Raw genomic sequence first — 137,084 nt, 5'->3', positions numbered from 1 at the left:
TCATCTGCACTCACGGGTTTTGAATGCTCATAAAGGTTATTCGGATTCACATAATTACTTGGGCGACAATTCAACGAAAAATTATCGATACATTCATCATCCCCCGCAAGTGTGTCACGAGCTTGGCTTCCAAGAATAAACTGGTTTTGTTCAAATTCATTCAAAGCGTCATCATATCTTTTCACGCTCATTGAAGAAGGTGACTATTTTATACAAAAAAAAAGTCTGATAGGCAGAAAGAAAAGGGAAAAAGAAAGAGATAAACATAAAAGGAACTGACATTTTGGCTATAAAATGCAAAGAGGAAAACAAACATAGAAGTAATGCAACAACATAATTTCATAACTCAAAATTATGCGTTCGGATTCGGCAAACGGACCACTTCAGCCATAGCTCTAATTTTACGGATCTCTCCTGGTGAGTCTTTTCCAAAAATTGTCCCGTTGTTCGACCAAACATTTCTGTTTCCGAGCTTACTTCTAGCCAAGTCAAGAATCTGTTTCTTTTTTGATGTTAGGTACTCGGTAACAAATATTTCTGACCGAGCAAGTTTTGACTTACATGAAAACACTTTTCTTGCAGTTTCAGCAGACTTGAACGCAACCAACACAGGCGCAGGACGCTTTTTTGCATTTACAATGGTGTCCAAATCAGTAAAATTTGCTCGAAATTTAAATACAGAAACTATTGCGGTCGAAGAAAAATCAGAAAGTTGCATTTTATCCGTAATCACACTCAATATACACTCAGAGATGGGAAGACCCCCACTTTGTTCAACACCATGAAATACAAGTTGATTCTGTCGTTTTCCTGCTCCATATCATCAAGACGGGTTTCAAGCTGTTCAATCCTGTTTTCTAGGGCCAGATTCGCGTTTTGTAGAGCCCGTAGTTTGTTTTCAATCTCATCAAACTTGGTCGAATACTGGACAAGTATAGAGTCGTGAACCTGAGAAACAATGGAGTCAATCATATCCGCACTATTTGATAATCCAACTTTTTCACGTACTTTTTTTTCAATATCATTTCGGATATTGGATTTTAGCGTGTCCAAGTGCTAAATGACATACCAGCCTAGTTTCTGATGATTACAAAATAGTTCACAAAGAAGTGAACTATTTCAAAGGTGATGAAAGATAAACTTTCATCACCGTGTATTTCACTTGAAATATATTAATATCAAAGTATATGTCATCTTTTTTGGTAGAAAAATTCCTTCGTGAGATATACCAATTTGAAAGTTTAAAGGGGTTGACAACTTCAGTAGTAAGGTACACACTGAAACCAAAATAGGCCGATACCAACTGTGAGACATATAGGGGAGTTTTAAGCAACAGTCGGCTTTTAACTCATAATCATCTTCGACAATGAGGGGTTCGCAACTTTTGCTAGTTGGTGTACCTATTATTTGTTTCCGGTGTATTTGATGGTAAGACTCGTTCGGTAGACCAGTGATGGTCAGACTGTTATGCTACAATTATCTTCAGTGATAAGAGGTTTGCAACTTTTGCTAGTTGCAATGAGGGGTTTGCAACTTTTGGTAGTTAGTGTACCTAGTATTTATTTTAAGATCCTTACAGATTAACAACTTCAACGTTTAATCGAAGCGAGGGAACAAAACCAAAGTGTTGCTCTCGCAACACTTTACTCGGTGAAGCCGAACAAAGTTTGCCGCAACACCTCACTTTGCCTATACAACTTAGATCTAGTTACAGTTTGTTACAGCGAACTGTTTGATTTGGTGTCGTTGTTGCTTTTATTCTTTGTACCCTCTTGTGAAGCAGAGATTTGGCCCTACCAGAACAACACCAATATTTGTTTCTTTTCTACAAGGAAAAAAAAAATTCAAGAACAGCCTACCTGAACACAAAGGTTAGACGGAAGTTGGGTATTTAAGTAACTAATGTATTATATTGGCTTTAGTGGAGCCGTTCCTTAGAGAATAGGCCTTACAAGAAACACACCAGTGTTTGTTTCTTTTCTACAAGGAAAAAAAATACAAGAAAATTCAAGAACCGCCTATCTAAACAGAAAGGTTAGACGGAAGTTGGATATTTAAGTAATTAATATATTATTTTGGTTTATTGGAGCCGTTCCTTAGAGATTAGGCCTTACCAGAAACACCAGTATTTGTTTCTTTTCTACAAGGAAAAAAAATACAAGAAAATTCAAGATTCAAGAACAGCCTACCTGAACACAAAGGTTAGACGGAAGTTAGAAATTCTAGTAATGAATATACTCTATTGGCTTTAGTAGAGCTGTTTCTAGGGGTGTTAGCGTCTAGGGTAAAATTGATACATCCCCCCCCCAAGCTAAAAAAAAGGCAGAAAAACCGAATCAGCAGTTATCTGTTATAGCAACTCCTCTCAAGTTCTTAATCCATTGACATACTATAGACCCGGGTTCTTTCGCTAGTTTCTTTCAGCTTAGCGTGAGACAAGACAAAGAATAGTGACAGAATAGATGGGATATGTATAATTTGGGATATATATTTCCACATTATTGGTAAAGTATTTATATAGTATGAAGTTAGAAAACAATTCTTACTTTATAATACTCAGAATAATTGTACCTAACACATTTTACAAGCAGATCTCCTATACTTTACCCACACTCCCCCTAATGTGCAAATAGCCTTAAAAAAAATTCTAAAGAATTATATTTTCGTCAAATTATGGTATATTGTATTAGGATTAACCTAATTTCACTTCTTGGCAGGGAATGATATAATAGATAAGTGCCACCGAATCAATATCAAAAATTGGATCAAAGTGGGTAATTCTCTAGCCGCCTCCTCAAGCCACGGCGTTCAAGGCAGCTGACCAATTTACCCTATGGGCTTTAGCATAATCAGTTTGTAATATAATTACATGTTTCTAATCTTGTGTATTTTCTCTTCATTTTTAGCATTGTAATTTTTTCTGTGCTGCTGCTACTACCAATTATAATTTAATTAATTCTAAAATGCTGCAAGCAATAGATAACAAGTGCTTGCTCATTAATATAGCCATGACAGTTTTCATTAGTCATAAGATTACGCCCCCCCCCCCTGTATTACTTGCCTGTCCATAAAATAAAAAATAAAACTATAGATAGCATACATTTTTTAAAATTATTTATTAACAAATTTACCGCCATGACCTAAGACAACCCATGACTTGATTGGATTTGGAAGATCATAATATCCAGAAACTATAAAGTTTTAATGTAAAATTTATTTTCACTTGCAAAATAATGTCGTTTTTTTAAATTGAAATTCTGCTTGTTAATAAGATTACCCCAAATGTAAGGAGCGCTAGTAGCCAGTTAAAACCAACTCTTTCAATAAAAATCTAAGATTTTTGTCTATTTTGTTACCAAAAATTGAACCAAAAAACCAAAAAATTTTTTACCAAAAAACCAAAAATTGATTTTAATCAAAGTCTAACGCAGAAAGCATAGGAATGCTTTGAGATAGATAGTTCACTTATGTATTTGCCTAAATTATTGACACTGTGACGACTATAAACACATCAACGTCTAGGTCAATCTTTGATTTCCAACTTGGTGACGTTCATATGAAAAAATGCGTAGAAGTCTGGAAAACAAAACTGCAAGTGACAACAGAAAAATGTGCCACGCAGAAAGGTGCTGATGCAGAATTATGTCGATCTTAGTGTCTGCTAGAACAAAAATTTAACATGAGCGTACTAGAAGAAAAAGATGAAATCAGTACTTAATTTAAGGAAGTCCATATGCATCCGTTTTCTTTTCGGGTTAGGATTCAATTTTCTATGTTAGAAACAAAACTTTTTCCAATTATTGTTCAGGATTATTTTCCCTTCTCGCAAGGGCTCCTAACTAATAGTCGACGCTTCAAGCGATCAATTTTTCTTTTCTTAATTAAATTCATGGAGTTATGGTAAATGGTAAATAATACGGCAATAGACTTTACAGTCTTTACCGGCGGTGATGATATCCGTTTCTCGGCCGTTCAGCCAGGAAGTGCAATAGGGAGCTGGGGCCCAACCATCCTGTGCTTTCGCACACCCTTCCTGTTTACTTTCCCAGATTTCTCCAGGTACCCATTTAGAGCTGGGTCGGCTCTGGCTGAGCTTACAGAGTCACGCAACTGACCCCCGTACCAAACTAGATAATTCGGTAAACTAGGATTCGAACCCTCGTCTCGGACAAGGATCCTGAATCCAGCGCACCAATCCACTCGGCCAGGACGACTCGGCCGTCGAGTTAGTCGACGCTTCCAATCCACTCGGCCATGGGGTTATGAAATAGTCAATAATCGAAAAATTACTATATTCGAATGCACTAGAAGTAAAATCATTGCCACCTAACTTTCTGATGGGAATCAAGGTGAAACGGGGATAAAAAGGATTCATAACCAAAACAATCATTAAAGCAGTCATCCGAAACCGTTTTTAACTTTATCTCAAAATTGGAATGAAAGCTAAATCAAAAGAACATCTGTGACCAAATTCATCTTTACTTCTATTTCAGTCCATTTGGTGACAAAATGCCTTTTGACAATGACGTCAAAAGTCTCAGCCTAGAATACGTTGTCAAACAGCCAAAGAAATAATTATGAAAATTCTGCCATAATTGAAGAAATCAATAAAAACTGTCAAATTGAAGCGTCATACTGTAAGCCCCCACCCCTTCCCTAGGTAAGAAAATTACGGGCATAGTCAAAAACATTCCCGGGAGTAAAGGGGATAGAGATTAACTTATATCTTCCCCCTCCTACATCTTATACTATATTTTTCTGAAGACTTATGGATACTTTAAAAACTTGAGCATAAAACCAGACTTTTCTTGTTTTAAGCATGCTCCCGCCCTCTACACAAAGATCCATTGATCTGTCTCCACATTGACTAATTTACAATTACGCAACCATTTGCATAACATTATTGAGCCTTAAACGAACAAACTTACTAACGGAAGTCTTAAATTGGATATTTCGATTAAACGTTTATTTTGTATGGACTACACGCACCATTAGGAATGAATATGTCGCTGCATACTGTGGTGTCACTTTGCTGTGGCACAATTTTTTGTTATTTAAAAGGGTCACAATAACCTTCAATTTCTCCTGTATTAAGCGTTCTCCCGATATTCTAGGACTGCTGGCCCGATACAATCACACCACAGGAAAACAAACAAAAATTAATAAACACGTATCGGTAACCATTCTTTCAGAAATAAATCTAAGCTACATGTTTTTGGGACTAAGGCTAGCACCCTGATCTGCTGAATTTGGTGGTAAAAATTCCACCCAAGCCACTCGCTTTTTTTTATAGACTAGTCTAATTCTTGAGGGTTTTCGAAAACAGTCGAAATTTTCAGAAGTTTCGAAAATAGGGTAAATTGTCCAAGCCACGTAGTATTTGTTGATTAGCTTTAAGCTTAAATTTTTTTATTTTTGGAATCAACACAAAAAGCCAATTCTTTTATTGTATGTATTGTTATTGAAACTCCTTTTTTTTAGTTTTGATGGCTATTACCACGTGTCACTGCTTCCTTACAGTTCGTTACCATGAGCTATTTAGTACATAAAAAGGAACCAGAACATCGAATATTTTATGTTAAAATCCCGATAAAAAAACAAATTGCTTTGTAGCACTTCCCACTTCCCTCCTAGGTAATTTCTCTGACTGCGTCATGATGCGTCCCCAAACCTCTCCAATATGCCGGTAAACAACCGGGAGAGCGGCTATCACCCCACAGCACCCATAATCAAGCCTAGTCCAAATGAAGGGAGATAGGAGACTAGTTTCTAATATGGAATTTCACAAAAAAAATTTCGAAAAAGAAGATTATGAATAAGTTTTTTTTTTTCTTTCCCTGGGGCAATCGTGGCGAACCAAAGCTCTAGATGTATTGGATCGAAACTCATCTTCCTAGTTTGTTATGTTCTTAACCCTTTCATGCCATATGGTAACTGTTCCTTCCATGTACCTAGGGTCTCTTGTAGTTCAGGTACTGCTATAGAACTTAGGGCCGTCATATAGCACAAGTTCAGACCTTCCTATTGCGATACCTTTTACTTTCCTGGATGCCTCCGTAAATCGTTAGTTAATAAGTAAAAAGAGTAGTTTTCTGCCATGCCTAAGAAGTAAAAATTAGTTGATTTTGACAGCGATGATGAAAACGGTGCAGGTGAGTTTTCCTACTTTTTATTGTCTTGTTTTGTTCCTTAAAGTCTCCACTTTTAGCTTGTATTAATAAGAAGCTTATTTAGTTTTATCTTCATCCCCCGTTTCTGTGTAAATTTTAATGGTTATCAAATGGTAGCTTTAGGTTTTCAGACAGCTAGTTTTTGAAGATGCTTCTCTTATATTGTTTTATTTTCGCTGGTTTATTGTGCTCTCTATATTCTTTCTTTTACCATATGGTAACCTTAGGTTTAGAGACGAGTAGTTTTTGAAGATGCTTCTCTTATATATTTTTTTGCTGGTTTATTGTGCTCTAGATCCTTTCTTTTGCTTCAATTTTTTTTTATTCATGAAGCACGTCTCTCTGATTTTCCTAATTTGACGAACCATAAGCACCAATGTAATTGTGGTCTGATCACAATTGTCTCTTCCAAAGACAGCGAGCCATATTTGTTCCGCCGAAAAATCAAAACCAAGAAAAGAGGAAGAAAATGTTTTCAAGGAGAGAAGCAGACGTGTAAGAGAGAAGCTCACCCAACTAGAAGCTAGAACATCTCTGCAGCTAGAACTAGCTGCAGAGATGGTTCTACAACTAGACAGCGAATCTGAGGTGGTTATCATTTCTAATGATGACGACGAGTTTGATTCATTATGGAATCCAGCCCCTGGTGACAGCTTCATTTACGCCATCCTGCAGCCTGTTCAGCCGGCTTACGATCCTACAGAGGACTTACCTCTCAGCATGTTGGACCGTTTTGAAATTTTCACGGGTGCAGATGGTACTAATTTGATGGTGCACAGGTACGAATTTGATGGTGGAGAGGCCACTATATTCCCCGCTACTGAAGCTCCACCGTCTCCTTTCCAATAGACAAGTTCATCACCTATTTCTTCTTCAACCGTCCCCATCGCAAGGAAAAATCAAGATGCCACAAAAGAATACAAGGGCTAAGAAAACAGATTGAGCCCCGTGATATCACCTCGAAAGCTTCCCTCCTAAAGTAACAGAAATTCACTTACCCATTGACTCATTCAGAGCTTTCATGACGGATAGCCTGGTTGCTGCATTAGTTGACCAAACCAATCTGCATGCAACGAAGAGAACAAACGCTAGGATTGCCCTAAAGCCGACGCAGCTTGAGATGAACCGATTCCTGGAGTACAGATACTCATGAGTGTTTTAAAGCTACCGGAAATGAGGATGTACTGGGAACGCACAAACCGATACACTCCAATCGCAAAGGCTATGAGCCTTCACAGATTTTTGACGATTCGGTGGGTTTTTCATAACGATAGCTTAGTCTTGCCATCTGGTCAAACTGGTCATGATAATCCGCACAAATCAGACCAATGTATGACGAGCTTGGGAAAAATTGAAAAATCATGCTGCCAGAGGAGAGACAAAGTGTAGACAAACAGATGTTTCCTTTAAGGATCGCCTAAGTTTTAAACAGTACTTGAAACGCAAGCCTAATTCATGGGGTGTAAAAGTGTTTATGAGAGCCGTTGTGAGTGGGATTGTTTATGACCTAGAAATCTACACAGGAAAAGGCTCAGTTCCAGCTAGTTTTTTGGGGCTGGGTGCTGACGTTGTCCTAAAACTGATCGACAATGTGTCACGGGAATGAATTTCAAGCTGTACTCCGACGATTTTTACACATCTGTTAACCTTATTCATGCCTTACGCACCAATCACGGGACTGAATCAGGTGGGACAGTAAGGAGTAATCGTATGTTAGGTACAATTTTGGAAAGTGATGCATCATTGGAAAAGAAAGGGCATGGAAGCTATGATTCTAGGTTGTAGATGCACACGAAAGTTTCCATTGTGAAGTGCTTCGACAATAAACCAGTGCATGTGGCCTCGTCGTAGTGTGCCGTAGCTCCAGTCAACGGTGGGATAGAAGTACTCGTAACCACGTAGAGGTGGAACGCCCATGTGTTGTCCGTGAGTAAAACAAGTCAATGAGTGACGCAGACTCGTCTGATATGCTTCTTGAGCTCTACTGTACTGACATACGGTCCAAATAATAACACATGTAGATAGTCTATTATTTCCTTGAGTTAGCTGTGAACAGCGCTTGGTTTCTAAATAGGCAAGAGTGCGAAAACCTGGGTAGACAGCATATGTCCTTGCTGTACTTCAAGATGGATATTTGCAAATCCTTGATAGTATCAGGAGTTGTCAATAGTTCCTGTGCTGGTTGGCCCTCTGTCAGTGCTCCTACAAAGCGAAAAATAAAAACTAAAGACGCAGCCATGCCGTCAGAACCGGTGCGCTATGACACTACTGGCTATCTACCCGACACAGTCGAAAAGGGACACTGCCGGTACGAAAAATGTGCAATTCTCTGCGTTAAATGTAAGGATCGGTTGTGTCTGAAAGGAGAAAGAAACTGTTTTATTAACTTCCATATTATGTGAAATGAATCTTTTTTATCCCGAGAAGACTATATCGTAACCATTTCCACTTCGGTTTGTGAATGAAATAAATAATTGAAATTAAACTTCCGTTGAAACTAAGCTTACGTTGATTATTATTGCTAGGTTTCACAATTTTTTCAAGCACTTCTTCGGTGTTTAGCTATGAAAGGGTTAAAAGTACTTTGAAAAGCCGAGGTCAATCCTTAATTACAGTTTGTTCCCACAAACTGTTTAATTTGGTGCCGGGTACCCTCTTGTAAAGCAGAGATTAGGTCTTACCAAGGACACTCTAGTAAATGTTTATTTTCTAAAAAGAAAAGAAAATACGAGAGAATTCAAGAACAGCCTACATGAACACAAAGGTTAGATGGAAGTTGGAAATTCAAGTAATTAATATATTGTATTGGCCTTAGTGGAGACGTACCTAAGGTTGGTGGCGCCCAGAGCACAATTATTTACAGCACCTCCTCCAGAATCAAATAAAGCCGAATCAAAGTGAAAATCAGCCGCCCCCTCAAGCCCCAGCTCCTGGGGTAACTGCCCTGGTTACCCTCCTTAGGAATGGCTTTCGGCTTTAACAAAATCAATTTGTAATGTAATTACTTGTTTCTCATCTTGCATTTTTTTTCTGTATTTTTAGCATTATAAAGTATTCTTTGCTGCTACTACTACCAATGATTTTCAGTTCTAAAGTGCTGCAGCGAATAGACAGAAGAGTAGTTGTTTTTTAATACTGCCATGACAATTGCCCCTAATCATGGGATCCTCCTCCATGATACTTGCCTATCCATAAAATTAAAAATAACAAGTCTAAACAACATATTTTTTTAAATCGAATTTATGTACTAATAAATTTACCACCATCAGCTAAGATGACTGACTTGGATAGACTTTGAAGCATGCCTGATGGAGATACTAAAAAAAAAATATGCAATAGCCAGAAACTGTAAGACAACATTACAACCAGCCAAGAGCAGTTGTTAAGTCATACTAGCTTATTTTTATTTAAAGTTTAATATCATATCAACAAGTTTGCTCTTATTTTAGATCTTACACTTGTTGAATACTTTCTAAAACTAAGTTCCAGTGTTTTGAGCTTTCGAAGCTTCTAACTTATTCAAACTCCATTGAGCTTTTACAATTTCTTCTCTAATGGCCTTGTATTCGCTTACAAGAACTTGAAATTCTGCGCCTACGTAGTTGCGCGGAATACAGTTGCGCTACGTAGTCAACTACTACGTAGTTGATTTAGAGCAGGTCGCCTGACCTCACGCTCCTGTTTTATCCGTCCATTCGAATCTCCCAGATCAGAGTTGATAGTGCGTAGAACTTCGTTTGTTTTACGTGGATATGTATCACGGAGTACCATGTAATGAAAGGCCTTGAAATGGAAGAGTTAAGGTTATTTCAGCTGTTAGAACCTTTAAATTGACAGGGAAAATGAATTAAAATTTTAATTTCCAATTTTTTTGACAACTTTTACACATAGTTTCCAGCTTTTAAAAAAAGTAAGAACACACAATCGTTTTTTTTTAAGGCCAGTTCTTCTAATAGAGCTTTAGATTTTTCTTATTGAAAATCTTCCACTTTATTTTTCAAATTGTATTACAAATTTCATGAGAAAGCAAGTGACATTAATGAAATTAATCAAAACAAAAATTCATTGAGATTAAATAATATTAGCCATATATTTAACCTATTGCAAGGTGGCATAAAAGATTGTTTCTCAAGTTAGAAAAACCCTTTTAACCAAAAGGAGCTAAAGTAGAATTTTATCTCATTCTATTTTTTGATTGAACAAGCATGGTGTCTATTGAGGTAAACCATAAACGGGTCTGTTTTCTAAAGTTAGAATCTTTGGGCTAATATCCAATTTTTATTAAAAGTTATATTTGATACTGAAAATAGATCAACTTTAGCATCAACTGCTAGAGTGGGGTCGAGATTTACCCCATGTAGATTTATAAAATACATATTCTTATGGTCTTCACAGAAAAATATTCATTTTTGGGACTTTCTTTGAGATAATGATAAAAAAAAATTTATCCCCTAAATTTAGAAAATTAACCCCTATATTTTTGTGAGTTGACGTGATGCCATTATATCCAAGCTATAAAAACAAGTATTCTCAGTATCTGTTGGCCTTAAAGTCAGAAGTTGCATCTTTTTTTCTGTTTTTTTTTTTCTTTTTTAATCCTAAATAAAAAGGGTGACGTTTGACAGACTGACAGACTGAAACTGACAGACGTGTGCACTGGAGTTTATTAGGGAAATTTTAGAAGGGGACGGATTCATCAAATCTTTGGAAAAAACGTCTTATATAAAAAAATAAAATAAAAATGAATTGTGGAACCAGTAAAACATAGTGAAATCTTAGGGCATATTCTAGACCCCCTCCCTGTGTTCCTGTAAAACCCAGTGTAAAACTTAATAGTAATGTTAGTTTTAAGAGTAATAAATTTTTTGAAAATGTAGAATATTTACATAATATGGTTAACTCTGCAAATATATTTTGCCTGATATTTTGTTCTCAGTTGGGTGTATTAATGAGTAGAATGTGCTGTCTAGATAAGGGATTGGATATGGGACAAAGTCAAATCCCAAGGCACTCTTAGAGCCATAAACAATTAATAGACTTGTATGCCAGGTGGTGAGTATCATTCTGAGACTTTGAACAAAAATCTATTCTCTGTAATCGATTCTGTTCTTGAACCTTTAGTGAAGGTCATAATATTTCACAAAGGTGCTTTGTCGGTTTACTTTGAATTGTCAATCTTCAGATTCACTTAATTCAGTACCACGGAAACCTTCCAAGTCCAAAAAGAGATCCACTGGCCTTCCATGATCTGCAATCCCCCTCTCTCTTAAAATTTTTAAATATCTTCATACCTGAAATACATAAAGTCCTCCAAGAATTGCTAAAGATTGTCCTTTTTGGCCTACCGTCTTCTTCCTCCAACGTCTTCTGACAAGGATGTGGTTGATCTGGGCTTTGGTGACCTTGTCGTTAGATCTCCAGGTCACAACATGTTGCTTCATGTGCTCCAACTGGGTGTTAACTAGACATAGGTCATTACATTTTTCACGCTGTAGCAGCCTCTAGCCAATCGGGCATCTATTTCCGACGGTATGGCATTCGATCACTCCTTCGGTGTTTGCATCTGGTTTACCAACCCCTGTACAAAAGTAACCAGCGACAAATAATATGTCAAATCCAGGGTAAGAGTCCACTATTCTCTACAGCTCATAGTTGAACACATCTTTGGCGTCATCAGGGCTACCTCTGATAGGCACATAGAGACCAAATATATGTTACTCATCCAGCCTTCCAGTCTCAGGGTAGAGATTCTTGCTGATACTGGTTGCCAAGAGATGATAGATGATGCCACAATTGGGTCCAGGAGGGATCTTATTCCATGGAGACTGCTCCCATCAGTTGGTATAGAGCTGTAAAATTTAAATGTATCTGAATCCGCTAGTTCAATTAATTTCGTCAGTATGTCGGTCAATCTTGTCTTGGAAAGGCAACGTATATTTAGACCATACTTTTTCATTTTATTAACAAGGAACATCTGAGTTGACTCGGCCTTGCAACTTCTTATTTTCGAAGAACCAACTTTCAGCTTCTTGGTGGGGATGATTAAGCTCACTTCTCAAATCAGGCATCATCCGAACCTGATCTACGTCGGCTACAGTGGACAACGTTGTATTGATTGTTATGCCTGAATATTCTGTATCCATTGGTGTGTCATGGAAATTGTGTTGTTCAGCAGCTTCCCAAACTTCTGGAGCCCCGTTGGGTTAGTCGTTCTGCCAGTCGGGCTAGGCAGCCAGCAGAACTTTTCACCACTCCACCACAATGAGGTGTGACTTAGGGTTATCCTTTAGACTCCCTAGGGACGGGAGCACGAATCATAACTACGATGTTCCAACCTTAGTCTGAAGTATTCTAGCTTATTTGGCCCTATTTCTCCCTAAGAGAACTAGTAGTTGGAGTGGCAGAACTAGTGATACATTGTTCAGTTGCTTGTTTATGTCAATTGCTCGACTAAGAGGACAATTCTTTTCGTTTTTTCCTCTTTCGTGTTCTTTTTGATAAAAAAAAAGTTAATAAAAATAAATAAAAACTTGTACCTTTTACAAATTATAATTCTTACAAACCACCAAATAGTTCTAAAAAACACAAAAGACCCCCCAAAAAATCCAAAACAGTACTTACAAAACGCTAAATAGCTCCTAAAAAATACAAAATAGTTCCTACAAAATACGATACAGCTTTCACGAATAACAATGAATTTAAGCAGAAAATATAATATTTTATATAAAATTTAAAAAAGTTACTACAAAATACAAATATTTCTTTCAAAACAAAATTAAATTTCATTAAATACAAAATCGCTCTTACAAAGTTTATATAGTTCTTACAAAATATGAAAATTATAACAACAGCAGACATAGCTCTTAACAAATGCAGAACACTTAGTGCAAAATATTTCTTTAGCAGGAAATTTCAAGAGTCAGAGACACGTGAATAGGACCTTTCCGGAATAAGGGAACGTTCGAAAAGGATTTGTTTCAAAAATATCAGAACAGCATATAAACAATATCTGTTTCAAAATTCAGAAAGAAATGAATGTTATTTTCCAAAAGTCAGAAACATGCGTTTCTGATTCTCTTCAAAAAGCTAGATAAATATGCAAACAGATTTTTTTCAAAAGTCAGAGACCTTGAGTAGAATTTCTTTCAAAAGTAAAAAAAAAACGACAGTTGGTATTCGAGAGTCAGAGGCAAATCAATCCAATTTTTATGGCACTTGGTATTTACCAAGGGACATATGGCGATCGTAATTTCCGTTAGTCTGTCGGTCCTGGGTTTGCTAGGTTGGGCACTTCCGGATAAGCTAGGACGATGAAGTTTGTCAGGCGCATCAGGAACCAGACCAGATTAATTTAGAAATTGTCGTTTTCCCGATTTGACTATCTGGGGGAGTGGAGGGACGGTTAATTTGGAAAAATTAGAAAAAAAAGTATTTTTAACTTACGGACAGGTCATCTGATCTTAATGAAATTTAAATTTTAGATGGATATTGCATCTCAGAGGTCTTATTTTAAATCCCGTCCAGATCTGGTGACATTGGGTGGAGATAGAGGGGAATCTGAAATTTTGAAGAACGCTTAGAGTGGAGGGATCGAGATGTAACTTGGTGATAAAATAAGCATAAGTCCTATATACGTGATGGACATAACTGGAAAGGATTTGTTCTCTTTGAGGGAGTTTATTGACATAACCTGACCAGATCCACTCTTTTTGGGGCAGTTGGGGGGAGGAGGGGTTGGGTTACCTAATTCGGTAGTTCGGAAAAATTAGAAAAATGAGTATTTTTAACTTACCAACGGGTGATCGGATCTTAATGAAGTTTAATATTTAGGAGCACCTCGTGTCTCAGAGCTCTTATTTTAAATTCTAACCTGATCCTGTGACATTGGGGTGAGTTGGAGAAGGAAACAGGAAATTTTGGAAAACGCTTAGAATGGATCGTGATGATACTTGGTGGGAAGAATAAATACAAGTCCTAGATACGTGATTGACATAACCAGTCTGGATTGGCTCTCTTTGTGGGAGTTGGAGGGGGGTTAATTTGGAAAAATAGAAAAAAGATGTATTTTTAACTTAGGAACGAGTGACTTGATACTTAGAAGGACCTCATGTCTCAGAACTCTGATTTTAAATTCCGATCAGATCCGGTGACATTGGGGGAGTTGGAGGGGGAAACCGGAAATCTTGGAAAACGTTTTACTTAATTTGTAAGAGTACAAGCAGTAATAGTATTAGACCAAAAAGTTTTTAATTTAATGCTTCTAGTTGTTCTCGATATATTGCTGAGTTGTCTTCCTGGCAACCATAAACACAATGTCTTTGGATTTAGTTTAAACCATAATTTGGTTATAAGGAAAAATTGGCCAATTGCATGATTGTGGGGGGTTGTCATACCCAATATCCCAAAGGACATAGTGGCTGGACCGTTTTACTTTGCTGAACAAAATTGCGGTCTCAAAAATTTGACTGGTTATGTTAAGAAAATGAATGGGCGTGTGAGAAGGGCTGCACGCTCTTTAATCTTTTTTTATTTTTAAAAAGGGCACCAGAATTTTAATTCTGAATCGAATTTGCTCCTTTAAAATTTTCAATGATTCTAGCTTTCATAAAGTGATATTGATATTGTTTTTATGTCCCTTTGAAAACCTTCCTGCATAGGCCTACAGTTTTTTGTCTAATTGAAACTCCTTCTAAACTTTCCCTCAAAGTTGCACCTTAATACCATTAGCGTCAATAGTCTCTGGAATTGTTGTGATAGTATTAAATATATACATATAGTTCCTTTTGGCTTGTTCAAAATCCCCTACAGCTTACCCTTAAAGGTCTAACTTAATAATACAATTTGTTCTTTATATATTGCTTTCTCACTTACTTGAAACTCCACATGCTCATAGCTTATTTTGGTTTGGTCAATCTCCACCTTAATATTCCTTAAGAGCTTCACCTTAATACTCTTAAATTGCATATTTAAGCAGCAGTATGCATATAGCATCTTTGGTTTCTTCAATATCCCTTCAACACATGCTAAAGTATCAGCTTAATACCATTAACCGTTCCTAAAACAGTTCAGATGTGTCCGCTTGACAACCTGTGTGGGCTAAATGTGTTCCGAATCGGTTCTATTTAGTTTCTATGTATTTCAAATTTTTCACCTTAATATCCTTAGCTTTATTAGCAGTAGAAGCAGTGATAGAAGTAGCCTAAGCTTTAGTAGCAGTGCTAGTAATAGAAGTAGTAATAATAGTAGCAATAGTAGTAGTAATTTTTAAAGCAGTAGCATTAGGGCGAAAATATTGTCTTGGTTAGTTCAATATCCCTCACAACAACCATGTTAGTTTCCACTTCACGCATACACTGTTCCTAAGATATTGCTGTTACACAGACTGCGTGTTGTGATGCACTTCGTCTCCCCCTTAAAATTCCTTGAAAATTTCACCTACATTACCTTAGGCATAGCTGTAATAGAAGTCACAGTAGTAGTTATGATAATATTAGGAATAGTGTTAACATATTGCCTTTTGATCAGTTAAACATCCCTCTCATCAAGTCCTGGAAGTTTCAACTTAATACAATTAGCAATTGCTATGACATTGCTGATGTGTCTTTTTGATAACCTGTATCTTAAAATTTTTTTCTTAGTTTGCTTAGCCTTGTAAGTAGTATGAACAGAAGTAGAAGTAGTATTAGTAGTTGTAAATGCAGCAGTAACAGTAGTAGTATTAGAAGTAGTGTGCATATATTGCCTTTGTCTTACACCCTTTTGACAATCCTTATATCACATAACATGTTTTGATTTTGTTCAACACTTCCCCCCACATTTCTTGAAAGGCTAAGCTGAATGTCACTCGTCTTCTTGGAAATAAAAGTTCAAACATTCATACCTCAATAAAATACACTGTGTGTAAACACAGTAAACATAGTAAACACTATGTGTAAACTGACTCAGTAAACTGTGCCTATCTTACACCCCTTGTCCTGAGGACTGTGATAAGGTTGACTTCCCCAAAGACATGATTACTGGACTTTTCAACAAGTTTGAAAAAAATAAATCTCTTAAAATATCGATCGGGTATGTCTTCGGGAATGATTGGCTTGAGGAGGGGTTGATTGCCCTCCATTCATTTGTTACTCTTAAAAAGGGCACTAAGACTTTGGGTTTCCTATCAAATGTGTTCCTTGCGATTCAAAACTTATTGCGACCAATCGTTCCATTAGAATCTTATATGCCCCGAGGCATAACTTACAATCCTTGCCTACAGGCTCAGGGTTATTGTGTTCACCCTAAAGACGTTGTTATATGATTTTACGACTGTTGGTGACAATATGGCTATCTCGCATTTGTAATTGAATATGTTTTGGGAAAAGATTATGTCAGGGCGTGGGGCTAGGTCTCCGTCATTTTTACTCCTAAAAGGGAACTAGAATTATACATTTCAAATTAAATTGGCCTCTTCTAAAGTCAACACGGCCATCCTTCCATTGAAATATTATATGCTCCCCGGGAATAACTTTCAACTCTTATCCCCAGACTCTAGGGGAGAGGGGGGTTCAAATTATATAGCCTCTTCTAAAGTCAACACGACTACCCCTTCCATTAGAACATTATATGCTACCAGGGCAGAACTTAAAACCCTTACCCCCAGACTCCGGGGAGGGGTATTTAGTCCACCCCAAATGCCTTATTGTATGATCTTTGGACCTTTATTGAACAATTGATTTTTACCATTTACATTTTTGAAAAATATGATTAGGGGGGGGGGCTGCTCCTGATCACTTTGACTCGTAAAAAAGGAAGTAGAAAATTTGATTTTCAATTCAATGAGCCCGTGTCAGAGTTTATATGACTACACTTTCCATAAAACCTTATTTACCCTAAGAAAATAACTTACATACTTTGCGCTGGGGGTTGGGTGGGTTGTCATTCTCAGAGAGATAATTTTCAGAACATTCAACTATACTCAGCAAAATGGTACTAGTACAACACATCCCCCAAATAGTACCAATATATGTTACCTTACTTTACCCCCGTGAAAAGACATAAGAAGAAGACAATCCACCTCAAGCTAAATAGAATCTCAGTAAAATTCGCGTGTATTTTTCTTTCTCTCTCCTTTTCATATTTTACTAAAAGAAAAAGTAAAAAAAAAATTCTATTCAATTTTTCCGCCGTAAAATATTTTTCTAATCAATTTTCGTTTTTACTCATCCTTCAGCTAACGAATTTACTGCTCATTGAAGCTGTTCAATTATTTGGCCTCTGCTTCTGCCCTGGAACCCCTTCCTGACTCAACATTCAAGATCATTTTTTTCCAATATTTTAATATAAATCGAATCAATAAAATATTGTTTCTTTGTATTCTTGCAAACTACTGGTTGTTCGTAGAGCTAGGGATAGTTCATAAGGACGGAGTACAGGATAGAGAAAATTAAAAAAAATACATAACGACGTTTGTCAAAACAATCAATGTAGATCACTTATTATACACGAACAACTGCTGTATAGTTACAACTTCAAACAACCCCTTTTAAGAAGGGGATGCCATAAAGGAAAACATGTTTCGTGGTTATGTTTTAAAAACGGTTTCGACAGACCTATTTCTGGGCCAATCATTTTATAATTGCGGATTAATGCTAAACTTAAGAAAAATTAACTAGGCCTTTTTTATATATAGAGTGAACCTGATAAAAGTTGGAAAGGCGATCTTGCTTGTCGAAAAACCCCAATGCCAGGGTTTACCGTATCTATATGCTTACTAATGGCGAAGGAATACTAATTATAAAATGACTAGAGTAATTCATTCTTTTAAATATGTTGAAATTCCGTCAGAGAACTGTGAAAAACCGTTGGGGGAGTTAAATGAAAGTTTTGCAATTCATATTTATGGGCTTATCTGTTTCTTTTTGTGCTGGATTTCTTCATTCAATGTAGTCTGTTTTTTTAAGATTGTAAGCTTAGATGATTCGATTTACGCCTGTTCTGATCTTTAAAATTGTGTCTTTTCTTTCGCGAAAATACATCGTTTTCGGGCATTAAATTTCTACATGAAATAATTGTGTATACAGTACTTTTGCATTGACGACAGCTTCTAGTGTAAGGAAGAGCATCCTAACCCAAAAAACCCTTGGGGCGTTTTTTTTAGTATTTAGGCCTATGCCTAAGCGTAGAGGAAATTTTTAAGAACCTAATAAAATTATTGAAGAAGAACTTTGATCATCCTTCAAAAGATATTTTATGATATTTTCCAAAATGTTAAAGATTAGCAAAAAAATATAAAATACCTTTTAAACCGTCAATTGTTCAAAAGACGTTATACTTTTGACTCTGGGAGAGACCTGTACTTAACGCTTTTGGTCTGCAAAACTTGTAAAAATTTGGTCATAAAAGATTTTGAGTTGATTGTAAATCGAAAGTAACTCAAGAACAAAAGAGTTTATATGCATTTTGATTAAACCAATCGATTGGACGTGCCTGATTTTAGTTGGATCGATATATAACTCCGTTTCGACCGATTTTTCATTTAACGCTTTTCGTATTTCCATGGCCGAATATCTTTGCGCTAAACTTGGTATATACTGCAATGTCCTTGAATATGGTGAATTTTGAGATGATTTTTCGTCCCTCTTGAGTATTATTCAGGGATGATTGTCATTTTATAGGAGTGTTATACGGATGTTAAATTTATGGAAAAAAGAAATCAGCAGAAAGATTTAAAATTTGGCGGAACAAAACTTTTAAAATTTTGATAACTTCAGAAAAGCTCTTATTCACTCCGATGAAACCCATAGAATTTGAAATATAAATTTTAAAAAAAGGACTGAAATTTGACCTCATTTTGGGATACCAAGAAACAAGAAAAAAAATTGTGTGTTAGTCGAAGTTCAAAATTGTGTATAATAGAGGCTATAGTCCAAAGGGGTCTGATCTGGTTAATATTCGTTTTCCAGGAGGGTTTTTTCAGTTCTAGTACCTTCAATCCTTTGGCTTGGGATGGGTTGAGTTATTTGACTGCAACCTCAGGCGTGTTGAGTCTAGGCCGCTTACCGTTAAACAAATTCCCATTTAACATCTGAATTTGCGGTGCCAGGTGAGGGGGAAATGGCTGGTCCTGCTGCAAGTAGCAGTAGTGTTTATTTTCATAAGCTTGCTATATGAGTTAGATTGAATATTAAACCTATTCCAACTTATGGAATAGACCCTAAAATTCTTATTCAAAGATGCAAGCTAGCGTTGCCAGCTAAGTCTTACCACATGTGAAAACTTCCAAAATTACTGAAAAAACTTAACTCAGGTGTAGAATATGAAAAATCCTTTTAGACAGCACTCTAAAAAATAGCTTACTAATACAACTTCCTAGACTTTTTCCTGTGGTTCTTGTAAAGGTTTCTTTCTCATTTCTTGAATATTGGAATCATAACCAATATCTCCATGTTTTGCATCCAAAGAGGTTTACTTAGAATTGCAGAAAATACCGATGCAAGTGGTGGCAATATCCACGCCCTTGATCATTTCAACAGCCTAGTTGGTACTATATCGATATCTGGTGCTGTATTCCTCTATATTTCTCCCTGTCCACCCGGCTCTAGTAGTTAAGTGTCGTCTGAATCCGACTCCATATCGGTTGTCTCCAAAACTATCAGTCTCTTTTTCAAATATCTCTTCCTCCCTTTGGTGCAAATCCTTTACTAAGTATTCTGGCCAGGTATCGGCGTGAGTAACTGAATCAGTCAACATTCTTTCCATAAATTTTCTAACTAAACTCCAGAACTCCTTTGCATCATTCACACTAAATTTTTTCGTATTTTTGGTTCTCTTCCTCTTCCAAACATCTCTTTTTCCACTTAAGTAGCCTTTTATATCCCCTTCGCTTGTCCCTAAGAACTTGCAACTTTTTTTCAAGATCAACTTACTACTAGCCTTAAGAAATCTAATAATTTCTGAAACCTCCTTCTTCTTTTCCTCACATTCCTTGTAAAAAAAAAATCATAAAGCCAGTACTCCCACCTTTTTTTATCCTACATACAACCTTACTTCCTCTTTATACAAAATCCCCGTCAAAAATTGAATAGAACCTGCTTTATACCCTTCCCTTGACATTTTCTCGCTCTTCTGAATAATGAGACCAGCCCTCTATCTTCAACTAGTACCTATTTCAACTTCTCCTAATTATCATTATCAAACCTTAAGTCTTCCTTACGTCCAAACTCATTACCCATAATTCCTTTAACCCCAATTTTTTATTCCAGCTCCCATCCCATCCTTCCCCTCTTAATTCAATCCTAATAGGCATGTTATCCGACCCAGCCAGCGCCATCAACTCAAAATCCGCACAGCAAGAAAAAAGCCTCGGGCTAACAACCCCATAATATATAACACTTGGATGTCCACTCAAAACATATGTAAAAGACCCCACTCATTTATCCTCCCCTGTACTTTCATGCAAAGTAACCAGACTCTGTTTACCACAAAAATCAAATAATTTTTTACCCAAATTATTCTTTCTTCGGTTACGATCTTTACTCATCCTCCTCATTGTCAACGGCTCAATCATGTAAACTCCATTCACTTGTTCCAGTGTGAGATCCACCTCCTCTTAACGAGCTCTTTCGTCCTCCCCTCTACATCTGTCAAAACCCCCTAGAAAAATAAAATATTCGGGCGGAAACTGTTCTGAAAAACGTTCCATATCATTTTCTAATATCTCCCAGGTTATTTTCATCATCAAAAGTGTTAATTTTTGGCGGTAGATTCACTGAACAAAAAACAAACGAGTTACTACCCAAGGATACACGCACCCATAATAGATTACATGAAAACCTTTTCAACCGAGATACATTTCGCCATCTTTTTGCTATCGATAATGCAACTCCTTCATAAATTATACCATTAGATGGTCATCTGGGCTGTTAATTTGTTGGCTATTACGCTTGAGAGCCTCCACAGGAACAACAAAAGATGATGTGGAGCCCAATTTAATAACTGGAGTTTCACTGTTTGCCCAATTTATTTCATTATTACTACTAAGTTCCTCCACTACACTAAAGAAAGTATAAACTGAGGGATGAAGATCCTGAACTGGATTTTGCATTGCAAGGTTCTTCCGGGTTAAACTGATTACTTTCAGAAATCAAACTCGTTATAAAATTTTTTGCAGCACTGCTACATATTTGGGTTCACGGTTGTACTTTTGTCCCCCATTTTTCTTAAACGTGTTAAGGTACTCGATAATGCCTTCATATTAGTAACCTCCACTACACGTCCCTTATCAAAGCTCTACATAAAATACTGTTCTAACACGCCTCTAACACGTTTAAGAAACGGCCTTAGGCAGTTACGTATAGACAGATCACGCTCTGTACAATCAGGCATAACACCAAGACCTTTCATGTAAGCACTTGACCAGAATGTAATATCGCAACTTTAACCCCTTTTGAATTAAACCAGCACTGGTCACGTGTGTTGTTTGGCGTTTATTCATATTTTTTTATAAAAAAGAAAATATACGTATAGTGAAAACTATTTATGTAGCACCAAATCTACTTAACTGCTTACTTTCTGCTAATTTGTTTTACAGTTTTTACTGTGTTTTTTTAATCACTTGCTCTTTCCCGTGGACATCTATTCACAAATATTCATGAAATTATTTGAAAACTTGTATTTTTCATCTATAAAAGAATTTAGTGCTCATTGTTTTTACACTACAGTCAACATAATGGGCAAGCAGGCACTTGTTTCGTTAACACTCGCTTCCAGCATCTGGTGTTCAGGCAAAAACGAAGAATTTGGATTCTTGATGCTGTGGAATCAAAACAGAAGCCAAGCACACAGAATGAATTTTGTCAGGTGAAAATGTTTAAGGAAAGAGGATGGAAGAGGGATATGACCACAATGCGTTAGTACTATTATTATTTTTTGACCAACATTTTCCGTATATAGGAAATTGTCGTACAAGACTTGAAAGGAGCTCGATCGAGGGGAAATTAAAAGTTCCAATACCCATTTTAGGAATAAAAATTGATTAGAAATGAATCAAACTCATTTATTGGAAATAAACCTTGAAAGGAGCTCGTTCCAATGGAAATTAAAAAGTTCTAGTACCCATTTTAGGAATAAAAATTGATTGGAAATCAATCAAACACATTTATTGGAAATAAACCTTGAAAAGAGCTCGTTCGAATGGAAATTAAAAAGTTCTAGTACCCATTTTAGGAATAAAAATTGATTGGAAATCAATCAAACAAATTTATTGGAAATCAATCCCCCCTCTGCCATTTCCTCAAAAACATCTAATCAAAATTTGAGATTGTCCTTTATCATAATTGAAAGGTCCAGCAATCATATTTCTTAGGTTGACACCCACCCCCGCAAAGCCTTCAGGGCATGTTCGCACTAGTTGCCCATTGTTAACATATAAGGTTTTTATTGAAGGGCTGGTCGTATACACTTTAGAGAGGGCTCACTGAATTGAAAATCAGAAGTTTTAGTGTATTTTTTAAGAGTAATAAATGATCGGAGGGTGATTCCGAAAGAAAATTCGAGATAGTCATTTTGTTTAAAAAAAAGTCCAAAAGTCATGTAACAAGGCCTTTTGGGTTGATACAACCTCCTAGATGCTGGGGATAAGGATTATAAGTTATGCCCAAAGGGGTTATAAAGTTTAATGAAAGGGTGGCCATTTAGAATTTTTTTTTATTAGAAACTACAAGTTCTAGTTCTCTTTTAAGAATCAAAAGTAATACTACTAACTACTACTAAAAACTCACTGCAGCACCAAGCCGCCTGAGGCCAACACAGCTACTCACGCTCCTCCTCCAACCTAATCTATCCAAGGCCTCCCTCTTTACACCCTCCCAGAAAGTTCCCATTTCCTTCAAATCTTTATTTTTGACATCCTCCCAACTCAGACAAGGACGACCTGCTTTGTCCTTTTTGGCCAACCAAAGACGGTTGGCCAAAAAGGACAATCTTTGGCAATCTGTCATCCTTCATCCACAGAACGTGGCCTAGCCATCTCAACCTTTCCTTCATTATAGCCCTAGGAAATGGGATTGAACCAGATTTTTCGTACAACCTACTGTTTGAAATACGGTGAGTCAGCCGGGTACCCAGAACAACCCATAGTCAATTTCTCTGGAAAACATCCAGTATATTTTCACCTGATTTTCGGAGCGTCCATGCTTCAGAGCCATATATGACCACTGTCATCACTATAGCTTCCAATATTCTAATTTGGTTTGTAGACTTATCTTTCTAGTCTTTCAAACTTTTTTTAACTGTGAAAAAACACCCTGGGCCTTAGCTGTTCTACTTTTAACATCTTCACTGTTCCCGCCGTCTTTACTAATAATATTAACAAAGTAAGTGAGGCTGCCAACCTGATCAATCTTTTCGTTACCAAACGTCAGCTTTTCATCTTCATTTATTCCTAGCCTTAGTGAATTAGTCTTCTTCACATTAATTTTCAAGCCTATTCTAGCACCCTGAACTCGCAAAACCTCTAAAAATTCATTCATTTTGCTCACACTTTCAACTAATATGTTTAAATCATCAGCATAATCTAAGTCCAGGAACATTTTTCCTCCCCATTTGATTCCGTGGTCTCCAATTGCTTTTCTTGTGCTCCTTACGACGAAGTCCATCAAAATGATCCATATAAAGGGCAATAGAACACAACCTGCTTAACTCTTGATTTAATACAAAACCTATCTTAACCGCAGCAGTATTATTCTCATACATAGCACAAATCACTTTAATGTATTTTTTGGTATACCATATAAGGATAAGACCTTTGCTAACGCTCTTCTATCAACATAATTGGAAGCTTGCTCATAACCGATAAAACTAAGGACCAAAGGTGTTTGACAACGAAGGGACTTTTCAATTATTAATCTAAGAGTGAAAACTTGGTCGACACATCCTCTACCTTTTCTAAAACCGCACTGTTCTTCCCTTAAAACTCTGTCTACAGCATGTCTCAGTCTAAAAAGTGTCATATTACTCAGTAATTTGCTACCTACAGAGACCAGACTAATGCTTCGATAATTACGACACTCACTCTTGTCACCTTTCTTATACAGTAGTTTAATTAAGGTTTTCCTAAAATCGTTAGGTACTTCCCTTTTTGCAAAAATCATGCTCGTAATCTTCAGTAGCTTATTCCTAACCTCAGAGCCACCATATTTAAGAAACTCATTTATTACACTATCAGCACCTGGAGCCTTATTATTTTTCAATCCTTTTAGTATTAAATAAAAAAAAACAAGTTTTTTTTAAATGAAAGTAAGGAGCAACATTAAAACTTAAAACGAACAGAAATTACTTCGTATATGAAAGGGACTGCTTCCTCCTCAACACCACGCTCTTTACGCTAAAGTTTGACCCTTTCTCTCAACTCTTCTTTTTAAAACAGTAAAAAACTTTATTTTAAAAAAACCTTTTTTTTTTATTTCTGATCGTTTTTGAATTAATGCATGTTTGATTTTGGCTCTCCGTACATAAATTATTAAAATGAAATTTGCGTATTAATTCTTTTTTTGGCTAAATGGCTTTCTCTTAGTTTTGATCAGACGATTTTGAGAAATAAGGGGTGGGGAAGGAGGCCTTGTTGCCCTCCAATTTTTCGGTTACTTAAAAAGGCAACTAGAACTTTTAATTTTTAACGAACGTTTTTATTAGTAAAAAATATACATAACTTAAGAATTAACTTACGTAATAAACTTTTATATTCTTATACTTTTGATTATATATATGAGGGGATTTGTCCCCTCGTTTATACCTCGCTCTTCGCATTAAATCTTAAGTTTTGTCCCAATTCTTTAAGAATGACCCCTGAATCAGAAAGGCCATAGAATAAATAGTTGAAATTACTAAAAATACTTTAGCATAAAGAGTGAAGTATTTATCTCCTCCTAAATATCTCGTTCTTTATGCTAAAGTATTTTTAGAACCCCTCATATGCGTAATAATCTCTGTTCATTTTAAATTTTAATGCTTTTAATGCTTAAGTTTTAATGCAAAACTTTTTCATGTTTATATTTTCATTTTTTTAATAGTAATGCTAGAAAATCCTGCGCCCTTTTCATTGAATTTCTCTTCCCCCATGAAAAATATTCCTCCAAGCAAACAAAAATCCTCCCACATTGAATCCCACGTTGAATTTATGAAAAAAATGAGCGTGGGAGGGGGTCTAGGTGCCCTCCAATTTTTATGGTCACTTAAAAAGGGCACTAGAACTTTTCATTTCCATTAGAATGAGACCTCTTACGACATTCTAGGACCACTTGGTCGATACGATGACCCCTGGGAAAAAGAAAAAAAAAAAAAAAAAACAAATAAACACGCACCCGTGATCTGTCTTCTGGCAAAAAATACGAAATTCCACATTTTTGTAGATAGGAGCTTGAAATTCTTGTTATTAGGTTCTCTGATATGCTGAATACGATGGTGTGATTTTCGTTAAGATTATATGACTCTTAGGGGGTGTTTCCCCCTATTTTCAAAATAAGGTAAATTTTCTCAGGATCGTAACTTTTGATGACAAAGACTAAATTTGATGAAACTTATATATTTAAAATCAGCATAAAAATACGATTCTTTTGATACATCTTTTAGCATCGAATTTCCGTTTTTTTAGAGTTTCGTTTACTATTGAGCCGGGTTGCTACTTACTACAGGTCGTTACCACGAACTGTTTGACTGTCGCTAATTCTTCCTCACTAAACAAATCTTCCTTCACATCCAAGGTATCACAAACTTTTTAATTCTCATCTATATCTTTTCCTGCAACTGTATCTCGGTCTATCACATTTTCAAAATGTTCCACTCATCTTTCTTTAACTTTTTCCTTATAACTAATTGTAGCCCCATTTCTATCTTTAACTGGGACTAGTCCGGATTGCCTTCTCCCTTTCAATTTATTAAATAAAAAAAAACAAGTTTTTGTAACGGAAAGTAATGAGCGACATTAAAACTTAAAACGAACAGAAATTACTCCGTATATGAAAGGGGCTTTTCCTCCTCAATGCCCCTCTCTTTACGCTAAAGTTTGACCCTTTCTCTTAACTCTACTTTTTAAAACAGTAAGAAACTTTAGCGTAAAGAGTGGGGCATTGAGGAGGAAAAGCCCCTTTCATATACGGAGTAATTTCTGTTCGTTTTAAGTTTTAATGTCGCTCCTTACTTTCCGTTACAAAAACTTGTTTTTTTTATTTAATTTGTGGACGTTTTTGAATTAATGCATGTTTTGATCTTGGCTCTCCGCACATAAATAATTAAAACAAAATTTATATATTAATTAATTGCAATTAATCGGAAGATTTTGCGAAAAAAGAAGCGAAGGAGAAGGCCTAGTTGCCCTCCAAGTTTTTGATTACTTAAAAAAGCAACTATAACTTTTAATTTTTACAAACGTTTTCATTGGTAAAAAATATACGTAACTTACGAATTAACTTACGTAACAAACTTCTATATTCGTAGGTTTGTATTGCGTACATGAGGGGGTTCAACCCTCGTCGATACCTCGCTCTTTACATTAAAGCTTAGATTGTGTCCCAATTCCTTAAGAATGACCTCTGAATCACAAAGGCCATTGAATAAATAGTTGAAATTACTAAAAATACTTTAGCGTAAAGAGCGAGGTATAACGAGGAGGTAAACCCCTCATATGCGTAATAATTTTGTTCGTTTTAATGCTGCTCCTTACTTTCAGTAGAAAAACTTTTCATATTTATTTTTTCTTTTCTTTTTTCAAATAAAGCTAGAAAACCCTGCGCTTCCTTCATTGAAATTCTCTTCCCCCATGAGAAGTTTCTCCATGAAAATATCTTTCCACGTAACCCCTCCCTCAACTCTCCCCTAAACCAAAAAATTACCCTGAAAACGTCTGTACACTTCCCAGTAACCATTACTATATGTAAACACAGGTCAAAGTTTTCAACTTGCAGCCCCTCCCACGGGGACTGCAGGGGAGTAAGTCGCCTCTAAAGACATAGTTATTGGGTTTTTTGACTATGGTAAATAAAATGGCTATCTCAGAATTTTATCTGGTGACTTTGGGAAAAAAATGAGCGTGGGAGGGGGCCTAGGTGCCCTCCAATTTTTTTGGTCACTTAAAGAGGGCACTAGAACTTTTAATTTCCGTTAGAATGAGCACTCTTGCAAGATTCTAGGACTACTCAGTCGATACGATCACCCCTGGGAAAAAAAATAAAAAACAAATAAACACGCATCCGTGATCTGTCTTCTGGCAAAAAATGCGAAATTCCACATTTTTGTAGATAGGAGCTTGAAACTTCTACAATAAGGTTCTCTGATACGCTGAATCTGATGGTGTGATTTTCGTTAAGATTGTATGACTTTTAGGGGGTGATTCCCCCTATTTTCTAAAATGAGGCAAATTTTCTCACGCTCGTAACTTTTGATAGGTATAACTCATTTTGATGAAACTTGTATATTCAAAATCAGCATTAAAATGCGATTCTTTTGATGTAGCTATTGGTATCAAAATTCCATTTTTTAGAGTTTCGGTTACGATTGAGCCGGATTGCTCCTTACTACAGTTCGTTACCACGAACTGTTTGATTAACATGCCTGCATAATATTTTACTATTATGCCGTCTAGCTGCATTTTCCAGATCCTCAGCAGTTTTATCCATGGCCTTCACTACACATCTCCTTAGTTCATATTTTAATTACTTTCTCCAATTTCTTTACATTCCTTTTGTTTTCATACGACCTATCACTCAGATAATTCTTGTACAAACCCCTTCTACTTTCTATTAAACCTAAAGCTTTTTCACTAATATTCCTAGTTGCAGTCTTAACATTCTTCCTTAAGACACAGTCAGCAACTTCACAAATTGTTTTTCCAAATTTATTCCATCCATCTTCCACATTGTCAAACTTTAAACTCTCAAGTTTAGTATTTAACTGTTCCTGGAAGTTCTTTTCAAATTTTCATCCTGGAGTCTACCAACATCATAACTTTCCGGTAGGTAGTTACCCTTCCGAAATTTCAGCTTTGAATTAACTTTAGACACTACTAGATGGTGATCTTTACTTTTAACATCAATAACAGCACTCCTATACTCCCTAGTATCTCGTATCGATCCTGCTAGTCTTCGGTTTACAATAACATAATCAATAAGGTTTGCTGTCTTACCATCACGTAAATACCATGTCAACTTATGGGCCATTTTGTGACCAAACACCGTATTGGTTATAACTAGGTTGTTATACCTACAAAATTGCAAAAGCTGTACCTGTCAAGAAAGAATTATCGTTTGAAGATTAGTCTTGAGCTCCAAAAAGTAATGGTTTTTACTGTTCTCGTATCTTTATGAATTTAGTGTTTTCACTCTAATTCATTCTGTTTGGATGAATAATTATTGTTTTTTTTTTCTATTTGATTATATTTGATGTTAACTGGCCGCTTGGAAAGAGCTTGACAAACCGTCTTTTGGTCAATAACACAAGTTCCAGTTCCAAAAAAAGTCTTAAAAAATAAAAAGATTCTGAGATTTCAAAATTTATGTATTGTAGACATATGATAGACAAAACATGTCATATTATGGATAATATATTATATAGACAAATTATGGACAAAATTTGGCGGAAAATGACAAATAATTGGGTGCTTAGGGGACATATTCACGTAACTGAAAGTTTGAAATCCTGATTTTTTGTATTATTTTCATCATCAACCTTCTCAAATTCCGCCGGCCATCTTAAAAAGCAGTCGGAAGGGGTTGGTGAAAGAAATTTTCAGGTTCTTCAACCGGAACCTGAAAATTTCCAGTAAGGTAAACTGGCTTGAATACTTTATATAGGCCCATATTTTAACAAGGTGGGTTTCTTTAAATTAGTCTGCAACTCTAAGTAACGATGGAAATCAAAAGGAAAGATAATTTCTAGGCTATGCATAATGGATAGCACTATTAACTAGCCTAATAAGATTCCTATTTCAATGTGAAGTCTGTAGCACATGACGCCTTGATATGAGATATTTTCTGTTTTGACTTCATTTGATATCTAGCCTACATTTGAAGGCCATTTAAAATAATAATCATAGGCTATATATGCAATTTATTGTTCTTGCTTAAATGGTTGGGTTAAACCATTTACATTTTTGCCAGCTGGTAAGAGAGTGTTTGCAACAATTGAAAATGTCTGGCTAATGTTTATATTAACAGGCTACTCGGGTAGCTAGGGAACAAAATTAGGCTACCTCTAGAGTCAGGACTGCATCTTGAATCCAAATTTAACATGCATTTGCATCAGAAATGAACTTTATTCCCACCCATAAATATATAACAAGGTAAATTTATGACAGTTCAAATAAATGATCTACCAATAAAGCAAACATACCACTTGATGTCTTTTTTTATGTTGTTTTCAAATATAATAATTTCTTTGGTAAAATTCTAGTTAATTGACTTCTTGCTATCTTGGAAAGGGTCTTTGTTAGGAAAATGAAACTTTCAGGGATGGGTCTACAGGATAAAGTATGGCCTGGGAAGGTATTTTAAAGTACCCACCTCTGCTCCTTCTCCCTCTAGAGGGCCCTAAAATTTGCCTACATGACAGGTCTTATACCTATTGAAATTTTGACAAAACAACAACATTTTACCTAAATTTGCAGTTACTAGTCACTTTTTCTCTGCCTTTAGTTCTGAAAATGCAATTCCTGTTATCTGAGTAGAATTCTGAGCCATATCAATGTTTTTTTTTCTTCAAAATTTAGGAAATGTATTTGCATATCTTTAAAACCTTATAAAATGGAATTGAGCAAAGTTATGAAGCTGAAAACAATTTTGTTGTACTTCAATTAAGAAGAAGATCTATTTTGCGAGGTTTCACTTTTATAACACACATTTTAAAGGTCATCAAAGGTTAGGGCCATCTAGAGGGAGAAGGAGTAGAGGTAGTTGCTCAAAATACCTTCCCAGGACATACTTTAGCTTGTAGACCCATCCCTGAAAGTTTCATTTTCCTAACCTAAACCTTTCTGAGATAGCAAAAAGTCAATTAACTAGAATATTGCCTTTTCTTTTACCCCTAGTTCAAATTTAAGCACTAAATAACATAACCTTACATTGTTATAAAGAATTTTATCACTGAGAAAATATAGCATTATTTTAACAAACATGACCAAGAAAAGATGTTGAGAAAACATAGTATTGTTTTGTGGAAAACAAGCAATAACTTATACTTTAATTGAAAATTTGTCATTTTTGAGTGTTCAAAAAGTACTTAAATTTGAATTTGTGGTAGAAGCAATTATTATATTTATAAAGAATATAAAAAAGGCATCAAATGGTATGTTTGCTTAATTGGTAAGTCAGTTAAAAAAACTGTCTTAATTTTTTGAAAATTAGTCATTTCTAAGAGCTCAAAAAGTGCTTAAATTTAAATTTGCAGTAGAAGTAATTATTGTATTTGTAAAGAACATGAAAAAGGCATAGAGTGGTATATTCAGTTTATTGGTAAGTGTGTTATTTGAACTGTCATAATTTTACCTATAACAATTCAGGGTATTTATTTGTATATTAAGAGTGGGGTTAAAGTTCAAACTTACCTTTATAGCTGAAACTGCTGCCTGAATCCAAATCTAGCATGTACTTTCATCATAAATAAACTTTATTCCCACCCTATCCCCCTAATGTGCAAATATATACCCTGGATTGGTATGCAGTAAAGTTCATTTTTGATGCAAATGAATATTAAGTTTAGATTCATGATGCAATTCTGACAAGAGGCAAGTTTGTCTCTTATCTACCTGAATAGTCTGTTAATATAAACATTTCCAAGAATAGGCAGTAGGTTTTTTGTTTTTCATATTATTGACTTAAGAATAAAGTGAAAATACCACTAAATGTTATTTGTACATTTTCTTTACAAATATAATAATTGCTTTGATTGCAAATTCAAATTTCATTACTTTTTGAGGTTTTGAAAATGATCAAAATATTTCTACATTCTGGGTATAAAAAAGGCTTAAAACATTGGTCTCAAACTTAATGTTTCTATATCCATTTTTTTAATGTTATATAATCCACAAGCACTGATTTTCTATGATTAAGTTGGTTAATTAAATTTTACAAAATTATGTTGTTTTCTTCTTCCTTGATGCTTGATGTTCAATTAAAATATGGGTTTTCTATAAAATATCAAAAATATGAAAGCCAGCAGAAGAAGGTATAGATAAATATCCCATGAGGTTCCAATCCAAAGCAGTATTTAAATTTACAGATATTCAAAATGTCAGCAAATTCAGGTTAGGTTAGGTTTAAAGGGCTTACATTTGAATCTGCAATAGAAGTAATTTTTGTATTTGTAAAAAGTTTAAAAAAGACATCATGCACCTTTTAAATGTTAACTCTTCATAAGTCAAAAATATGAACAAAGAAAAATTTTCCAAATGGGTAATTATTAAGTACTGGAGGCATTATCTTAGACTGTCATAAAACTTCAATCTCAACTTTCCTTTTATCAATTGCTAGGCCTAGCCTACAAGATAATGAGAGGGTTCATTTAAATTTGAAGGATATTAACCAAACTCAGTTATTATTAGTATCTTATGTATAAAAATTGATTATGAAGCAATTTCATTGAACAATGAAAGTAAGGACAGTTTTTGGATTAGTAAGCTTTTTTTACATTTGACTATTGTGACTAGTGCTTTTATTGCCTCTATAAGCTATATTTTATCATGAACCCCAGCACTAGTGCACATTTGGGGCTGTTGAGAAAGAAACATGTTAAGAAATCAATATACAATATGGTGCCACTTCCAATCAGGCTTCTTTTAATAAATATACTTTCTCTTTTGTTAACATAGGGTGGCTTTGGATTTGAAAAACAATGCAAGAAAATAGCATTGACATTTGATCGTTTCTAACCAATTTTCTGAAACAAAGCAGCATCTATAATTTTCTTTAAAAGTATATGTTGAAAGATTGCCTATAACTTGTGTTGTATATTTTTACTTATTTTACACAAAAAAAAATTTTAAACCATAGGCATGTCTTGTTATCTTTGAATATAGATATCTATCTTCTCTATCTGTTATCTTAATCTAAGCTTGTTTAATACCTTTGAAAGATATGCAATTTTTGAAACAAGTATTTATTTTCATTGTGTATTTTAAAATTTAAATGGTATCCAATATGAAATGTTGAACATTTTGATTCTCAGCTAAAAGTAGAACTTTTTTTTTTCTCAAGCTGCAAAGATTTGGGATCCTTAGTGTGTTCCTTTACCTGTAGGTGCTCCTTGACTGGCAGTATTGTTAAAATGGTATATTAGCAGATCTGCATTCTTTGAAAATCACTTCTGAATTTTTGTTAAGATTATTGGTATTAACTTTTTCAAAAGAAAAGCAACAAACTTTTGCAACAAGTTCCACCAATGATTTATGTACTATCTTATTTGACCCTTTGGGCATGAATGAGGAGACACTATTGGAAGCTTTATTTTAAAAAAAAATTCATTTTACTTTTTGTAAAAACTACTTTTATTTTCTAATGTATTGAAATATATATTCCATGCAAGATAATCTTTATTTTCAAATATTTTAAAAAATTACAAATCCAGATAAAAAAGATAAAAATACACTTCAAAGATATAAGATAATATAAACAGCAGCTGATTATGGATCACTTTATAGATGATTAGACAAAATTGACCAAGAGGTTTCTTTTGTTAGAGATGATAATTGATTGTCACTGTGATATCTTAGTCAGAAAATAACAGCTGTCATTTAGTCAAATATTTGGTCAAATCTCAGTGGATGACCAAACAAATAACCAATAAGGGCCTTGAATTTAAAGCTAACTTTGATGCCTAAATTGAAAGTAAAACATTTTACATATTTGAAATCTTCTTCTTTGGCAGATGCAGGCTTTTCAGTCAAGACTACTCAGCCATTTTTCTTTTGATTCACTCTGTGATGGACAGGGTTACTGATTTGGCTGCTTCTTATTTATCTAAAATTTGCTCAGATTTTTTTCAGTAGATCTTTTGATTAAAGTAGATGAAATATAAGATGATAAATACTGACTTTTGAGCTCTGGGGGCATGTATAGTGTGAGATAGACTCTTGGCTGATAGTGAAAATTTGTGGTGTTTGAAGCACTTTAAGAGTTGACATTGCAGAATATTCTGTGCAGACATCAACCTATTACATTCAAATAGGCAATGGTCAATTGTTTCATTTTTATAATTACAAAACCTGCAAAGAGGGAACTATGCCACTTGAATTAGGGAACTGATATGATAACACCTCAAAATTTAGCCCATTTGAGCCAGACAAAATTCTATGATAAATTTTGGAAAGGTGCTTGTTGGGGAAAGGCAATAGGATTGGATTATTCCTATGTAACAACATCTCTGATAATCTCCGTTGGTGAATATCCCTAATGGGGTTTGGCACTGGGTATTGACATAATCATTTGCAATGCCTCTATACATGGATAGATTTCTTAACCAGTTATACAGAGTATGAGAGCTATTAGTTCAATTTTTGTAAGATAATTAATTAAAATAAATCTTTATCTTTCATTTATAGTTGATAATCCACTCTCAGTAAGGAGAAACTTGGTGTTTGTTGGTTTCTTAAGACCAAATGTGAGATGGATTGTATCATTTGTGTTGTTTCAATTTTTGCATATGGGTATTAGCACAAGCACCATAAACAATGAAGCCATAATTAATATGGGGTCTTATAAGTGATTTATAAAATTTGAATAATGTTTTCTCATGACAGCCCCAAGGTGTTGATAGTAGTCTTTTTATTATTCTTATTTTTTCTAAGGTAATTTTTAATTGTTTGTGATGTGAAGGTGGAAGTTGAGTTTTGGGTCAAGCTTGAGGCCTAGGTAACTTATTTGATTGTCCTCTTGAATAATTATTCCATTTAGAATTAGCCTTGCATTAGGATTATTTTGCTTGTGGTGGAATTGGATGATTTTCAAATTGGTCGATGCAATGGATAAATCAGAATTTTGAGAAAACTTTTCAAATTGGAAAGGTGATTTTTGCAACTTTGAATGTGCAATCCCAAAGGTTTTGTCAGTTGCCCATAATACCAGATCATCAGCATATTGTAAATTGGTGTGTGGGAAGTTCATGTCCTAGAGGAATATGGAATAGAGGAGGCAGCTCAGGACTGTACCCTGTGGAAGACCTTTGGTTATTGCAGTTTTTGGTTAGAAGGGTGAACCTACAAAAACAATGGAACTTCGATTTTCTAGGAAAGATTTTATAAAGGATACAAGCGGGGGGGGGGGGATAATCAAAGACTTGCAAGTTTAACCAAAAGAATCTGGTGATTAACATTGTCATATGCCTCTTCAAAGTCTAGTAATGCAGCAATTAGGAAATTATTTTGGATAGGAATTCATTTATTGATTCTTTTTTTTTGTGTGTCCTAGTTTTAAATATTTTTGGCACTGGATTGGTTTTGGCTTGTAGGGCTTATGGAGTTTCCTTTGTCCAAAAAGGAATATCTGGGCCAAGATATTGCATTCTTCTCTGAGTGTGAATAAGAAAGACTTGCTTGACTTTTCGCCATTGACATCTGGTTTACTCAGTTGGGTGACATCAGCAACTGGGAACAGGTTACCTGTTCTGTCAGAGAGCCCTTCATTTAGCTCCAGAATAGGTATTTCTGGAGGGATACACAACTATTTTTGCTGGATTGTGGTTTGGAGTCCATAGAACAGATTTTATTGGGATGTTAAGAAGAGATTTTAAATTCAGCAATATTTCTGCTGATTTAGCATTTTGGAGGGATATTAGCAGAGATCCATCATGGTTAATGTTTAAAGAGAAAATTGATTTTAATAATTTGAAGAATGCAACCCTTAATTAGGCTATCTTATTTATCTCAAAGGGGGTATCTGGAGAAATTTTAAGGTAAATTCCAAGTTTTTGTCAAGGAGGAATTGAATCATGACAAGGGTTATTTTTGATCAGGCAGATTTTTTTTTCCTTTTTTTGGAGCTCCTTGATAGGACCTCTTGAAATTCAATTTCATTTTCATCATGGATAGTGACAAACGCCCCCACTTTCACCAATATCTTATTCATTGATTCATCATGTGAGCTTTGAGATAGTGAGCCTGACCAGCCAAGATGTTGAACGTTTTTGATAATCCTTGGGTATGGTCCAGGGGGGACTTTTTGGGGGTTGTTCTATGCATTGCCTATTGGGATAAGGTTTAATACTAACAAAAATAATATTATAATACCAGACTGTCTGCACTCTTACAAAGGGAGGACTTCACTATCCACAAAAAACCACAGTGTGGTCCAGAAGTTGGTTTGGTCCACCATTGGTTGGGCTGACTGCTGATAAATTGAGATAAATATCATAAGAAATTTATTATAAATTTCTTAAAGCGTTGCTTTTGCGGTTTAAAATCAAAGAGTTATTGTCATCAAGTAATGGCTTATTGTAGGAAAAGCCAAGACAGATAGTCCAATTGAGTGAGAGGCAATTCTGGCATGAACCACCCTTATTAGGATTTAATAAAAATGATGTTAGTTCACTTGTTGATAGATAGATAGATAGGTTTATCTATTATTTGTCCCTGCGTCATTCCTAAGGCAATAGAACTAAAGTAGATTTTCATAGAGCTAAGGTAGTCACAGAACTTGTAGTTTTCCAAGTGTTTGGTTAAATAGTACAGGTTAACGGTGGGACTAATTGTGCCTCTCTTATTGGACCAATCCTTGTTTGTTATTTTTTTTAGCAAGTCATGCCTGCTTAGAGTCTCGGGCAGGGTGACTAAGAATTTAAAATTGATATGGGACCACCTACCTATACAAAACTTGCCTACCTATGGTCTTAGATTATTGATACTTTTGCCGAGACTAAAGAAAGAAAAGTTTGATTTAAAAGAAAGAAACTTCGCTAATAAATGATATTTGGCCTTTAATTTTTTTTGGGGGAAATAGGGGGTTTAAATTTTGTCCTGATTCTTTAATAATGACCCCTGAATCACAAAGGCCGTAAAATAAATATTTGAAATTACTAAAAATACGTTAGAATAAAGAGCGAGGTATTACGAGGAGTTGAACCCCTCATATGCGTAATAATCTCTGTTTGCTTTAAGTTTTAATACTGCCCCTTACTTTCAGTTGAAAAAACTTTCATATTTATTTTTTATTTTTTTAATAATGCTAGAAAATCCTACGCCCGTTTCATTGAAATTCTCTTTCCCCATGACAAATTCCTCCATGGAAAGATCCTCCCACGTAAAACCCCTTCAAATTCTCCCCCCCCCCCCTCCCAAACCAAAAAAATCCCTTTGAAAACGTCTGTGCACGTCCTAATAACCATTACTATATGTAAACACTAGTTGAAGTTTGTAACTTGCAGCCCCTCCCACGAGGACTTTGGGGGAGTATGTCGGCCCCAAAGAAATAGTTAATAGGTTTTTTAACTATGGTGCATAAAATGGCTATCTCAGAATTTTGATCCGGTGACCTTGGGGGAAAAATGAGCGTGAGATGGGGCCTAGGTGTCCTCCAATTTTTTTTTGTCACTTGAAAAGAGCACTAGAACTTTTAATTTCCGTTATAATGAGCCATCTCTTGACATTCTAGGACCACCAAGTCAATACGATCACCCCTGTGAAAAAAAATAAATAAACACGGATCCGTGATGTCTTCTGGCAAAAAAATGCAAAATTCCACATTTTTTTAGATAGGAGCTTGAAACTTCTACAAGTAGGGTTTTCTGATACGCTGAAACTGATGGTCTGGTTTTATAAAATAAGGCAAACTTTCTAAGGCTCGTAACTTTTGACGGATCAGACTAAACCTAATAAAACATATATTTAAAATCAGCATTAAAATACGATACTTTTGATGTAACTATTGGTATCAACATTCTATTTTTTAGGGTTTCGGTTACTACTGAGCTGGGTCGCTCCTTACTACAGTTCGTTACCACGAACTGTTTGACCAGGTCGCTCCTTACTACAGTTCGTTACCACGAACTGTTTTATATTAACGATCTGTTATTGTTACCTGGCATTAAACAATAAAGTGTATCAAAAATATAGCTTGATCCTACCTTCTAGGGCTACTATAAAGAGTGATTGAGAAGGATGGGTTTTGTTTTACAGATATGGGATGATGGGTTTGCTGAAAATTGCGCTTTTTGGCTGTCTAATTAGGACTAGTGGAAAAACAGGACGTTCTCGAATGGGGTAGCAAGAAGTCACAAGGAAAGTTTTAATGAAATTTTCTAGGAAAGTTGGAAAGTCACAAGGAACTTCGGATGGGAAAGGCAACTTTTGGGTCAAATGTTCAAATTTTCCAAATTGTTCTGCAAGTGAAAATAGGGAATATAGTGTATTTTGAAGAAAAAACCGAAACTCTTAAATATCTTCCCTGCCAGTATATATATTTGTAGTATATTTATGTAATTTGTAGTAATTATATTGATTTTAAAAATAGATTTAAAATCTTAAGCCAAAAATTGATATCAAGGTTTTTCTGCTTATAAATTAACTTGGCAATTTAAAAAATTTAGTTTTCATTATAACGAACTTTTAAATAAATATCAAAAGAATTATCTGGAAATACTTAAAAAAAAATTTAACTAATTTTGGAGGTTCGAGAAATGATGAAGCAGTGCCATTTATTTTGAATTGTTTTTCTAATAGAGCGGATTTCTTAAAAAAATAGCTACATGGTAAAGATGAATTCTGTAATTGTTTAGTTAATTCAGGTTTTTTGCAATGTGTTATTATTTGTGATTTGGTAAAATTTATCATATTTAGTTTACCTATTGTTGCTAAAAAGAGGGATATATTAACAGGATAAGCTTGTTTTGGTGTTACTTGGTTGTTTTACATTTCGTTTTTTTTCATAGGCATGTATTTTGGGGGTGATACCTGACACGGGGATGCCATGGATATTCTGTGGTAGCCATAACACTTGGCTGGGTAGAGAATTTAATGTGGCGAAATTCTATAGGCAAGTGTATTCTCCTGATGAGCCCTTGTGTTGGGTTATTGCCTCTGAATTATTTGTCTTTATTGTTTCTATTGTTTGGTAAATGACGACTTATACTTATTGACGACATGACTGCCTGTCCATGGATTATTCTTTATGGTTGATTGTGTATGGCTATGCTGTTTGACCTATGTGATTGTATGGATGAGTAGGGTTAAGGCCTCATTCAAGTGCTGGTCTATATTAGTCACTAACTTAGGAAAACAGTTTTCCTTTTCTCTTTTTTTTTTTTTTATGTGTTTGTGCTGTTGCATTGGTGATTTCTCTTTTCATGATATATATATATATATATATATATATATATATATATATATATATATATATATATATATATATATATATATATATATTTATATATATTTAAATAAATATATATATATATATATATATATATATATATATATATATATATATATATATATATATATATATATATATTTAAATTTGTTTTCCCTGATTTAATTTACGACTTTTTATCGTTTGACTTTTTTACGGATTGCAATTTTATGAGTTTAAACTCGTTTGTTATTTGTTACTGATTGACATTCACCATTAAAAAATTTTTTTTATTGACACTAAAGTTTGAAGTTGGTCCTTTTGGGCTTGTGATAGCCTTTTGCTAGAAATAAATATTGTCTAAACCGTAGTTTGATAATAATTTGATAAATAACCCGTGAAAAATGATAAAAGAAGAGCCAGAACTTGAAGGACGAAAGATGAGATCTGAGTATGAAGATGAGATTGCTAAAGAAATAGCGAAACAACTGCCGATTATTCTATATAAGCTTTAAATTGTTGGTAAAACCAACAATAGTGAAATTAAACCAACCCAAGCAGATACCGTTGGAGTGGTCTTATGTTTTGGGATGAAAATATCTTTTTTAAGCTATCGAACATTCTTTCTCTATAGCAGAAAAGACAATTGTCAAGCATTACTAAGGTACAAGTTGTATTTGTTGTAACCCAGAATAATTCCCCATCCTAATAATTTTTGATAGCAGTAAATCAATGACCTAAAGTGAAATACAAAGAAAAAACTTACATGTGGCGAATCACGAGGTTTTCATAATTCTCAAAAAGGTAAGGTAGATCCACAATCCAGCCTGCGCCTTTGAGTAGGGCTGATCCCAAATTTCTTCCTGAAGTGATTACTTTCATCGCAAAAGGGGAATTTGTTCCACTTTTTTCGGAACTTGATTCTTCGTGAACCGAAGTAACTGTTAAGCCTTCTAATAAATATTTTGGTAACTGCGATCTGGCTCTAGTAGGATAATCTAATTTCAACTTTTCACGATGGGCTCGCACATTTGGCAAATTGAGCCCTCGCTTATTTCTTTTTTTCTAAATTTGTTTTCAAACAGTTCGTGGTAACGAACTGTAGTAAGGAGCGACCCGGCTCAATAGTAACCAAAACTCTAAAAAATGGAATTTTGATACCAATACCTACATCAAAAGAATCGCATTTTAATGCTGATTTTATATATATAGGTTTCATCAAGTTTAGTCTTACCCATCCAAAGTTACGAGCCTGAGAAAATGTGCGTTATTTTAGAAAATAGGGGGAAACGCCCCCTAGAAGTCATAGAATCTTAACGAAAATCACACCATCAGATTCAGCGTATCAGAGAACCCTTTTGTAGAAGTTTCAAGCTCCTATCTACAAAAATGTGGAATTTTGTATTTTTTGCCAGAAGGCAGATCACGGATGCGTGTTTTTTTTTTTTTTTTTTTTTTTTTTTTTTTTTTTTTTTCTTCTTTTTTTTTTTTTTCCCAGGGGTGATCGTATCGACCCAGTTGTCCTAGAATGTTGCAAGAGGGCTCATTCTAACGGAAATTAAAAGTTCTAGTGCCCTTTTTAAGTGACCAAAAAAATTGGAGGGCACCTAGGCCCCCTCCCACGCTAATTATTTTACCAAAGTCAACGGATCAAAATTCTGAGATAGCCATTTTATTCAGCGTAGTCGAAAAACCTTATAACTATGTCTTTAGGGACGACTTACTCCCCCACAGTCCCCATGGAAGGGGCAATAAGTTACAAACTTTGACCAATGCTTACATATAGTAATGGTTATTGGGAAGTGTACAGGCGTTTTCAGGAGGATTTTTTTGGTTGGGGGAGGGGTTGAGAAGAGGGGGATATGCTGGGGGAACTTTCCATTGATAATTTGTCATGGGGGATGAAAATCTCCATGAAGGGAGCGTAGGATTTACTAGCATTATTTAAAAACACAATGAAAAAATAAATATGAAAAAGTACTTTCAGCTGGAAGTAAGGAACAGCATTAAAACTTAAAACAAAGAGAAATTATTACCCATTTGAGGGGCTCACCTCCTCCTAATACCTCGCTCTTTACGTTAAAGTATTTTTAGTAATTTCAACTATTTATTCTACGGCTTTTGTGATTCTGAGGTCATTCTTAATGAATTGGGACAAAATTTAAGCTTTAGTGTAAAGAGCGAGGATCTGACAAGGGGGTGAACCCCCTCATATATGTAATAAAAATATGAGAATACAAAAGTTCTTTACGTAAGCTAATTTATAAGTTACGTAAATCTCTTACTAATAAAAATATTCGTAAAAAATTAAAAGTTCTAGTTGCCTTTTTAATTAACCAATGAGAGTTTTTAATTAACCAATGAGACCAATGAGAGTACCTTGGGGTACTCCATTGTGGACAAGGAGGGGCTGGAATAATGATTCTGATAGTTGACTACCTGTGATCTAATTGATAAATTTCACCAGGAAAGAATCAATATTGATGTTAGACACAAGTTTCCTAGATTGGAGCAGTTAAATGTATGCCTAACTTGGAGAATAGACATGAAGTTCCAAGTAACCTATTCATTAGCTTTGGGTCAAAAATTTGTTATTTTGACCTGACCCTGCAAATTTTTTGTTTTTAAATACTATCCCACTCTACTAAATTTTACAATGGCGGTTTAAATGACTTCCCTCTTATAAACGCTTAGAGTAACTATTGTGTTTCAGATCGGTTCTTTCAAAAATTTTACAAATTCAAATGTTATTGACCTACTACCTCTGAGGACTAAAGAACTAAGTGTTTAACTGGTCAGGTGTTTTTTTTTTTTTTATGTTCCATGACTGGTCAGGTGGGGTAGACATTTACACCATAAGTTATACAATTGTAAATAAAAACTATCTCCGATATTACTGATCCTACTGCTAAGAACTCATTTCAGCACCAAGCAGCCTGAAGTCATCACAGCTAGACGTGGTCCTCTTCCATCCCAATCTATTTAATACCTTGCACCCTACAAAATCCCTGGATGTTCCAGATCTTTCCTTATGGAATCCTCCCACCCTAAACAGGGATGATGTTTGGCCCTGAGTAGTTAGCTATAAAGGACAATCTTTAGCAATCTGTCATCCCTCATCTGCACAAAGTGCACTAACCATCTAGACTTTTCTCTTATTGTTGCCCTGGAAAGCAGGAAACACCCAACCCATTGAGTATCTCATATTCTGAGTTGTTGAAATGCTCTTTGAGGCTGATGATAACAATCATAACGACTATTTTGAGTCGATCATAAAACACCCAACACATTGAGCATCTCATATTCTGAGTTGTTGAATTGCTCTTTGAGGCTGCATGAGTCAATGATAGAGTTACTGTTTTCCTTTAACGGATTCATGAACTAATAATAATAATTTTGGTTAAATTATAGATCTGGGAAGTAAAATAAAATTTTAAGCAACACTTTTTTAGTTAAAAATTTTGTAACAAGGCTAAAGAAAATATTGACAGATCAGATACTGTCTGAGGGAGTTCATAAGTGTATTTGCGCGTTTGTGTTTGCATGACAACTGATATAGCTAAATACTATGCTTACAACAATATAATTTCCAGGAACATATCAAACAGAAAAAGAGTAGCCTAGCCACTTTTAAGACATTTTTTGCGTAATTAGACGTTAACATCTAATTTGGGATGTCCTAGCCATCCCAATATTTTTCTCATTATAGCCTTAGAAAGCAGTATTGAACCATATTTTTATATCTTCCACATATAGGAGGATAATTCTGCCACTCAGGCCGAAATTATCAAACAGTTCTTGGTAACGAACCGTAGTAAGGAGCGACCCGGCTCAATAGTAAACAGAGCTCTAAAAAAACGGAATTTTGATACTAAAAGATACATCAAAAGAATTGGATTTTATGCTTATTTTAAAGATATAAGTTTCATCAAATATCGTCTTTGTCACCAGAAGTTACGAGCCTGAGAAAATTTGCCTTATTTTGTAAAATAGGGGGAAACGCCCCCTAAAAGTCATAGAATCTTAACGAAAATAACACCATCGCGTTCAGCGTATTAGAAAACCCTGTTGTGAAAGTTTCAAGCTCGTATCTACAAAAATGTGGAACTTCGTATTTTTTGCCAGAAGACCGATCACGGGTGTGCGTTTATTTGTTTTCTTTGTTTGTTTTTTTCCCAGGGGTCATCGTATCGATCGAGTGGTCCTAGAATTTCACAACAGGGCTCATTCTAATAAAAGGAAAAGTTCTAGTGCCCTTTTTAAGTGACCAAAAAATTGGAGGGCACCTAGGCCTCCTCCCACGCTCATTTTCCAACGGATCAAAATTTTAAGATAGCCATTTGGTTCAGCATAGTCGAAAACCATAATAACTATGTCTTTGGGATGACTTACTCCCCCAAAGTCCCCGGGGGAGGGGCTGCAAGTTACAAACTTTGACCAGTGTTTAAATACAGTAATGGTTATTGGGAAGTGTACAGACCTTTTTCAGGGGGATAATTTTGGTTTGGGGAGGGGGCTATATGTGAGGATTTTTCTTTGGAGGAATATGTCATGGGGGAAGAGAAATTCAATGAAGGGGGCGCAGGATTTTCTAGCATTATTATAAAAAAACAATGCAAAAATAAATATGAAAAAGTATTTTCAACTAAAAGTAAGGAGCAGCATTAAAACTTAAAACTAACAGAGACTATTACGCATATGAGGGGTTCAACTCCTACTAAATACCTCGCTCTTCACGCTAAAGTATTTTTAGTAATTTCAACAATTTATTCTACGGCCTTTCTGATTCAGGGGTCATTCTTAAAGAGTTGGGACAAAATTTAAGCTTTAATGTAAAGAGTGAGGTATTAACGAGGGGACAAACCCCCTTATATACATAATAAAAATATAGGAATACTAGCTGTTGGGGTGGCGCTTTGCGCCACCCCAACACCTAGTTGGTGGGGCGCTTCGCGCCCCCCCCCAAGCCCCCCCGCGCGCGTAAGTCGTTACGTGCCATATTAGTTACGCGCCATTGTAGTTGTGTCCCTGTGTATATTCCCTGTGTCCCGGTCGTCATTTGTGTCCCGGTGTCCCAGTTTGTAATTTCTCTTTGAGTGTCCCGGTCGTCATTTATATTCCCTGTGTCCCGGTGTCCTGGTCGTCATTTGTGTCCCGGTCTGTAATTTCTATTCGAACAATCCCTGTGTCCCGGTCGTCATTGAATTGCTCATTGAGGCTGATGATAACAATCATAACGACTATTTTGAGTTGATCATAAAACACCCAACACATTGAGCATCTCATATTCTGAGTTGTTGAATTGCTCTTTGAGGCTGATGATAACAATCATAACGACTATTTTGAGTTGATCATAAAACACCCAACCCATTGAGTATCTCATACTCTGAGTTGTTGAATCGCTCTTTGAGGCTAATGATAACAATCATAACGACTATTTTGAGTTGATCATAAAACACCCAACCCATTGAGTATCTCATATTCTGAGTTGTTGATTTGCTCTTTGAGATTGATGATAACAATCATAACGACTATTTTGAGTTGATCATTAACACCCAACCCATTGTGTATCTCATATTCTGAGTTGTTGAATTGCTCTTTGAGGCTGATGATAACAATCATAACGACTATTTTGAGTCGATCATGAAACACCCAACACATTGAGCATCTCATATTCTGAGTTGTTGATTTGCTCTTTGAGATTGATGATAACAATCATAACGACTATTTTGAGTTGATCATAAAACACCCAACCCATTGAGTATCTCATATTCTGAGTTGTTGAATTGCTCTTTGAGGCTGATGATAACAATCATAACGACTATTTTGAGTCGATCATAAAATACCCAACACATTGAGCATCTCATATTCTGAGTTGTTGAATTGCTCTTTGAGGCTGATGATAACAATCATAACGACTATTTTGAGTCGATCATGAAACACCCAACACATTGAGCATCTCATATTCTGAGTTGTTGAATTGCTCTTTGAGGCTGCATGAGTCAATGATAGAGTTACTGTTTTCCTTTAACGAATTCATGATCTAATAATAATAATTTTCGTTAAATTATAGATCTTTGAAGTAAAATAAAGTTTTAAGCAACACTTTTTTAGTTAAAAGTTTCGTAACAAGGCAAAAGAAAATATTCACAGATCAGATACTGTCTGAGGGAGTTCATAAGTGTATTTGTGCGTTTGTGTTTGCATGACAACTGATATAGCTAAATACTATGCTTACAACAATATAATTTCCAGGAACATATCAAACAGAAAAGAGTGGTCTAGCCACTTTTAATACATTTTTTTTACGTAATTTAATGTTTTTGGGAGGTCCTAGCCATCTTTCTCATTATAGCCCTAGAAAGCAGGATTGAACCATATTTTTATATCTTCCACATATAGGAGGATAATTCTGCTACTCGACTGAAACCATCCGCCCGAGATCAAAACAGCTCCACACGCTCTCTTTCCGTCCTAATCTATTCAAGGGCTCTTTACACCCTCCCATGTAGTTCATATTTTTTCCAAATTTTTTTCTTTTCATCCCATTGAGAACAGCCTTATTTTCTTTTGATCCAAGATTGTTGGCCGAAAAAGACGATCTATCATCCTTCGTCCGTATATGGTGTCTAGCCATCCCAATATTTTTCTCACTATAGCCCTAGAAAGCAGGATTGAACTATATTTTCATATTTCTATATTAATTCTTTTCATAAATCTAATTAATTAGTTCTTTCCGTATTTCTATGTCAGCATAAATAAAACCGAACGTAAATCCGTCTAAACACTGAAAAATGAGCAAAATCATGGAAGGGAGTCTAGAATTTGGTCTTGACGTTGCCTTCACGAAATTTGTTTGTCGATAAGCAGTTTTGATTAGGATCGCAAGCTTGAATTGACTCTAAAACACGGAGACATATAATAAAAACATGAAGATGAAAATTTTGAGGAAAAAAAATTGGCTAACAAGTATTTGCACTTACATCACTCTTAACCTAGGGGACATCCAAGATTTTTGTTTGGGGGATGAGTATTATTTGGGGGGAGTGTTTTTTCAAAAACTATTCAGGATTTCGTTTGGAGTGGGCTTTTACACAAACACTAAAGTACCTGTGCAAAATTTGTTAATAAGCATTTTTTATTTTCTCACGATTCGGACAATTTTTTTTTTTTGGAAAGGGGATGGGCTCAAGCCCGACATCTGGATACGGTCTTGGTTTTGAGGACAGTTTTGAAATGGATATAAATGTTTTATATTGAATATCTAAAACTTTTTTTTTATTTATTTACTTATTTTTTATTGAATATCTGAAACGTTGCTTCTTCGTAAGTTAAGGAAATGGCGCTTGATATGTATTTTCAGAGGACTCCTTTGTGTAAGCTTTCATGGATTTCAGAATTTTCATGATCAATTCTATTCATATTGTGTATAGTGCCAAAAGCTAATGTTTATTCCTTTTTGTTTTATTTATAACTATGTTTCCATTTATTGATTTTCAGGATAGCTTAGAAATGTAAATTCTAAACTGTCCAACGATTCATTATTTTAAGTATACAACAAAAAATTAGTTTTAGTAGCTTTACTGAAATGACGCTAGGCTTGTAGTCCAGGATTAGACTTTTGGGTGACTTAACAAGTTTTGAAAAAAGGCACGGGCTCTAATTTTACTGATTACAGGTTTTCTGTAATAAATTTCCATTCATCTTCTGTATATAGTATTAAAGGTCTATCATATGATATTTTTATGTAATTTAGTGGCCAATATTCCCATTTATTAGTTTTATATCCTTTTGGGACAATATTCACTCTTATGGCAATAAATAGTTCGGTAATTTTAGAGTCAGCAGAGAATTTCAATTTACATCTGCCCTATCTTAATTACTTATTTGAGCTTTTTAATAAATCTATTTAACTTGTTTCTAAATAAATAAATAAATTCGCAAATTTGATGGCAGGCCGTTAAGCCTCTACAAAAATGTTTCTAAATCATAAACTTCTCGGGGCAGTATATTATTTTCGTCAGTGTTGCAAAATTGACCTTGAATTTGAATAAGCATGACTAATTCTTTAAATTTGACAACTCTTTTTGTCTACAACAATTCGAACGTTAACAGTCGGTTTATTTCGAGAGACAACTAAAGATTCAAGGGAAGTTTTTTTTCTTAGACATTTTGGTCCTATATGTTTTAGCTTTTATTTTGTGTGATTTTTCAGTCACTTTCCTGTTTTAGAAATCTGTGTTTTTGGAAATGTACCACTTTCTGTGCCCACTATTTTTCATACCTGAAAACCGCAATTTTGTAAGGTTTTTCTTTACCTTGTTTCGATATTATGAAATTTCTAGTGCAGTGTCGCATTTCCGTCAATGTCGTTATTTTGAACCTTGAAAATAAATAAACAAAACTAATTCTTCAAATTTTACAACGCTTTTCGTCTATAAAATTTCGAACGTTGACAATCTTTCTATTCCGAAAGACAACTACACCTTCAAGGAAATCTTTTCCTTCTTATGCTTTTTTGTCGTATATGTTTTAGCTTTTATTTTGGCTGATTTTTAGCCACGTTTCTGTTTTAGAAATTTGTTACCCATTTTTTCTATTACCTACCTTTTGCCACTTTTGTTGCCACTTTTTGCGCCCACTATTTTTCAAACTTTGGTCTATTCATATCTGAAAACCGCAATTTTCTAAGGTTTTTCTTTTATTTGTTTCAATATTATGAGCATTTTAAGGCAGTGCCGTGTTTAAGTCAGGGTTCCCATATTGCACCTTGAAAATGAATAGGCAAAACTAATTCTATAATTTGACAACGCTTTCTGTCTCTAAAAATTCAAACTTCGGCAATGTGTTTATTCTCGGAACATATGCTCCTAAAGGAAAGCTATGCCCCCTTAAGTTTTTGTGCCATCTGGTTTCTGTTTTTTTTTATCTGATGTTTGTCAACGTTTCTGTTTTTTTAATTTGGTGCCGCCTGCTACAAAAAAACTGCACAAAGGCATTTTGACATCTTTTCCACTAAAAATTGAATTCTCGATCTTTCCTCATTTTTAAACATACATGAGGCTTTGTAAGCGTATATTATTGATGCTGACACAGATCTCTCACATCAGTCTTTTTTCAAACCTCAAAAGCCATCCAATCAGATGATTTGACTTCCTTAAGGTTGACAACATCACAACATCAAGGTTGATGACATTGAGGGAAGGGAGCGTTATCCAAGCGCGGGTCCAGCGTTATCCAATCAAATCCAATGCCAGTGCGCGGGCAGGCTAGTCTTGTTTGATAGCCCATGTAATTGAGGATCACGTCGGTCCATATGTTTTGCCAGGAGTGAGATATCTGGTGAAATCTAATAGATAATCTGTGGTGAAAGTCCCCTCGTAACCAAGTCAAGCAATCAAGTTCCAATTTCACTGTCCTTGGCTCTTTAAAAGTGGTATTGCATTGAGCTATTTATTTGCTATATTGTTCTGTCATTTTTAATGTTCAATAATTATTTATTGGATATTATATTTGATTTTTTTTTTGTACTTGTCTGTTAAACGACACACGCCTAAAAGGTGAAGTTATGTCAGTATTAATGAAATATACCACAAAACATAATGATAATATAATATTTTAGAAACAATAATATGGAAACTACGACAAATAATTATGCAAAGCAAGCCACTCAGAGTGCGTTATATTAAATGTCTACACTAACCACCTCTATATATTGAATATGTAATTAAAACATGCATGCACCGTAGTTTATCTCATTCAAAATAAGCACTCAGTGAGTTTTTTCTCAATGAGTTTTGTTTACTGAGACTCACTCAATGAGTTTCTTATCTCTCTGGGATCATAACCAATCCCAGAGAGGAAACCGGTTTATGTCAGATCTTACACGGCCTAATTCTTGAGTGTGTTCCGTTTAACAGACAAGGGCAAATTTTTAAGTCCTTGCTTTTATTTAATATTAGGGGATTTTTTTATACCAGTGCTTTTATTTTATTTAATACTTGATTTTATTTAGTTGGAGGGGAAACAGGAAATCTTGGAAAACGCCTGGAGTGGAGAGATTGGGATTAAACTTGGTGGGAAAAATAAGCACAAGTCTTAAATACGTGATTGACACAATTGGACTGAATCTGCTCTCTTTATGGGGAGTTGGGGGGGGATGTTGATTCGAAAAAATTAGAAAAATTGAGGTACTTTAACCTAAGGTCGGGTGACTGGATCTTAATGAAATTTGATATTTAGAAGGAATTCATGTCTCAGAGGTCTTATTTTAAATTCCAAACAGATCTGGTTACACTGGGGGGAGTTGGAGGGGACAAAAGGAAATCTTGGAAAACTCATAGAGACGAGAGATGAAACCAGGGGGCATGAAACTTGGTACAAATGGGTGATCAAATCTTAATGAATTTAGAAGTAGCGCGTGTCTTAGAGCTCTTATTTTAAATCCTGACCTTTATTAAGCCTCTGATTTCCTTTAAATCAATCTATTGATTCTTAGAATTTTGCTAGAGCTCATGCCATATGTTCTCTTGGCTCTTCCGACTTCGTCACAAGCGCCATATGAACTCTTAGCGCTCTTTTTATACTGACACTAAAGAGCGAATTCGGCCCTTTTGGGCATGTGATAGCCGTTTTGTTGGAATAAAATCTTGTCTTACAAAAACAAACTTATTTTATTTTCTGAAGTCTTGACTTTTCAAATTACACCTTATTTACCCATGAAAGTTTTTCCCCAGAAAATTCTTCTCCAAAAAATCATCTATGCTTATACCGACTCACGGCCTCATCTTTTAATAGATGGTGCTTAATGATCCATAATTACACAGAAATTCTTAAAATATGGTGTGGATCAACTTTATCAAATGGGGCTTTTATATACATTTTCATTTTTAAACATATTTCTTGTATTTGCTAATTGAATTTGAAGGAACGCATTTGTCTCTGTGCTTTTCTACATAACAAAATGAACCAGGAAAGTCTAAAGGGATTTGTTAATAGTAAGGGAAAAAAGGTCTTGACCTAGCATCCCAACCACCTTGAGGTTTTCGCTCTTGTAATATATTTAGCCAGTCTTCAAAATTTATCCCTTTATAAATTTTTTAGGTCGGAAAAACATAGTATTTATTGTCTGTAAATGATTGACGTTCCTCTTCTTTTCTAGGTAATGAAGTAGCTGCTGGGCAGTAGATTTCGAACTCTGTATAAGCCTGTTTTCTGTTGCATTCGTCTTTTTGTGTATAGACGCTTATTTTTACATAAAAAGACAGTGCAGCAGAACTGGTTTCTTATAATTTTAAAGTTTAAATAAATAAAAAATCAAGGGTTCTAAACCTTAAGTTAAATAGAATCTCAGTAAAATTCGCGTGTATTTTTCTTTCTCTCACCTTTTCATATTTTACAAAAAAAAATAGAACCCTAAAAAATTTTCTAATCAATATTCTTTTTTGCTCATCCTTCACCTAACGAATTTACTGCTCATTGAAGCTGTGCAATTATGTGGCCTCTGCTCCTGCCAAGGAACCCCTTCCTGACTCAACATTCAAGACCATTTTTTTCCTTATTTTAATAGAAATTAAATCAATAAAATATTGCTTCTTTGCATTCTTGCAAACTACTTGTTGATCCTAGAGTTAGGGATAGTTCATAGGAACGGAGTACAAGACAGATAAAATACAAAACGGCGTTCATCAAAACAATTAATGAAAATCACTTATTATACACAAACATGTGTTGGATACTTATAAGTTTGAACATCCCCTTTTAGGATGGGGATGTCATAAAGGAAAACTGGTTTTGTGGTTATGTCTCAAAAACAGTTTCGACAGATCTGTTTCTAGACCCTCCATTTTACATTTACGGATTAATGCTAAACTTAAAAAGATGTAGCTAGGCTTTTTTATATATAGAGTGAACCTTGATAAAAGTTGGGAAGGTGATCTTGCTTGTCGAAATGCCAGAATTTACCGTATCTATATGCTTACTAATGGCGAAATAATAATTATGAAATGACTAAAATAATTCATTCTCTCAAATATGTTGAAAAGCCATCGGAGAAAGAATAATTTCTGTTGAAAATATGTTCCGTATTCATTAAAGAGCCAACACCGCTAGTTGTTTGGGGGAGTTAAATGAGAGTTGCGCAATTCAGCGTAGTCTGTTTGGTTTAAGATTGTTAACTTAGAGAATTCGATTTATGCATTTAATGGCAAAAAGTTGGCAATGCGGAACCAATGAATTTAATATGTTTTTATTATGGACGTTTATGCTGTATTGATAATCTCAGATGTGTTATTGTCAAACTGAAAAACCATTATATGAATATAATTCTGCCTTTTCTTGGGAGAAAACACAGAGTTTTCATGTATTGGATTTTCAGTGAAATGATAGTGTATATATTACTTTTGTATAGCTTTTGGTGTATAGAAGATCATCCTAACCCCCAAAAACCTTGGGGTATTTTCTTGGGTATCTAGGCTTGTATGAGAAGGCTAGAGGAATTTTTTAAGAACCTAATAAAATTATTGATGAAGAATTTTGATCATCCTTCAAAAGATCAATACAGTACGGCCGTGCGAAATACAAAAGGGATTGTAAGACATTTTCGAAAATGTTAAAGATTAAAGCGTTCCCAGTTGAGTCATAGCACATGTGAAAGCTTTTGAAATTGTTGTGAAAACTTTGCTCGGGTATATAGATAGAACATGACAAATAGATTCATTAGAATGTCAATAACCAGGAGAGTATTTTCAGTATCGTTATTTGATCTCTAACGCCAAAAAGAAGAAGAACAGTAAAGAATTTCTTAAGACAGCGGGAAACAAATTAGAATGAATATTTCGGCCCTATGTCCAAGAGCCGTTCTTAGCAATACAAATAAGAAAAAACAACTTACAAAAGGATAAAATTAATAAAACTAAAATGTAACAGTTTTTCAAAACAGTCCCAGCATCCTTACCTCAGCGAAGTTCAACCAGGACTCTGGTTGAGGCGTTTCCTTTTTGCAATCAATGGAATTTTTTTAGCGGCTCCTCACGGTAGGGTTTATGCCTTCCAATCGTAGTAAAATTAATTTTTCATTGTCAGCAATTGTCATATTGTTGATAAATTTACTTAGATTGCCCTCAAAGTGCTGTTTTGGCGAAAGGACCAATTCTATTGGTGTCAGCTTGTAAGGATTAGCCATTTTTTAGGAAATAGTTTTTAAAGGTCCAGCAATTAACGGCTGTAAAAGTGCAAAGAAGCTCTTTTACAGCCGTTAGAATTTATTGGAAGTAAAATTTTCCCCAGCCTCTTTTTCTTAAATGCGCCTCTTTTCTTAATTTAGACTCAAATATTGATTATATTAGATGTCAGCTGTGCTTACAGGCCATTGTCTAAATCTTAAATCGTGAGTAATGTAAAACATTCTTGACTTATATTGCTGAAAGTGAAGGTGGAAAACTATTGCTGAAAGTGAAGTCTGTAGGGGTAAAATATTTGGACAGTGTGTTGGTGGAAAACTATTCTTACTATATAATATGCAGAATAATTGTAACTAACACCTTAGGCATGCAAACCCGCTATACTTACCCCCCCCCCCTAATGTTCAAGTATATGGCCCGATTTTTTAAAGAACACTTTCAAGTGTTCAGGACAGCCTACATGAAGAACCCTTTTCCTTTTAAATTTTTTCCCCTTGTTTTTGCCAGCTATGGCACGCACTAGTGAACAATTTAGCTTTGTCTGTTCCTAAAATACTTGTAGCAGCAGAACATCATAAAAAAAAGAACCCCGTCCCGCCTACTATTGAATTTATTCCAGACCGAGATGTTGCCTGTATTGCACACATTCATCTCGGTTCGAAGTAGTGTCCATGTAGAACTTTTCCACCATCCGCACACACACTCACTTTGTCCGATATGGACTTGGGATTTTTCTCTAGTCTAACCATGTAGTTTTTAAATTTTAAAGAGCAAATTGCTCTGTCTTTCACTCTTGGAACTAGATTACTTTCTACACAGTTTCTATAAACAGTCATACCAAATTTATCCTTCACACAGGGCAGGGCTTCTTAAACTTTTGTAATTCCCGACCCCATTTACGATTGCGAGTTTCTTAGCGACCCCAACAAATATAAAAGAAAAATAAATTAGTATTTTTTGATGATATATTTATTAGGCAACAATATACATATGCATATAAAAATATATAAATTTAGAATTCGTTTTGAAACATATAAAAATTTAAAATTGAAATTTGCACAAAATGTTATAGAAATGTTTTTATTATAGTTTCAAAAACAAAAGTGGATTCTGACCGTCTTAATCAAACAGTTCGTGGTAACGAACTGTAGTAAGGAGCGACCAGGCTCAATAGTAATCGAAACACTAAAAAACGGAATTTTGATACCAATAGTTCCATCAAAAGAATGGTATTTTAATGCTGATTTTAAATATATAAGTTTCATCAAGATTAGTCTTACCCATCAAAAGTTACGAGCCTGAGAAAATTTGCCTCATTTTAGAAAATAGGGAGAAACACCCCCTAAAAATCATAAAATTTTAACGAAAATCACACCATCGCATTCAACGTATCAGAGAACCCTACTGTAGAAGTTACGGAACGGAAGTAACGGAAATTAAAAATTCTAGTGCCCTTTTTAAGTGACCTAAAAAATTGGAGGGCACCTAGGCCCCCTCCCACGCTCATTTTTTCCCAAAGTCACCGGATCAAAATTCTGAGACAGCCATTTTATTCACCATAGTCGAAAAACCTAATAACTATGTCTTTGGGGACGACTTACTCCCTCGCAGTCCCCGTAGGAGGGGCTGCAAGTTACAAAGTTTGACCTGTGTTTACATATAGTAATGGTTACTGGGAAGTGTACAAACGTTTTCAGGGGGATTTTTTTGGTTTGGGGGGATGGTTACCGGGGAGGATCTTTCCATGCAGGAACTTATCATGGGGGAAGAGACTTTCAATGGAGAGGCGCAGAATTTTTTAGCATTATTTAAAAAAAAATAATGAAAAAATAAATATGAAAAGTTTTTTTCTACTGAAAGTGAGAAGCAGCATTAAAACTTAAAACGAACAGAAATTATTACGCATATCAGGCGTTTACCTCCTCGTAATACCTCGCTCTTTACGCTAAAGTATTTTTAGTAATTTCAACTATTTATTCTATTGCCTTTGTGACTCAGGGGTCATTCTTAAGGAATTGGGACAAAATTAAGCTTTAATGTAAAGAGCGAGGTATCGATGAGGGGTGAGCCCCCTCATATACGCAATAAAAACATACGAATATAGAAGTTTGCTACGTAATTTAATTCGTAAGTTACGTATATTTTTTACTTATGAAAACGTTCGTAAAAAATTCTAAGTTATAGCTGCCTTTTTAAGTAATTAATAAATTGGAGGGCAACCAGGCCTCCTCCCTCGCTCCCTTTTTTCTCAAAATCTTCCGATTAAAACTATGAAAAAGCCATTTAGCCCCAAAAAATTAATATGCAAATTTCGTTTTAATTATTTATGTGCGGAGAGCCAAGATCAAACCATGCATTAATTCAAAAACGTCCAGAAATTAAACAAAAAAAAACAAATTTTTTTTAAAGGAAAGTAAGGAGCGACATTAAAACTTGAAACGAACAGAAATTACTCCGTATTTGAAAGGGGCTTTTCCTTCTCAACGCCCCGCTAAAGTTTTTTACTGTTTTAAAATGTAGAGTTAAGAAAAAGAGTCAAACTTTAGCGTAAAGAGCGGGCGTTGAGGAGGGAAAGCCCCTTTCAAATACGGAGTAAATTCTGTTCGTTTTAAGTTTTAATGTCGCTCCTTACTTTCATTTTAAAAAACTTGTTTTGTTTTTTTTGTTTAATTCTCTCGAATATATCCAATTCGTTGCGTGGTAAATATTAAATTTATTTTATGTTAAAATTTAATGAGATGGATGTGCCTATTTTTTATTGGATAAGAAATCAAATCTTGGTGTAATGTTTGAAACTGCTGGACGTAAGACCTCTTCAACATTTTTTATCGCTGAACAATATTGGGATTTAATGTGTGTTAAAGCTGAGAAAGTAACTTCACATAAATATGTGGTGTTGAATGGCAGAAGTACATTTAACGCCATATCAGCGATTGTGGGAAATTCAGTTCTAGTTCAGATCCAGAATTCAGTCAAGAGCTTTTTTTGGAATTGTAGTTTTAAGTTTGAGTCACACGAAAGCTCAGCAAATTCCTCTTGAGCTTTAAGTGGCAGATGATCAATCTCACTTAAGCCAATCCAAAACGGCTTTTGACTCCAAACTATTTTTTGTGAATCAATATTTAATATAAAATATGTCCGGAGCTGTATTTCTAGCGCTTTTAAGTGATCTACAATAGTTTTTCCAATAAAAGTTTTACGATGAATTTTCTCAAATACAAAATTGTCGACACCGGAAAACGTTTCGAACGAATTTTTTTCGACCCTACTTTTCCAAATGCTGATCTTTTTAATAAAACTTTCAATTTTGTCGTTTGAAGTAAATATATCGCAATTTTTTCTTGAAGAGACAAGTTAAGATCGTTTAACTTCGCAGAAATATCTGACAAATAAGACTGACAATTAAGAATATAAGACTAAATATCTGACAATTTGAGGGAAAAAACAGGAATCTAAAGAACAGATTATATTCGAGAACGTATTATAATAATGTTTTGTTTACCATTTTAAATCTAAATCTAGCAGCTTCTAAAAAGATTTGGGTAAGATATTATGAGAAATAAAACCATCCAGCAACTGCCATATTCAACCTCAGCTTTCTGCAAACGTGGCAATGCTGACAGTATGAATTTCAAATCATAGTTGAAATTGTGTATGTTAACCGGTAGATTAGCTATTGTTTAATACTTAAATTGCAAGATTTATGGGCGAGTCCGTGAAAGTTATTACAACGATAAATTGATATTGTGTAAATGATCATGATCGTGAACTGGCATCCCCCCAGTACTCTCAATAAATTTCAATTTAGACACTCAATACATTTTCTAATTTTTAATGGCCAACTTGTCCTCTGATTAAAGGGTCATTGGATAGACTGCATTGCCCACCTGTGAAATTGACTAATTATGAGTTTTAATAAGTGCAATCATGGCTGCAACCACAAAATCTTTCCCGCCCAATGCTTCAAAAATTTCTACCAATTGTATCGTATTTCTTGAGTCTCTTTTTCCATATGCAAAAGAGGCAGCAATGGCTTCATATTCTTTGACACTATTTAAATCTGATGTATCATGTCCATATGTGAGTTTGTCCTCGTAAACTAACACCATCTTGTCACTCTGTAAGAGTGAATTCTAAAAGTTCTTGAATCACAAGATGGCATTGTCGCCCGAAACTGTCTCCACAGATTAATACTCATGACGCTTATAGTGCTTGAAAGGGTGCTTTGATATTAATTTGGTGTGGAATCTAGACTGACACATTAGATATTAGTAGCTTGTCCCACTCCTCTCTCCCCGAAAAATATGTACTATAGAAAAAATGGGGAACTGGATTAGCCTCTTTAGCAAGCTCGTAAAGAAGTCATACCCAGGGTTTCACTGATTCAATGGACGGAGCCCTCACTGAATATGCTACCTTCTTTTTATCCTTACATCCTCCTCAAACTCTGTATCATACTGTAAAAGAGTAACACCAATCCTTAAATGCTCATTGGCCCGCTTAAAAATATTTACTCCTTTGAGTGTTACTGATATTGACTATTTAAACAGTTAAAGTTTACCTTAGGAAACTCTGCCCTTCTCTGGGCCCATTTACTGCCAAATCACCCAAATCTTCCCTACTGGTACCCTTTTGCAATTTTTTGTGGGCTGCTATGACAAATGCGAATTGAAGCGAAAAAATTGAAAATTGGTTTGAAGTTGCTAAGAAGCAATGCAACCTTGTTTCAAAACAAATTTCTTGAATACTACTACACCTCCTCAAATCTGAATTGTATTTTGTACCTGCCTTCCCCTCCCACCTCTTAAACAAAATCTTTTTTGAAATTACACCCATTAATATATAAATTCTCAATAAATAACACCTCTGACCCACTCCCCTTTCCATTACAGTCATCCAGTTTATTCATAATACTATCTACTCAACCCGGAAGTACCCCTTCAGAATTATGCAAGTCTGGGTCAAGTGATTTTCAATTTGCATACAATACTAATAAAATCACCCGATTTTTCGTTTAATTCAAAAAAAAATGTGAGATGGATGGGTTGATCCTATCCCTACCTCCCCAATCCTGTATTTGTTTTTCAAGAAGGCCTCGAATCCTGCCCCCATAGGAGAAGACTATGTCTGTAGAATACGTGATTCAACAGCTCACTATAATTAAGTTAAAAGGATCCCAAAGTCTGCGCTATAGACATATTTTTTGCAGAAGGTAGAGTTCAACAAGTAAAAGTATGGTAATTCAGGGGATGAGCCACTTTCACTTTGTCCCACACCCCCAGCTTCTCCTTTCCACGGTCACTGTGAGTGTTTAGGAGGGGTAGCCATTCTATCGTCTGCCAAGAGTCTCTGGACTGTGTTGGGTGTTAACTCCTCTTGCAACCAATCCAAAATTTCTGCATTAAGACCAAGATTGGCTGGAAAACTATCTAAATCAAAGTTGGGGGATTTATGCTATCTAGGATCATCTCACAAAATATGTTTAATCCCTCTCCTACACTCTCCTTTGGGGCCTTCTCTGTCTCAATTTGGGCACATATACTGTCATAAAATGCTGATGGTGCAACAAGACAGATGTCTTCATACCGTCAAAGAGATTATTGACCCTTTAAGTTGATGGCACTGATAATGTCGCTCGCTGGAACGAAAAATAATACTACCAGCTTATTTTCTTTTTCAAACGGTTAGGATTTTAACCTGAAAAATAATCTATAATTTTCATCGTTTTAATAATCTATTCTATTTTTGGAGGCCCCGGGCCCTCAAAGTTCCACCTGTCTCTCCAAAACCATCGAACAGGGGTGGGCCCAGCAGTCCAAATTATTTGGATATGATTTTCGTTTTATTAGTCTGAACGAGAATATATTATTCTTCAGTATTGAAAAGCCTATAAAATTATTTTTTTAGGGGACTTGGTGGAAGGGGCAGTAGCTATCCAACAGGGGGTTACTCAACATCTTTTTGAAATGGGATGGTTTTATTAAATTGAAAAAAGAATGAATTCACCAAGTTGAAAGGCCTGTAACTATTTTTAGGAGTGGCAGAATCCTCGATAAAAAGCCCCAACATCATTGTTTAAAGGTTTATAGCTTTATTTTTTATAAGGGGCAGAACTCTTGAACAGGAGGTTCCGACATCATGTTTAATAGTCTGTCATTATATTTTTAGTGGAGCAGAACTCTCCAACAAGGGCCCCAACATAATATTTAACAACCTGTAACTCTATTTTTTAGGAGGGTCAGAACTCTCGAACAAGAGGCCCCTCGATACCCAATACCCAGGACCGGACATACGCAGGACCGGGTTGTAATTTCTAGGCAATTCAGGATTTTATTTTCCTCTGGACTTTCCTTTGAAAAAGCCTATATTCTTCAGATCTAAATTATATTCATTCTCAATCATATCCAGGACTAGCAAAGCGAATTTAAAAACCATTTTATTTGATAGTAGTCTTATGATTCGGCATTACCACTAAGCTGACCCAAATAATAATTAATGCTTCCATTTGCCCCTCGAGGAGCCCTTTGAGGAGGGTATTCCCGCCATATTCGCTGTAAGCTTGGTTGATTTACATAGATACTGTTTCATTTGTTCTTGAAATAGAATTGACCCATGTATGTCACCTTTCATGCTTATTGCCCCTATCTGAAATATAGCTATTGATCAAACAGTTTGTGGTAAAGAACTGTAAGTGAGAAACGACCCGGCTCAATAGTAACCGAAACTCTAAAAAAACATAATTTTGATACCAATAGATATATCAATGGAATCGCCTTATTATGCGATTTTAAATATATAAGTTTCACTAAGTAGTCTTAACAAATTTTTGAAAAACGAGGAAAAGACCCTTTAAAAGTATTAGAATCTTAATGAAATTCACACCATCAGATTTAGCTTATCAGAAAACCCTACTTTGATGGTTTCAGGCCCCTGTCTGCAAAAATGGGGAATTTTGTATTTTTTGCCAGAAGAAAGATCAGGGATACGTTTTTTTTTCAGGGGTGATCGTATCGACCCAATGGTCCTTAAATATTTTGAAAAGGCTCTTTGAATCGAAAGTGAAAGCTCTAGCGACCACAAAGTTTGGAGGATATCCTGTCCCCCTCCCCCGCCTTTTTTCTAAAGTTGTCTGATCAAAATTAAGTTATAAAAAGATCGGAGGGTATCCTTTCCCCCACCCCCAACTTTTTTTCTCAAGTTCTCTTATCACAATTTTTAGATAGTCATTTTGCCCAAAATAGTTGAAAGGCCAATAACCATGCCTTTGGATATAACATGACCCCCTCACAGCCTCAGGGGAAAGGCTTTTAAGTCATAAAATGTGCCCATTGTTTACACATAGTATTTGTTATTGTGAAGTGTGTATGCATTTCCGGGTGGGGGGAGCAAATTTTTGCTGTTTTTTTCCACAGGGGAATTTTTTTATTGGAGGGGAAGTGAATCTGTTAGGGGAAATTATGCACTGGGGGAATTTGGCAGAAATGCAATACAAAACGCTTTTTATATATCTTGCATACTCGTTTCCGTCTCAATGTTACGCGTGGAGTTGTTAAAGGTAATTGTCCGGGGTAAATTCTCACCAATATTCAATTTTCTAGAAGATATTTTCGTTGGGAGGGGGGGGTGAATTAAGGTGAAAAAACTTGTTTTTTTCTAAATTTCTCCGGTTACCAAGCTCCAGTCGAAAGAACAATTTCTCAACAAGGAGAAATCTTCTCAGAAATGGGAACTGCTAAGAAATCCAGGTCGTGGCATGGCAACCTCAAAGATACCGATCCTGAAGTGGAAAATGAAAATGGTAAGTTTTCAATAATCCCAAGAAAAAGAAGGGCATTGATAATGAGTATTAATATTAGTAAATCTATGCTCTTTTTCTCGACATAAATTGTTGGGTCCACAGATATGACAACTTAGACCTTAGTACTATGCAAATAATAAATTAGAGACCTTTTGCTCTCCACTATGTCAGTGCTGCTATATCGGGTATGGCGCTAAGTATACATCTAAGAACACTAAATCTCACAATTTAGCTTTCAGACCACGGTGTAGAAGCACTTTATATAAGCTATGGACCAAGTTAAATTGGGATCCAGTGTAATATTCATCCTCCAAACATGAATTTATTCTTGTTTTTATTGCATGTCTTAAAAGTTTTATCCATTTGACGCAGTGTAGCCCTATTTGAAAATAATTTCATAGATGACAATATTTCTATTTATAGTTATATTTTTAATTCTATTTATATTATTATTTATTATGCACAGTATACCGCTTATTTTACACAGTGGAGGAATTCAGTCATCCTCCATAAAGTCTATAAAAATACATTGGTCCAAAAGTAGTTCGTCCGGGCCGGGGTAAATATAGCTGCTAACGCTCTTCCTCCACCCAGTTCCAATTAGAGCTTCAATGTTTTCTCCCATCCAAGAATATCCTATTTTCTTTAAGTTTGTCTTCAGAATTTCTTCCCACTCTATTTGAGAAGGACCTAGCCTTTATAAAGACGACATCCATAAAAGAGGAATTAATCCTCACGTTTCATAAAGTTTAATCTTTGATATACTGTCGTTCAAAGGATCATCTTCCATGTCCATATTTAACAGCTCCCACTATTGTCATAATCAAATACATCATAACCATGGTTATAAGACCATTGACTCCCACTATTGTCATAATAAAATAAAATCATAACCGTGGTCATAAGACTATTGACTCCCGTTATTGTCACAATCGAATGACATCATAACTGTGGTCATAAGACGATTGACTCCTACTTTTGTCAAAATCAATTAACATCATAACCATCGTAATACGACTTTTCTTTCAATTCTTCTATACTTTTTTAACGTCGAAAAAAGTCCCCACGTCTTTCCATTTATTACTAAAAATAAAATATAAAATATAATAAAGGATTATATTTAATAGGTCTGATTTTTTGGCCCCAAAGAATGGCCAAAAACACAATCTTTAACAATCTGTCATCTATATTCTGTAAAACATGGTCTGCCCATGTTAGTGTTTCTTCCATTATTGTCCCAGCTAGTGGAGTTATACCTCGTTTTTCATACAGCTTAATGTTAGGTATTCCTTGCCAAATAGACTACCAACCTAACCTCCAACCTTAAAAGCAGCAAAATAATTTCTGTATATAGCTATGATCATTTAAATTTAATAATCGATAACGTTTAAAAAGATAGGGCATTCGCTAAAGCCTCTCTATCAGTTGAATCAAATAAAATATAAAGTTGAAGACTACACTCACCTGATGAATGAGAATTTTCTGAATTATTAACCTAAGAGTTAAAATATTGTTGAGATATCCTCCGAAAACGACACTGTCTCTCTCAAAAGAACTTAATTCACAATATTTTTTAGTCTAATAAGTGCCATTATGCCAAGTAATTTACTTTGTACAGAAACGGAAGAATAAACCATTTTAAAACTTTACAAAAAAAAAAACTATAAGCAATTATCTTATTATTCAAAAACCTTCATTAAGATATTGGTCCCTTGATTATTTTTTATGAAGAAAAAATTGTTTTGGCGAAGGTACAGGAAAATTTTCTTTACAATGAAATGACTTTGTCAATTAAAATATAATAAAAATAAAACAAATTCAGCTAAAAATAATCTTTTTTATTCTATTTTTTTCCTTTTTGTAGCTTCAGTTCATATCAGTGATACGATATCCGACAGCAACTGTACATCTCCTAAGATATTATTGTCATATCAGAATCCGCAACTCCTCTTTCTGGGGCAGACGACGAAATGTCTGATGAGGAATCAGTTAAAGCCAAGAATTGGCGGAAAAGCAGCGTCTTATTAGTTCCTGAGAAAAGGAGTCGCCACTTACGTCGTCATGAAAGAGGCAATTGCAGCAACAGTTTTTTGTTTTGTAAGTTATTTTTGTAAAATATACCTGTTATAATTATATGTTTCGTTTGGAATTAATATCGATTAAATCATCTGTCATAATGATTTGGTATCCTAACTTCAAATAAAACGACCGATGTGCCTTGCATATTGATATATGAGGTTTGAAGTAACGGAACTTTAAGAAATTTCACATATTTTATTGATTTTTATGAAGCTTTCTGCTCTTCACATAACTCATGTTTTTTGTGTTTTATACAAATATTTCCTTCCTCTACCTTGAAACAGTCTCCATTCTACGTGAACTAATTGAATAGCCTGAACGATACTAGAGATTAGATTTTATTATATCAAAAGCATTCTCGTTCTAAAACATCAACCACTGTTACTCGATAAACCAAGTTAAAAAAAAAAAAAAAATTCGAATGGAAGTAAGGCGTAACTAAAAAATTGAAAGAAAAAGAAGCCATAATGTATATGATAGCGTGTACCACCCTTTTCCCTTCCCAAAACACTTCATTCTTTACTCTACGGCGTGATCTAGAAGCAGCTAAAAAATTAGTCAGACAACAATGAGGAACGAAGCCGTCGCTTCCACCTAAGGCTAAATTTTAAAGAAACCTCTTACTGTTGTACTTCAGCGGTCTTTTATCATTGTTTACAAAATTGAATTTCACTTAAGTACAAGTATTTGGAGATATTCAGCTAAATGACGATCTTAAGTGGAGAGGCGACAATCCAAACATTCTGAATGGTTGGCTGGAAAATGCTTATAAGATGAGGTTTTTATTTCTAAAAAACGTCTATCACAAACCCAAGAGACCGGAATTCGCACTTTAGTATCGAAAAATAAAAAATAAACAAGCAAATATAATAGGTCTGGAAATGTTTTTTTTTTTCCAAAAAGTTAAAAAAGTTGTAAAAAATAACAGTTGTCAAACACATATACTCCATGAAGGGTACATATGAAGGGTAGATTCTCAAGCAATGGGATTTAGGACATTTAAGATTTTAAGGAGGAACAATGTGGTATTTGCGCTTGGACATGACGATCCCGTTTTAAGTCACTTGTGATGACAACACCCAGTAGTTTTGTAGTGCTAACTGACATTTCAAGTGAGATTGGTCATGTTAAAAAAAATGGGTGTCTTTATAAAATGAATTAAAAAAAAACAAGTTTTTTCAACTGAAAGTAATGAGTGAGATTAAAATTTAAAACGAGCAGAAAGTATTCCGCACGTGAAAGGGGTTTTCCCCTCCTCAACGCCCCCCTCTTTACGCTAAAGTTTGACTTTCTCACAACTCTGCTTTTTGAAACAATAAAAATTTTAGCGTAAAGAGCAAGGCGTTGAGGAGGGGACAACTCTATCATGTACGGAGTAATTTCTGTTCGTTTTAAGTTTTAATGTCGCTCCATACTTCCAGTTGAAAAACTTGTTTTTTTTTTATTTAATTTCTGAATGGCTCTGAATTAATGCACGTTTTGATGTTAGTGAATGACTTGTGCTCTTTTTAAGAGTCAATTCAATTTAGTTAAATTCATTTATTTACTAAATGATATGACAATTATTTACTAAATCAACTTTAGCAGCATAGAAAGTAGAATGGTCTCTCTGAAAACCAAACTGCGTCTCACTTAATAGGCCATGATTCGTTTTAATCATTTTATTTAATCATTTACAGACGCGACATACTTTTCACTAAAATACCTTTTTCTTAGCATGGTGTTACAGAAAGTTTATTCTGTTTCTTGCCTTTCTGAACTCCTCGAAATCAGTCGGATCCTGAGTATTTAGAGTTTGTTCGTATAGCAGATCTCTTTTGTTTCTCTCACTTATGATTTGGCTAGTAATCCATGGCTTTCGTGGTTCATCCTCCTTCTGTCTGACAGCTCGTTAGGGATACGTTTTATCATAAATTGGCAGTAAAATAGACATGAATTTATTGTAAGTTCAAAGGATGATCTTTTTGACGCAAAAGATGTTTAATGTTAACTGGCCGCTTTGAAAGAGTTTGACAAACCGTCTTTTTGGTCAATAGCACAAGTTCCAGTTCCAAAAATAAGTCTTAAAAAACAAAAGATTTTGAGATTTCAAAATTGACGTATTGTAGACAAACTATAGACAAAATATGTCATATTATGGATAATATATTATTCAGACAAAGTATGGACAAAATCTGGCTGAAAATGACAAATAATTGGGTGCTTAGGGGACATATTCATGCAACTGAAAGTTTGAAACCCTGATCTTGTGTATTATTTTCATCATCAAATTCCGCCGGCCATATTAAAAGGAGTCAGAAGTTTAAAAGAGTTTAAAGTATGAAAGTATGAGTTTAAAAGAAAAGATTAAATTGATAAAGCATTTTGCTAATTTTCTTATTTTCTTTGTTTTACTGTTTAAACAGTTAATATTAAGGTATTTAAGATATTTTTCCTTCTCTTCTTTTCACCCTGTGACTGGTTTTGTGGAATTTCTTTCTACTTTTTTTTCTGTTGTGATTGGAAAGGCTTTCATCATGCCTAACCCCCATGATTCAGGGGGATCTGGTGTTCTCACGGGTGAGGACAGTATCATTAGAGTATGGTTGACTAAAACAGGGCAGCCTGGTCTTCATAATCCACCACTGGGTGTAATCATGAAAGGAATTATGTTGTTGAGAAATCAATTTAATGAATGCCAAAAAGATACAATTTTGGTAGAATCCTCAAATGGTTCTAACTGCCTTAAGATCAGAAATCAAGCAGTACTGAACAAGATACTAGCGATAGGGGAGCTAGTTTTGGATAATAACCAATCATTAACATTCTCATGTGAGAAGGATTCCTCAGCTCAAGGCTCTCAGGGATTGCACTCAAACTCCCCCAACGGTTTCATGCCTGAGGGGCTGGTTTTCTTTGACAAGGGTATTTTTACAAGTGAAACCTTATTAGATGAACTGATGGATCAAGGTTTCACAAGAGTACGTCCACTTTTTGGTCAACAGACATCTGACAAGATGAATGTTGATGGGTTTATCCTTACTCCTTCACTTGACCTTCCTGAATTTATTTGTATTCTGGGTATGGAAAAAAAAGTCAAGACATATATTCCCCGTGTCATGATCTGCAATCACTGCCAAAGGCATGGCCACACTGCCAAAGTATGTCGCAGTAAACCTAGATGTTCAAGATGTGCCAACAACCATCTAACATCTTCTTGTATTATTAAGAGAGATAATATTACACTATTCAAGTGCCCTAATTGTCTTGGCAACCATCACGCTAAAGACAAAGCATGTCCTGTAACAAAAAATGTTGAAAAGGTTATTGTTAAGGCAGTACAAGAAAAAATCACTATTGGTGCTGCAAAAAAAAAGTATGCAGATATCCTTAAATCCAACATGCAACTAAATGACACAACTCCAGCTCTTTCTAATGAAGAATTCCCTCCCATTCCATCCCCTGAAAACCCCACTCCTAGCCCATTCATGTCAACTCAACAAACAGTCTTAGAACCCCTAATCAAGAAAATAATTGATGATATCTTGACAGTTAGAATTCCTGAAATGATCAGCTCATTCCTGTCCTCAAAATTTAAACAAATTGAAGATTCTATCTCAGGCCGTTTGGAAAAAATGTTTCAAGACTTTAGTTCCTCACATGCACCATCTGATAGAACATTTAAAGATCTCACCTCAAATCATTCTATTTCTGAAGATGATTTGGAATCTCTTGACTCTGTCCCAATCTCTACTTCACCTGTAAAACCAACATCAGAAATCTCCAAAAAACCTTCTCCAGCAAAAAATCAATTCCTTAAAAGAAATGCAAATGCTCTCTCACCTATCTCGAAACAGAAAGCAACTAAAAACAAACGGAAACAACCCTTAATATCAAAGACAGCTAACAGTTTAGAATGAAAATAGTTCAATTTAACACTACAGGTCTACCCATTGATCGTTTGGTTGAGTTAAAAAGATTTTTGGACATTGAATCCCCAGAAATTGTCTGCATCCAAGAATCCCATTTGTCCCCTGGAAGAAATTTTAGCGTTAAAAATTATACATCACATAGAAAAGATAGGGTCCTAAATTCCTCTTCTCAAAAAGGTGGAGGCCTATTGACTCTTGTGAGAAAGGACTTGATTAGCTCTGTTGTCAATATTGATGTCCAGTCATCAATGGAAATACTAGTTATAAAGGTTGAGATGGATGACCTTCCCCCCTTGTCAGTAGTCAATATCTATATAAATAAACCCTCTTCTTTCAATAACCCAACCTTCAAGAAATTATTAGATCTTTCCCCAAACCAACTAATACTTGGAGATTTCAATCTTCACCATCCCCTGTGGGACTCAACCCACCCTAGAGACCCTCAATCATTGTTGCTCTTGGATTCAATCTCTATCAGTCAGATTTCCCACACACTAATCACACCTAAGAATTTAGGAACTTATGTGCACTCCTCCAATGGTAAAAACTCAACCATTGATCTTTGTTTTGTTGGTAGCAGACTATCTGCTTATAGTAAGGTGTCCAGGTTCCATGACAATCTTGGCAGCCAGCATTACCCACTTATTACAGAACTGTCAAAAAGACCAGTTCTCTCTAAATTTAACATTGCTCCTAGATGGATTTTCAATGATGATAATTGGAAACCATGGGCACTTAAATTGGGGAGTATGGTACCAGCCCTAATTAAAGATATAGATGGTTTAAATGAAAACATCACTAAAAGCATCATTGATGCTTCAAATTTATTTTTTAAACTCCAAACACAACTAGTAAAAAATAGGAAAAAAAATGTTCACTTTTGGAATAATAATTTAGAATCACTAAAACAAAATAAGTGTAATGCTAGAAAAATCTGGCTTTCAGATAAAAGCAACCTTTTCAAAAAAATTGAAATGAGAAAGGCCGAAGCTACTTTTAAGAAACATGTCCTAGCTGAAAGAAAAGCAGCTTGGGAAGATATTTGTGAAAATCAGTTTAATCAGTCAACTCCTTCTAAAACACTCTGGAAAAATTTCAGAAAATTTGCAGGTTATCTGCATAGTGATCAGTCTACTCCAAAGATTAAGTCCAATGATGGTTCAATTATGTACAAGCCATATGAAGTGGCAGAGTCTTTGAATAGTTATTTTGCAGGTCAATCTTCAAATAGTAACACATATAATAACTCTATGTTTATGGAAGCTCAGTTTCCCCCAGGGTCTGTCACTAATCTTGACAAAGATTTTGATATGGATGTGCTAACTTCTACAATACAGTCTCTAAATGACTCAGCAATGGGTGAAGATTTGGTCCACAATAAGATGCTTAGAGCTCTTCCACCGACTTTCTTGGTCCCTCTTCTTTACTTGTTTAACAGATGTTGGGAAAGTGGCACTGTCCCATCTGCTTGGAAGTCTTCTATTCTAGTCCCAATATATAAAGGTAAAGGGGATCGTTCAGACCCAGCTTCATACCGCCCAATTGCCTTAACCTCATGCATTGCTAAACTCTATGAGAAAATGATTAAGCTGAGATTTGAACCCCTTATTGATAATTCTCTTATTGCTGAACAAGCAGGTTTTCGGAAAGGTAGATCAACCCTTGATAACCTAATTCAACTTGATCATGACATTAAGAAAGCTTTTACAAGAAAGAGAGTTGTTTCTGCAGTCTTCTTTGATATTAAGAAAGCTTATGATACATTGGACCCCTTTGCAATCCTAAGACAGGCTCATAAATTTAATGTTGGAAATAATTTCTGGAAGTGGTGCAGGGCAATGCTTTTTAATAGGACTATTAAAACCAGAGTTGGATCCATATGCTCCTCTGCTAGTACAGTCTCATTAGGTGTTCCTCAAGGAGGAGTTTTGAGTCCTCTTCTTTTTAACATACTGATTAATGATATTATTTTGGCTGATATGCCCTCAATAAAGTTTGTCTTATATGCAGATGACTTAGCTCTTTGGACTGAAGGCTCCTCTCCTGAAGCTTGTCAACCCAAGCTCCAGGGAGCAATTGATAAACTGTCAATATGGCTTAATACAAAAAATCTGGTTTTTTCTATCCCAAAGACCACTGGCATGATTTTTTCTAGGAAAATTGACCTTAGGCAAGATTGTCTCTCAATTAATCTGACTCTATATAAACAACAAATTCATTTTGCCAGGAATGTGAAATTCCTTGGTATGTGGCTGGATAGTAAGTTAAATTGGAATGTTCATATCTCTCATCTTTGTGATGCACTTGAAAAACGACTGAATTTTATGCGTGCTGTTGCTGGGCAAAAGTGGGGAGCTAGCCGAGATAGTCTTCGAAAACTATTCACATCTATAATATATGGAAAGATTGAATATTGTCTCCCTGTCTATTACTCAGCTTCAAAAACGTTAATTTCTAAAATTGAATCAATAGTTCACCATGGCCTGAGATTAATCACAGGTGCACTAAAAAGTACTCCTATTGCAGCTCTGTTCAATGAGGTTAATATACCTTCTTTAGAAGAAAGATTCTTGAAACTTTCTTCTAATTACTTTATGAAAGTAAATACTAACCAAAACCTCCATGTTCTCAAGGAGTGTCTCATAAATCATACATTTCTCTATGAAAATCGGAAGACATATAGTAGTCCAGCCATTATCAAGTTGGTCTCCTTGCTCAATGGCATAGGTGTTCCTGAAAACCTAATCTTTTCTTGTCAGACCCAGATATCTCCCAACACTCCTAATAGCATTGATAATGTTATAGATATAAAAATCCCTGGCATGGATTGTCCTAAGAATAAAATGAATAGTCTAATCCTTCATCAACTTACTCTAGCTAAAATGGTTGAATTTTATAATTGGAAAAAGATATTTACTGATGGATCTGTCTCAAATGATGGGAAGGCATCCATAGGCATTTTTTCTGAGTGGAATGGCTCATCAGTTGGGATTAGAGTTTCAGATGGAATCTCCATTTTCCATGCAGAATGTCTTGCTCTCCAAAAAGCTTTGGATACAGTGCTGGAAGTAGGATCAGGCTCATTTGTTATCTTTTCTGACTCTAAAAGTGTTCTTTCTGATCTAAAAAAGAGGCAAGGAAAAGTTATTCCAATTATTGTTCATCTACAGGGAAAAATTCAGAAAATAATGTCTTCTGATGGTCTTCAACTGAAAATGGTCTGGGTTCCTTCTCACATAAGGATTAAGGGAAATGAAATTGCTGACAGTATTGCAAAACAGGCTATCCACCACCCAATTACTTGGAAGGTTGCTCTCACTGTAAATGAAACTTCAAAGTTAATAACCTCTGCTGCAAGTTCTATTAGAATTAATAATAGATGTATTGCAACAACAAATATTTATGTTTTGTCTTTTGAGGGGCATTATATCCCACATCACCTTATCCACCCAAATAGGAAAATTGCAAACTCTATTTTCCGTCTGAGAACTGGTCATGCAATGACCAGATCTCGTCAAGCACTATATCATCTTACAGATAGCAAGTCATGCCCTTTTTTTAGGTGTGTAAATATTGATGAAACTATAGATCACATTCTCTCAGAATGCCCTCGTTTCACAACTGAGAGAAATATTCTGATCAGAAAAATTGAATCATTGGGCCTGAAGACGTCCACTCCTCTCGTTTTAGGTTTCACTCGTGTTAGTAAAGATAAGGAGTTAAAAATATTGGAGGCATTGGGAGTTTTTGTGTCTTCAACAAAGATTTTCAACTGGTTGTAATTTCATTTTTTTTTTTTTTTTTTTTTTTTTTTTTTTTTTTTTTTTTTTTTTTTTTTTTCAGTCACAAGAGTGTGGTGAGAAGAGAAGATGATTTGATTTATTTGATTTGTATGTTCTTTTCGTTTCTGTGATTTTAAGTTTAATTATTGTTTGGTGACGCAGAGGGCGAAAGCCGAGCGTATTTTCTCTACAACTACAACAGGAGTCAGAAGGGGTTGGTGAAAAAATTTCAGGTTCCTCAACTGGAACCTGAAAATTTCCATTAAGGTAATAGGTAAACTTGCTTGAATACTTTATGTAGACCCATATTTTAACAAGGTGAATCTCTTTAAATTAGTCTGTAACGATAGAAATCAAAAGAAAAGATAATTACTAGGCTATGCATAATGGATAGTAGGCTAATAAAATCGCCTTTTCAATGTGAAGCCTGTAGCATATGATGTCTATTAATGTGATTATTCTGTATTGACTTCATTTGATATCTAGCCTAACTTTGAAGGTAATTTAAAATAACAATCATAGGCTGGTTATTTATTAGACTCGTTACCGTTTACATTTTTGCCCGCTGGTAGGAGAGTATTTGCAACAATAGAAAATGTATGGTTAATGTTTATATTAACAGACTACACAGGTAGCTAAGGAACAAACATAGGCTACCTCTATATTATGGATTGCATCCTGATCAAAATTTAACACACATTTACATCAGAAATGAACTTTATTCCCCCATAAATATGTAACAAAGTAAATTTGTGACAGTGATAAAACTGACTTACCATTGCAGTGAACATACCACTTGTTGCCTTTTTTACGTTTTTTACAAATATATTAATTTCTTTTGCTGTAAATTCAAATTTAAGCGCTTATTAACATAACCTTAGCTTGCTACAAATAATTTTTTATCTGAGAAAATATAATATTTTTTGTGGAAAACAAGGAATAACTTATACTTTATTGAAAATTTTAATTGAAACTTAAATTTATAGCTGAAATTGCAGCCTGAATCCAAATCTAACATTTACTTACATCATAAATAAACTTTATTCCCACCCCATCCCCCTAATCTGCAAATATATACCTTGAATTGGTATGCAGTAGGGTAAGACAACCAGTACTGGGGCACTTTGATCACTCTGCCTATTTGGGGACATAATTTTTGATTAGATCACAACATGTCCTATACTGAGACAAAGGACTTTAACCTTGGACATTCAATCCATACATTCTTCTGGGTTGCATCCAAAAAACCTGTTGTCTTTTGTCCCAGTATTGGACATGTTGCAATCCAACCAAAGATTCTGTCCCAGAATAGGTAGAGTGATTGAAGTGTCCCAGCACTGGTTTTCTTACCCTTAAGTTCACTTTTGATGCAAATGAATATTAAATTTAGATTTAGGATACAATTCAGATATTCAAGAGGTAAGTATGTTTCTTATCTACCTGAATAGTCTGTTAATATAAACATTTCCAAGAATGGGAAGTAAATTTTTTGTTGTTCATACTATTGACTTAAGAACAAAGTGAAACTACCTCAAATGTTTCTTTTTACATTTTCTTTACAAATATAATTATTGCTTCTGTTGCAAATTCAAATTTCTGTACTTTTTGAAGTTTTGAAAATGACCAAAATATTTCTAGATTCTGGGTATAAAAAAGGTTTAGAACATTGGTCCAAAACTTAATATTTCATTATACATCAATTTTTTAATTTTACAATATTATGCTGTTTTCTTTTTCCTTGATGCTTGATGTTCAATTAAAATATGTTTTTTTTTATAAAACCCATATATTTACTGACCCAGCAAATTCAGGTCAGGTCAAGAAGGTATAGATAAATATCCCATGAGGTTCCAATCCAAAGCAGTATTTAAATTTATAGATATTCAAAATGTTAGCAAATTCAGATTAGGTTAGGTTTAAAGGGCTTAAATTTAAATCTGCAAATAAGTGATTTTTGTATTTGTATAAAGTTTAAAAAAAGCATCAAGCACCTAAATGTTCACTCTTCATAAGTCAAAAATATGAACAATGAAAATTTTTCCAAATGGGTAGTTATTAAGTACTGGAGGCATTATCTTAGACTGTCATAAAACTTCAATCTTAACTTTCCTTTTATCAATTGCTAGGCCTAGCCTACAAGATAATGAGAGGGTTCATTTAAATTTGAAGGATATTGACCAAACTCAATTATTATTAGTATCTTATGTATAAAAATTTATGATGAAACAATTTCATTGAACAATGAAAGTAAGGACAGTTTTTGGACTAGTAAGCTTTTTTTTTACATTTGACTATTGTGACTAGAGCTTTTATTGCCTCTATAAGCTATATTTTATCATGACCCCTTGTATTAGTGCACATGTGGAGCTTTTGAGAAAGAAACACGTTAAGAAATCAATATTCAGTATGGTACCACTTCCAATCAGGCTTCTTTTAATAAATACACTTTCTCTTTTGTTAACATAGGGTGGCTTAGGATTTGAAAAACAATGCAAGAAACAATGCATTGACATTTGATTGCTTCTAACCAATTTTCTGAAACAAAGCAGCATCTATAATTTTCTTTAAAAGTATATGTTGAAAGATTTCCTATAACTTGTGTTGTATATTTTTACTTATTTTACACTAAGAAATTTTTTAAACCATAGGCATGTCTTGTCATCTTTGAATATTGATATCTATATTGTCTATCTGTTATCTTAATCTAAGCTTGTTTAATACCTTTGAAAGATATGCAATTTTTGAAACAAGTATTTATTTTCATCGTGTATTGTAAAATTTAAATGGTATCCAATATGAAATATTGAACATTTTGATTCTCAGCTAAAAGTAGAACTTGTTTTTTCTCAAGCTGCAAAGATTTGGGATCCTTAGTGTGTTCCTTTACCTGTAGGTGCTCCTTGACTGGTAGTATGGTTAAAATGGTATATTAGCAGATCTGCATTCTTTGAAAATCACTTCTGAATTTTCGTTAATATTATTGGTATTAACTTTTTCAAAAGAAAAGCAACAAACTTTTGCAACAAGTTGCACCAATGATTTATGTATTATCTTATTTGACCCTTTGGGCATGAATGAGGAGACACTATTGGAAGCTTTATTTAAAAAAAATTCATTTTACTTTTTGTAAAAACTACTTTATTTTCTAATGTATTGAAATATATATTCCTTGCAAGATAATCTTTATTTTCAAATGTTTTAAAAAATTACAAATCCAGATAAAAAAGATAAAAATACACTTCAAAGATATAAGATAATATAAACAGCAGCTGAGTATGGATCACTTTAAAGATGATTAGACAAAATTGACCAAGAGGTTTCTTTTGTTAGAAATGATAATTGATTGTCACTGTGATATCTTAGTATACATAAATGACAGCTGTCATTTAGTCAAATATTTGGTCAAATCTCAGTGGATGACCAAACAAATAACCAATAAGGGCCTTGAATTTAGAGCTAACTTTGATGCCTAAATTGAAAGTAAAAATTTTTGCATATTTGAAATCTTTTTCTTTGGCAGATACAGGCTTTTCAGTCAAGACTACTCAGCCATTTTTCTTTTGATTCACTCTGTGATGGACAGGGTTACTGATTCGGCTGCTTCTTATTTATCTAAAATTTGCTCAGATTTTTTCAGTAGATCTTTTGATAAAAGTAGATGAAATATAAGATGATAAATACTGATTTTTGAGCTCTGGGGGCATGTATAGTGAGATAGACTCTTGGCTGATAGTGAAAATTTGTGGTGTTTGAAGCCCTTTAAGAGTTGACATTGCAGAATGTTCTGTGCGGACGTCAGCCTATTACATTCAAATGGGCAATGGTCAATTGTTTCATTTTTAAAATTACAAAACCTGCAAAGAGGGAACTGTGCCACTTGAATTAGGGAACTGATATGATAACACCTCAAAATTTAGCCCATTTGAGCCAGACAAAATTCTATGATAAATCTTGGAAATGTGCTTGTTGGGGAAATGCAATAGGATTGGATTATTCCTATGTAACAACATCTCTGATAATTTCTGTTGGTGAATATCCCTAATGAGGTTTGGCACTGGGAATTTCTTCTGGGTATTGACATAATCATTTGCAATGCCTCTATACATGGATAGATTTCTTAACCAGTTATGCAGAGTATGAGAGCTATTAGTTCAATTTTTGTAAGATAATTAATTAAAATAAATCTTTATCTTTCATTTATAGTTGATAATCCACCCTCAGTAAGGAGAAACTTGGTGTTTGTTGGTTTCCTAAGACCAAATGTGAGATGGATTATATCATTTTGTGTTGTTTCAATTTTTGCATATGGGTATTAGCACAAGCACCATAAACAATGAAGCCATAATTAATATGGGGTCTTATAGGTGATTTATAAAATTTGAATAATGTTTTCTCATGACAGCTCCAAGGTGTTGATAGTAGTCTTTTTATTATTCTTATTTTTTCTAAGGTAATTTTTAATTGTTTGTGATGTGAAGGTGGAAATTGAGTTTTGGGTCAAGCATGAGGCCTAGGTAACTTATTTGATTGTCCTCTTGAATAATTATTCCATTTAGAATTAGCCTTGCATTAGGATTATTTTGCTTGTGGTGGAATTGGATGATTTTCAAATTGGTCGATGCAATGGATAAATCAGAATTTTGAGAAAACTTTTCAAATTGGAAAGGTGATTTTTGCAACTTTGAATGTGCAATCCCAAAGGTTTTGTCAGTTGCCCATAATACCAGATCATCAGCATAATGTAAATTGGTGTGTGGGAAGTTCATGTCCTAGAGGAATATGGAATAGAGGAGGCAGCTCAGGACTGTACCCTGTGGAAGACCTTTGGTTATTGCAGTTTTTGGTTAGAAGGGTGAACCTACAAAAACAATGGAACTTCGATTTTCTAGGAAAGATTTTATAAAGGATACAAGCGGGGGGGGGGATAATCAAAGACTTGCAAGTTTAACCAATAGAATCTGGTGATTAACATTGTCATATGCCTCTTCAAAGTCTAGTAATGCAGCAATTAGGAAATTATTTTGGATAGGAATTCATGTATTGCTTCTTTTTTTTTGTGTGTTCTAGTAAAACTAGAACAGAATATTTTTGGCACTGGATTGGTTTTGGCTTGTAGGGCTTATGGAGTTTCCTTTGTCCAAAAAGGAATATCTGGGCCAAGATATTGCATTCTTCTCTGAGTGTGAATAAGAAAGACTCGCTTGACTTTTCGCCATTGACATCTGGTTTACTCAGTTGGGTGACATCAGCAACTGGGTACAGGTTACCTGTTCTGTCAGAGAGCCCTTCATTTAGCTCCAGAATAGGTATTTCTGGAGGGATACACAACTATTTTTGCTGGATTGTGGTTTGGAGTCCATAGATCAGATTTTATTGGGATGTTAAGAAGAGATTTTAAATTCAGCAATATTTCTGCTGATTTAGCATTTTGGAGGGATATTAGCAGAGATCCATCATGGTTAATGTTTAAATAGAAAATTGATTTTAATAATTTGAAGAATGCAACCCTTAATTAAGCTATCTTATTTATCTCAAAGGGGGTATCTGGATAAATTTTAAGGTAAATTCCAAGTTTTTGTCAAGGAGGAATTGAATCATGACAAGGGTTATTTTTGATCAGGCAGATTTTTTTTTCTTTTTTTGGAGCTCCTTGATAGGACATGTTGAAATTCAATTTCATTTTCATCATGGATAGTGACAAACGCCCCCACTTTCACCAATATCTTGTTCATTGATTCATCATGTGAGCTTTGAGATAGTGAGCCTGACCAGCCAAGATGTTGAACGTTTTTGATAATCCTTGGGTATAGTCCAGGGGGGACTTTTTGGGGGTTGTTCTATGCATTGCCTATTGGGATAAGGTTTAATACTAACAAAAATAATATTATAATACCAGACTGTCTGCACTCTTACAAAGGGAGGACTTCACTATCCACAAAAAACCACAGTGTGGTCCAGAAGTTGGTTTGGTCCACCATTGGTTGGGTTGACTGCTGATAAATTGAGATAAATATCACAAGAAATTTTATTATAAATTTCTTAAAGCGTTGCTGTTGCAGTTTAAAATCAAAGAGTTATTGTCATCAAGTAATGGCTAATTGTAGGAAAAGCCAAGACAGATAGTCCAATTGAGTGAGAGGCAATTCTGGCATGAACCGCCCTTATTAGGATTTATTAAAAATGATGTTAGTTCACTTGTTAATAGATAGATAGGTTTATCTATTATTTGTCCATGCGTCATTCCTAAGGCAATAGAACTAAAGTAGATTTTCATAGAGCTAAGGTAGTCACAGAACTTGTAGTTTTCCAAGTGTTTGGTTAAATAGTACGGGTAAACGGCGGGACAAATTGTGCCTCTCTTATTGGACCTATCCTTGTTTGTTATTTTTTTTTTAGCAAGTCATGCCTGCTTAGAGTCTCGGGCAGGGTGACTAAGAATTTAAAATTAATATGGGACCACCTACCTATACAAAACTTGCCTACCTATGAAAGAAAGAAAAGTTTGATTTATAAGAAAGAAACTTCGCTAATAAATGAGATTTGGCCTTTAATTTTTTTGGGGGAAATAGGGGGTTTAAATTTTGTCCTGACTCCTTAATAATGACCCCTGAATCACAAAGGCCGTAAAATAAATATTTGAAACTACTAAAAATACGTTAGCCTAAAGAGCGAGGTATTACGAGGAGTTGAACCCCTCATATGCGTAATAATTTCTGTTCGCTTTAAGTTTTAATACTGCCCCTTACTTTCAGTTGAAAAAACTTTTCATATTTTTTTTTTATTTTTTTTTTTTAATAATGCTAGAAAATCTTACGCCCGTTTCATTGAAATTTTCTTTCCCCAGGACAAATTCCTCTATGGAAAGATCCTCCCACGTTGATGGGGGAAAGATCCCCCATCAAATTCTCCCCCCTCCCAAATCAAAAAAATCCCTTTGAAAACGTTTGTGCACTTCCTAATAACCATTACTATATGTAAACACTAGTCGAAGTTTGTAACTTGCAGCCCCTACCACGAGGACTTTGGGGGAGTATGTCGGCCCCAAAGACATAGTTAATAGGTTTTTTAACTATGGTGCATAAAATGGCTATCTCAGAATTTTGATCCGGTGACCTTGGGGGAAAAATGAGCTGAAAAAAACTTGAAAAGAGCACTAGAACTTTTAATTTCCGTTATAATGAGCCCTCTCGCGACATTCTAGGACCACTGAGTCAATACGATCACCCCTGGGAAAAAAATAAACAAAAAAATAAATAAACACGGATCCGTGATGTCTTGTGGCAAAAAATGCAAAATTCCACATTTCTGTAGATAGGAGCTTGAAACTTCTACAAGTAGGGTTTTCTGATACGCTGAAACTGATGGTCTGATTTTCTAAAATAAGGCAAACTTTCTAAGGCTCGTAACTTTGGACGGATCATACTAAACTTAATAAAACTTATATATTTAAAATCAGCATTAAAATACGATCCTTTTGATGTAACTATTGGTATCAACATTCTATTTTTTAGAGTTTCGGTTACTACTGAGCCGGGTCGCTCCTTACTACAGTTCGTTACCACGAACTGTTTGACCAGGTCGCTCCTTACCACAGTTCGTTACCACGAACTGTTTTATATTAACGATCTGTTATTGTTACCTGGCATTAAACAATAAACTGTATCAAAAATATAGCTCGATCCTACCTTCTAGGGCTATTATAAAGAGTGATTGAGAAGGATGGGTTTCGTTTTACAGATATGGGATGGTGGGTTGGCTGAAAATTGGGCTTTTTGGCAGTCTAATTAGGACTAGTGGAAAAACAGGACGTTCTCGAATGGGGTAGCAAGAAGTCACAAGGAAAGTTTTAATGAAATTTTCTAGGAAAGTTAGAAAGTCACAAGGAACTTCGGATTGGAAAGGCAACTTTTGGGTCAAATGTTCAAATTTTCCAAATTGTTCTGCAAGTGAAAATAGGGAATATAGTGTATTTTGAAGAAAAAACCGAAACTCTTAAATATCTTCCCTGCCAGTATATATATTTGTAGTATATGTATATAATTTGTAGTTATTATATTGATTTTAAAAATAGATTTGAAATCTTAAGCCAAAAATTGATATCAAGAGGTTTTTCTGCAAATAAATTAACTTGGCAATTTAAAAAATTTAGTTTTCATTATAACGAACTTTTAAATAAATATCAAAAGAATTATCTGGAAATACTTAAAGAAATTTTCAACTAATTTCGGAGGTTCGAGAAATGATGACGCAGCGCCATTAATTTTGAATTGTGTTTCTAATAGAGTGGATTTCTTAAAAAAAATAGCCACATGGTAAAGATGAATTCTATAATTGTTTAGTTCATTCAGGTTTTTTGCAATGTGTTAATATTTGTGATTTGGTAAAATTTATCATATTTAGTTTACCTATTGTTGCTAAAAAGAGGGATATATTAACAGGATAAGCTTGTTTTGGTGTTACTTGGTTGTTTTACATTTCCTTTTTTTTCATAGGTATGTATTTTGGGGGCGATACCTGACACGGGGATGCCATGGATATTCTGTGGTAGCCACAACACTTGGCTGGGTAGAGAATTTAATGTGGCGAAACCCTATAGGCAAGTGTATTCAAACAGTTCGTGGTAACGAACTGTAGTAAGGAGCGATCCGGCTCAATAGTAACCAAAACTCTAAAAAATTGAATTTTGATATAAATAGCTACATCAAAAGAATCGCATTTTAATGCTGATTTTAAATATATAAGTTTCATCAAGTTTAGTCTTAGCCATCAAAAGTTACAAGCCTGAGAAAATTTGCCTTATTTAGGAAAATAGGGGAAAACACCCCCTAAAAGTCGTAGGATCTTAACGAAAATGACACCATCAGATTCAGCGTATCAGAGAACCCTACTGTAGAAGTTTCAAGCTCCTATCTACAAAAATGTGGAATTTTGCATTTTTTGCCAGAAGACAAATCACGGGTGCGTGTTTATTTGTTTGTTTTTTTGTTTTTTTTTTTTTTTTTTTCCCCAGGGGTCATCGTATCGACCAAGTGGTCCTAGAATGTCGCAAGAGGGCTCATTCTAAGGGAAATGAAAAGTTCTAGTGCCCTTTTTAAGTGACCAAAAAAATTGGAGGGCATCTAGGCCCCCTCCCACGCTCATTTTTTTCCCAAAGTCAACGGATCAAAATTTTGAGATAGCCATTTTGTTCAGCATAGTCGAAAATCATAATAACTATGTATTTGGGGGTGACTTACTCCCCCACAGTTCCTGGGGGAGGGGCTGCAAGTTACAAACTTCAACCAGTTTTTACATATAATAATGGTTATTGGGAAGTGTACAGACGTTTTCAGGGGGATTTTTTGGTTTTGGGGGTAGGGTTGAGGGAGGGGGCTATGTGGGAGGATCTTTCCTTGGAGAAATATGCCATGGGGGAAAAAATTCAATGAAAAGGGCGCAGGACGAATCTGGTCACGTTAGAAAAAAACGTCAAATTCAGAGCTTAATATACAATGCTGGGTGTTCGGAGCCTCTCTATTATGGAGTATAATTTGAAAATAACACAACTATACGAGCGATAAAACATATATACCACAACCATAACTCAACTAACGAAAGAACTGCTAAGAGATAACACAACTATAAAGCGAAAACAGGTGAAAACTAACGGGAAAATAAACGAACTAAGAGATGGAAGGAGCCCAGAGAAAAAATATAATCATTTTTCAATTTTGAGCCTAACTTCCGCAAAGGAGTAATAATGTGAGAAGCCCCGAAATACCGAATTATTTTCTTTTCAAACAGTTCGTGGTAAAGAACTGTAGTAAGGGGCGACCCGGCTCAATAGTAAACGGAACTCTAAAAAACGGAATTTTGATGCTAAAAGATACATCAAAAGAATCTAATTTTCACGCTGATTCTAAATATATAAGTTCCAATTAATTTAGTCTTTGTCATCAAAAGTTACGAGCCTGAGAAAATTTGCCCTATTTTGGAAAAAAGGGGGAAACATCCCCTAAAAGTCATAGAATCTTAACGAAAATCACACTATCGCATTCGGTATATCAGAGAACTCTATATCAAAAATTTCAAGCTCCTATCTAAAAAAATGTGGAATTTCATATTTTTTGCCAGAAGACAAATCACGGGTGCGTGTTTATTTGTTTGTTTGTTGTTGTTTTTTTCTTTTCCCCAGGGGTCATCGTATCGACCAGGTGGTCTTAGAGTGTCGCAAGAGGGCTCATTCTTACGGAAATGAAAAGTTCTAGTGCCCTTTTAAGTGATAAAAAAATTGGAGGGCAAATAGGCCCCCTCCCACGCTAATTTTTTTCCAAAAGTCAACAGATTAAAATTTTAAGACAGCCATTTTGTTCCGCATAGTCGAAAACCATAATAACTATGTCTTTGGGAATGACTTACTCCCCCACAATTCCTGGGGGAGGGGCTGCAAGTTACAAACTTTGACCAGTGTTTACATATAGTAATGGTTATTGGGAAGTGTACAGACGTTTTAGCCCAAAAAAAATTAATATACTAATTTCATTTCAATAATTTATGTGCGGAGAGCCAAAATCAAACATGCATTAATTCAAAAACGTTCAGAAATTAAATAAAAAAAACTAGTTTTTTTTAACTGAAAGTAAGGAGCGACATTAAAACTTAAAACGAACAGAAATTACTCCGTATATGAAATGGGTTGTCCCCTCCGCAGTCCCTCGCTCTTTACGCTAAAGTTTGACTCTTTGCCACAATTCTACTTTTTAAAACAATTAAAAACTTTAGCGTAAAGAGCGAGGGACTGCGGAGGGGACAACCCATTTCATATACGGAGTAATTTCTGTTCGTTTTAAGTTTTAATGTCGCTCCTTACTTTCAGTTAAAAAAAACTAGTTTTTTTTATTTCTCCTGATGAGCTCTCGTGTTGGGTTATTGCCTCTGAATTATTGGTCTTTATTGTTTCTATTGTTTGGTAAATGACGACTTATACTTATTGACGACATGACTGCCTGTCCATGGATTATTCTTTATGGTTGATTGTGTATGGCTATGCGGTTTGACCTATGTGATTGTATGGATGAGTAGGGTTGAGGCCTCATTCAAGTGCTGGTCTATATTAGTCACTAATTTAGGAAAACAGTTTTCCTTTTCTCCTTCTGTCTCTTTCATGTGTGTTTTTTTTTTATGTGTTTGTGCTGTTGCATTGGTAATTTCTCTTTTCATGATTTATATATATATATATATATATATATATATATATATATATATATATAGATATATATATATATATAGATATATATATATAAATATATATATATATATATATATATATATATATATATATATATATATATATATATATATGTATATATATATATATATATATATATATATATATATATATATATATATATATATATATAAATATATAAATATATATATATATATAAATATATATATATATATATATATATATATATATATATATATATATATATATATATATATATATATATATATATATATATATAAATATATATATATTTATATATATATATATATATAAATATATATATATTTATATATATATATTTAAATTTGTTTTCCCTGTTTTAATTTACGACTTTTTATCGTTTGACATTTTTACGGATTGCAATTTTATGAGTTTAAACTCGTTTGTTATTTGTTACTGATTGACATTCACCATTTGAAAAAAAAATTTATTGACACTAAAGTTTGAAGTTGGCTCTTTTGGGCTTGTGATAGCCGTTTGCTAGAAATAAATATTATCTAAACCGTAGTTTGATAATAATGTGATAAATAACCCGTGAAAAATGATAAAAGAAGAGCCAGAACTTGAAGGACGAAATATGAGATCTGAGTATGAAGATGAGATTGCTAAAGAAATAGCGAAACAACTGCCGATTATTCTATATAAGCTTTAAATTGTTGTTAAAACTAACAATAGTGAAATTAAACCAACCCAAGCAGATACCGTTGGAGTGTTCTTATGTTTTGGGATGAAAATATCTTTTTTAAGCTATCGAACATTCTTTCTCTATAGCAGAAAAGACAATTGTCAAGCATTACTAAGGTACAAGTTGTATTTGTTGTAACCCAGAATAATTCCCCATCCTAATAATTTTTGATAGCAGTAAATCAATGACCTAAAATGAAATACAAAGAAAAAACTTACATGTGGCGAATCACGACCTTTTCATAATTCTCAAAAAGGTAAGGTAGATCCACAATCCAGCGTGGGCCTTTGAGTAGGGCTGATCCCAAATTTCTTCCAGAAGTGATTACTTTCATCGCAAAAGGGGAATTTGTTCCACTTTTTTCGGAACTTGATTCTTCGTGAACCGAAGTAACTGTTAAGCCTTCTAATAAATAATTTGGTAACTGCGATCTGGCTCTAGCAGGATAATCTAATTTCAACTTTTCACGATGGGCTCGCACATTTGGCAAATTGAGCCCTCGCTTATTTCTTTTTTTCTAAATTTGTTTAAACTAAGGGGTTGAATTGTTTCTTGGAAAGGCCTTGGACTTGAGACTGGTTATTGACTGGTTTGGTAGTTTGCTTTGGTAATTCTACAGCAAGACTCGAGTTTTGCTATAACAAGTTTAAATACTCTGGGGTCATTTTGTTTCATTTACATTAGTTATTAATTAAATTGTTTTATATATCTTTAATTCTTATTCCAGTAGGGAGATTAGGCGAAATTGTACTTATACTACAACATAAAGCAAAATTGTACTTATACTACAACATATAAATTTGTCCTGAATTGATTTTAATGGTACAATAATAACCAAAACGACAAATCATTCTTTTTAAAATAAAACCTTTGCTTCTTATTCGGCCCTTGTGCTGTCTTACAATTTATCTCTAGGATAAGACGCTGCTTTGTCTCATTTTATCTTTTCATGCTTCCTTTTTTTGTTTGTTGCTGCTCGTGGGGTGCTGAAACACCATAAAGAGATTCTTAAGGGTCCATTTGAAATTAAATTGCTATATCTACCTGCATCGTATGTGCAAGTGTCTGCTCTAATTTCAGTCTCTGAAGATATTTACAGTAGCTTAGAGTATTTTAATATATTATTTTAAGTTAATTTGTTCGCCGCTTTATTTATATTCTGAAAATCATTTTGTTTATTATTATTTCAGGTGCAAAGGGCTGTGCTAAAAGTATTTGCCACAATTTTAACTGGTACAGAGGGACAAAAGCAAGAAGTTCTTGATGTAAATGTTCTGATGTATTTCCGAAGTTTATTACAACATCCAGAAAAAAAATAATCAATGTAATTAAGTATTGCATTTTTATTTGAATAAGATGTAACCAAGGTAATTGGGGCAATTTATTTCGGTTACCTTCTGTAGTGGCTCAGTACACCTGCTTTATATCTACCACACCCAGAAAAATCTGATCAAATTTTATGATAGGGAAATCGTTCAGAATAATTGAAAGCTCCAATAGATATGCATCCGGGAACGAAATGGGCCTCACAGCCCCTGGGGCAAGGGCTGTAGAATATACGAGTTACCAACTGTTAGCCTATAGCTTCAGTTTTGGCTCAAGTTGATGGTAGACTCCTAGTGGTACACGATGTAGGCTCCAATGTAGGCACCCAAGAGAAATATATATATATTTCATTCGATATGAGAACCATATGACGCCGATGTTGAGTCTGAAGGTACCCATTTAGAGCTGGCACCCATTTATAGGTTTACATAGACTACAAAGCCCGTTTTTTAACATGGAATTTTTTATGCTTCAATTTTTGTTCTTGCGCTTTAGTTAAGTCAAGAAAACGGGTTTTCACATTTAATTTCTGCTCTTTTTTTTGTTATTAAGGATGTCCAGGGAGTATAACCAAAAACAATATAGTAAAATGACAGCAATTAGGGTAGGATTTCCTACTGAGATTGGTTCGACTCGAAAAATAGTAGTCGAAAAAGGAACTTTTCCAACTTTTACCCTCTCTACACCTTAAGAAATATGTTCTAATTTCCCGCCTCTAAGGGTTAGACATGTACGTTTATGGACAATAATATATTTGAAAATACTTTCCTATCATATCTACTGCTGCTACTACCGCTAACTACTAACATCTCACCGCAGCTAAGGCCAACACAACTACACACGCTCCTCCTTCATCCCAATCCATTCGAAGCCTCCCTCTTTACAGCCTCCCATGAAGTTTTAATTTTCATCAAATCTTCAATTTTTTTATTTCTGATATATACTAAAGAATAATTATATCGAGAATTATTATAAGAATTATCATGTCTACTACGACTACTACTGCTAACTACTAGTAACTCACTGGAGCTAAGGCCAACACAAAAACACAATGCCCCCTCCTTATAAACTCCCATGAAGTTCCAATTTTCCTCAAATCCTCAATATTACCGATTTTTGATATATACTAAAGAATAATTATTTTGTGTACTTATCGGTTATATAATAGACACTATAAAATTTCGATCACGAATGATGCGAGCATGACACAAGAAACTGGTCAAGCAACTTCTTTATACCACACAATTAACTTTGGTTTGGTTGCAAAATAAATTGTAGCTATATTTTATTTAAGCATTTAGTTTGTATTTTGGTTTGGTTTATGCAAACAAATTCAGGCTATATATTTGCACATTGGGGAGAGGGGCGTTGGTAAGGCATAGCACATATTAAATACAGCAATGGTTATTTTACGCATTTAATATATGCTATGCTTTACAACACCCACCTCCCTAATGGGAAAAATATATAGCCCAAATTTGTTTGGAAACTATTATATATTCATCATAATTTGTTCCATTTCATTAGCATTAATCGAACTTCACTTCCAGAGTGTCTATTATATAACCGATAGTATATTATTTTGTCCTAGAGCCAATATGCAGTTTTTGTCGAACAATCACCCTGAAACAGGAAGAAATAGAACATACCATCTCTTGTAAAATATCGTTTCCCCCAGCTGTTTGTTGAGGAGCTTGAAAACCAGCACACAAATATCCTCGCTGTTTACTGCCACAAGTTTTTTTTTTATTAAGGTTCACTTACTCTTTTAGGGGGTTTTTGCGTATGTGCATATTCTTTTTTTGTGGAAGAACAAGAAATAACGGTAAATTTGTGCTGCATGAGGCACACAGTCCCTTTTGCAAAGTTCTTGAGCTTCCATATGATGGATAGTCAGGCAGTACACCCTCAGTACTAAAATATTATCCATTTGCAATAGTCTTATATGAATGTTAATGCACACGCTAGAGATATTAAAGTAAAAAATAAATAATTTAATATTCATTCATTTTTGGCACACTTATTTTGCGTAGTCAAATAAAAGAAAACAATGACATTAGACAATAGGGCTAAATACTTTCGTCTTTTAGCTAACATTAGTTCTTTTGAAAACAAGGCAAGAATTGGAAAAATGAGGGACTACATCCCAGGAAGCTTAGAGGCTAATTAGCCAAAACTAATGACTGAAGGGTTTTTGTTAATTGAATTGTTAAATTGAATGTTAAACTCGATATCCAGCGTTTGATTTTCCAATTCTATCCATATTTGAAATAATAGGTTGTATCTAAAATTGCCAGGCTCAAATCTTATTTATGAAAGCTTGTGAAACTATATATTTACTTTCGAATGAGTACTTGTTCAAGTTCTTTAACCAGATGTTACAGTCGAATGTTTGATTGCCACTTGTAACATCAAATTGTCTGCCACTTTAGTTTGTAGAACCCAAAATTTTTCTCGCCAAACCCCAAAAAATGTATTCCAAACCTTTGCCCTACTTTCCTTTTTTAATTTATTTTAAGCCAAACAAAATGAGGTGAGGCTCTATCTCCCTAACTCAAGGGCCAAGGGTTAAAATTCCACACGCAGAAGTTTTCAGACATTTCAAATCTCATGATATATTTGTTTGATTCTCCATCTCCAATCGTCTTTGAGGTAATTACTTTTGGTAACACGACCACAATCAACTCCTTGTGTCACATATTGTAAAACTTGACTTTTTTTCGAATGAGCAATAATTCAAGTTTTTAAATTTGATTTTCAGACAAGCAGGTATACAGGGAAAATAAAATAGAAATAGCACTCTAAATCAAATGATCAAGCAGGTAAAGGTTCGTGCGTAAGGACTTTTAGGCACAAGAAATCTAATTAGTGAACGGTTGGTTTTTGAACTTTTCCCCTTTCTGGAATATTGGATTTTTGCTACGGTGACAAGACCACAATCAAGTTTTGAGTCATTTTTTTTTGTAAAACTCTGGATTTGCTTTCAAGTTCTCCCAACAAAATGTGATCTTTTACATTTTTTTTTTACTTTCATGTCTGAGAAGGCACACACTTGGGTATCAAAATATAAAAAGCGAAGTTTTAACCTCATTCAGGTATGACTCGCCTCCTCCCTTTGGGTTTTTGGTTTCCAGACTTTTCTTTATTTTTTTTTTCAGTATGCTTATATGGTTCTTTTAAAATTTGAGTTTCACCTACTATGGGATGGTTATCGCTCTTAGTTAGGCTGCAGATTCAGCTACAACCATGGCATAAGGAAACGGTTACTTTTGCATTTAAACATGAGTTTAAGCCAAAAATCATTTCCTATTACAGCAAAACTGGTTTCAAAATTTGTCAGAATAATCTGGGCTGTATGAATTGAATAGTCTATTTTGAATGGATAAGATATAGGATGAATGAACCAGAACTATGGTTGCCATAGAAATTTTTTTTGATAAAGGCGAGCTTTTTGATTAGCTTTGGATATGACCCTTAGAATATAAAACAGCATCTTCCATTTGCGCTTTAATCATTACTAGAGAGTGGTGGAGATTTGGCACGTCCTATACTCCTCTGGAGCAAGAAATTTTTTTCAATGCTGTTTTATTTCTATTTTACTAATCAGTAAAATAATAAAAAGTCTGAACAGAACGAAATGTCAGGGATTTTTTTTAGTAGACTTTAAAACCTTAACATCAATAGAGAGTGGAACATGTGTATTTTATTCCTTATTTTTGTTCATACATAGTGGCAAAACCAATTTTTTTGGAAGGGAGAGGGTGGCTGATTAGAATATCTTAGAAGAGATGCTAGTGTTAAATGCTTAGACTAGAAGAGATGCTGGTCACCCCCTCTTGTTATTTTACTTCATACTCTTACTCTCTGACCCTTTTTCTATTGGATTGGAATTCATAGTTTTCGACTTTTAGGATCCATTAGATTTCAATATAGCCGATAAACATATTCGCATATTAAAAATGCTTAAATTTGAATCGGGAGGGATGTCATTCAGGATATGCGATCACAAGTCCAAAATGTCACTAAAGGAATTACGTGGAAAATACAAAGAATAAAAAAAATCGTGAAAATTCCATAATTTTGAAGGGTTTGTTTATGAAAAGACTGTATCGATTGTTGCTGTTGAATAAATTGCTCGATATATGTTTTTCATTCGTCACGGTCCAATTTCAATATTTGGAGTCATTTTCCATGAAACATCAGATACCAATTTTATCATAGCATCGTTAGTATCAGTACTATCAATAACAACAGCATCGCTAGGTATCAATTCGTTGCTGCAACCCCGAAGCGATTACGTCGAACGGTGTAAGTTTTATAAGAGAGCAGACAAACTGAAAAATAGGTCTTAACCTTTTTGGTCAATTAAATAAAAAACAAAGTTTTTTGAACTGAAAGTAAGGAGCGACATTAAAACTTAAGACAAACAGAAATTATTCCGTATAATAAAGGGGTTGTCCCCTCCTCAACACCTCACTCTTTACGCTAAAGTTTGACTCTTTGTCACAACTCTACTTTTTAAAACCATAAAAAATCTTTAGCGTAAAGAGCGAGGTGTTGAGGAGGGGACAACCCCTTTACTATACGGGATAATTTCTGTTCGTTTTAAGTTTTAATGTCACTCCTTACTTTTAGTTAAAAAAAACAGGTTTTTTTTATTTAATTTTTAAAAGTTTTTGAATTAATGCATGTTTTGATTTTGACTCTCCGCACATAAATAATTAAAACTAAATTTGCATATTAATTTTTTTTCGCTAAATGGTTTTCTCATGGTTTTAATCGGAAGATTTTTATGAAAAAAAGAAGCGGGGGAGTAGGCCTAACTGCTTTACAATTTTTTGATTACTTAAAAAGGCAACTAGAACTTTAAATTCTTTACGGACGTTTTCATTAGTAAAAAATATATGTAACTCATGAATTGACTTACGTAGAGAACTTCTATATTCGTATGTTTTTATTACGTATATGAGGGAGTTCACCTCTTCGTCAATACCTCGCTCTTTACACTAAAGCTTAAATTTTGTCCCGATTCCTTAATAATGACCCCTGAATCACAAAGGCCGTAAAATAAATATTTGAAATTACTAAAAATACGTTAGCATAAAGAGCGAGGTATTACGAGGAGGTGAACCCCTCATATGTGTAATAATTTCTGTTCGTTTAAGTTTAAATACTGCCCCTTACTTTTAGTTGAAAAAACTTTTCATATTTTTTTTTTTTTTTTTAATAATGTTAGAAAATCCTACGCCCGTTTCGTTGAAATTCTCTTCCCCCATGAAAAATTCCTCCATGGAAAAATCCTCCCACGTAATCCCCCTTTAAATTCTCCCTCCCCCCCAAAAAAAAACAAAAAGATCCCTGTGAAAACGTCTGTGCACTTCCTAATAACCATTACTATATGTAAACACTAGTCGAAGTTTGTAACCTGCAGCTCCTCCCACGAGGACTTTGGGGGAGTAAGTCGGCCCTAAAGACATAGTTAATAGGTTTTTTAACTATAGTGCATAAAATGGCTATCTCAGAATTTTGATCCGGTGACCTTGGGGGGAAAATGAGTGTGACATGGGGCCTAGGTGCCCTCCAATTTTTTTGTCACTTGAAAAGAACACTAGAACTTTTAATTTCCGTTATAATGAGCCCTCTATCGACATTCCAGGACCGCTGAGTCGATACGATCACCCCCGGGGAAAAAAATAAATAAACACGCATCCGTGATCTGTCTTCTGGCAAAAAAAAAAAAAATGCAAAATTCCACATTTTTGTAGATAGGAGCTTGAAACTTCTACAAGTAGGGTTTTCTGATACGCTGAATCTGATGGTCTGATTTTCTAAAATGAGGCAAATTTTCTAAGGCTCGTAACTTTTGAATGATCAACTAAACTTATTAAAACTTATATATTTAAAATCAGCATTAAAATGTGATTCTTTTGATGTAACTATTGGTATCAACATTCTTTTTTTTAGAGTTTCGGTTACTACTGAGCCGGGTCGCTCCTTACTACAGTTCGTTACCACGAACTGTTTGACCAGGTCGCTCCTTACTACAGTTCGTTACCACAAACTGTTTAATATTGACGATCTGTTATTGCTACCTGGCATTAAACAATAAACTGTATCAAAAATATAGCTCGATCCTTCCTTCTATGGCTATTATAAAGAATGATTGAGAAGGATGGGTTTCGTTTTACAGATATGGGATGATGGGTTGCTGAAAATTGCGCTTTTTGGCAGTCTAATTAGGACTAGTGGAAAAACAGGACGTTCTCGAATGGGGTAGCAAGAAGTCACAAGGAAAGTTTTAATGAAACTTTCTAGGAAAGCTAGAAAGTCACAAGGAACTTCAGATGGGAAAGGCAACTTTTGTATCAAATGTTCAAATTTTCCAAATTGTTCTGCGAGTGAAAATAGGGAATATAGTGTATTTTGAAGAAAAAAACCGAAACTCTTAACTATCTTCCCAGCCAGTATATATATATATATATATATATATATATATATATATATATATATATATATATATATATATATATATATATATATATCTTAGCTGTTTTTGATGTTTAGTCTCGAATCTATTAGGGCACTTTGCACCTTTTTATTTATTTATATCCTAACGATATTGCTTCTTTTAGGATACTACCGAGTAACATATGCTTTAGAGAAGACATACACTTCTCAGTTGAATGACCCAGTCTCTCCAGAGTTTGAGAGACTCTCAAGAGAGCTTGAAGAATCTGTTGAATCTCTATTTGAAGATGAAGATGTCATTTTCCCTCATTGATGTCAAGTTAGTTACTTGTATATATTTCCTTTTATTTAGTGATAATATTGGTGTAGCCAGAAGGAAAACCGAAGGATGGTACCCCCCCCCCTGATCTACTAGCTAACAGATTTAAAGACTCCAGTATGGAATGATTTAGTTCCTGAGACATTATTAATTAAAAAAAAGTTTTTCCGAGGGAAGTAAAGAGCGAAGTTGAAACTGAAAACGAACAAAATTACTACTTCACAGCCTACCTAACATATATCAATAAAACTAGTGCAAATAAATAAATCAACTAGTGCTATTTCCCTAGTTTTGCAGGATTACAGAAAACAAGCTATTTACTGAAAATACAAAACAATATAGGAGTTTTGATACAGTAAAAGCAAACCATTTAATGGCATTTGTAACGATAAAAAGTAAAGTATTTTTAGATTGTTGCATTAGTTTTGTTTCGTTTCATTTGGCATCATTTCAGCACAATGAGCTCAGTTCAGGGGCGGATCCAGGAGGGGGCGAGGGGGGCGATCGCCCCCCCCCCCTAGACGGGCTGTAATTATTTTTTTTACTGCACTTACGGAAGTCTGCATTAACGCAGGTTCTAACTACTGTAACTAGACTATAAAACCTTTTTACATTACGTTCATTCCACAGCTTTTCCACTATCAAGCTAGCCTCGAGTATTTTTTGTCACCTCATAGCATAGCAACAGTTCACACGGTAAATTTTAGCTAGTTCTCGCCTCCCTGTTCGATGTAAACATTGGAAGTGGGTGGGGTAGCGCAACGCAACCGAACCTGAAGTGTCAAAAACAAACATGATGTCGGCAAAACGCGGACAAAAGACGCTTGACAGCTTTGTCATTTCAAAGTCTCGCTCCACAGCTATTCCACTATCAAGCTAGCCTCGAGTATTTTTTGTCACCTCATAGCATAGCAACAGTTCACCCGGTAAATTTTAGCTAGTTCTCGCCTCCCTGTTCGATGTAAACATTGGAAGTGGGTGGGGTTGCGCAACGCAACCGAACCTGAAGTGTCAAAAACAAACATGATGTCGGCAAAACGCGGACAAAAGACGCTTGACAGCTTTGTCATTTCAAAGTCTCGCTCCACAGCTATTCCACTATCAAGCTAGCCTCGAGTATTTTTTGTCACCTCATAGCATAGCAACAGTTCACCCGGTAAATTTTAGCTAGTTCTCGCCTCCCTGTTCGATGTAAACATTGGAAGTGGGTGGGGTTGCGCAACGCAACCGAACCTGAAGTGTCAAAAACAAACGTGATGTCGGGAAAACGTGGACAAAAGACGCTTGACAGCTTTGTCATTTCAAAGTCTCGCAGAATAGATAGTGTAACTGTAACTGCAAGTAGCTCTTCAATTAGTTCTGTTGGAAGTGGCGAATACGAATCTTCTGTTAACCCCGTTAGCGTTCAGAGTGATCATCCAACAACACCCCCGACCCTGTTTCCGGAAAACGATATTGGGATCCACATCGGTACAATGCATGCCATTGACGACTGAATAAAGTGCGAGCTTCTGGAGAGGCCATGGAAACTCCCGATTGGATGCCAAATGCCGTATTATGTTCATTTAAAGCGGGGGAAAGACGAAAAAAGGTACTTGAACGATTCTCATTTGCAGAGTTTCCACTGGCTTGTATATTCTGCTGCCCAGAAAGGCCTTTTTTGCAAATACTGCCCTCTTTTGTAACTGGGGCTAGCGGGGGTTCAAACAGACAGGTTCCCCTACAAAAGCTGGTCACAAAGCCTGTCACAAAATTTGCTAAGTTACTGGGAAAAGATGGAGACCTGACAGTACATGATACTTCCCAGTACCATCATGACGCAGTAGAGGCTGGAAAGTCGTTTCTAAGAGCCTACCATTCTCCACACGAATCTGTAAATAATCGCGTCAACGAACAGCGAATGAAGCAAGTAACAGAAAACCGAGAGAGGCTTAAGCCGATTCTGGAATCAATCATATTTCTAGGAAGGCAGAATATTCCACTGAGGGGCCATCGGGATGATGGCAGCTTAAACTTGGATGACATGCCGCTTTCCAATGAAGGAAACTGCCGAGAACTACTACGTTATCGTGCTGAAAGTGGTGACAGTAAATTAAAGGAACAACTGAAAACATCAGGAAAAAATGCTATCTACATCAGCAAAACAACTCAAAACCAGTTGATTGACTGTTGTGCGAAAGAAGTTATAGGTGTTCTAGAAAGTTCTAGAAAGAGTAAAGTCAGCAAGGTATTACAGCATCATTTTTGATGAGACAACAGATGTGTCACATTCATCGCAACTTAGTTTAGCTCTCTGCTATGCCTTCGATAACCATAGACGCGAGGACTTCATAATTTTTATTGACGTTCATCATGCCACCTTTGAACCTTCCACTGCAGACAAAGAGCCGACTGTCAACGGAAAAGTGATTGGCCAGCTAGCTCTAAGCCTTTTTAGAAGAAATGGGTTTGAATTTACTCGACTGTGTTGGAATTGGTACGGATGGGTGTGCAATGTTGGTATCAAATAACTGTGGTGCTGTGGTTGAAATTCAGAAAAAAAGCTAAAAATGCGTCTCGTTGTCTCTGCTTTAACCACGCTATGAAGCTTTCTTTGTCAAGAAGCTCAGCTGTTTCGAGTATCAGAAATGCCATAGGCATTATAAAAGAAGTTGTCGCATTTTTTAATGCATTTGCGAAGAGAAATTACGTCTTAAATAAGGTTCTAGAAGCTCAGCTCATGGGAATCGGCGTGACGAGGTGGATCGAGCGACACGAGTCACTTAGGCAGTTTGTGTCCGAACTTCCAAAAATCATCCAGGCTTTGGAATCTATTAGTCACTGGAGTGAATCAGTGACCGCTCCGAAGGCAAAGACGCTTGTCACAGCGTTACATAGTGCGGAATTCGTGATTTCCCTTCAGTGTCTACACAGTATTTGCGCTCTGACCTTGCCTCTTAGTCGGCTATTCCAGAAGAAGACTTTGGACTTGGGCGCTGCCGACGGCCACGTTTCTTTTGGATATTCTAGCAAAGCGACGGGAAACGTGTGACGAAGAGTTCGCATTAGTATTCGAGCAAGTAAAAGAATTGTCAGATAAAATCCAATTGGCTGTTGAAGTTCCAAGGATTACACAAAGACAGGTTTATCGAAATAATCCTCCTTATACTACGCCTGAAGAATATTATCGACGTGTTGTTTTTATACCTATACTCGACTCAGTCATAAGTGACTTAAAGAGCCGATTCTCAAAAGACACGCTGAACTCTTTCCGGTTAACTGTACTGCTGCCATCAAATATTGTGAATTGTACTGATGATTTGCTCCAATCTTCCGTCAAAGAGATCTCTAGCATGTACGGTCAACTTCTTGGCTTAACCATGCCGTCTACCAGGGCAACACTTATTTTGGCAGAGGTGCATGTGTGGAGAAGTAGATGGCCTCGAGTTAAGAGAGAAGGAGGTATTTTTCCTAGTTCCGTGGAAGAAACTGCCAAGGAATGTGACAGACACCTATTTCCTTATGTCAGCTCACTTCTTGAAATTTTTATATCTCTTCCGGTGAGTGTGGCATCTGCCGAGCGTAGCTTCTCAACTTTACGCAAACTGAAAACCTGGCTCAGAGCACAGATGGGGCAAACTAGACTCAACGGTTCGGCCCTCCTTAATGTGCACCGCAACATCGATATCAGCATTGACAGAGTAATCGACAGGTTTGCGAACAGTGGAGGCAGGAAGCTTGTATTTTGTTCGTAAACCGTTGTCAGTTTATCAAGTACAGTTTTTGTAATCATTATTGTAATATATGAAAACCACATTTTCGTTAAACAATAGACCGCCAGGGAAACTTAAAACGTGAAAAATTAAGTCAGCCTTGTGGCCGACAAAAAGGACACTACCCCCACTCTTTTCGGTAAGAATCGCCCCCCCCCCCCCCCTGCTAGAACGAAAGGCTGGATCCGCCCCTGGTTCAGTTCAATGATAAACTTTCGTTTTGGATCTGAAAAGGACATTTTATGATTATTTTGTACAAGTTCGAAGTGAAGCGGTCTTGTTAGTGCTAAGACTACAGACTCGCTTTAGAATTTGTATCACAATATGAAATTCCCCGTCTTATTGAGAGAAATAACCATATATCCAGAGTTCATATTACGGTTGATATGTTCTTCATTTCGAGTATTACTATTTGATAGATCATATTTGAAGATAAATCAATTCGTTATTTTGTATGCTGTTTAATGACTTTAAACTTATTATTTTTATGACCAAGATTTTGAGACAATTTTAATTGAACTCTGAAAATCACTGATATCATGTTTCCTGTGAGACTATAAAAAGTGTTATAGTTTAAAGATTAGTTTGCTGTCGTGAAGCTACGTACTTGTATTTGACTCCTAAAGCAAAATTTTTATTTTTTATACTTGGCTTTTGTGTTTTCAGTAAAGCGCTAGTTTTCCGTCTTCCAACAAACATAGGGAAATATCACCAGTTGATTTATTTGCACTAATATGTTAGATAGGATACGAAGTAATAATTTTCGTTCGTTTTAAGTTTCAATTTCACTTTTTACTTTCCTCGGAAAAACTTTATTTTTAGAAATTAATCTTTGCTCGTTTTTGATTAAAATTTAATGTAGAAACAACACTGTCATGATCTTTTTTCTTTTTGCGGAAAAATTTCTGTTCGTTTTAAGTTTTAATGTTACTCCTTAGGTTCAGTTGAAAGTTATTCTCTTATATAATTTCTAATCTCCTCCAATATGTGGGAGACAAGACCCCTCAACCCTTATTAAGAAGCTGAACGAAGTCGTACAAGAATTGAAGGAAAAGCTATGTCTAGAGTGAAAAAACAAAACAAAACACATTGTCGTTTTTTTTTGTAAAAAAAAAGAAATGGTCTTTAATTCTTTGCAAAAAAAAAAAATCTAATATAGTAGCACTTAAGAAAGTAGCTCCAGGCGAGTAACTTCGACGCAAAAGGTTAACTAAGCGGACAGGCTCGTGTATCGAAAATTTTGCCAGCTAGACAGAAATGTGCCTTCAGGCCTAGGGAGTTATTTGATCTGTCTCTAAATAGAAAAGCCACTCATCATTTAGAAATGAATCGAAATTTCGAAAAAAGAACATTTATTGTGTAGTTTCTATAAATGGTATTATAAACTAAGTTTGTTTTCATTTCCAAAATTTTATGAAGAATTACCTGAATTATCCTATAGAACGGTTTTCGTTTGTCTTTCTTCCTCTTTCGATGCGCTACCTTACGGATGGAGAGAATATTACGGTGGATTTGTCCAGTCGAAATTTTAAGCGGGAATCAAATTGTGTGGTAAGATTTTTCCGTGAAAAAATATGGGCAATATCCTAAAGGGTGGTGCATGGTGACATTGCACCATTCTTACTGCACAAAAATGTTTCTGGTGTTTATTTTAATCCTTTATTTAACTGATATGATTTGCTTCATAATTCAGTGGTCCATTATTAGGGAGGGGTAGTATGACTTCGTGTAACGAGGAGGAGGATAAGATCCTACACAAAAAACTGTCTATCTAGTCTGTTGCGCTATCGACTAGATAGCACCATCGTAAAGGACCATACGACACTAAAAATTATATTTTGGGAGTTATTTCTGGATTAGAATATGCCAAATACTAGATCAATATCAACCAAATAATAAAAAATTGACTATTTCGACAGAAATGAGATGATGCATTGAACGTGGTTTTCCACGTTATATTGTCACCGATAACATTTCCACAGCCGATTGTTGCTTCCCACTGACTGTCGCATGATGTTTGCTGTATTTTTTTGTTTTTGTTTTTTTTAACGAGGCTCATTAATCTATGATGTAATTTTTCTTTGTAATTTTTCCACTTTTTCTTGACTGGTTCTATGATTCTGAAGATTGTTTTTATGATGGATGTTTAATTCTACGCTCACACTTAATGCGACGCTTTTTTTTTTTCTTTGAAGAAAGGCATACACATGATAAATGTATTCAAGACACAAAACACTTGACTCAAATACGAAGAAAACACATAAAAAAACCCTCGCATTTTGGGATATTCTATAAGGGTTTTCGTAAAATATAACGGATTTTTGGCTTTGATTTATGTTCTGGGGCACGTAATTTAATTTAATTTCTTTTTTTTTTAAATATGATCTTTGGAATGTAAAAATTAACCTGTTAGAATAGAATGCAAGTCTCAAAAAGCAGAAATATGATAAGTAAAAGAAATTAGCAAACAGTGAGAAATTATTTTTCATAGAAAACTCGTAAAATTGCTTCTAAAAAGATAAAATCAGTTTTTGAAAGTTGGATTTCCCGATCAGTCTACGGCAAATTTATAAACACTAAGCCGACGTGTTCTTCAAGTTCAAATGCTTCAACACAGATGTAAAGTGTTGTGACTTACGAGCTTATACCAAAAAACAGGTGACAAAAACTGGAAAACATCGATTTTGCTTTAAAGCGCTTCTGTGTGAACTGGGAAGTAATTGTTGATCTTTAGCAGTTGTTGCCCTGAAAAAAAGTGCTTTGTTTCAACAAAGAAATTCATTTATGTTTATAAGAAATGTATATTATCTAAGCAAAGGTACTACTAAAGGATTTCCAGTATCTTTGTTTTTATGGATCTTGTTAAGCGGACTTTAGTTCATCCATTGAAGATTCGGCGCCTTAAAATATTAAAATTCGACTTGTAAAATATTTCAAGTGATACTGGCGGTAAACTGTAAATAAATTTGGCATTGCCTGAGGCTTGTATGGTAGTAAGATTTTTAAATAAACACCGCAATTTTACGAAAAAAATTACTCTCTAAAACTTGAAACACTTACAGAAAGCTGACGGTTTTATTTTTTTATCAGAAAGTTGACTCTGTCAAAATTCCATATCCGAGGAAGAATCGGTTTGTCTTCTTCTTTTTTTTTTTTTTTTTTTTTTTTTTTTTTTTTTTTTTTTTCTTTTTTTTTTGCGTGTGTGTGTGTGTGTGTGTTTAAACTACAAATTTGAAAAAAAAATTGTTTCCCCAAAAGTTAAGATTTTTTTTGCTTTTCTATCTGCTAAAGATCAAATATCATTTTTGACTAATAAAAAAAAGTAACAGAAAAACAAAGACAAGAAAACGTCTTTCACCTTTGTTTTCTGGCTTAGTTTCTTGTTCTTATTATTTCCTCGGTTTTTTGTTTCAGTTTTTCTTTGATGACATACACTCATTTGGGCTGTAAATCATGAGTGGGTTGAGCTCCTTTCTCAGGGTCACGATATTTGCCTTCTCTCCTTTGACATCGCGAAAGCCTTTGATCGTGTATGGCAAAAGAGACTTCTTTGTAAACTGAAAGCCTGTGGAATTGATATTCGACTATTTGAGGTGCTTGCTGACTTTTTTGTCAAGGATCATTGTAAGTTGTCCTCAACGGCTTCATATCAAAAGCACATCCAATCTTATCGGGAGTACCCCAAGGAAGTATTCTTGGGCCAACTCTTCTTGGTATTCGTAAACGATCTAGGGGACAACCTTGTGAAGAAACCTCACCACTTTGCTGATGACACGACAACAAAAACATCAATTGCAAAAGATGACGATCCCAGCAAACCCCATAAGGAACTCCAGGTTGACCTGGAGAGAATCGAGGCGTGGGCAGATGCATGGCTTGAAAGTTTTAACGCATCAAAAATGGAAGAGCTCCTACTTTCTAAGGCGCTTAATATGAGGGCTCATCCTGATTTCGTCTTCAAAGGAGAGGCAATAATGCGAGTTGATACACTGTGCCTACTTTGAGCTAATTTCTCTTAGGAACTCTCATGGACTGAGCAACTCAGTAAAATTAGATCCTCTTTCTCTAAGAAGTTAGGAGTTATCCTAAGATGCCAAAGTCTTCTCCCTGATGAGTGTAATCTGCCACTTTTCATTTCGTGCATCAGACCTGTCATGGAATATGCATGTCCTCTTTTCGCAAATATACCTGTTTGCAATTTCAAAAGCTGTATAAGTGCAACGATTTTTTTTATTTCAAAGGTTTTGCTTTAAAGTTTGAAGTGACTTTTACCTCAAGGCCTTACCTGGCTTTAAAAATCAAAAATCATATTCTAGACATGTTATCTTGTCTCATAAGATAACATTGACTGAAGATTAACAGACTGATGTATTTAAAATTGGGCAGCTAAGAATAAACTGTAGTTCAATGCAAACAAGTCAAAACTCTTTGGTTTGGGCTAAGATAAATAGAAGTGGCAGTATTTTTAGTTCTGAACGCCCTAGCAATCATCAACCATACCAAAAACACCTTAATATGTCCTTATTACAAATTCAGGAGCCCTGAAATAAATGTAAGGCCTTTGTGTTGTGAAAGAAGTTAAAGTGAGAGGAAATTAAAAAAAATTAATTCAAAAAAGTGTGCAAAAGCTTTTTTTGGAAGTATGCAATTTTGGGGTCGAACAATTGATATTTAGAGTGACCTGGAAATCTTGGAAAACGCTTAGGGTGGAGAGATCAGGATGAAACTTGGTGAGAAGAATAGGCACAAGTCTTAGATACATTATTGATATAAATGGACCGGATCCGCTTTCTTTGGGGGAGTTGGGGGATTTCCAGTGCTTTGGCGAGTTTGGTGCTTCTAGACGTACTAGGACGATGAAAATTAGTAGGCGTGTCAGGGACCTGCTCAAATTGACTTTATAACAGTCGTTGCCCCGTATCGACCATCTAGGGGGCTGGAGGGAGAAGAAAAATTGAAAAAAAAGTATTTTTAACTTACGAATGGGTGATCGGATCTTAATGAAATTTGATATTTAGAAGGAACTCGTGTCTTAGAGGTCTTATTTTAAAATCCCGACCGTATCCGGTGATATTGGGGAGAGTTGGAGGGGAAACAGGAAATCTTGGAAAACGCCTAGAGTGGAGAGATTGGGATTAAACTTGGTGGGAAAAATAAGCACAAGTCTTAAATACGTGATTGACACAACTGGACTGAATCTGCTCTCTTTGTGGGGAGTTTGGGGGGGGATGTTGATTCGAAAAAATTAGAAAAATTGAGGTAATTTAACCTAGGGTCGGGTGACTGGATCTTAATGAAATTTGATACTTAGAAGGAATTTATGTCTCAGAGGTCTTATTTTAAATTCCAAACAGATCTGGTTACACTGGGGGGAGTTGGAGGGGACAAAAGGAAATCTTGGAAAATTCATAGAGAGGAGAGATGAAACCAGGTGGCATGAAACTTGGTACAAATGGGTGATGAGATCTTAATGAATTTAGAAGTAGCGCGTGTCTTAGAGCTCTTATTTTAAATCCTGACCTTTATTAAGCCTCTGATTTCCTTCAAATCAGTCTATTGATTCTTAGAATTTTGCTAGAGCTCATGCCTTATGTTCTCTCGGCTCTTCCGACTTCGTCACAAGCGCCATATGAACTCTTAGCGATTTTTTATACTGACACTTTTCGGCCCTTTTGGGCTTGTGATAGCCGTTTTGTTGGAATAAAATCTTGCCTCACAAAACCAAACTTATTTTATTTTCTGAAGTTTTAACTTTTCAAATTACACCTTATTTACCCATGAAAGTTTTTCCCCAGAAAATTCTTCTCCAAAAAATCATCTATGCTTATACCGACTCACGGCCTCATCTTTTAATAGATGGTGCTTAATGATCCATAATTACACAGAAATTCTTGAAATATGGTGTGAATCAACTTTATCAAATGGAGCTTTTATACACATTTTCATTTTTAAACATTTTTCTTGTATTTGCTAATTGAATTTGAAGGAACGCATTTGTGTCTGTGCTTTTCTACATTACAAAATGAGCCAGGAAAGTCTAAAGGGATTTGTTAATAGTAAGGGAAAAAAGGTCTTGACCTAGCATCCCAACCACCTTGAGGTTTTCGCTCTTGTAATATATTTAGCCAGTCTTCAATATTTATCCCTTTATAAATTTTTTAGGTCGGAAAAACATATTATTTATTTACTGTAAATGATTGACGTTCCTCTTCTTTTCTAGGTAACGAAGTAGCTGCTGGGCAGTAAATTTCGAAGTCTCTGTATAAGCCTGTTTTCTGTTGCATTCGTCTTTTTGTGTATAGACGCTTATTTTTACATAAAAAGACAGTGCAGCAGAACTGGTTTCTTATAATTTGAAAGTTTAAATAAATAAAAAATCAAGGGTTCTAAACCTTAAGTTAAATAGAATCTCAGTAAAATTCGTGTGTATTTTTCTTTCTCTCACCTTTTCATATTTTACAAAAAAATAGAACCCTAAAAAAATTTGTAATCAATTTTCTTTTTTGCTCATCCTTCACCTAACGAATTTACTGCTCATTGAAGCTGTGCAATTATGAGGCCCCTGCTCCTGCCAAGGAACCCCTTCCTGACTCAACATTCAAGACCATTTTTTTCCTTATTTTAATAGAAGTTAAATCAATAAAATATTGCTTCTTTGCATTCTTGCAAACTACTTGTTGATCCTAGGGTTAGGGATAGTTCATAGGAACGGAGTACAAGACATAAAATACAAAACGGCGTTCATCAAGACAATTAATGAAAATCACTTATTATACACGAACATGTGTTGGATACTTATAAGTTTAAACATCCCCTTTTAAGATGGGGATGCCATAAAGGAAAACTGGTTTTGTGGTTATGTCTCAAAAACAGTTTCGACCGATCTGTTTCTAGACCCACCATTTTATATTTACGGATTAATGCTAAACTTAAAAAGATGTAGCTAGGCTTTTTTATATATAGAGTGAACCTTGATAAAAGTTGGAAAGGCGATCTTGCTTGTTGAAATGCCAGAATTTACCGTATCTATATGCTTACTAATGGCGAAATAATAATAATTATGAAATGACTAAAATAATTCATTCTCTCAAATATGTTGAAAAACCATCGGTGAAAGAATAATTTCTGTTGAAAATATGTTCCGTATTCATTAAAGAGCCAACACCGCTAGTTGTTTGGGGGAGTTAAATGAGAGTTGCGCAATTCAGCGTAGTCTGTTTGGTTTAAGATTGTTAACTTAGAGAATTCGATTTATGCATTTAATGGCAAAAAGTTGGCAATGCGGAACCAATGAATTTAATATGTTTTTATTATGGACGTTTATGCTGTATTGATAATCTCAGATGTGTTATTGTCAAACTGAAAAACCATTATATGAATATAATTCTGCCTTTTCTTGGGAGAAAACCAAATAATTCTGCCTTTTCTTGGGGGAATAGTTTTCATGGATTTTCAGTGAAATGATAGTGCATATATTACTTTTGTATAGCTTCTGGTGTATAGAAGATCATCCTAACCCCCAAAAAGCTTGGGGTATTTTCTTGGGTATCTAGGCTTGTATGAGAAGGCTAGAGGAATTTTTTAAGAACCTAATAAAATTATTGATGAAGAATTTTGATCATCCTTCAAAAGATCAATACAGTACGGCCGTGCGAAATACAAAAGGGATTGTATGACATTTTCGAAAATGTTAAAGATTAAAGCGTTCCCAGTTGAGTCATAGCACATGTGAAAGCTTTTGAAATTGTTGTGAAAACTTTGCTCGGGTATTTAGATAGAACATGACAAATAAATTCATTAGAATGTGAATAACCAGGAGAGTATTTTCAGTATCTTTATTTGATCTGTAACGCCAAAAAGAAGAAGAACAATAGGGAATTTTTTAAGACGGCGGGAAACAAATTAGAATGGATATTTCGGCCCTATGTCCAAGGGCCGTCTTCAGCAATACAAATAAGAAAAAACAACTGACAAGAGGATAAAATCAATAAAACTCAAATGAACAGTTTTTTAAAACAGTCCCAGCATCCTTACCTCAGCCAAGTTCAACCAGGACTCTGGTTGAGGCGTTTCCTTTTTGCAATCAATGGAATTTTTTTTAGCGGCTTCTCACGGTAGGGTTTATGCCTTCCACTCGTAGTAAAGTTAATTTTTCATTGTCAGCAATTGTCATATTGTTGATAAATTTACTTAGATTGCCCTCAAAGTGCTGTTTTGGCGAAAGGACCAATTCTATTGGTGTCAGCTTGTAGGGATTAGCCATTTTTAGGAAATTGTAAAAGTCCTGCAATTAACGGCTGAAAAATTGCAAAGAAGCTCTTTTACAGCCGTTAGAATTTATTGGAAGAAAAATTTTCCCCAGCCTCTTTTTCTTAAATGCGCCTCTTTTCTTAATTTAGACTCAAATATTGATTATATTAGATCTCAGCTGTGCTTACAGGCCATTGTCTAAATCTTAAATCGTGAGTAATGTAAAACACTCTTGACTTATATTGCTGAAAGTGAAGGTGGAAAACTATTGCTGAAAGTGAAGTCTGTAGGGGTAAAATATTTGGACAGTGTGTAGGTGGGAAACTATTCTTACTATATAATATGCAGAATAATTGTAACTAACACCTTAGGCATGCAAACCCGCTATACTTACCCCCCCCCCCCCCCTAATGTTCAAATATATGGCCCGATTTTTTGAAGAACACTTTCAAGTGTTCAGGACAGCCTACATGAAGAACACTTTTCCTTTTAAATTTTTTCCCCTTGTTTTTGCCTGCTATGGCACGCACTAGTGAACAATTTAGCTTTGTCTGTTCCTAAAATACTTCTAGCAGCAGAACATCACTCTCAGTTAAATTTAAACAAAGCTCTGATAAGAGATTATTGAATTCTTTTTCAACCTCATGTTTGAGTGTAGCTTTCCTAAGCCTTGGTTTTGAATTACCTAGGACGTAAAATGTCAGTTTTCTTGTAGTTTCTTCAGCAACTTGATGTCAACTAATGACCTTTTACTGTTCACTGGTAAAAATATGGTAATTTTATTGTCAAAAATGTTGGTGACTACAGTCAAATGCTTGGGTGTTTTCTGATTGAGATACAGCACAATGTAACTATAGGTCTATTTTAAGCCTGATTGTGTGCTAAGAGTAGAAATTTCGATTCACAGGGATCACGAACAGTCCTGTAGGTAATATATTTAGTACAATTCAAAGCAAGTGACCTCATAAATTTGTTCTGATGAAAGAATTTGTGGAGGATAGCTGTTACAGATATTTTTTCATGATGAGATTTGGCCTTGAATAATTGTAGCATCTCTTGAGACCATTCTTCAATAGATCCAGATGAATCATTTGGTTCAGTTAAATAGTTTGGTTCAATAACGTTAAATACATTAAGCCTTTCTATGAATTTTGTGTCTGGTGTAATAGTCTTTATTTTACCATACAACTCTTGCTACACGCTATAAAAATAGCAGATATTTTTCGAATTTCATAAAATATTTTTTTACGATATTGAATAAATTTCGTTAGAAGTCTTGTTTTGCCAGACATTGATGGCCCGCAAAGAAACGATCTGAATGTAGAGCTTGCTCTTCTCAATTTTAAAATACAACTAACTCTAAAATGCCTCAATCTGTTGAATAAATATTAATTTCCTATGTTCGAGAATAAAAAAATTAAGAATAATAAATGGTTTCTTTACTGACAAAAAATTCACTACAAAATTATAGTGACATTCGAATGTCACATTTATTTTAAATAACACACAGTAGGCACTTGGGAAAAACAACAAACATTTTTATTTAGATAAAATAGACACTTGGGAGAAAAATATTAAACAGCGACACGATATGAAAGTTCTTGAAAGGGGACCTTGGAAAGCACGGCGGTCGTTGCGGTGGCCAAAGGACGGAGCCAGGCAGACGCCAGGTAAACTATAGTATAATATTAAACACTTTTTATGTCAAGATATAGAAAAATATACCAACACATAAAAAACAACAATAAAAACTCTGCCTTACACGGAACAAACACACATGTAAAAAAAAGCACTAGTGAAATAAAAAAAAGAACCCCGTCCCGCCTACTATTGAATTTATTCCAGACCGAGATGTTGCCTGTATTGCACACATTCATCTCGGTTCGAAGTAGTGTCCATGTAGAACTTTTCCACCATCCGCACACACACTCACTTTGTCTGATATGGAATTGGGATTTTTCTCTAGTCTAACCATGTAGTTTTTAAATTTTAAAGAGCAAATTGCTCTGTCTTTCACTCTTGGAACTAGATTACTTTCTACACAGTTTCTATAAACAGTCACACCAAAATTATCCTACACATAGGGCAGGGCTTCTTAAACTTTTGTAATTCCCGACCCCATTTACGATTGCGAGTTTCTTAGCGACCCCAACAAATATAAAAGAAAAATAAATTAGTATTTTTTGATGACATATTTATTAGGTAACAATATACATATGCATATGTAAATATATAAATTTAGAACTCGTTTTGAAACATATAAAAATCTAAAATTGAAATTTGCACAAAATGTTATAGAAATGTTTTTATTACAGTTTCAAAAACAAAAGTGGATTCTGACTGTCTTAATCAAACAGTTCGTGGTAACGAACTGTAGTAAGGAGCGACCAGGCTCAATAGTAACCGAAACTCTAAAAAACGGAATTTTGATACCAATAGTTCCATCAAAAGAATGGTATTTTAATGCTGATTTTAAATATATAAGTTTCATCAAGATTAGTCTTACCCATCAAAAGTTACGAGCCTGAGAAAATTTGCCTCATTTTAGAAAATAGGGGGAAACACCCCCTAAAAATCATACGATTTTAACGAAAATCACACCATCAGATTCAACGTATCAGAGAACCTTATTGTAGAAGTTTCAAGCCCCTATCTACAAAAATGTGGAATTTTGCATTTTTTGCCAGAAGACAAATCATGGATGCGTGTTTATTTGTTTTTTTTTGTTGTTTTTTTTTTCCCAGGGGTGATCGTATCGACTCAGTGGTCCTAGAATGTCGTGAAAGGGCTCATTCTAACGGAAATTAAAAGTCCTAGTGCCCTTTTTAAGTGACCAAAAAAATTGAAGGGCACCTAGGCCCCCTCCCACGCTCATTTTTTCCCAAAGTCACTGGATCAAAATTCTGAGAGAGCCATTTTATTCACCATAGTCGAAAAACCCAATAACTATGTCTTTGGGGACGACTTACTTCCCCGCAGTCCCCATGGGAGGGGCTGCAAGTTACAAACTTTGACCTGTGTTTACATATAGTAATGGTTACTGGGAAGTGTACAAACGTTTTCAGGGGGATTTTTTTGGTTTGGGGGGATGGTTACCGGGGAGGATCTTTCCATGCATGAACTTATCATGGGGGAAGAGACTTTCAATGGAGGGGCGCAGGATTTTTTAGCATTATTTAAAAAAAATAATGAAAAAATAAATATGAAAAGTTTTTTCTACTGAAAGTGAGAAGCAGCATTGAAATTTAAAACGAACAGAAAATATTACGCATATCAGGCGTTTACCTCCTCGTAATACCTCGCTCTTTACGCTAAAGTATTTTTAGTAATTTCAACTATTTATTCTATGGCCTTTGTGACTCAGGGGTAATTCTTAAGGAATTGGGACAAAATTAAGCTTTAATGTAAAGAGCGAGGTATCGATGAGGGGTGAGCCCCCTCATATACGCAATAAAAACATACGAATATAGAAGTTTGCTACGTAATTTAATTCGTAAGTTACGTATATTTTTTACTTATGAAAACGTTCGTAAAAAATTATAAGTTATAGCTGCCTTTTTAAGTAATCAATAAATTTGAGGGCAACTAGGCCTCCTCCCTCGCTCCCTTTTTTCTCAAAATCTTCCGATTAAAACTATGAAAAAGCCATTTAGCCCCAAAAAATTAATATGCAAATTTCGTTTTAATTATTTATGTGCGGAGAGCAAAGATCAAACCATGCATTAATTCAAAAACGTCCAGAAATTAAACAAAAAAAAAACAAGTTTTTTTAAATGAAAGTAAGGAGCGACATTAAAACTTGAAACGAACAGAAATTACTCCGTATTTGAAAGGGGCTTTTCCTTCTCAACGCCCCGCTAAAGTTTTTTAGTGTTTTAAAATTAAGAAAAAGAGTCAAACTTTAGCGGGCGTTGAGGAGGGAAAGCCCCTTTCAAATACGGAGTAAATTCTGTTCGTTTTAAGTTTTAATGTCGCTCCTTACTTTCATTTTAAAAAACTTTTTTTTTTGTTTAATTCTCTCGAATATATCCAAGTCGTTGCGCGGTAAATATTAAATTAAAGTTTATGTTAAAAATTTAATGAGATAGATGTGCCTATTTTTTATTGGATAAGAAATCAAATCTTGGTGTAATGTTTGAAACTGCTGGACGTAAGACCTCTTCAACATTTTTTATCGCTAAACAATATTGGGATTTAATGTGTGTTAAAGCTGAGAAAGTAACTTCACATAAATATGTGGTGTTGAATGGCAGAAGTACATTCAACGCCATATCAGCGATTGTGGGAAATTCAGTTCTAGTTCAGATCCAGAATTCAGTCAAGAGCTTTTTTTGGAATTGTAGTTTTAAGTTTGAGTCACACGAAAGCTCAGCAAATTCCTCTTGAGCTTTAAGTGGCAGATGATCAATCTCACTTAAGCCAATCCAAAACGGCTTTTGACTCCAAACTATTTTTTGTAAATCAATATTTAATATAAAATATGTCCGGAACTGTATTTCTAGCGCTTTTAAGTGATCTACAATAGTTTTTGCAATAAAAGTTTTACGATGAATTTTCTCAAATACAAAATTGTCGACACCGGAAAACATTTCGAACGAATTTTTTTCGACCCTACTTTTCCAAATGCTGATCTTTTTAATAAAACTTTCAATTTTGTCGTTTGAAGTAAATATATCGCAATATTTTCTTGAAGAGACAAGTTAAGATCGTTTAACTTCGCAAAAATATCTGACAAATAAGACTGACAATTAAGAATATAAGACTAAATATCTGACAATTTGAGGGAAAAAACAGGAATCTAAAGAACAGATTATATTCGAGAACGTAGTATAATAATGTTTTGTTTACCATTTTAAATCTAAATCTAGCAGCTTCTAAAAAGATTTGGGTAAGATATTATGAGAAATAGAACCATCCAGCAAGTGCCATATTCAACCTCAGCTCTCTGCAAACGTGGCAACGCTGGCAGTATGAATTTCAAATCATAGTTGGAATTGTGTATGTTAACCGGTAGATTAGCTATTGTTTAATACTTAAATTGCAAGATTTATGGGCGAGTCCGTGAAAGTTATTACAACGATAAATTGATATTGTGTAAATGATCATGATCGTGAACTGGCATCTCCCCAGTACTCTCAATAAATTTCAATTTAGACACTCAATACATTTTCTAATTTTTAATGGCCAACTTGTCCTCTGATTAAAGGGTCATTGGATAGGCTGCATTGCCCACCTGTGAAATTCCCGCCCAATGCTTCAAAAATTTCTACCAATTGTATCGTATTTCTTGAGTCTCTTTTTCCATATGCAAAAGAGGCAGTAATGGCTTCATGTTCTTTGACACTATTTAAATCTGATGTATCATGTCCATCTTTGAGTTTGTCCTCGTAAACTAACACCATCTTGTCACTCTGTAAGAGTGAATTCGAAAAGCTCTTGAATCACAAGATGGTATTGTTGCCCGAAACTGTCTCCACAGATTGATACTCATGACGCTTATAGTGCTTGAAAGGGTGCTTTGATATTAATTTGGTGTGGAATCTAGACTGACACATTAGATATTAGTAGCTTGTCCCACTCCTCTCTCCCCGAAAAATATGTACTATAGAAAACATGTGGAACTGGATTAGACTCTTTAGCAAGCTCGTAAAGAAGTCATACCCAGTGTTTTACTGATTCAATGGACGGAGCCCTCACTGAATATGCTACCTTCTTTTTATCCTTACATCCTCCTCAAACTCTGTATCATACTGTAAAAGAGTAACACCCATCCTTAAATGCTCATTGGCCCGCTTAAAAATATTTACTCCTTTGAGTGTTACTGATATTGACTATTTAAACAGTTAAAGTTTACCTTAGGAAACTCTGCCCTTCTCTGGGCCCATTTACTGCCAAATCACCCAAATCTGCCCTACTGGTACCCTTTTGCAATTTTTTGTGGGCTGCTATGACAAATGCGCATTGAAGCAATGCAACCTTGTTTCAAAACAAATTTCTTGAATACTACTACACCTTCTCAAATCTGAATTGTATTTTGTACCTGCCTTCCCCTCCCACCTCTTAAACAAAATCTTTTTTGAAATTACACCCATTAATATATAAATTCTCAATAAATAACACCTCTGACCCACTCCCCTTTCCATTACAGTCATCCAGTTTATTCATAATACTATCTACTCAACCCGGAAGTACCCCTTCAGAATTATGCAAGTCTGGGTCAAGTGATTTTCAATTTGCATACAATACTAATAAAATCACCCGATTTTTCGTTTAATTCAAAAAAAATTGTGAGATGGATGGGTTGATCCTATCCCTACCTCCCCAATCCTGTATCTGTTTTTCTAGAAGGGCTCGAATCCTGCCCCCATAGGAGAAGACTATGTCTGAAGAATACGTGATTCAACAGCCCACTATAATTAAGTTTAAAGGATCCCAAAGTCTGCGCTATAGACATATTTTTTGCAGAAGGTAGAGTTCAACAAGTAAAAGTATGGTAATTCAGGGGATGAGCCACTTTCACTTTGTCCCACACCCCCAGCTTCTCCTTTCCACGGTCACTGTGAGTGTTTAGAAGGGGTAGCCACTCTATCGTCTGCCAAGAGTCTCTGGACTGTGTTGGGTGTTAACTCCTCTTGCAACCAATCCAAAAATTCTGCATTAAGACCAAGATTGGCTGGAAAACTATCTAAATCAAAGTTGGGGGATTTATACTATCTAGGATCATCTCACAAAATATGTTTAATCCCTCTCCTACACTCTCCTTTGGGGCCTTCTCTGTCTCAATTTGGGCACAGATACTGTCATAAAATGCTGATGGTGCAACAAGACAGATGTCTTCATACCGTCAAAGAGATTATTGACCCTTTAAGTTGATGGCACTGATAATGTCGCTCGCTGGAACGAAAAATAATACTACCAGCTTATTTTCTTTTTCAAACGGTTAGGATTTTAACCTGAAAAAGAATCTATAATTTTCATCGTTTTAATAATCTATTCTATTATTTGGAGGCCCAGGGCCCTCAAAGTTCCCCCTGTCTCTCCAAAACCATCGAAAAGGGTGGGCCCAGCAGTCCAAATTATTTGGATATAATTTTCATTTTATTAGTCTGAACGAGAATATATTATTCTGCAGTATTGAAAAGCCTATAAAATTATTTTTTTTAGGGGATTTGGTGGAAGGGGCAGTTTCTCAACATCTGTTTGAAATAGGATCGTTTTATTAAATTGAAAAAAGAATGAATTCACCAAGTTGAAAGGCCTGTAACTATTTTTAGGAGTGGCAGAATCCTCGATAAAAAGCCCCAACATCATTGTTTAAAGGTTTATAGCTTTATTTTTTATAAGGGGCAGAACTCTTGAACAGGAGGTTCCGACATCATGTTTAATAGTCTGTCATTATATTTTTAGTGGAGCAGAACTCTCCAACAAGGGCCCCAACATAATATTTAACAACCTGTAACTTTATTTTTTAGGAGGGTCAGAACTCTCGAACAAGAGGCCCCTCGATACCCAATACCCAGGACCGGACATACGCAGGACCGGGTTGTAATTTCTAGGCAGTTCAGGATTTTATTTTCCTCTGGACTTTCCTTTGAAAAAGCCTATATTCTTCAGATCTAAATTATATTCATTCTCAATCATATCCAGGACTAGCAAAGCGAATTTAAAAACCATTTTATTTGACATTAGTCTTATGATTCGGCATTACCACTAAGCTGACCCAAATAATAATTAATGCTTCCATTTGCCCCTCAAGGAGCCCTTTGAGGAGGGTATTCCCGCCATATTCGCTGTAAGCTTGGTTGATTTACATAGATACTGTTTCATTTGTTCTTGAAATAGAATTGACCCATGTATGTCACCTTTCATGCTTATTGCCCCTATCTGAAATATAGCTATTGATCAAACAGTTTGTGGTAATGAACTGTAAGTGAGAAACGACCCGGCTCAATAGTAACCGAAACTCTAAAAAAACATAATTTTGATACCAACAGATATATCAATGGAATCGCCTTATTATGCGATTTTAAATATATAAGTTTCACTAAGATTAGTCTTAACAAATTTTTGAAAAACGAGGAAAAGACCCTTTAAAAGTATTAGAATCTTAATGAAATTCACACCATCAGATTTAGCTTATCAGAAAACCCTACTTTGATGGTTTCAGGCCCCTGTCTGCAAAAATGTGGAATTTTGTATTTTTTGCCAGAAGAAAGATCACGGATACATTTTTTTTTCAGGGGTGATCGTATCGACCCAATGGTCCTTAAATATTTTGAAAAGGCTCTTTGAATCGAAAGTGAAAGCTCTAGCGACCACAAAGTTTGGAGGATATCCTGTCCCCCTCCCCCGCCTTTTTTCTAAAGTTGTCTGAACAAAATTAAGTTACAAAAAGATCGGAGGGTATCCTTTCCCCCACCCCCACCTTTTTTTCTCAAGTTCTCTTATCACAATTTTTAGACAGCCATTTTGCCCAAAATAGTTGAAAGGCCAATAACCATGCCTTTGGATATAACATGACCCCCTCACAGCCCCAGGGGTTTTTAAGTCATAAAATGTGCCCATTGTTTACACATAGTATTTGTTATTGTGAAGTGTGTATGCATTTCCGGGTGGGGGGAGCAAATTTTTGCTGTTTTTTTCCACAGGGGAATTTTTTTTATTGGAGGGGAAGTTTCAAGGGAAGTGAATCTGTTAGGGGAAATTATGCACTGGGGGAATTTGGCAGAAATCCAAAACAAAACGCTTTTTATATATCTTGCATAATCATTTCCGTCTCAATGTTACGCGTGGAGTTGTTAAAGGTAATTGTCCGGGGTAAATTCTCACCGATATTCAATTTTCTAGAAGAAATTTTCGTTGGGAGGGGGGGGTTGAGTTAAGGTGAAAAAACTTGTTTTTTTTCTAAATTTCTCCGGTTACCAAGCTCCAGTCGAAAGAACAATTTCTCAACAAGATGAAATCTTCTCAGAAATGGGAACTGCTAAGAAATCCAGGTCTTGGCATGGCAACCTCAAAGATACCGATCCTGAAGTGGAAAATGAAAATGGTAAGTTTTCAATAATCCCAAGAAAAAGAAGGGCATTGATAAAGAGTATTAATATTAGTAAATCTATGCTCTTTTTCTCGACACAAATTGTTGGGTCCACAGATATGACAACTTAGACCTTAGTACTATGCAAATAATAAATTAGAGACCTTTTTCTCTCCACTATGTCAGTGCTGCTATATTGGGTATGGCGCTAAGTATACATCTAAGAACACTAAATCTCACAATTTAGCTTTCAGACCACGGTGTAGAAGCACTTTATACAAGCTATGGACCAAGTTAAATTGGGATCCAGTGTAATATTTATCCTCCAAACATGAATTTGTTCTTGTTTTTATTGCATGTCTTAAAAGTTTTATCCATTTGACGTAGTGTAGCCCTATTTGAAAATAATTTCATAGATGACAATATTTCTATTTATAGTTATATTTTTAATTCTATTTATATTATTATTTATTATGCACTGTATACCGCTTATCTTACACGGTGGAAGAATTCAGTCATACTCCATAAAGTCTTATAAAAATACATTGGTCAAAAAGTAGTTCGTCCGGGCCGGGGTAAATATAGCTACTAACGCTCTTCCTCCACCCAGTTCCAATTAGAGCTTCAATGTTTTCTCCCATCCAAGAATATCCTACTTTCTTTAAGTTTGTCTTCAGAATTTCTTCCCACTCTATTTGAGAAGGACCTAGCCTTTATAAAGATGACATCCATAAACGAGGAATTATTCCTCGCGTTTCATAAAGCTTAATCTTTGATATACTGTCCTTCAAAGGATCATCTTCCATGGCCATATATAACAGCTCCCACTATTGTTATAATCAAATACATCATAACCATGGTTATAAGACCATTGACTCCCACTATTGTCATAATAAAATAAAATCATAACAGTGGTCATAAGACTATTGACTCCCGTTATTGTCACAATCGAATGACATCATAACTGTGATCATAAGACTATTAATTCCCGCTTTTGTCATAATCATATAACATCATAACCGTGGTTAAAAGACGATTGACTCCTACTTTTGTCAAAATCAATTAACATCATAACCATCGTAATACGACTTTTCTTTCAATTCTTCTATACTTTTTTAACGTCGAAAAAAGTCCCCACGTCTTTCCATTTATTACTAAAAATAAAATATAATAAAGGATTATATTTAATAGGTCTGATTTTTTGGCCCCAAAGAATGGCCAAAAACACAATCTTTAACAATCTGTCATCTATATTCTGTAAAACATGGTCTGCCCATGTTAGTGTTTCTTCCATTATTGTTCCAGCTAGTGGAGTTATACCTCGTTTTTCATACAGCTTAATGTTAGGTATTCCTTACCAAATAGACTACCAACCTAACCTCCAACCTTAAAAGCAGCAAAATAATTTCTGTATATAGCTATGATCATTTAAATTTAATAATCGATAACGTTTAAAAAGATAGGGCATTCGCTAAAACCTCTCTATCAGTTGAGTCAAATAAAATATAAAGTTGAAGACTACACTCACCTGATGAATGAGAATTTTCTGAATTATTAACCTAAGAGTTAAAATATTGTTGAGATATCCTCCGAAAACGACACTGTCTCTCTCAAAAGAACTTAATTCACAATATTTCTTAGTCTAATAAGTGCCATTATGCCAAGTAATTTACTTTGTACAGAAACGGAAGAATAAACCATTTTAAAACTTAACAAAAAAAACTATATGCAATTATCTTATTATTCAAAAACCTTCATTAAGATATTGATCCCTTGATTATTTTTTATTAAGAAAAAATTGCTTTGGCGAAGGTACAGGAAAATTTTCTTTACAATGAAATGACTAAGTCAATTAAAATATAATAAAAATAAAACAAATTCAGCTAAAAATAATCTTTTTTATTCTATTTTTTTCCTTTTTGTAGCTTCAGTTCTTATCAGTGATACGATATCCGACAGCAACTGTACATCTCCTAAAATAGTGTTGTCATATCAGAATCCGCAATTCCTCTTTCTGGGGCAGACGACGAAATGTCTGATGAGGAATCAGTTAAAGCCCAGAATTGGCGGAAAAGCAGCGTCTTACTAGTTCCTGAGAAAAGGAGTTGCCACTCACGTCGTCATGAAAGAGGCAATTGCAGCAACAGTTTTTTGTTTTGTAAGTTATTTTTGTAAAATATACCTGTTATAATTATATGTTTCGTTTGGAATTAATATCGATTAAATCGTCTGTCATAATGATTTGGTATCCTAACTTCAAATAAAACGACTGATGTGCCTTGCATATTGATATATGAGGTCTGAAGTAACGGAACTTTAAGAAATTTCACATATTTTATTGATTTTTCTGAAGCTTTCTGCTCTTCACATAACTCATGTTTTTTGTGTTTTATACAAATATTTCCTTCCTCTACCTTGAAACAGTTTCCATTCTACGTGAACTAATTGAATAGCCTGAACGATACTAGAGATTAGATTTTATTATATCAAAAGCATTCTCGTTCTAAAACATACAACCACTGTTACTCGATAAACCAAGTCAAAAAAAAATAAAATTCGAATGGAAGTAAGGCGTAACTAAAAAATTGAAAGAAAAAGAAGCCATACTATATATGATAGCGTGTACCACTCTTTTCCCTTCCCAAAACACTTCATTCTTTACTCTACGGCGTGATCTGGAAGCAGCTAAAAAATTAGTCAGACAACAATGAGGAACGAAGCCGTCGCTTCCGCCTAAGGCTAAATTTTAAAGAAACCTCTTACTGTTGTACTTCAGCGGTCTTTTATCATTTTTTACAAAATTGAATTTCACTTAAGTACAAGTATTTGGAGATATTCAGCTAAATGACGTTCTTAAGTGGAGAGGCGACAATCCAAACAATCTGAATGGTTGGCTGGAAAATGCTTATAAGATGAGGTTTTTATTTCTAAAAAACGTCTATCACAAACCCAAGAGACCGGAATTCGCACTTTAGTGTCGAAAAATACAAAATAAACAAGCAAATATAATAAGTCTGGAAATGTTTTTTTTTCCAAAAAGTTGAAAAAGTTGTAAAAAATAACAGTTGTCAAACACATATACTCCATGATTGTGCGTACATATGAAGGGTAGATTCTCAAGCAATGGGATTTAGGACATTTAAGATTTTAAGGAGGAACAATGTGGTATTTGCGCCTGGACATGACGATCCCATTTTAAGTCACTTGTGATAACATCACCCAGTAGTTTTGTAGTGCTAACTGACATTTCAAGTGAGATTGGTCATGTTAAAAAAATGGGAGTCTTTATAAAATGAATTAAAAAAAAAACAAGTTTTTTCAACTGAAAGTAATGAGTGAGATTAAAATTTAAAACGAGCAGAAAGTATTCCGCACATAAAAGGGGTTGTCCCCTCCTCAACGCCCCCCTCTTTACGCTAAAGTTTGACTCTTTCTCAGAACTCTCCTTTTTGAAACAATAAAAATTTTAGTGTAAAGAGCGAGGCGTTGAGGAGGGGACAACTCTATCATGTACGGAGTAATTTCTGTTCGTTTTAAGTTTTAATGTCGCTCCGTACTTCCAGTTGAAAAACTTGTTTTTTTTACTTGATTTCTGAATGGCTTTGAATTAAGGCACGTTTTGATGTTAGTGAATGAGTTATGGTCTTTTTAAGAGTCAATTGAATTTAGTTAAATTCATTTATTTACTAAATGATATGACAATTATTTACGAAATCAACTTTAGCAGCATGGAAAGTAGAGTGGCCTCTCTGAAAACCAAACTGCGTCTCACTTAATAGGCCATGATTCGTAAGATGGTCGTTAAGGCGTTGGTGGACAACTATCCTAAATATCTTGGAGAACATCGGCAATATTGAGATTGGTCTCCAGTTACCCATATTTGACTTTAAACATCCTTTGAACAGAGGTATTGCTTTAGCATGTTTCAAGGCATCTGGGAAGGTGCCTGTTGTCAGGAATGTGTTAATGATGTGAAGCAAGGATGGAAGTAGATACATCATTGTGACTTTAAATGTGAATAGATTTTAATCATCAATCCCAGCCGAATTTGATTTAATATCTATAACAATTTTTATAGCCTTATTACTTTTAGATTTTTCAAACCGAAATTCCAATCTTTCCCCTCGATCATCCACAAATTTATGTGAAAGAACTTTAAACTTTAGCGTAAAGAGCGAGGGATTGCGGAGGGGAAAATCCATTTCATATACGGAGTAATATCTGTTCGTTTTAAGTTTTAATGTCGCTCCTTACTTTCAGTTAAAAAAACTAGTTTTTTTATTTAATCATTTACAGACGCGACATACTTTTCACTAAAATACCTTTTTCTTAGCATGGTGTTACAGAAAGTTTATTCTGTTTCTTGCCTTTCTGAACTCCTCGAAATCAGTCGGATCCTGAGTATTTAGAGTTTGTTCATATAGCAGATCTCTTTTGTTTCTCTCACTTAAGATTTGGTCAGTAATCCATGGCTTTCGTGGTTCATCCTCCTTCTGTCTGACAGCTCGTTAGGGATACGTTTTAGCATAAATTGGCAGTAAAATAGACATGAATGTATTGTAAGTTCAAAGGATCATCTTTTTGACGCAAAAGATATTAATGTTAACTGGCCGCTTTGAAAGAGTTTGACAAACCGTCTTTTGGTCAATTACATAAAAAAAACTAGTTTTTTTTAACTGAAAGTAAGGAGCGACATTAAAACTGAAAACGAACAGAAATTACTCCGTATGTGAAATAGATTGTTCCCTCCGCAATCCCTCGCTCTTTACGCTAAAGCTTTTAATTGTTTTAACAAGCAGAATTATGGCAAACAGTCAAACTTTAGCGTAAAGAGCGAGGGATTGCGGAGGGAACAATCTATTTCACATACGGAGTAATTTCTGTTCGTTTTCAGTTTTAATGTCGCTCCTTACTTTCAGTTAAAAAAACTAGTTTTTTTTATGTAATTTCTGAACGTTTTTGAATTAATGCATGTTTGATTTTGACTCTCCACACGTAAACTATTCAAATGAAATTTGCATATTAATTTCTTTTTTGGCTAAAAAAGTTTTGATCATACGATTTTGAGAAATATGGGATGGGGAAGGAGGCCTAGTTGCCATGCAATTTTTTGGTTACAGAAAAAGGCAACTATTAATTTTAATTTTAACGATTTTTTTTATTAGCAAAAAATATACGTAACTTTAGAATTAACTTACGTAACAAACTTTTATATTCTTTAATTATTATTATGTATATGAGGGGGTTTGTACCCTCGTTAATACCTCGTTCTTTACACTAAATCGTAAGTTTTGTCCCAATTCTTTAAGAATGACCCCTGAATCAGAAAGGCCGTAGAATAAATAGTTGAAATTACTAAAAATACTTTAGCATAAAGAGCGAGGTATTTATCTCTTCCTAAATACCTCGCTCTTTATGCTAAAGTATTTTTAGAACCCCTCATATACGTAATAATCTCTGTTCGTTTTAAGTTTCAATGCTGCTTCTTCCTTTCATTTGAAAAAACGTTTTCATGTTTATTTTTCATTGTTTTCTTATAGTAATGCTAGAGAATCCTGCGCCCTTTTCATTGAATTTCTGTTCCCCCATGACAGATTCCTCCAAGGAAAGATCCTCCAACATAGCCCCCTCTCCTCAGCCCCACCCCCAAACAAAATAAAATCCCCCTGAAAACGTCTGTACATTTCCCAATAACCATTACTATATGTAAACACTGGTCAAAGTTTGTAACTTGCAGCCCCTCCCCCAGGGATTGTGGGGGAGTAAGTCATCCCCAAAGACATAGTTATTATGGTTTTCGACTATGCTGAACAAAATGGCTATCTCAAAATTTTTATCCGTTGACTTTGGGAAAAAAATGAGCGTGGGAGGGGGCCTAGATGCCCTCCAATTTTTTTGGTCACTTAAAAAGGACACTAGAACTTTTCATTTCCGTTAGAATGAGCCCTCGTGTGACATTCTAGGACCACTTGGTCGATACGATGACCCCTGGGAAAAAAAAAAACAAAAAAAAAACAAACAAACAAATAAACACGCACCCGTGATTTGTCTTCTGGCAAAAAATACAAAATTCCACATTTTTGTAGATAGGAGCTTGAAACTTCTACAGTAGGGTTCTCTGATACGCTGAATCTTATGGTGTCATTTTCGCTAAGATCCTACGACTTTTAGGGGGTGTTTCCCCCTATTTTCCTAAATAGGGCAAATTTTCTCAGGCTCGTAACTTTTGATGGGTAATATTAAACTTGATGAAACGTATATATTTAAAATCAGCATTAAAATGCAATTCTTTTGATATAGCTATTGATATCAAAATTCAATTTTTTAGAGTTTTGGTTACTATTGAGCCGGGTCGCTCCTTACTACAGTTCGTTACCACGAACTGTTTGATAGCACAAGTTCCAGTTCCAAAAATAGGTCTTAAAAAACAAAAGATTTTGAAATTTCAAAATTGACGTATTGTAGACAAACTATAGACAAAATATATCATATTATGGATAATATATTATTTAGACAAAGTACGGACAAAATCTGGCTGAAAATGACAAATAATTGGGTGCTTAGGGGACATATTCATGCAACTGAAAGTTTGAAACCCTGATCTTTTGTATTATTTTCATCATCATCATCAACCTTCTGAGATTCCTCCGGCCATATTAAAAGGAGTCAGAAGGGGTTGGTGAAAGAAATTTTCAGGTTGCTCAACCGGAACCTGAAAATTTCCATCAAGGTAAACTTGCTTGAATACTTTATGTAGACCCATATTTTAACAAGGTGGGTCTCTTTAAATTAGTCTGTAACGATAGAAATCAAAAGAAAAGATAATTACTAGGCTATGCATAATGGATAGTAGGCTAATAAAATTGCCTTTTCAATGTGAAGCCTGTAGCATATGATGTCTATTAATGAGATTATTCTGTATTGACTTCATTTGATATCTAGCCTAAATTTTAAGGTAATTTAAAATAACAATCATAGGCTGTAGTTTTAATTTATTGTTTTTGCTTGGGTTAAACCGTTTACATTTTTGCCAGCTGGTAGGAGAGTATTTGCAACAATAAAAAATGTCTGGTTAATGTTTATATTAACAGACTACACAGGTAGCTAAGGAACAAACATAGGCTACCTCTATATTAAGGATTGAATCCTGATCCAAACTTAACATACATTTACATCAGAAATGAACTTTATTCCCCCATAAATATGTAACAAGGTACATTTGTGACAGTGATAAAACTGACTTACCATTGCAGTGAACATACCACTTGTTGCCTTTTTTATGTTCTTTACAAATATATTAATTTCTTTTACTGTAAATTCAAATTTAAGCACTTATTAACATAACCTTAGCTTGCTACAAATAATTTTTTATCTGATAAAATGTAGCATTATTTTAACAAATATGACCAAGAAAAGATGGTGCTGAGAAAATATAATATTTTTTGTGGAAAACAAGCAATAACTTATACTTTATTGAAAATTTTAATTGAAACTTAAATTTATAGCTGAAATTGCAGCCTGAATCCAAATCTGACATATACTTTCATCATAAATAAACTTTATTCCCACCCCATCCCCCTAATCTTCAAATATATACCTTGAATTGGTATGCAGTAGGGTAAGACAACCAGTACTGGGGCACTTTGATCACTCTGCCTATTTGGGGACAGAATTTTTGATTAGATCACAACATGTCCAATACTGAGACAAAGGACTTTAATCTTGGACATCCAATCCATACATTCTTCTGGGTTGCATCCAAAAAACCTGTTGTCTTTTGTCCCAGTTTTGGACATGTTGCAATCCAACCAAAGATTCTGTCCCAGAATAGGCAGAGTGATTGAAGTGTCCCAGCACTGGTTGTCTTACCCTTAAGTTCACTTTTGATGCAAATGAATATTAAATTTAGATTCAGGATACAATTCAGAGATTCAAGAGGTAAGCTTGTTTCTTATCTACCCAAATAGTCTGTTAATATAAACATTTCCAAGAATGGGAAGTAAATTTTTTGTTGTTCATACTATTGACTTAAGAATAAAGTGAAACTATCTCTAAATGTTTCTTTTTACATTTTCTTTAAAAATATAATTATTGCTTCTGTTGCAAATTCAAATTTCAGTACTTTTTGAAGTTTTGAAAATGACCAAAATATTTCTAGATTCTGGGTATAAAGAAGGTTTAGAACATAGGTCCAAAACTTAATATTTCATTATACATCAATTTTTTAATTTTACAATATTATGCTGTTTTCTTCTTCCTTGATGCTTGATGTTCAATTAAAATATGGGTTTTCTATAAAATATTAGAAATATGAAAGCCAGCAAAAGAAGGTATAGATAAATATCCCATGAGGTTCCAATCCAAAGCAGTATTTAAATTTACAGATATTCAAAATGTTAGCAAATTCAGGTTAGGTTAGGTTTAAAGGGCTTAAATTTGAATATGCAAATAAGTGATTTTTGTATTTGTATAAAGTTTAAAAAAAGTATCAAGCACCATTATGTTCATTCATCATAAGTCAAAAATATGAACAATGAAAAATTTTCCAAATGAGTGGTTATTAAGTACTGGAGGCATTATCTTAGACTGTCATAAAACTTCAATCTTAACTTTCCTTTTATCAATTGCTAGGCCTAGCCTACAAGATAATGAGAGGGTTCATTTAAATTTGAAGGATATTGACCAAGCTCAGTTATTACTAGTATCTGATTATGAACTGATTATGAAGCAATTTCATTGAACAATGAAAGTAAGGACAGTTTTTGGATTAGTAAGCTTTTTTTTACATTTGACTATTGTGACTAGTGCTTTTATTGCCTCTATAAGCTATATTTTATCATGAACCCCAGCACTAGTGCACATTTGGGGCTGTTGAGAAAGAAACATGTTAAGAAATCAATATTCAATATGGTACCACTTCCAATCAGGCTTCTTTTAATAAATACACTTTCTCTTTTGTTAACATAGGGTGGCTTTGGATTTGAAAAACAATGCAAGAAAATAGCATTGACATTTGATTGCTTCTAACCAATTTTCTGAAACATCTATAATTTTCTTTAAAAGTATATGTTGAAAGATTATCTATAACTTATGTTTTATATTTTTACTTATTTTACACAAAGAAATTTTTTTAAACCATAGGCATGTCTTGTCATCTTTAAATATGGATATCTATCTGTTATCTTAATCTAGGCTTGTTTTAATACCTTTGAAATATATGCAATATTTGAAATAAGTATTTATTTTCATTGTGTATTTTAAAATTTAAATGGTATCCTATATGAAATGTTGAACATTTTGATTCTCAGTTAAAAGTATAACTTGTTTTTCCTCAAGCTGCAAAGATTTGGGATCCTTTGTGGGTCCCTTTACCTGTAGGTGCTCCTTGACTGGCAGTATGGTTAAAATGGTATATTAGCAGATCTGCATTCTTTGAAAATCACTTCTGAATTTTTGTTAATATTATTGGTATTAACTTTTGCTAAAGAAAAGCAACAAACTTTTAAAACAAGTTCCACCAAAGATTTATGTATTATCTTATTTGACCCTTTGGGCATGAATGAGGAGGCACTATTGGAAGCTTTATTTTAAAAAAAAATCATTTTACTTTTTGTAAAAACTAGTTTTATTTTCTAATGTATTGAAATATATATTCCATGCAAGATAAGCTTTATTTTCAAATGTTTAAAAAAATTACAAATCCAGATAAAAAAGATAAGAAATACACTTCAAAGATATAAGGTAATATAAACAGCAGCTGAGTATGGATCACTTTATAGATGATCAGACAAAATTGACCAAGGTTTTTTTTGTGTTAGAGATGATAATTGATTGTCACTGTGATATCTTAGTCAGAGGATAACAGCTGTCATTTAGTCAAATATTTGGTCAAATCTCAGTGGATGACCAAACAAATAACCATTATGGCTCTGAATTTAAAGCTAACTTTGATGCCTAAATTGAAAGTCGAAAATTTTGCATATTTGAAATCTTCTTCTTTGGCAGATGCAGGCTTTTCAGTCAAGACTACTCAGCCATTTTTCTTTTGATTCACTCTGTGATGGACAGGGTTACTGATTCGGCTGCTTCTTATTTATCTAAAATTTGCTCAGATTTTTTTCAGTAGATCTTTTGATTTAAGTAGATGAAATATAAGATGATAAATACTTATTTTTGAGCTCTGGGGGCATGTATAGTGAGATAGACTCTTGGCTGATAGTAAAAATTTGTGGTGTTTGAAGCACTTTAAGAGTTGACATTGCAGAATATTCTGTGCGGACATCAGCCTATTACATTCAAATAGGCAATGGTCAATTGTTTCATTTTTAAAATTACAAAACCTGCAAAGAGGGAACTGTGCCACTTGAATTACAGAACTGATATGATAACACCTCAAAATTTAGCCCATTTGAGCCAGACAAAATTCTATGTTAAATCTTGGAAGGGTGCTTGTTGGGGAAAGGCAATAGGATTGGATTATTCCTATGTAACAGCATCTCTGATAATCTCCGTTGGTGAATATCCCTAATGGGGTTTGGCACTGGGAATTTCTTCTGGGTATTGACATAATCATTTGCAATGCCTCTATACATGGATAGATTTCTTAACCAGTTATGCAGAGTATGAGAGCTATTAGTTCAATTTTTGTAAGATAATTAATTAAAATAAATCTTTATCTTTCATTTATAGTTGATAATCCACTCTCAGTAAGGAGAAACTTGGTGTTTGTTGGTTTCCTAAGACCAAATGTGAGATGGATTATATCATTTTGTGTTGTTTCAATTTTTGCATATGGGTATTAGCACAAGCACCATAAACAATGAAGCCATAATTAATATGGGGTCTTATAGGTGATTTATAAAATTTGAATAATGTTTTCTCATGACAGCCCCAAGGTGTTGATAGTAGTCTTTTTATTATTCTTATTTTTTCTAAGGTAATTTTTAATTGTTTGTGATGTGAAGGTGGAAATTGAGTTTTGGGTCAAGCATGAGGCCTAGGTAACTTATTTGATTGTCCTCTTGAATAATTATTCCATTTAGAGTTAGCCTTGCATTAAGATTATTTTGCTTGTGGTGGAATTGGATGATTTTCAAATTGGTCGGTGCAATGGATAAATCGGAATTTCGAGAAAACTTTTCAAACTGGAAAGGTGATTTTTGCAACTTTGAATGTGCAATCCCAAAGGTTTTGCCAGTTGCCCATAATACCAGATCATCAACATATTGTAAATTGGTGTGTCGGAAGTTCATTGCCTAGAGGAATGTGGAATAGAGGAGGCAGCTCAGGACTGTACCCTGTGGAAGACCTTTGGTTATTGCAGTTTTTGGTTAGAAGGGTGAACCTACAAAAACAATGGAACTTCGATTTTCTAGGAAAGATTTTATAAGGCATACAAGCGGGGGGGGGGGGGGGTGGATAATCAAAGACTTGCAAGTTTAACCAAAAGAATCTGGTGATTAACATTGTCATATGCCTCTTCAAAGTCTAGTAATGCAGCAATTAGGAAATTATTTTGGATAGGAATTCATTTATTGCATTTGTTTTTTGTGTGTCCTAGTTTTAAATATTTTTGGCACTGGATTGGTTTTGGCTTGTAGGGCTTATGGAGTTTCCTTTGTCCAAAAAGGAATATCTGGGCCAAGATATTGCATTCTTCTCTGAGTGTGAATTAGAAAGACTTGCTTGACTTTTCGCCATTGACATCTGGTTTACTCAGTTGGGTGACATCAGCAACTGGGGACAGGTTACCTGTTCTGTCAGAGAGCCCTTCATTTAGCTCCAGAATAGGTATTTTTGGAGGGATACACAACTATTTTTGCTGGATTGTGGTTTGGAGTCCATAGAACAGATTTTATTGGGATGTTAAGAAGAGATTTTAAATTCAGCAATAATTTCTGCTGATCTAGCATTTTGGAGGGCTATTAGCGGAGATCCATCATGGTTAATATTTAAAGAGAAAATTGATTTTAATAATTTGAAGAATGCAACCCTTAATTAAGCTATCTTATTTATCTCAAAGGGGGTATCTGGAGAAATTTTAAAGTAAATTCCAAGTTTTGTGAAGGAGGAATTGGATCATGACAAGGGGTTATTTTTGATCAGGCAGATTTTTTTTCCTTTTTTTGGAGCTCCTTGATAGGATCTCTTGAAATTCAATTTCATTTTCATCATGGATAGTGACAAACGCCCCCACTTTCACCAATATCTTATTCATTGATTCATCATGTGAGCTTTGAGATAGTGAGCCTGACCAGCCAAGATGTTGAACGTTTTTGATAATCCTTGGGTATGGTCCAGGGGGGACTTTTTTTTGGGGGGGGGGGGTGTTCTATGCATTGCCTACTGGAATAAGGTTTAATACTAACAAAAATAATATTATAATACCAGACTGTCTGCACTCTTACAAAGGGAGGACTTCACTATCCACAAAAAACCACAGTGTGGTCCAGAAGTTGGTTTGGTCCACCATTGGTTGGGCTGACTGCTGATAAATTGAGATAAATATCATAAGAAATTTATTATAAATTTCTTAAAGCGTTGCTGTTGCGGTTTAAAATCAAAGAGTTATTGTCATCAAGTAATGGCTAATTCTAGGAAAAGCCAAGACAGATAGTCCAATTGAGTGAGAGGCAATTCTGGCATGAACCGCCCTTATTAGGATTTAATAAAAATGATGTTAGTTCACTTGTTGATAGATAGATAGGTTTATCTATTATTTGTCCCTGCGTCATTCCTAAGGCAATAGAACTAAAGTAGATTTTCATAGAGCTAAGGTAGTCACAGAACTTGTAGTTTTCCAAGTGTTTGGTTAAATAGTACAGGTTAACGGTGGGACTAATTGTGCCTCTCTTATTGGACCAATCCTTGTTTGTTATTTTTTTTAGCAAGTCATGCCTGCTTAGAGTCTCGGGCAGGGTGACTAAGAATTTAAAATTGATATGGGACCACCTACCTATACAAAACTTGCCTACCTATGGTCTTAGATTATTGATACTTTTGCCGAGACTAAAGAAAGAAAAGTTTGATTTAAAAGAAAGAAACTTCGCTAATAAATGAGATTTGGCCTTTAATTTTTTTTGGGGGAAATAGGGGGTTTAAATTTTGTCCTGATTCTTTAATAATGACCCCTGAATCACAAAGGCCGTAAAATAAATATTTGAAATTACTAAAAATACGTTAGAATAAAGAGCGAGGTATTACGAGGAGTTGAACCCCTCATATGCGTAATAATCTCTGTTTGCTTTAAGTTTTAATACTGCCCCTTACTTTCAGTTGAAAAAACTTTCATATTTATTTTTTATTTTTTTAATAATGCTAGAAAATCCTACGCCCGTTTCATTGAAATTCTCTTTCCCCATGACAAATTCCTCCATGGAAAGATCCTCCCACGTAAAACCCCTTCAAATTCTCCCCCCCCCCTCCCAAACCAAAAAAATCCCTTTGAAAACGTCTGTGCACGTCCTAATAACCATTACTATATGTAAACACTAGTTGAAGTTTGTAACTTGCAGCCCCTCCCACGAGGACTTTGGGGGAGTATGTCGGCCCCAAAGACATAGTTAATAGGTTTTTTAACTATGGTGCATAAAATGGCTATCTCAGAATTTTGATCCGGTGACCTTGGGGGAAAAATGAGCGTGAGATGGGGCCTAGGTGCCCTCCAATTTTTTTTTTGTCACTTGAAAAGAGCACTAGAACTTTTAATTTCCGTTATAATGAGCCCTCTCTTGACATTCTAGGACCACCGAGTCAATACGATCACCCCTGGGAAAAAAAATAAATAAACACGGATCCGTGATGTCTTCTGGCAAAAAAATGCAAAATTCCACATTTTTTTAGATAGGAGCTTGAAACTTCTACAAGTAGGGTTTTCTGATACGCTGAAACTGATGGTCTGGTTTTATAAAATAAGGCAAACTTTCTAAGGCTCGTAACTTTTGACGGATCAGACCAAACCTAATAAAACATATATTTAAAGTCAGCATTAAAATACGATACTTTGATGTAACTATTGGTATCGACATTCTATTTTTTAGGGTTTCGGTTACTACTGAGCTGGGTCGCTCCTTACTACAGTTCGTTACCACGAACTGTTTGACCAGGTCGCTCCTTACTACAGTTCGTTACCACGAACTGTTTTATATTAACGATCTGTTATTGTTACCTGGCATTAAACAATAAAGTGTATCAAAAATATAGCTCGATCCTACCTTCTAGGGCTATTATAAAGAGTGATTGAGAAGGATGGGTTTCGTTTTACAGATATGGGATGATGGGTTTGCTGAAAATTGCGCTTTTTGGCAGTCTAATTAGGACTAGTGGAAAAACAGGACGTTCTCGAATGGGGTAGCAAGAAGTCACAAGGAAAGTTTTAATGAAATTTTCTAGGAAAGTTGGAAAGTCACAAGGAACTTCGGATGGGAAAGGCAACTTTTGGGTCAAATGTTCAAATTTTCCAAATTGTTCTGCTAGTGAAAATAGGGAATATAGTGTATTTTGAAGAAAAAACCGAAACTCTTAAATATCTTCCCTGCCAGTATATATATTTGTAGTATATTTATGTAATTTGTAGTAATTATATTGATTTTAAAAATAGATTTAAAATCTTAAGCCAAAAATTGATATCAAGGTTTTTCTGCATATAAATTAACTTGGCAATTTAAAAAATTTAGTTTTCATTATAACGAACTTTTAAATAAATATCAAAAGAATTATCTGGAAATACTTAAAAAAAATTTTAACTAATTTTGGAGGTTCGAGAAATGATGAAGCAGCGCCATTTATTTTGAATTGTTTTTCTAATAGAGCGGATTTCTTAAAAAAATAGCTACATGGTAAAGATGAATTCTGTAATTGTTTAGTTAATTCAGGTTTTTTGCAATGTGTTAATATTTGTGATTTGGTAAAATTTATCATATTTAGTTTACCTATTGTTGCTAAAAAGAGGGATATATTAACAGGATAAGCTTGTTTTGGTGTTACTTGGTTGTTTTACATTTCCTTTTTTTTTCATAGGCATGTATTTTGGGGGTGATACCTGACACGGGGATGCCATGGATATTCTGTGGTAGCCATAACACTTGGCTGGGTAGAGAATTTAATGTGGCGAAATTCTATAGGCAAGTGTATTCTCCTGATGAGCCCTTGTGTTGGGTTATTACCTCTGAATTATTTGTCTTTATTGTTTCTATTGTTTGGTAAATGACGACTTATACTTATTGACGACATGACTGCCTGTCCATGTTGACCTATGTGATTGTATGGATGAGTAGGGTTAAGGCCTCATTCAAGTGCTGGTCTATATTAGTCACTAACTTAGGAAAACAGTTTTCCTTTTCTCTTTTTTTTTTTTTTTTTTTTTTTTTTTTTATGTGTTTGTGCTGTTGCATTGGTGATTTCTCTTTTCATGATATATATATATATATATATATATATATATATATATATATATATTTATATATATTTAAATAAATATATATATATTATATATATATATATATATATATATATATATATATATATATATATATATATATATATATATATATATATATATATATATATTTGTTTTCCCTGATTTAATTTACGACTTTTTATCGTTTGACTTTTTTACGGATTGCAATTTTATGAGTTTAAACTCGTTTGTTATTTGTTACTGATTGACATTCACCATTAAAATTTTTTTTTTATTGACACTAAAGTTTGAAGTTGGTCCTTTTGGGCTTGTGATAGCCTTTTGCTAGAAATAAATATTGTCTAAACCGTAGTTTGATAATAATTTGATAAATAACCCATGAAAAATGATAAAAGAAGAGCCAGAACTTGAAGGACGAAAGATGAGATCTGAGTATGAAGATGAGATTGCTAAAGAAATAGCGAAACAACTGCCGATTATTCTATATAAGCTTTAAATTGTTGGTAAAACCAACAATAGTGAAATTAAACCAACCCAAGCAGATACCGTTGGAGTGTTCTTATGTTTTGGGATGAAAATATCTTTTTTAAGCTATCGAACATTCTTTCTCTATAGCAGAAAAGACAATTGTCAAGCATTACTAAGGTACAAGTTGTATTTGTTGTAACCCAGAATAATTCCCCATCCTAATAATTTGAATACAATGACCTAAAATGAAATACAAAGAAAAAACTTACATGTGGCGAATCACGAGGTTTTCATAATTCTCAAAAAGGTAAGGTAGATCCACAATCCAGCCTGCGCCTTTGAGTAGGGCTGATCCCAAATTTCTTCCAGAAGTGATTACTTTCATCGCAAAAGGGGAATTTGTTCCACTTTTTTCGGAACTTGATTCTTCGTGAACCGAAGTAACTGTTAAGCCTTCTAATAAATATTTTGGTAACTGCGATCTGGCTCTAGTAGGATAATCTAATTTCAACTTTTCACGATGGGCTCGCACATTTGGCAAATTGAGCCCTCGCTTATTTCTTTTTTTCTAAATTTGTTTTCAAACAGTTCGTGGTAACGAACTGTAGTAAGGAGCGACCCGGCTCAATAGTAACCAAAACTCTAAAAAATGGAATTTTGATACCAATAGCTACATCAAAAGAATCGCATTTTAATGCTGATTTTAAATATACAAGTTTCATCAAAATGAGTTATACCCATCAAAAGTTACGAGTCTGAGAAAATTTGCGTTATTTTAGAAAATAGGGGGAAACGACCCTTAAAAGTCATAGAATCTTAACGAAAATCACACCATCAGATTCAGCGTATCAGAGAACCCTTTTGTAGAAGTTTCAAGCTCCTATCTACAAAAATGTGGAATTTTGTATTTTTTGCCAGAAGGCAGATCACGGATGCGTGTTTATTTGTTTCTTGTTTTTTTTTTTTTTTTTTTCTTCTTTTTTCTTTTTTTTTTCCAGGGGTGATCGTATCGACCCAGTTGTCCTAGAATGTTGCAAGAGGGCTCATTCTAACGGAAATTAAAAGTTCTAGTGCCCTTTTTAAGTGACCAAAAAAATTGGAGGGCACCTAGGCCCCCTCCCACGCTAATTATTTTACCAAAGTCAACGGATCAAAATTCTGAGATAGCCATTTTATTCAGCGTAGTCGAAAAACCTTATAACTCTGTCTTTAGGGACGACTTACTCCCCCACAGTCCCCATGGGAGGGGCAACAAGTTACAAACTTTGACCAATGCTTACATATAGTAATGGTTACTGGGAAGTGTACTGGCGTTTTCAGGAGGATTTTTTTGGTTGGGGGAGGGGTTGAGAAGAGGGGGATATGCTGGGGGAACTTTCCATTGATAATTTGTCATGGGGGATGAAAATCTCCATGAAGGGAGCGCAGGATTTACTAGCATTATTTAAAAACACAATGAAAAAATAAATATGAAAAAATACTTTCAGCTGGAAGTAAGGAACAGCATTAAAACTTAAAACAAACAGAAATTATTACCCATTTGAGGGGCTCACCTCCTCCTAATACCTCGCTCTTTACGTTAAAGTATTTTTAGTAATTTCAACTATTTATTCTACGGCTTTTGTGATTCTGGGGTCATTCTTAATGAATTGGGACAAAATTTAAGCTTTAGTGTAAAGAGCGAGGATCTGACAAGGGGGTGAACCCCCTCATATATGTAATAAAAATATGAGAATACAAAAGTTCTTTACGTAAGCTAATTTATAAGTTACGTAAATCTCTTACTAATAAAAATATTCGTAAAAAATTAAAAGTTCTAGTTGCCTTTTTAATTAACCAAAAAATCGGAGGGCAACTAGGCTTCCTCCCCCGCTCTTTTTTTCTCAAAATCATTCGATCAAAATTATGAGAAAGCCATTTAGCCAAAAAAAAAAAAAAATGCAAATTTCGTTTTAATTATTCCTCTGCGGAGAGCCAAAATCAAAACATGCATTGATTCAAAAACGTTCAGAAATAAAATTAAAAAAAAACAAGTTTTTTTAACTGAAAGTAAGGAGTGACATTAAAACTTAAAACGAACAGAAATTACTTCGTATATGAAAGAGGCTGCTTCCTCATCAACGCCCCGCTCTTTACGCTAAAGTTTTTTACTGTTTTAAAAAGAAGAATTGATAGACAGAGTCAAACTTTAGCGTAAAGAGCGGGGCGTTGATGAGGAAGCAGCCTCTTTCATATACGAAGTAATTTCTGTTCGTTTTAAGTTTTAATGTCGCTCCTTACTTTCAGTTAAAAAAACTTGTTTTTTTTTATTTAATTTAAACTAAGGGGTTGAATTGTTTCTTGGAAAGGCCTTGGACTTGAGACTGGTCATTGACTGCTTTGGTAGTTTGCTTTGGTAATTCTACAGCAAGACTCGAGTTTTGCTATAACAAATTTAAATACTCTGGGGACATTTTGTTTCGTTCACATTAGTTATTAATTAACTTGTTTTATATATCTTTAATTCTTATTCCAGTAGGGAGATTAGGTGAAAATGTACTTATACTACAACATATAAATTTGTCCTGAATTGATTTTAATGGTACAATAATAACCAAAACGACAAATCATTCTTTTTAAAATAAAACCTTTGCTTCTTATTCGGCCCTTGTGCTGTCTTCAATTTATCTCTAGGATAAGACGCAGCTTATCCTTAGCCATTCTTCTTGTAATTATTTATAAAATACAATTTTCTTATATATTCATTAACCGGCAATTTGGTGTCTGCACCCTACTTATTCTCTAGACTCTGTTTAAACAGGTTATAACTAATTAATGCTTGACTGAATCGCTCCTGAACAATCCGAGTGGTCAGTCCCTTGGTGTAATTAATGCAATCTCACACTGTCCGATTACAGCTGAATCTCCACACGAATATGTAAATAATCGCGTCAACGAACAGCGAATGAAGCAAGTAACAGAAAACCGAGAGATGCTTAAGCCAATTCTGGAATCAATCATATTTCTAGGAAGGCAGAATACTCCACTGAGGGGCCATCAGGATGATGGCAGATTAAACTTGGATGACATGCCGCTTTCCAATGAAGGAAACTTCCGAGAACTACTACGTTATCGTGCTGAAAGTGGCGACAGTAAATTAAAGGAACAACTGAAAACATCAGGAAAAAATGCTATCTACATCAGCAAAACAACTCAAAACCAGTTGATTGACTGTTGTGCGAAAGAAGTTATAGGTGTCATTCTAGAAAGAGTAAAGTCAGCAAGGTATTACAGCATCATTTTTGATGAGACAACAGATGTGTCACATTCATCGCAACTTAGTTTAGCTCTGCTATGCCTTCGATAACCATAGACGCGAGGACTTCATAGGTTTTGTTGACGTTCATCATGCCACCTTTGAACCTTCCACTGCAGCCAAAGAGCCGACTGTCAACGGAAAAGTGATTGGCCAGCTAGTTCTAAGCCTTTTAGATGAAATGGGTTTGAATTTACTCGACTGTGTTGGAATCGGTACGGATGGGTGTGCAATGATGGTATCAAATAACTGTGGTGCTGTAGTTGAAATTCAGAAAAAAAGCTAAAAATGCGTCTCGTTGTCCCTGCTTTAACCACGCCATGAACCTTTCTTTGTCAAGAAGCTCAGCTGTTTCGAGCATCAGAAATGTCATAGGCATTATAAAAGAAGTTGTTGCATTTTTTTTAATGCATTTGCGAAGAGAAATTACGTCTTGAATAAGGTTTTAGAAGCTCAGCTCACGGGAATCGGCGAGACGAGGTGGATCGATCGACACGAGTCACTTAGGCAGTTTGTGTCCGAACTTCCATTGAGGTGAACCCCTCATATGACTATTGTTGCAAAAAATATGCCTACATCCCTTCTCAGGGCTCAGACGTGTTAGCATCTATGCATGAAAGTAATGTTTGTTGCCTCCCCTCCCCCCAATATAGTTTCAGGTGAATCATCAAGAAGCGCATGTATACCTGGAGTTGACATCGACTCACGGGAAAAATTTCTGGTGAGTGGTTTCCTACCCCTGACCTAGTTCCTTGTCTTTTCAAGATTTAATATACCGTCTATTTAACAAATATATCAGTCAGCGGCGCAAGAAGGTAGTGCGGAGGGGGAGACCACCCCGGGTGCCGTCTTCGTAGGGGTGCCAAAAAATTGATCTAAAAAGCATACTTTTCTTTTGTTTCATGTTTGCTAGTCATCACAGACTAGGTAATGCCCTCCCCCCTCTAAAATTCAGTTTATGGGCGCCCGTGGTTTATACAAGAAGTTTCTATGTGATAGATCTTAAGAGAATAAGAAGAAACTAAGGAAAGTAAAGAAGGCATTAAACTGCAAATTTAGGAGATACGAAATTGAGACCCTCAATGAAATTGGTGAGGATCTAGAAGATGCAGCCAGACGGCATAGTAGTAAAATATTGTATTTTCAGGCTAAGAAACAGAGAGAAAGAAGTCATTGTAAATTAATGGTTAGTGATAAGGAAAATGTTAAAGAGTGAGAGCATAATACTTAAGAATGTGTTAAACCATTTTAAAGCTGTAAGAAATGATAGGGAAGAAATAATAATAAAAAATTGACCATTTTAAAAGGAAAGAAGATTTATTTTGTGAGGAGTTTCAGAGAGTACTAAAACGATTGAAAAATAATAGGGTCCCAGGTGCTGATATCATGATAAATAAGTTTTTAAACATAATGGTTTTAAAGTTACAAATAAACTACAAGAGAGTATGCTTACGATCCCTGAAAAGAAAAAAGAACCTATTGATTTAAGGACGACTTTATTTACTTTATTTAAGGAGGACTACAGAGGCTGTAGGTAAAGTTTTACAAGAAAATCATTGTTGTTAAAGACGGAACTGCTCGTAGGTTTGGTGGTTCCCGGGGCAAAACTAATTACCCCCTCCCCTTTTTCTGGGGAAAAGGTATCATGAAAATGTTTAATGGAAACTGGGACTTCATGGGAAAGAGAAAGACTGAAGCTGTGAGTAGATTTGGATGAAAGAGGAGCGTCCGTCTATTGGTTAGTGCTATGTGTAAGAACAACATTACTACAGTTGAAGTAGGAAGCAGGGCTGGTAGTCGAATTTTTGTGATATCGTGAGTTAAGCAGGACTGTGTTTTATCTCTATTTATTTGGATTATGTGGAGAGACTGTTCTATTGAACACAGCAAATACTATGGGAAAGTATGGTATCAAATGGGAAAGTAAAACACTTCTAGATTCATATTATGCAAATGGTTTGATCCTCGTAGGTAAAAATGCTAGTAAAAATACATAAGTTTTTGTAAGTTTTGAAAGTTTGGGACTAGAATATGCTTGAAAATTAATTTTGAGAAGACTGGTCCACTTAAAATAACAAAGTATTGACGATGAAAAGTGATATTAGGTAACGAGATAACCAACCTATTAAATAGCTTTGCTTACCTAGGTAGCATTGTTAGTAAGAATGGTTGATGCAGCAAAGATGAATAGCAGAATAGCCATGGTAGAGAATTTATTTTCCACTTGGAAAATATTTTGAAGAATAGAAAGATAAATCTTCAAACTATGATTAGTCAAACGGTTCATGGTAACGAACTGTAGTAAGGAGCGACCCGGCTCAATAGTAACCAAAACTCTAAAAAATGGACTTTTGGTACCAATAGCTACATCAAAAGAATCGCATTTTAATGCTGATTTTAAATATATAACTTTTATCAAGTTTAGTCTTATCCATCAAAAGTTACGAGCCTGAGAAACTTTGCATTATTTAAGAAAATAGGGGTAAACACCCACTAAAAGTCGTAGAATCTTAACGAAAATGACACCATCAGATTCAGCATATCAGAGAACCCTACTGTAGAAGTTTCAAGCTCCTATCTACAAAAATGTGGAATTTTGTATTTTTTGCCAGAAGACAAATCATGGGTGCATGTTTATTTGTTTGTTTTTTTTTTCAGGGGTCATTGTATCGACCATGTGGTCCTAGAGTGTAGTAAGAGGTCTCATTCTAATGGAAATGAAAAGTTCTAGTGCGCTGTTTAAGTGACCATAAAAATTGGAGTGCACCTAGACCCTCTCCCACGCTTTAGTTAAAAGTTTCGTAACAAGGCAAAAGAAAATATTCACAGATCAGATACTGTCTGAGGGAGTTCATAAGTGTATTTGTGCGTTTGTGTTTGCATGACAACTGATATAGCTAAATACCAATGTTTCTACATTTTAGTGTGTCCCTGAAGAAGAAGATATAGAAAATGAAATCTCTGATGGCAAGAGTGATTTCCCAGGTCCTGAACAAGGATCAATAGTTCGTCTTGATATACCACCTGAACGGACCGCAGACGATGATAATGAGCTGGTAAGTCTTTGCTGTATGGGACTAATTAAGGACTGTTATTCAGTAACAGAAAAAAGGAGGAGACCAATGAGAGTACCTTGGGGTACTCCATTGTGGACAAGGAGGGGCTGGAATAATGATTCTGATATTTGACTACCTGTGATCTAATTGATAAATTTCACCAGGAAAGAATCAATATTGATGTTAGACACAAGTTTCCTAGATTGGAGCAGTTAAATGTATGCCTAACTTGGAGAATAGACATGAAGTTCCAAGTAACCTATTCATTAGCTTTGGGTCAAAAATATGTTATTTCGACCTGACCCTGCAAATTTTTTGTTTTTAAATACTATCCCACTCTACTAAATTTTACAATGGCGGTTTAAATGACTTCCCTCTTATAAACGCTTAGAGTAACTATTGTATTTCAGATCGGTTCTTTCAAAAATTTTACAAATTCAAATGTTATTGACCTACTACCTCTGAGGACTAAAGAACTAAGTGTTTAACTGGTCAGGTGTTTTTTTTTTTATGTTCCATGACTGGTCAGGTGGGGTAGACATTTACACCATAAGTTATACAATTGTAAATAAAAACTATATCCGATATTACTGATCCTACTGCTAAGAACTCATTTCAGCACCAAGCAGCCTGAAGTCATCACAGCTAGACGTGGTCCTCTTCCATCCCAATCTATTTAATACCTTGCACCCTACAAAATCCCTGGATGTTCCAGATCTTTCCTTATGGAATCCTCCCACCCTAAACAGAGATGATGTTTGGCCCTGAGTAGTTAGCTATAAAGGACAATCTTTAGCAATCTGTCATCCCTCATCTGCACAAAGTGCACTAACCATCTAGACTTTTCTCTTATTGTTGCCCTGGAAAGCAGGAAACACCCAACCCATTGAGTATCTCATATTCTGAGTTGTTGAAATGCTCTTTGAGGCTGATGATAACAATCATAACGACTATTTTGAGTCGATCATAAAACACCCAACACATTGAGCATCTCATATTCTGAGTTGTTGAATTGCTCTTTGAGGCTGCATGAGTCAATGATAGAGTTACTGTTTTCCTTTAACGGATTCATGAACTAATAATAACAATTTTGGTTAAATTATAGATCTGGGAAGTAAAATAAAATTTTAAGCAACACTTTTTTAGTTAAAAATTTTGTAACAAGGCTAAAGAAAATATTGACAGATCAGATACTGTCTGAGGGAGTCCATAAGTGTATTTGCGCGTTTGTGTTTGCATGACAACTGATATAGCTAAATACTATGCTTACAACAATATAATTTCCAGGAACATATCAAACAGAAAAAGAGTAGCCTAGCCACTTTTAAGACATTTTTTGCGTAATTAGACGTTAACATCTAATTTGGGATGTCCTAGCCATCCCAATATTTTTCTCATTATAGCCTTAGAAAGCAGTATTGAACCATATTTTTATATCTTCCACATATAGGAGGATAATTCTGCCACTCAGGCCGAAATTATCAAACAGTTCTTGGTAACGAACCGTAGTAAGGAGCGACCCGGCTCAATAGTAAACAGAGCTCTAAAAAAACGGAATTTTGATACTAAAAGATACATCAAAAGAATTGGATTTTATGCTGATTTTAAAGATATAAGTTTCATCAAATTTCGTCTTTGTCACCAGAAGTTACGAGCCTGAGAAAATTTGCCTTATTTTGTAAAATAGGGGGAAACGCCCCCTAAAAGTCATAGAATCTTAACGAAAATAACACCATCGCGTTCAGCGTATTAGAAAACCCTGTTGTGAAAGTTTCAAGCTCGTATCTACAAAAATGTGGAACTTCGTATTTTTTGCCAGAAGACCGATCACGGGTGTGCGTTTATTTGTTTTCTTTGTTTGTTTTTTTCCCAGGGGTCATCGTATCGATCGAGTGGTCCTAGAATTTCACAACAGGGCTCATTCTAATAAAAGGAAAAGTTCTAGTGCCCTTTTTAAGTGACCAAAGAATTGGAGGGCACCTAGGCCTCCTCCCACGCTCATTTTCCAACGGATCAAAATTTTAAGATAGCCATTTGGTTCAGCATAGTCGAAAACCATAATAACTATGTCTTTGGGATGACTTACTCCCCCAAAGTCCCCGGGGGAGGGGCTGCAAGTTACAAACTTTGACCAGTGTTTAAATACAGTAATGGTTATTGGGAAGTGTACAGACCTTTTTCAGGGGGATAATTTTGGTTTGGGGAGGGGGCTATATGTGAGGATTTTTCTTTGGAGGAATATGTCACGGGGGAAGAGAAATTCAATGAAGGGGGCGCAGGATTTTCTAGCATTATTATAAAAAAACAATGCAAAAATAAATATGAAAAAGTATTTTCAACTAAAAGTAAGGAGCAGCATTAAAACTTAAAACTAACAGAGACTATTACGCATATGAGGGGTTCAACTCCTACTAAATACCTCGCTCTTCACGCTAAAGTATTTTTAGTAATTTCAACAATTTATTCTACGGCCTTTCTGATTCAGGGGTCATTCTTAAAGAGTTGGGACAAAATTTAAGCTTTAATGTAAAGAGTGAGGTATTAACGAGGGGACAAACCCCCTTATATACATAATAAAAATATAGGAATACTAGCTGTTGGGGTGGCGCTAGCGCCACCCAACACCTAGTTGGTGGGGTGCTTCGCGCCCCCCCCAAGCCCCCCCGCGCGCGTAAGTCGTTACGCGCCATATTAGTTACGCGCCATTGTAGTTGTGTCCCTGTGTATATTCCCTGTGTCCCGGTCGTCATTTGTGTCCCGGTGTCCCAGTTTGTAATTTCTCTTTGAGTGTCCCGGTCGTCATTTATATTCCCTGTGTCCCGGTGTCCTGGTCGTCATTTGTGTCCCGGTCTGTAATTTCTATTCGAACAATCCCTGTGTCCCGGTCGTCATTGAATTGCTCATTGAGGCTGATGATAACAATCATAACGACTATTTTGAGTTGATCATAAAACACCCAACACATTGAGCATCTCATATTCTGAGTTGTTGAATTGCTCTTTGAGGCTGATGATAATAATCATAACGACTATTTTGAGTTGGTCATAAAACACCCAACCCATTGAGTATCTCATACTCTGAGTTGTTGAATCGCTCTTTGAGGCTAATGATAACAATCATAACGACTATTTTGAGTTGATCATAAAACACCCAACCCATTGAGTATCTCATATTCTGAGTTGTTGATTTGCTCTTTGAGATTGATGATAACAATCATAACGACTATTTTGAGTTGATCATAAAACACCCAACCCAGTGAGTATCTCATATTCTGAGTTGTTGAATTGCTCTTTGAGGCTGATGATAACAATCATAACGACTATTTTGAGTCGATCATGAAACACCCAACACATTGAGCATCTCATATTCTGAGTTGTTGATTTGCTCTTTGAGATTGATGATAACAATCATAACGACTATTTTGAGTTGATCATAAAACACCCAACCCATTGAGTATCTCATATTCTGAGTTGTTGAATTGCTCTTTGAGGCTGATGATAACAATCATAACGACTATTTTGAGTCGATCATAAAATACCCAACACATTGAGCATCTTATATTCTGAGTTGTTGAATTGCTCTTTGAGGCTGATGATAACAATCATAACGGCTATTTTGAGTCGATCATAAAACACCCAACACATTGAGCATCTCATATTCTGAGTTGTTGAATTGCTCTTTGAGGCTGCATGAGTCAATGATAGAGTTACTGTTTTCCTTTAACGGATTCATGATCTAATAATAATAATTTTGGTTAAATTATAGATCTTTGAAGTAAAATAAAGTTTTAAGCAACACTTTTTTAGTTAAAAGTTTCGTAACAAGGCAAAAGAAAATATTCACAGATCAGATACTGTCTGAGGGAGTTCATAAGTGTATTTGTGCGTTTGTGTTTGCATGACAACTGATATAGCTAAATACTATGCTTACAACAATATAATTTCCAGGAACATATCAAACAGAAAAGAGTGGTCTAGCCACTTTTAATACATTTTTTTTACGTAATTTAATGTTTTTGGGAGGTCCTAGCCATCTTTCTCATTATAGCCCTAGAAAGCAGGATTGGACCATATTTTTATATCTTCCACATATAGGAGGATAATTCTGCTACTCGACTGAAACCATCCGCCCGAGATCAAAACAGCTTCACACGCTCTCTTTCCGTCCTAATCTATTCAAGGGCTCTTTACACCCTCCCATGAAGTTAATATTTTTTCCAAATTTTTTTCTTTTCATCCCATATGAGAACAGCCTTATATTCTTTTCATCCAAGATTGTTGGCCGAAAAAGACGATCTATCATCCTTCGTCCGTATATGGTGTCTAGCCATCCCAATATTTTTCTCACTATAGCCCTAGAAAGCAGGATTGAACTATATTTTCATATTTCTATATTAATTCTTTTCATAAATCTAATTAATTAGTTCTTTCCGTATTTCTATGTCAGCATAAATAAAACCGAACGTAAATCCGTCTAAACACTGAAAAATGAGCAAAATCATGGAAGGGAGTCTAGAATTTGGT

The 137,084-nt window shown here is 34.9% G+C and overlaps 2 long non-coding RNA genes across 2 annotated transcripts; both read left to right on the top strand.

Moving 5' to 3' along the window:
• The first annotated feature begins 28,832 nt into the window (after positions 1–28,832).
• On the top strand, positions 28,833–99,700 carry LOC136037709 (uncharacterized). Its single transcript, XR_010620026.1, has 4 exons — positions 28,833–28,966; positions 82,366–82,499; positions 89,134–89,288; positions 99,261–99,700. It is a non-coding gene; the product is annotated as an uncharacterized LOC136037709 (long non-coding RNA).
• Positions 99,701–110,176: 10,476 nt separating this feature from the next.
• On the top strand, positions 110,177–112,518 carry LOC136037713 (uncharacterized). The gene is made up of 2 exons (XR_010620029.1): positions 110,177–110,339; positions 112,250–112,518. It is a non-coding gene; the product is annotated as an uncharacterized LOC136037713 (long non-coding RNA).
• Positions 112,519–137,084: the final 24,566 nt, after the last annotated feature.

The sequence above is a fragment of the Artemia franciscana genome, chromosome 17 (genome assembly GCF_032884065.1).
Source record: "Artemia franciscana chromosome 17, ASM3288406v1, whole genome shotgun sequence".
NCBI lineage: Eukaryota > Metazoa > Arthropoda > Branchiopoda > Anostraca > Artemiidae > Artemia > Artemia franciscana.
Note: the sequence above shows the minus strand (reverse complement) of the source record. Positions and strands in the feature narration are given on the sequence as shown.